This window comes from Microcebus murinus, chromosome 8 (genome assembly GCF_040939455.1).
Source record: "Microcebus murinus isolate Inina chromosome 8, M.murinus_Inina_mat1.0, whole genome shotgun sequence".
Lineage (NCBI taxonomy): Eukaryota > Metazoa > Chordata > Mammalia > Primates > Cheirogaleidae > Microcebus > Microcebus murinus.
In genome coordinates this window covers 59,606,822-59,750,051 of record NC_134111.1, presented here as the reverse complement: position 1 = coordinate 59,750,051, position 143,230 = coordinate 59,606,822, and the positions used below count along the sequence as shown (strand labels likewise).

The 143,230-nt window shown below is 35.1% G+C and overlaps 1 protein-coding gene across 4 annotated transcripts; it reads left to right on the top strand.

Moving 5' to 3' along the window:
• The first annotated feature begins 26,558 nt into the window (after positions 1-26,558).
• Positions 26,559-131,666, top strand: NCKAP1 (NCK associated protein 1). Of its 4 annotated transcripts, none has more exons than XM_020288306.2 (32): positions 26,559-26,918; positions 41,688-41,705; positions 42,763-42,873; positions 61,886-61,972; positions 62,167-62,223; positions 62,803-62,945; positions 63,029-63,119; positions 65,618-65,755; positions 66,878-66,926; positions 76,697-76,853; positions 79,319-79,375; positions 82,314-82,410; positions 82,779-82,885; positions 83,968-84,100; positions 87,228-87,309; positions 89,329-89,387; positions 92,211-92,356; positions 94,511-94,643; positions 96,966-97,085; positions 100,350-100,489; positions 101,340-101,471; positions 104,598-104,816; positions 105,008-105,138; positions 105,428-105,525; positions 113,512-113,605; positions 120,761-120,843; positions 121,286-121,366; positions 125,294-125,387; positions 127,074-127,190; positions 128,386-128,495; positions 129,681-129,770; positions 130,744-131,666. In XM_020288306.2, exons 1-32 carry the CDS (start codon positions 26,811-26,813, stop codon positions 130,858-130,860), a joined length of 3,399 nt encoding a protein of 1,132 aa, XP_020143895.1. In that variant the 5' UTR covers positions 26,559-26,810; the 3' UTR covers positions 130,861-131,666. The 4 variants fall into 4 exon arrangements, with proteins under 4 accessions (XP_020143895.1, XP_012641238.1, XP_020143896.1 ...); XM_012785784.2 differs by having other exon boundaries at positions 26,560-26,918; positions 61,880-61,972; XM_020288307.2 differs by lacking the exon at positions 41,688-41,705 and having other exon boundaries at positions 26,560-26,918.
• The last annotated feature ends 11,564 nt before the right edge of the window (positions 131,667-143,230 follow it).

Genomic DNA, 143,230 nt, shown 5'->3' with positions numbered 1-143,230 from the left:
TTAATTGGACTTTGACACAATGTATAAACACATTAATATAAGGTTTCGTTTTTTTGGTTTTGTTTTGTTTTTTTTGTTTGAGACAGAGTCTCCCTTTGTTGCCCAGGCTAGAGTGAGTGCCCTGGCGTCAGCCTAGCTCACAGCAACCTCAAACTCCTGGGCTCAAGCGATCTTCCTGCCTCAGCCTCCCGAGTACCTGGGACTACAGGCATGCGCCACCATGCCCGGCTAATTTTTTGTATATATTTTTAGTTGGCCAATTAATTTCTTTCCATTTATAGAAGAGATGGGGTCTCGCTCTTGCTCAGGCTGGTTTCCAACTCCTGAACTCGAGCACTCCCCCCGCCTGGGCTTTCCAGAGAGCTAGGACTACAGGCGTGAGCCACCTCGCCCCGCCAATATAAGGTAAAGAAGTTACACTTAATGAAAACTTATTCTTCAACACCACATATTAAAATTTTTGTTGTTGAAACTTTGTGACATAAACTATTACAAACTAAATGTTTGTCTTCCTCCAAAATGCATATGTTGAAGCTCTAACGCATAAGCTGATAGATGGTATTTGGAGATGGGACATTTCGGGTGTAATTAGAGTTAGATTAGGACATGAGGGTAGGTCCCTCACGGTGTGATTAGTGGCTTCTTGAGAACAGGAAGAAATCTCCCCACTCCTCCCATCCACACACACATACCAGGGAAAGGCCATGCAAGGGAGAAGCCTGCAAGCCAAGAAGAGAGCCTTCCCCAGGAAGTGAATAGGCCAGCACCTTGATCTTTGTACTTCTCAGCCTCCAGAGCTGTGACAGATTTCTGTTGTTCAAGCTACACAGTTTATGGTCTTTTGTTAGGGCAGCCTCTCCCTCTTGAAAAGGGAAATATCAGCCCAGGCTACTGCAAAATGAAGAATTAAAGAAATTATTTTCACCACTTATTTAATCACAGATTCATCAAAACAACTCTGACCATAAATCAATCCATATCACAATAATGATCAAAAAATGACTGCTAATAAGGGCTTACTGCATGCCTAGGCACTGTGCATATAAACAATTTTAGACTCTAAGTATTATCAGTTAGGTGCTTAACAGTGTTTTGCACACATTACCTCATTTTACCTTACCACAAGTCTATTATAATCATCCAAATTTTTTTTTCTTTGAGATAGTTTCTTGCTTTGTTGCCCAGGCTACAGTGCAGTGGAATCGTCATAGCTCCCTGCAACCTCAAACACCTGGGCTCAAGAGATTATCCTGCCTCAGCCTCTTCAGTAGCTGGAACTACAGGCATGCACCACCACGCCTAGCTCATTTTTCTATTTTTTTTTTTTGTAGAGACAGGGTATAGCTTTATTGCTCAGGCTGGTCGTGAACTCCTGGTCTCAAGCTATCCTCCCTCCTCTGAGTCTCAAAGTGCTAGGATTGCAAGTGTGAGCCACCATACCCAGCCTCATCTACATTTTGTAACTGGGGAAACTCAGATGCAGAGAGAGCACATCACATATTCTACATTTCACACCTAATAAGTTTAGAACCACAAATAAAACCGAGGTTTGTTTCAGTCCAGCGCCTTAGCTCTTATTTACTATGGACTACTACCCTGCCCCCAAAATAATTGTAGTTAACAAACATTTATTGAGCACCAACTATATACCAGGCAGTCTCATAACAGCCATTGGAGGTATAGCAGTGAATAAAAACAGAGTCCCTTCTTTCATAGTGCTTATATCCAAGTGAGGGGAGCAGATGGACAGACAACAAACACAGCTAGATGGATAACCGTGTTGGGTCATTAAAAATAATCAAGAGAAATAAGGGAACAGAGTGAAAGGGCAGTTTGCGGTAGGTTAGTGAGAGAAAGCCCCTCTGATACAGTGAAAATTGGACAGAGACTTGAAAAAGTGCAGGAGGCAGCCCTGTAGATATCTGGGGGAATCGCTTAACAGCAAGTATCTAAATCTCCCATGCTAAATGTCATGCCAAATGCTGAAACAGGAGTGCACTGGAGGGAGGTGGGAGGTGGACAGATTCAAGAAACATCTGGGTGGCTAACATGACTTCAGGCGAGTGAGTTAGGGGAAGAATTCAAGGAGATATGGACAGAGAGAAATGGTAAGAACTTTGAATTGTATAAAAGTGAGATGAGAGGCCACTGGAAGGAACTGGCGAGAGGAGTGATATGGTGAATCTTGTGCTGTACTGACCAGATCCTCCTTCAATGAATGCCTGTTGTCTACACTGCTTGGAGTACTGTTGACTGACCAGTAACGGTCCCTTCAGGGACTATCTCAGCTGCAGAGGGCTGCCCTGCTCAGGTTGTGCCCCTCACAGAGTAGACCACATCCATGAATGATTGATGAGGGGTCATAAAGGCCTGCATCTTAGCCCAACTTGGGACAACTGGGACATTCTAGCTCTAAAAGGCTAACATGTGGTTGGCTGAGCCTGTCATTGGGTCTATATAATCGCTTGAATTCTCTATCTTCCCAATCTTATTTCCTTCTTCCCTTCCACAAATGTTGATCCCAAAACCACTCCTTTAAAAAAGTGTTGCATGCTAAACTCTACTTGTGTTAGCTTTCAGGTAAACTTAATCTGTGATAAATGACATCATATTGCTTATGCTGTAGAAAAATACTGGCTGCTTTGAGGAGAGAGGGCAGGATGGAAGCAAGGAGATTTGTTAGGAAGCTAATGCAATGGTCCAGATGGAATATGACAGTTGCTTGGGCTAGAATGGCAGAGAGGGGGAGGTAACAAGTAGTCAGATTCTGGATATATACAAAAATCAAGCCAAGAAAAGCCAAGAAGATTTCTGAGTAGATTGATGTGGGGAAGATTTGAGTAATTCCAAAGTTCTTAGCCTAAGCAACTGAAGAGCAGATTTGCAATTTACCAAGAAAGAGATGATGCAGATATGAAAAGCAATTTGGGGCCGGGCGCTGTGGCTCACGTCTGTAATCCTAGCTCTCTGGGAGGCCGAGGCGGGTGGATTGCTCAAGGTCAGGAGTTCAAAACCAGCCTGAGCAAGAGCGAGACCCTGTCTCTACTATAAATAGAAAGAAATTAATTGGCCAACTAATATATATAGAAAAAATTAGCCGGGCATGGTGGCGCATGCCTGTAGTCCCAGCTACTTGGGAGGCTGAAGCAGGAGGATTGCTTGAGCCCAGGAGTTTGAGGTTGCTGTGAGCTAGGAACTCTAGCCTAGGCAACAAAGCGAGACTCTGTCTCAAAAAAAAAAAAAGAAAAGAAAAGAAAAAAAGAAAAGCAATTTGGGAAATGTTGAGTTTAATATGCCTATTAGTCAACCAAATGGAGATGTCCAGTCAGCAGCTGTGCCTATGAATCTGGACATCATTAGAGAGGTATCTGCTGGAAATGTAAATTTTGGAGTAATCAGCTTAAAGATGCTGTTTAAAGCCATGGAACTGAATGAGATGCTTTGGTAGTGAGGATTAATAGAGAAACCCCAAGGAGACTAAGAAGGAGAGGTTAGGGAGGTGGAAATAGAAAATGAATTCTGAGAGTATAAATAAAGTGATTTTTTTTGTTTGTTTGTTTTGGGGGAGTTGTAAAGACAAGGTCTTGCTAGGATGCCCAGGAGAGTCTTGAACTATAGGCCTCAAGTGATCCTCCCACCTTGGCTTCCCAAAGTGCTAGGATTACATGCATGAGCCACTGCACCCAGCCAAGAAAGTGTTTTAAAGTGGACATTGTGATCAGCTGTGTCATATGCTGCTGATAGTGTTGAGTGAGCTGAAGACTGAGTACTAACACTGGATTTAAATCTTCCTCAGTAAGAACAGATCTATGTCCCAGCAATATACAAACACTATCTGAGTCAATCTTCATGATAACCTAATGAGGTAGATATTATCTACTCCATTTTTATAGAGAAGGACATTTAATGTGGAACTAAAGGACTTAGCCTTTCGTCACATAATTCAGATTTGTTAGTTTCTACTAACAAAGTTGGTTGGACACAGTTCTATCTTATTCACGAGCCCATGTTCTTTATACCACATGGTACTATAGAGGATGGGTAGAATTGATGGTTACACACTAATAGCTGCAATCCCTGCTGATAATATTGTAATGCTAACATGCCTACAATAACACTGGATGTTAACACACTGATTCTTAGATTCTATCCAACTCAATTCAACATTTTGTAGAAAAGAAACCAACATCCAGAGAAGTAAACTGATTTGCCTATTGTCACATCACTTGTAATCCCAGGTCCCTTGACTCGATATATAATGCTTATTCTACTTCACTGCATGGCTTTCCAAAAAGTTCTTTGAGGTCAAAACTCCTTTTCACAAACCTAGCCTTGATGCACAGGTGTGAGGAGAAGCATCATTCTCTCAGACCTGGGGTGCTGGCAGCAGAGAAAAAAGAGGCAAAATGTTCTGAGACCCAGGCCAGAGGGAAAGGGCAGCATTCTACCCCTGGAGGAGGCGTTGCTTATGCTGGGACACGATCAGTAAAAGATCGTCCTGGAAGAGGGGGCACATTCTTACAAAGGCTAAGATGCCTTGGGTTCTGGGGAAAAGGAGAATGTGTGAAGTGAATACACCCTGGAATATATTCCTGTGCCTTTCATATAATTTTTCTCCCCTAATACATTTACAGTGTATATGCCAAGTGCTATACTAGGCATTTTCAAAGTATTATCTCCAATCCTCACAAAAATCCCACTTTTAGATAAAGTAACTAAAATGCAGAGAGTTAGTAAGCAGCAGATCTTGTGTTCAATCTCAGGTCTATCAGATTCTAAAACCTACTTTCATCCTACTACAAACTCTGAAATATTATATAATTAAATCTTCCATGGGAAAATGTAGCCTTCATTAATTCAGATGTGACTTATATAGGCAAAAATCATTTATAACAACCCCAAATCCTCCCCTTTGCATTACAGTTCCTGGTCTGAGTTAGTGATATCAATTCTGCACTTCACTAAGAACATGCTGACACAGCTTGAAATGAATGCAAAGAAAAACTAAATTCATCTGTGATCATGGCACCTGCTTCCTCTATGATTTTTTAAAAGATAGTTTCAAAAAAAATTAGTTCGACTAAAAAAAATTTGAATGAAAATTTTCTTTATGAATACAATGCCTCATATACAAATTTGTTACTGGAGCATTTTTACTACACAACATTTTTTGCTTACGTATGCATAGTTTCAGTTAGTTATATTATAATGATAATATAAAAAAGCAATACAAACTCTTAGAGTTGTGGTGAGCATTGTGTGTGTGTGGGGGAAGGAATACCTCTAACCCTTTATAGGGAAAGGCAAAGATATACAATGTAACCCAAAGGTCAAAAAAAAGAAAAAAACAACAAAAAAAACTTTCATCGGGTGGTGGGCAGATGGGAGGGGGGAGGAGGGATATATACTTACAAAATAGGTGCAGTGAGCACCACCTGGGGGTAGGACAGGCTTGATGTTTTGGTAAGGGGGGGACGGGGAAGGAATGGCAGGGGCAATATATGTAACCCTAACAATATTTGTACCTCCATAATATGATAAAATAAAAGGAAAAAAAAGCAATACAAACAGAAGTAGAAACCTCCTACATTTCCTTCCAAATATTAATTATTTGCATCTTGGTAGTGATATTTAAGAATCTCACATTGCCCAAACAAGTGAGGTCTTTTCAAAGCTCAGAGAAATAGAACTTAGAATATAATTCAGAAGCTTAGCATTCCAACCTTTGTGATAGATTTTATTTTTTACAAAATAGACTCTATATAATTGTCTAATTATTTTTCATCTTTTGCACCTTTCCTCAAAACACAAATCATTTTAAAACTTACCTTTTAGATTACTGACATGTTAGATATGTGGGTTACCTTTATTGCAGCCACTTATACTTCAAAACTAGGAAATAAATCACCCAATGAACACTTTTGGAGTATATGCAATGAGCTTAATACTTCATAAAAGGATATGAAGTTACCAAAAAATGATATTTCATTGAATTTAAGTTACCATTGATTATAAGACACATCATTTTATGTACCACCAAGAAAGAGGGAATACTCCTAATTAAATCTCGTTGATCTATTTAAGACAAGAAGACAGGAAGTTTTTGGTATGAAAAAATGTGCATTTTAGAATTGATAAAATTCAACAACTAAAAATTGATTTTGATTTCAAGAGTTATAGTTCCATTTGGAAGGGGGGAAAAATTCAACCCAGAGAAAAATGTCACAGAATAAGAAAAATAGTACAATTATTAGGAAAAGCATAGAAGTAAAAAATAATACATGTTTGTGGGGAAACTTCCTAGCTTTAAACAGGTTGCATGGTGGAAATAAAATTTACACAGTATGGTGGGTCTAAATTATGTAAACCTCAAAAACCAGGTGGAGATTTTTGGGCTTACAGTGTTTATGAACGTTAGGAATGACATGATAAAAAGTATTATTATACAAGCTGAAGAAAATAAGTCAGAAGACCAATTAGGAAGCTAAATTAGTAATCCAGGTATAAGGGACATGACAACTTGGATTATATTGAAGCCCATAAGAAGAATTGATGACTCAAAATGCACTTTTTAAAAAAATAAATGAAAGCTTATTGAAACAATGAGTGTAGGGATTGAAACAAGAGGTTCATCAATGATAGTTTCTGGCCGGGGTATTTTGACACTAGTGTTACTAGGGTTAATAGTTGTGTTTTTCTAGGGTATTGAGGAGGCCTTCTTATTTATTTAGTGCCTACCACTAATTGTAAGCATTCAATAAATATTTCATAGATGGATGAATGTGAAGCCATGGCATCTGAGTTGAGCTGAGGTCATTCACATAGAGGTGATAGTTGAATGAGAAGACATGAACTTCTCAAAGGAGCCAGTTTAGAGAAAGCCCAGGAGAGGACTATGCCCTGGGGGACAAAATTTGGAGGCTTGAAAGCAAGTGAAACAGGAAAAGAAACCAGATGAGGAAAAGTTACAGAAACCAATAGAAAACCTGGATGGTGTAATCAAAGATAAAATAGGGCTCATGCCTGTAATCCTAGCACTCTGGGAGGCCGAGGTGGGAGAATCGGTCAAGGTTAGGAGTTCGAGATCAGCCTGAGCAAGAGCAAGACCCCATCTCTACTAAAATAGAAAGAAATGAATTGGCCAACTAAAAATATATAGAAAATTAGCCAGGCATGGTGGTGCATGCCTGTAGTCCCAACTACTCGGGAGGCTGAGGCAGAAGGATCTCTTGAACATGGAGTTTGAGGTTGCTGTGAGCTAGGCTGATGCCACAGCATTCTAGCCCAGGCAACAGAGTGAAACTTTGTCTCAAAAAAAAAAAAAAAAAAAAAAGATAAAATAGAATTACAAAAAAAAGTTGTTCAGGTGTAAAAGGTTACAGAGACACCAGGATAAAGAAAACCAAGAAGAGTTAAATTGATATGATAAAATGAAGTTAATTGGTTATTTTTCATAAGATAGCTTCTATAGAATGGTAGGACAGCTGTCACATTAGAGGATTTGAAGAGATTTGATGTATTGGAAGTAGAGGCAGATGTAGGTCATGTTCAGAGAGTCCTAGATTGTCAATGACAGAAAATTCACTTCTATAGTGTCACCCTCAAGGTATGTTGACTTCCCCATCTTCTTCCAGGAATTTATTCTTCCCTAAACTTTTAAAAATTCTATTAATTATCAAATATATGTTTATATAAAACATATAGAACATTTTAGTTTAAAATGATAAAAAGCTAAGAAGAAATATGATCAGATTATTTAAAAGCATCAGGTTATATGGATAATGTGAACTAAGTTAATAAAATCATAGGTAATAAAAATACTAGGGAATGTATTTTGAAATTTAAAAGAAGTACTTTAATGTCAACTGAAAGGACATTATGGGTAGTAAAGTTACAGGATACATTGTCTTATGTACTGGTATAGGCAACAAGTGAATAATAGTTAAGAAGCTTAGAAAATGTTTGGATCATCCATCAACTGATCCAGTTCATTTCCATAAGGAAAACATCCATATTCCTGGATTTTAATTGATGGATTAGAAAGCTATAGTACTTTCCCTCAAAATGTGTCTTGGTGTCAATATTCATCACTGTAACCAGCGGGTCCATTGTAATATGACATGTCTTCTACTTTTATCTTCAATTCTCTCTCTCTTTTTTTTTTTTTTGAGACAGAGTCTCACTCTGTTGCCCTGGCTATAGTGCTATAGTGTCAGCCTAGCTCACAGCAACCTCAAACTTCTGGGTTCAAGCAATTCTCCTGCCTCAGCCTCCGAAGTAGCTGGGACTACAGGTGCGCACCGCCACCCCCAGCTAATTTTTTCTATTTTTAGTAGAGACCAGGTGTCACTCTTGCTTAGGCTGGTCTCCAATATCTCAGCTCAAACAATCCTCTCGCCTCAGCTTCCCAGAGTGCTAAGATTACGGGAGTGAGCCACAGTTCTCTTTTTTAATTGAGTCAGGAGTCCCTCATAACTTTTTTTCTCTTGGAAATATGGCTACATATTTCTCTGGAAATACTAGTATATTTTATAATGGTGAATAGTAAAAGATAGAATCACTAGAGCTATACATAAAGGTGGAGCACTCATTCTATTCAAACAATGGTTGTTTTAAAACTATATTAATTTATATGGAACAAGGCTCCATAGAGTGAAAAAAAAATTCTATCTCTGAGAGATCTCTCATTCTATGATAAAGTCTTTTACTTCCTCAGACCTAGAGTTCAAAGACTAACATTTTAAAACTTTTATGCATTTTTAAAACTTGAATCTAATATTAATACATTGATAAATAAGTATTTAACATGAGAGAGAGTCAACTATATTAGGCAGATAAATTTGGGGAAAAAACCAATTTCAAAAATCATCCAGTACTGAAATTCTAGAAAGCAGTTTGATAAGAGTACTGAAATGAAAGTGAATAAATAAAGGTTATATTACCAGCTTTTTTGCTAACCTAAGCTTTGTATTTTGTTAATTTTTCAATTGAGGAATTTATCCTATCTCTAAAATTACAAGATGCCTAAGTTTGAAAATGACAGCAAATATTGAGAAATTTTACATGACTATTTCTTATGAAAAGATTGTGTGCTGTTTTATAGTTATACTTTTTGTGTACTCTTCAGCTCTTATAAGGTGTTTGTTTACTAATCAAATTTGTTAAAATAGCTGTCTTGGGAAAAAAAGCAAAAATATTTATTTATATATTAGATGTATATTTCTTACATTTCTATAAAATATTAATAAGTCAAAGTGCATGGCTTCTTTTAAATATGCTTTTAAATACATATGCACTAATTAATCTGGAAAAAAATTAACTCTGGTACATGAAAAAGATTTATTTTCACATAAGAAAGGAAACAGTTGAATGATAGTATGTAGTTCCAAAGCTAAATGTGGCTAAATCACTGGTGTATTAAATTCCGTGCATAGCCGGGTGCAGTGGCTCAGGCCTGTAATCCTAGCACTCTGGAAGGCTGAGGTGGGAGGATTGCTTGAGCCAAGGAGTTCACGACCAGCCTGAGCAAGAGCAAGACCCTATCTCTACTATAAATAGAAAGAAATTAGCCAAAACAACTAAAAATAGAAAAAATTAGCTGGGCACAGTGGCGTATGCCTGTAGTCCCAGCTACCCGGGAGGCTGAGGCAGGAGGATCACTTGAGCCCAGGAGTTGGAGGTTGCTGTGAGCTAGGCTAACGCCATGGCTCTCTAGCCCAGGCAAGAGAGTGAGCCTCTGTCTCAAAAACAAAACAAAACAAAAATTCCATGCATGTTGGTGGAAAAATTATCACATTATTTTAATTCTAGTCATTAAGGAATTTAATACTTCATATTGAACCCCATACAATGAAACCTTTAACATTTCCAAGAAAAGTAGAAAGAAACTCCAAATTATGAAGGAAAAAAGGTTTCTTATTGGCTAGTGTAATTATTCAAAAGAATCTTTATCATGATGTTTTGCATTTGATTTAAAATGATGAGGAGGCTGAGGGGGGAGGATGCTTGAGGCCAGGAGTTCAAGACCAACCTGGGCAACATAGCAAGACCCCATCTCTACAAAAATTTTAAAAATTAGCCAGGCATGGTGGCATGCCTGTAGTCCTAGCTAGTTGGGAGGCTGATGCGGGAAAATCGCTTGAGCCCAAGAGTTCAAGTTTACATACAGTGAGCTATGATTGCATCACTGCACTCCAGCCTGGGTGACAGAGTGAGACTGTACCTCTTTAAAAAAAAAAAAAGATGGGGGAAGGAGGATTATAGTAGGCATATGTTGATTAAGTATAGAAGCTGCGTGATGCATGCATGGGAGGAAGCTTAATTTTATTATCCTTTCTCCATTTGTTTGAAAATTTGAAAATATCCATTATAAAAAGTAAACAAAAAGTAAAAATATTAAAGCAAATGAACTTTATCGGAATATATGCCTTTGTGATCTACTGAAAGTGGCTAGTCTCTTGGAAATTTAAGAATCTCCTGAAGAATTTATTTCCTCCACAGAGTCAGTCAGCACCAGGTAGATGCTTTTTTCTGTTCCCCAAAGAAACATCCCAGGGCACTAGGGCCACGTTGACCTGTTAGGGTGATGCAGCTGCTCTGGGACACAGAGGGGAAAAAATCATTTCTTGAAGAAAAAGAAAAGGCCAAGCAAGAAAAGGAAATAAAAGAGAAAAAAGAAAAAAAGAAATTGCCTAGCTAGTTAGAGAGGGAGAAGGAGAGAGACTAGGTAAATAACTATGCCCAAAATTAGTGAATGCTTTGGGAAAAATAATTCAAGAACTTTTTGTAATATATCCTAGGTTCTTTTTTTGTTTGTTTCTTTTTTGAGTCAGGGTCTCACTCTGTTGCCCAGGCTAGAGCACAATGGCATCATCATGGCTCACTGCAACCTTGAACTCTTGGGCTCAAGCGATCCTCCTGCCTCAGCCTCCCATGTAGCTAGAACTGTGGGCTTCCATCACAATGCCTGGCTAATTTTTTATTTTTTGTAGAGACAAGGTCTCACTATGTTGCTCAGAGCTGGTCTTGAACTCCTGGCCTCAAGTGATCCTCCAGGTTTGGCTTCCCAAAGTGCTTGGATTACAGGCGTGAGCCGCCATGGGTCTGTTTTTTATCTTCTTGTTTTCTTATTTTTATATTTCTATTTTAAAGAGTGACGTCTAAGAAGTGTGTTCTCATTATTTATTTTACATGTTAAGTATATAAATAGTCTTTACATTTGATTCAAACTACAATGTTTTTAAAAAGTGGTTTTTATATCATTTTATAATATTACATTTAAAACGTCTGGAGTTTGCAGGCCCTTCCACCACCAGAGGTCAGCACTGCATGGAATTTTATTATTATTGTTTTACAAAAAGAGTAACAACATAACTGTAGTGTGCATACATGCATTAGCTCTTGTGCATCTGTGTTATATATAGCTATTTATGTCTTAGTAGCATAGATGACTCTAACTTGCAAGCTGTAGAGTCACACAACATGTGCTCATCTCCATGGTAACCATTTCTAAGATAAATGCACTTCTGAACAATGGTCCCAAAATAGTCTATTACCCATTTTTGTAGATTTCCATTGTGGCAGCAAAGAACAATTTTGGAAAACCTTGATCCATTCCTTAACCAACAAAAATTGTGACAACAAACACATATCTAAACCTGTAGAGGAAAATATGGTTAAATGTAATGACAATTTCTACAATAAACTCAAGATTTCATGGCTCTAATTTTCATTTTATGGATTGTCTATACTCACTGCTTCTCCTGCAACTTTTTGGCTTCCTACATTTAGCCATTTATGCTTTCTTAGATTTCTCATCTATAAAATGAAGGGGAAGGGGAAGAAATGATCTCCCAGGACTCTTTTAGCTCTGAAATTTTATGATTTTATAATTTCTCTACTTGCTTGACTCATTATGAGAAGGAGAGCAGAGGAAATAAAAACAAGCGAAATTTAAGTAAGGCAATCTCTGCCCCTTGTTAGGCTAAATAAAGAAGTTTTTTAAAGCTATCATAACAACTGGATTGCATTCCCATAAATTCCAAATACTTTAGTCTTTTTTTTCTATTAAAGTTGGCTACTTTTTCCTAAAGTTTAGAATATCTTAATTTTTCCAAATGAGGACAGATTGAAAAGGGTTCTCATAATAGGGAAAACCCTTTTCTGTAGTTTTAAAGGTGTTCATTCTGTACATACCCCTCCACGTGGCCTCTTTTTCTTTTTTTTATAGAGACAGGGTCTTGCCATGTTGCACAGGCTGGTGTCAAATTCCTGGACGTAAAAGATCCTCCTGCCTCAGCATCCAGAGTAGCGGGGACTATGCATGCGCCACTGCACCCAGGCTTGCTGGAGTTGCAATGCCAGACTCCTCCAAGGGAGCCTAAAAGCCTTTGTGACCCTCAAATGGGCAGGGCCAAAATATATGTGAATGAAGAAAATGGTAAAAAGTAGGGCCAATTCTACCCACCTCTTTTCAGCTCCTGGGAAATGGAAAGCTGGCGTCTTGGATTTTGGCAGCTCTAGTACTTCCCCTAACACCACAACCTCCAGTGCCATTAAATTTTCTATGTGTCAAGATGTAGAGGTATAGGGAGGAGGTGGGTCCTTTATTTAGATAAAAGTAAACCCTTATTCAGAGCTGCCTTTGGCGGAATTGTGACACCACCATGTTTCGAGAGCAATCCTTATTAAAGGCACAACTCTGAATAAATTCCTTTTAAATTATTTCCTCCCCTTGGAAGCCTCATCTTCTCTCATAGCATTTCCGAATGCTGACGAGTCATCCCTTTCTGCTCTCTTCAGGGAAGGAGGACTTCCTCCTTCTCTTATCAGGGGATAGAGACTCCTTACTGCACATTCTGACCTGACCACGACTATCACTAGTTATTCTTTGCCCAGCCCCAGACCCACTCTAAAATATATTGATTCTCCAGTTGCTTTCTCTCTCAGTACAAGGCTGCCTACTGACCTAATCCATGCTAACAAAGGAAAAGGACGGCCCCGAGAACTTGCATCTACCTTTTGGACATGAGTACATTTAAAAAGCAGCCCTTTGCAATCAGTGCCACCACATATTTTGGCAAAAGTAAAGAACATTGAGGACTTTTAAAGGTAGAGCAGTAGAGCAGCACCACAGAATGCCTACGAAAGGGCTGGTTTAGGTAGCGGGCTCTTCCGTCCATGGTTTTATTAAGGTGCCACAGGAGATATAAAACACCCGAAGTGTAAAACTTCATTTTGGTCCCCATAAATTAGTCTGGATTTTGTCCTTCAAAAGTCCAAGGCAGGCCGGGTGCAGTGGCTCACGCCTGCAATCCTAGCACTCTGGGAGGCCAAGGCGGGAGGATTGCTTGAGCTCAGGAGTTCAAGACCAGCCTGAGCAAGAGCAAGACACCATCTCTACTATAAATAAAATTAGCCAAACAACTAAAAATAGAAAAAATTAGCTGGGCATGGTAGCACATGCCTGTAAGTCCCAGCTACCAGGAAGGCTGAGGCAGGAGGATCACTTGAGCCCAGGAGTTTGAGGTTGCTGTGAGCTAGGCTGATACCATGGCACTCTAGCCCAGGCAAGAGAGTGAGATTCTGTTTCAAAAAAAGTCCAACCCAATCAGTCATTGTCCATAGGCCAAGGGGGGCTTGAGATCGCCGTGCTTACCTGCCCTGGCCCCTTGTCAGACTCCAGAGTACAGGTACACCTCTCAGAAGGCCTTTTTGTCTGAATTACTTAATGTTGGTTATGTCCCTAGAACCCTTTAATGAGGCAGATATACATCAGGGTTTAGTAAGCCCTGGGTATCAATGTTTTCTTTTATTGACATCGAATTCCTTAGAAATTTTTGGTGTGGGTATACTATAACTCATGTGACTCTTTGCTACTGTGAGCATTTAGATCGGGTCTAATCTATGTCATTATAAATAGTATCTTTGTAATCCCTGGGTGAATATTATTGTAGCCAGGACAGGTAGTACAAGACCTGGTGGTTTCATGTCTGCCAGTCCTTAACAAAGAGTGAATTACCTAGAAGAAAAAAATGTTATTATTCGGTAGGTGGTTTATTTTTTTCTTTCAACCCAGTGACTCAGCACAATGAAAGCACTGGATGCATTCTTCACTTGCTTCTTGAAGAAACAGATTTCAGAAGCACTACTCATACATTTATGATATCACATGCCATTAGCTTAGCTTCAGCTTAATAGATATGTATCTAATTGGTTTTAATAAATTTTATTTCTTGGTTTAGCTATTGCCAGGAGTGTCACTTTGAATTTTATTCTTACTGTCTCCTCTTTTTAAAATGTTGCTAAAAATTACCATTAAGAAATGTGAAAATAGACAGGCGCAATGGTGCAGGCCTGTAGTCCCAGCAACTTGGCAAGCTGAGGTGGGAGGATCACTTGAGGCTAAGAATTCGAAGCTGTAATGCACCATGATCACACTTGTGAATAGCCATTGCACTATGTAGCCTGGGCAACAAAGTGAGACCCTGTTTCTAAAAAACAACAAAAAAGTGTGAAAATAAAATTAACCCATGTTAAGAATACTGTTTACTCCAGTGCCTTTCAAAGGGAACAAAAAATACTTGTCATTAAAAAAAAAAATTCAGAGATCACTTTTGAATTTCTAATTATTATTTATATTATTTCTATTCTATTAATTTATTCTTGTGGCACAAATAAAAGAGTTCTAGTTTAGATTATGGACAAACTAAAACCCTATATATTCAAGTTTAGAAAAATGGTGTTAAGTGTCAAAGCTGAGTGATGGGTACATAGGAGGTTATTACACTCTTCTCTGTACTCTTTTTATGTTTGAAAATTTTTATAATAAAAGGTTTTTTTTAAAAAAACAACCTTTCCACTACTGGTAGCAATACCTCTTAAAATGAAAAGGACATTAAAAAAAAGAAATCCTTCACATGAATTAAGCTAATGTGTCTCCCATGGAGAGAAGCAAAAAATTCCTGATTCCTACTACAGTGTCATATTTTTACATGACTTCATTCCATGAGGCAGCTTACCTAACTCTGGATAGTTGTAGCCAAGTCCATTGCCCTGTGTCAAACTGTTATTTAAGGTTAAGTGATGATGGTGGTGGTGATATTTACTTTATATTTACCTTTTCCCTACAAAAGAATGGCAATATGACACACAGAGCCAATTGTACATTGGTAGAGTGGGAGTTTGCCACCTAGCATAGAAGTTAAGAGAGGAATTATTTTGCTAACAAGAGAATATCATCAATACTCAAAGACATACCAATGTCTAGGTATTTGAAAACCTAAGCAGTACTGAATTTTCTTAGAGCCTGTTGCTTCTTCTTCCGTTTTTGTGATCCTTTTGCGTATCCTATATTTCTTCTTCCTCATGTTAAGTTTTATTTCTTAGGAATAGAGTATGGTATGAATAGGGTGTGCCAGCAAAAGATTTCCAAATGTGCTATTTTACACAGCACAGCTTTGAAAGCTGAAAAGCTGGCTGGGTCTACTTTAGCAGCCAGTTTCTGAGACTAAATTTACAATATCTCTGCAATCATTCTGAGGCAGACTAACTATGGCTTATGTAATGTGCCCAAGCCACGGGATCTCTTTAAAACACTATACATTTCATTAAAGAAGCATCCACCCTTGTATTACCTATAGTAACAAGAGAAAGGGACACGTAGACAAATAACTTGCAGACAATTCAAAGACATTTTACTAAACAACAGTTTCTATTTCTTCCTTTCCATTAAACCATTTAGTAAAGGTGTTCGATTGGAAGCAAAACAACTTGAGTTTCATGTTTTCAGTTCTCTTTCCCACCTTCTGTTGGAGGTGACAAAAGACTGGCAGCCAGAGGGAGGCAAATAAGGAGAGAACTGGAGTAGTTGATCTACAATGGAATATTTAGTCCTGATAAAATCTTGATTACAGAGGCTACCCTACTACTGCCCTGGAAGGATTACCATAGAACAATATAGTGAAGTGATCAAGAAAGAGATGATTTTTACAGCTTTGGATGATGTTCTCAAGAGTTTGCTTTTTAACATTTATGTGAGGGTTAAACCTGGAAGCTTAGTATGATTACTGGGGTATACAATTGCTCCTATTATGCCTCTTTTGATAGGCTCATTACAATGCAAAGTGCTTCTAAACATAAGGTATTTATATAGATTTACTGAGAGCTTTATATAGATTTAGTAAGACCATGAATTCTTTAAAATTATACTAAAAATTGTACATATTTACAGATAGGATGTATAGCTTCAGTAGATTTATGCAGAAACCTATGACTCAAAGCTAATTAGGAAACTTAGAACCAAGAATTAATGTGGCTTGTGAATACCAGCATGTAAAGAAAAAATGATTGCAGCTTTGTTTTTATTTCTGCTTTAATTCCTTGGTGAAAATGAGTAAAGATGAGTTATTCATTCCTTTCTTCTGATTCAGTTCACAGGCTTTAAGTCTATCTCACTCTCTTTTAAAACAGGAAGACCAGCTAGACTGACTCTTGTTATTTCCAGAATCCATTGCACACCCAAACTTCTCTCCTGATGTGTGGAAGTTCTATAGTTTGCAATCTAGCAATCATATTGTTTAGCTAATATAGTGGATAACAGAACTATTAGCATTTTTAGTGAATATATTAGATAATATAGCTATTTTTATTTAAATCAGCTTACAAATATTTATTGCTCAAGTCAAACTACTTTATAATTGAAATCTGACTCAAGGAAGTATTTATACATATATATGTATATGCTAAAGCTTACTTTAATGTGTTCCTAATATTTTAACTGCAGAATCAACTGTATGAAATAGTTAAATAAATTGTACACTAGTTAGGAAATGTGGCTTTGCTCTTTTTACAAACTAAAAATAAATTGTTCATTTTTTCCTTTCAAATATAGCACAAATGAAGACCATTGAGAATGGAAGAAATGCAAAAAGTATTTCTGGAAAATGTTAATAAATTCTGATTCCAAAGGTTTGCACTAAGAGTAATGAATTGAAGCAATTAAAAATAATGTATGAAATGGTAAAACTTTAATATGCAAACAGTTTAGGCGGGGCAGCATATGTTCATAGTTTTAAAGCAGGAAAACAGGATTTGATGGTAGCAGCTTAGTTTGTATGACAGTGGTTAAGTAAAACTGGATTTGAATTTCAGTGGGATTACAAAGTTGAATTTAAGTATCAGTGAACACATGCATTATTGTAAACATTTAGACTTTGGTGATGTTTTAATGGGGGAAAAGATTGTCTTATAATGAGTTTAAAATATTTTAGTATAATGTATATTTTATAATAAGAAAAATTTAATGTCCTTAACATTTGCACATCATAAACACTTAGAAGTATAATGATTATGGTGTGTGACTAACATGAAATAGTGAAAATGTCATTTTCGGAATTTATTATTTTGAAATAGGAGTTTGTCAAGCAAAGCAATTTAATACAATTAGGTAGGTTTTTAATTTTTTTGGTTGAATGATAAAACACACTGAGTTAGCTATTTAAAGTAAGCTATTATTCTCTCACCACTACTCTCACCTCCTTTGCCATTCTCTCCCTCTGCTGCACTCACCTAAAAAAAGAAAAATCCACAACCTTCTTTCTTTTTTGTGTTTGAAGCCATGTACTAACATAGAAAATCACAAAACTAGGCCAGGAGTGGTGGCTCACGCCTGTAATCTAGCACTCTGGGAGGCCAAGGCAGGTGGATCGTTTGAGCTCAGGAGTTCGAGACCAACCTGAGCAAGAGTGAGACCCTGTCTCTACTAAAAATAGAGAAAATTAGCCAGGCATCATGGCACATGCCTGTAGTCCCAGCTACCTCGGTAGGCTGAGGCAGAAGGATCATTTGAGACCAGGAGTTTGAGGTTGCTGTGAGCTAGACTGATGGCAATGCACTTCTAGCCGGAGCAACAGAGTGTGACTTTGTCTCAAAAAAAAGAAAAGAAAAGAAAGAAAAGAAAAGAAAAGAAAAGAAAAGAAAAGAAAAGAAAAGAAAAGAAAAGAAACGAAACGAAACGAAACGAAACGAAAAGAAAAGAAAAGAAAAGAAAAGAAAAGAAAAGAAAAGAAAAGAAAAGAAAAAGAAAAGAAAAGAAAATCACAAAACTGGGCAGAGTGGGTTAATAATACCAGTAACCATAAGATTAGTGACAACAAGCAACATTTATATCTCATGTAACTGCACAAGATACAATGCTAAAAATGATCTCATGCATTCCTTGCAACAATCTAATGAGGTAGGTATAATTATCCCTATTTATGGTGAAAAACTGAGGATCAGAGAGCTTTATGCCCGTGTACAAGGGTCCAAAACCAGAATTTCAACTCTGTCAGTCTGACCCCAGAGCCTAGGCTTTTTTCTGCTAACCATGTAAGTACGTGTCACCAAGCTCTAATGAACATTTAACATTTTCTGACACATGACCTCCCTTTTAAGGTGATGAAATATTTCTATTTCATTGAGTAAATAGAAGATATGAGAAAATGTTCTCATTTTTCCCAATCCAATTCTGTTGACCTACATCAGTGCACACAAGTGGTTAAGAGTTGAGCTCTGCCCTTTGCCAGTTGTGACCTTAGACACAACTTCCTCATCCATTTAATAGGAATGATAGAGTATACCTACTTCAAGAGTTCATTATGAAGATGAAACACATTAATACATGTGAGACACTTGGAATCAGGCATGACACATTGCAAGTACTCAATAAATGTTAGCTAATATCATTATCTTGTTTTTCTCCCCTCCCCCCACCAATCAAAAATCAATCTGGCCATATATCATCTGCTTCATCTCTTTCCTTCTTGTTTTGTCAAGACCACTGCTCCTTTGATTGTCCCTTCTTTCTCTACTGAATCATAAACTTTTGCCTCTCTACTGAATAATCTGGCAAATCCCATTGAAAAAAACAAAGGCCCTTCCTTTAACTCTCTAGGTACTATACGATTCTCTTGTTTCCTTCACAATCAAAACTCTCAAAAAGCATATATATATATATATATGCTATTTTCATATCCTTACCTCCTATTCCAACCTCAATTAATCTCCACCACTCTGGTGAAATTGTTCTCAAAATACCAAAAACTTTCAGGTTGCCAAATTCAATGAGTACTTTTCTGTTCAGTTTTCTTCTTATTTACTTTCATAGTAGCAGTCAACTGGGTGACCACATCCTCCAGAAATACCCTCTTCTCCTGGCTCCTGAGATTCCATTTGCTTATGATTTAACCCTCAAGGATCATTTCTGTTCAGTTTCATTTACTGGCTCCACTTCCCCTATTTCATCCCTAAGAGGTAGAGTTCCACGGGGCTTTGAACTAAACCCTGTTTTCCTTTTTTAAAATACTGTGCAAAAATGATCTCATTTATTCCCATGGCTCCTTGTAATATCCAAATTCTGATGATTCCAAATTTGTATCTCAAATCTAGGCCTCCCCTTGGAGGTCCAGTTCAGTATATTCAATATTCTTTCCAATTTTTGAAAGAATATTCACCTTTGGAATAGACCAAATGTAAAAATGTAAATGGATCATTTTATTTATCTGGAAGTTGGTACCATTATAGGCTTACCCTGCATTCTAACTCAAGTTTTGTTCTACCTTTGGTATTGTCAATTTTCCATATAAGCATTCTACTATTAAAAAATTTTAAGATCAAACTGAAAAGACCAAAAGATCAAACAGTATTTAAATTGTTTTTTATTTCATCATATTATGGGGGTACAAATATAGTCAAGGTTACATATATTGCCTTTGCCACCCCCCACCCCACCCCCCGCTGAGTCACAGTGTCCATCCTCCAAGTGGTGTGCATTGCACTCATTATGTAAGTATACTCCCATCCTCCCCCCCACCTGCCCGACACCCAATAACAGTTTTTTTTTTTTTTGACATTTTGGTTACATTTTATATCTTTGCCTCTCCCTGGGAAGGGTTAGAGGTATGCCCTTCCCCTCCACAATGCTTACCACATCCCTAAGATGTGGGTCTACCCGTCCTCCAATCCCTGGTGAACACTACCACCATTTGAGCACCGTAGATTTAATCAGTCAGTACCAATTTGATGGCGAGTCCATATGGAGCCCATTTTCCTGAACTTGTGTGGCCTCACTTTGGATAATGGATTTAAGCTTAATCCAGGATAGTCCAAGCGGTGCTAGCTTGCTGACATTTCTTAGAATTGAGTAATATTCCTTGGCCGGGCCCGGTGGCTCACGCCTGTAATCCTAGCACTTTGGGAGGCCGAGGCGGGCGGATTGCTCGAGGTCAGGAGTTCGAAACCAGCCTGAGCGAGACCCTGTCTCTACCAAAAATAGAAATAAATTAATTGACCAACTGAAAATATATATACAAAAAATTAGCCGGGCATGGTGGCGCATGCCTGTAGTCCCAGCTACTCGGGAGGCTGAGGCAGTAGGATCGCTGAGCCCTGGAGATTGAGGTTGCTGTGAGCCAGGCTGACGCCACGGCACTCACTCTAGCCTGGGCAACAAAGAGAGACTCTGTCTCAAAAAAAAAAAAAAGAATTGAGTAATATTCCATTGTGAACATATACCAAATTTTGATTATCCACTCATGAATTGACAGGCACTTGGGTTGTTTCCATGACCTTGCAATAGTGAATTGTGCTGCCATAAACATTCGGGTGCAGATGTCTTTATAATAGAATGTCTTATGCTCTTTTGGGTAAATACCTAACAATGCTATTGCTGGGTCGAATGGTATTTCTATCTCTAGCTGTTTGAGATATCTCCAAATTCTTTTCCACAAAGGTTGCACTAATTTGCAGTCCCACCAGCAGTGTAAGAGTGTTTCTGTCTCTCTACATCCTCGCCAGCATTTGTTGTTTGGGGATTTCTTGATACAGGCCATTCTCACTGGGGTTAGATGGTATCTCATTATGGTTTGGATTTGCATTTCTCTAATGATTAGAGATGTTGAGCATTTTTTTATATATATATGATTGCAGGCCATTATTCTGTCTTCTTTGGAGAAGTTTCTGTTCATTTCCATTGCCCATTTCTTGATGGAGTTGTTTGATTTTTTCTTGTTAATTCTTGATCAAACAGTGTTTGTATTCACTGATATGTATACAATCATATACTATTAATGTATAAGTTTAACACAATACATTTCTAAAACAAAACTGGCTGGGAACAGTGGTTCATGCCTGTAATCCTAGTACTCTGAGAGGCCAAGGTGGGAGGATCGCTTGAGCTCAAGAGTTCAAAAAAAAGTATATATATATATATATATGCTAAAACAAAAACCAACATTCACAAGTCCTTTGCTCTGTGAAAATAACAGGAAAATTAAAACCAATCATAAACTTAAATTGTTAATTACATTAGAAGTTTTCCACAGAGAAAACTAAAGTTCTTTGAATGACTTTATTTTTATTTTTGAGACAGAGTCTCGCTTTGTTGCCTGGGCTAGATTGAGTGCTGTAGCATCAGCCTAGCTCACAGCAACCTCAATCTCCTAGGCTCAAGCAATCCTCCTGCCTCAGCCTCCCGAGTAGCTGGGACTACAGGCATGTGCCACCATGCCTGGCTAATTTTTTGTATATATATTTTTAGTTGGCCAATTAATTTATTTCTATTTTTAGTAGAGATGGGGTCTTGCTGTTGCTCAGGCTGGTTTCGAACTCCTGACCTCAAGTGATCCTCCTGTCTCGACCTCCCAGAGTGCTAGGATTACAGGCGTGAGCCACAATGCCTGGCCTTTGAATGACTTTAAAAGGAAAGCTAAATCTATCTATAGTTTTGTGGAGCAGAAGTAAATAAACGTGTGTTGAGTTTTATTGCCAAAGATCTGGCAGGCTATATGATGAATCTAATTGGATGTGAGTGGTCAAGATCAAGGCTGTAATTATTTTTTCATTGTTTTCTTTTTGAACTTTTCAAATCAGCTCTATTTCTGGCATCTCTTATACTGACTGCTGGAGACATCTTATGTTTCATTTAGGTCTGTCTTGGTTACTCTTCTGCTATATCAAATTGCAATCTCTGGCTAAGTCTTAACTCCTTACTTCATTTGCTGCAGATACTGGGACATTGCTGCTCCATCTTTACTCCATTCCCTTTCTTCATCATTTTCGATGGAGTAAATGTCATACCTTTCATCTTTGCCATGTGAGAGAACAGAACTTCAAGTACTGATTTAGCATATAACTTACAATCTGTCCTTTTTATGACTACTGTTAAACATGGTCAAATCTTCTATTGTCCTTTTCCACAATTTTTCACCCAGAGTGGGTTACTCCTGTTTGCATTATGGTCTGGCTATATGTAAACTTTAAAGCAACTTTAAAAAAATGACAATTCCTTGAAAAGCTTTGTTAGTTTGTTATTTACTTATGTCTGACTCTTCCCACAGCTTGAACCACTTTTTTTCTCTCTGCATTCAAATTTGTCAGAGTGTAGCAGCTTCTCAAAGGAAGGGATAGAGGACAGACAAGATTAATATGTCCACCACTCTATTCAAAGAGAAATTTGTTCAGACATTTCTAGTCATACCTACTAGTAGTACCTGGTTTGAAGTCTAAAGAGAGAAAAAATGTTGCATTTGTCTTTAAGAACAAGTGGAACATTACTTTTGACATAGGACATCTTAATCAAAGGGTTTTATCCTAAGAACTCATGGAGATGTCCTTTATCAAATTTTCTCTCTTCTTGCCTTACATAGAGAAGCAACAGTGGGCTGGATCAGCTAAGTGATAGGAAAAAAAAATCAAACTAAAACATTCTTCATGATTAGCAAAAAGTATTAAAGAAAAAAATTCTCATTTTAGGCCAGGCACGGTGGCTCACACCTGTAATCCTAGCACTCTGGGAGGCCGAGGTGGGTGGACCGCTCAAGATCAGGAGTTCAAAACCAGCCTGAGCAAGAGCCAGACCCCGTCTCTACTAAAAATAGAAAGAAATTAATTGGCCAACTAGAAATAGAGAAAAAAAATTAGCCAGGCATGGTGGCGCATGCCTGTAGTCCCAGCTACTTGGGAGGCTGAGGCAGAAGGATTGCTTGAGCCCAGGAGTTGGAGATGCTGTGAGCTAGGCTGACACCACGACACTCTAGCCAGGCAACAGAGTGAGACTCTGTCTCAAAAAAATAAAAAATAAATTTTCATTCTAGTTTCTGGAGAAAGCAAAGCTAAAAAAAATTCACCTAAAAAAGCTGGTGTATCAGCCAGGGAAAAGTATAGTGGATTCTAGCTGTGAATTGAAGAAAGTTAATTGAAAGGACTGTTTATGAAGTTTTAGGTAAGGTTAAAGGACTCTAGAGAAAACTATAGAATCATGCTCATTGGATGCATGAAAAATACAGGGCCATCCAAGTGGTCTGTCACAGTAGTTAAGAGCATGCATGAACTTTGGAATCAGACTGATAAAGGATTCAATAGCAGCTTTACCAGTTTCTATGAGTGTGACCTTTGACAATTTGAAAAATCTATCTGTATTTCAGTTTCCTCTTCTGTAAAATGAAAGATGATAATAGCTCAAAGAGTTTTTGAGAGAGGTAGATGAGAAAATGTAACTGAAATAGTAGTACCTCACGGCATAGTACAAATGCACTTAATAACTATTAAATTTAATTATTATTCCTTATTTTATTTCTAGTAGAAATATTATAATCTTGGCTGCAAAAACTTATTATTTAGGACCATGTTGAGCTGTGAGTAATAGAAAACCCAAAATAAAAGAAGCTGAAATAAAAATTTATCTATCTTTCACACAGGCCAGGTTTAATATGCCAGTTCTGCTTTAAGAAACCCACAAACAATGTCTATCTGTATGTTTTGCCATGCTCACTGAGTGGTTGTTGTCTTCCTGGTCCAAAATAGTGGTCACTGCATCCTTTGTATGTGTGGCAGAAAGAAGGAAGTAGGGAAGATCTGGTAAAAGGAGAGAAGGAGCAGGCTCCTAAGGAAGGATCTTGAAAGCTTGTATCTGATTGGCCAGAATGTCTGTCATATGGCCACACTAAGCTGCAAAGGAGGCTGGAAGATGTAGTCTTTATTATATTTCTAAGAAAGAAAGAGAAAAAAAATATATGTGCACATATATACAAAATATGATCTGAATAACAAAATGCTTTTTGACACAAAATGTAGAGAAATGCAAAAATCATGAATACTTCATTTAGACCTAATCTTCTCCACTCAGATATGGAACATCAAAGTTCCATAGTCCCTTGAAAAAGAGAAGAGATGTATTCCATTATAGTCTAGGGCCAGTATGCCTAAAAATTAGTTATAATAAATGTTGAATAATGAGAGTAATATCTAGAGTTCTATTGGGCACTCTCTGAGTTATAAGCAGCTACAAAGTATTCAAGATCATATGGAAACATGACAGCTTTTCTTGAGTAAGATCTGTGTTCAAATTTATAATATGGTGACATTTTATTGTTCTCTCTATACAGCACTTTTTAAAAACCTGAAAACGAGATTATCTTTCATTGGTAGGACTCTGGAATTCTGCCTCTAGTATTGGTTATTTGTGGCTTCCCTAAAAGAGCACATGTTTCCTCCAGTGCCTTTAACTTTTCTTATCTGGCTGCCCCAAACCCTTACTACACCCTCCCCTTTCTGGATGTGCTCCTAATAGCTCAGGCGCCAACCTGGCGCTGTGGCTCAGGTCTGTAATCCTAGCTCTCTGGGAGGCTGAGGTGGGAAGATCCCTTGGGTTTAGGAGTTCAAGACCAGCCTGAGCATGAAGGAGACCTGTCTCTACTAAAAAAATAGAAAAATTAGCCAGCGCCCTGTTGAGCACCTTTGGTAACAGCTACCCCGGAGGTTGAGAGGCATAAGGATCTCTGGAGTCAAGGAGTTTGAGGTTGCAGTGAGCTATGATGATGATACCACTGGCACTGTAGCCCAGGCGACAGATTGTCTCAAACAAAAACCTTGGGCCTCAGGCTCCAGATTCTTGTCTTCTCTAAACTTAAAATGTTAACTCTCAGGTTGGAATGTAACCACATATTAATAAATAAAACCTTGCAACCAGTTAATGACTAATAGTAACTCAACAGGTGATCTCTTCAAGGTGTTTGTATTTTTTTAAAGACTCTTTAGGTACAAAACATTCATTCAAGGTAGTTCAGATCTATGTATAGAATGACTTTTCTTGGGTGGAATGTAACCACATATTAATAAATAAAACCTTGCAACCAGTTAATGACTAATAGTAACTCAACAGGTGATCTCTTCAAGGTGTTTGTATTTTTTTAAAGACTCTTTAGGTACAAAACATTCATTCAAGGTAGTTCAGATCTATGTATAGAATGACTTTTCTTGGGCTGGGACAGGAATCTTTTAATGCCTCTAAATCAAGTCTATTCAATCCACTACCTCTCTCTTGTTAGGATATTAAAATGAAGATTTTCGTTAGAATAGTAGATACAGGTAGCTTTAAAAATATTTTAAAAGCTATTTGTTACAATTTCTTTTTCATAAATTGTTTTCATCAATCCAGTGATAACTCATACAATGTCTTTTATTGAAGGTGGCAGGGCATTTTCTCATTGAGTTAAAATGAATAAATATAAAACATTAACACATTGAAGGAAGGTAAACCCCAAAATATCAAAGCGGCCTGAGTCCTCGTTGCTGAAATTTCTCACCCCAGCCAATTAGATAAATCCTTCTTTAGTTCACTTTTGGAACCATGTCTAATATATTTGACCAGAGGGAGTAGTAGCCTCAGAGTGTGTTGAGAAGAAATTGATCAGAGAGAGAGAGAGAGAGAGAGAGAGAGAGAGATGAAAAGTACAATGTTTCCAAGAAAGAGTGGGATTTAAGGGTGTAGGTTGGAAAAAAACTGGGAGCGTGCATTTATTTTTTGCTTCCCACATGCCAGGGCCTGTTAGCGTCTCCTCCGGATGGGTGCCCCTCATCGACAAATTTCAGATCCCGATTATCTCAGGAACAGGAGTTGCCCTCACTTCCGACCTCCTCTCTACAAACTGGCTTGAGGCGGGGAGAGCAAGGCCGGGTTGGGAGGCTGGGCGAGGCGACGCCCGCCTTGCGGAGCACAGCATCTGCTGTGTTCTGCGGGAGCGTCTGTCAAGCAGTGGGCGGAAATCGCGCTCGGAGCCACCAGCCCACTCCTAGGCGAAACTCTGCTGAAAAACATCCCGCCCCTCCGCCCCCCAGTGTTTCGGCTGGTTTCTTTAGGGGAGTGGTGGGAAAGGCAACTTTTGGGAACTTGAAGGAGAGGGGTGTGGGGGAGGGGGGCCAGCAGAGAACGCGACCCTATTCGGTCCAGGCTCAGGACTCCGTCCCTGTCAGGCGCAGTGGGCGGTCCGGGCCAGCGCCGGGTCCCGAGCCGCTGCAGCCGCACCGAGGCCGGGCGGGGCGGGCGAGGGCCCGCAGGCCGCAGTTCCCCGTCCGGCCTCGCGGGGGCGCCGGCGTGGCCGATCAGGTGACCGAGCGCTAGTCCGGGGCTGCGGGAAGCGGCCTCGTTCTCAGCAGCCGGAGACGCCGCCGCCGCCGCCGCCACACCTAGTGGAGGAGCCGGGGAAGGCGGCTCGTTGGGGGCTGGGGCGGAGAGCGCCGGGGGTGGGGGCGGAAGGGCGGCGGGCGGAAGGCAGAAAGCTGCCGGGACGCGGGCTGCTGCGGGGGAAGGGGCCCCTAGGCGTCCGCCGCGGCTCGCTCTGTCACCCGCGCGGGATCGGGGCGCGAGGGCCATGGGCGCGCTGCCCTGAGGCGGAGGTCGCGGGCGGGCAGGGAGGAGGCCCGAGAGAGGCTGCTGCGGAGGCCGCGGGCCGGTGACTGGGCGCGAGGCGGCCGGCGGCGGCACCACCACCACCATGTCGCGCTCCGTGCTGCAGCCCAGTCAGCAGAAGCTGGCGGAGAAGCTCACCATCCTGAACGACCGGGGCGTCGGCATGCTCACCCGCCTCTACAACATCAAGAAGGTGCGCACGGGCCGGCGAGGCCGCGGCGGGGGCGGGCGGGCCCAGAAGGGATGGAGGGCAGGGGAGGCCCGGAGGGTCCGGGCGGCCGGCGGCGCCGAGGGCAGGAATCTCGGCGTCGCTGCTTCAGGCCCAGTCCGGGGGCGCCAGGATGCGCCGCGGCCTAATGCGGAATCCCGGGCGCCTCCCCGGGTGGTTGGCCGGCCCGGCCGGCCCAAGGCGGAGAAGCCATTTCCCGGCTCCCAGCGGCGGGATCGGGCGCTGGGCCGCGCGCGGGGTGAGGGGCGCCGCCGCTGCTGCCCGCTCCTCGGCGCCCCTGGCCTCGGGACTGGGGTCCACAGGCAAGGGAGGCTGGCGGGTGGGCGAAATTGCAGGGGGGGATAGGAAAACTTGGGTGTTCCCTAACTGAGATGGAATAGGGCTTTGGTGGAGATGGCAGCAGTGAACAGGGATTACACCCCACATCTCAATTTTTTGGTATGTAAGTGTGGTCATGTGGGAAGAGAAGGGCTAAGCGAGTGAGCCCCGAATCACTTTGCCACTTTATTTTAGATTGCTAAATAGAAAGCCATTTGAGAGCGTGTTGACGATTTGGGGTTATTTCATTTTGTAGGTAGGGAGGAGGGGGAAGTGAGGGTGGAACCAATTTTCTGAAATACTTTTAGGCTGTGAGTCACTAGAACAGGAATAACAACCTTCTCTCTCTTCCCTCTTTACTCCTCCTCATCTTAGTTTTTCCAACCCTATCTGATAGTACCAGAACGCCATTTCTTGTTTTCCAACCCTATGTGATAGTACCAAAACACCATTTCTTAAAGTTTGGTGTCAGTACAAAATAGAGACTATGCTGCTGTTGCTGCTGATTTATAGCATAGTCTGATATTTTGAGTAGCTATAGTTTATAGGCCCATTGTAAAGCTTTACATCTCCTCAGATTAAGGAGTGGAAGACTACGCTGGAAGTTGACAAAGGTTAATGTAAAGATAGAACAAATATTACATTCATTTATCGGGAGAAAATAAAATGTCTTTCGTTTTAAGATAAGGTTTGCAAGTTTTAAGGAATTTGATGAAGAGAATATTAAAAAGATTTTTTTTGTCTAATCAAATGAGATTTGATGTTATATGTTTGTAATTTTTTTTTGTTAGCTTTCTAATATATCATGGATATTACCTTTAAGTTTAATCAGAGCAATAGATTGTGGGTTGTGAGGGCTGCTGAACAAAGATTATTTTTTTGAAATTCATATCAAGGGATTCAAGTGTAAAATTGATTTTTTCCTACAATTTTGATGTAGACACTGTAATTCTAAGAAGATAACTGTCCTGGCTTAATAATGATAAATTTTGGATAAGGACAGCTATGTTCTTCTGGCACTGATTGCAAGAATTTAATGACTTTAAACCCACTGTAATTGGGGAGAATAGGTGCAACGAGCCTATTCAATTTGTTACATTTTATGTGGCAGGAGCTAAGTAGGTTAGGAATATTTAGGTAGGTTAGGAATAATTTAATTTTAAATGGTGTACTTACAGGTTGTATTGACCTGAACTTTTTGGTGAGATTATGCTCCTTAAAAAACTTGGAAATCGGTTCTTATATGAACTTTGTCCAAAAAACTGAGCGAGTAAGACATTACTAAAAAGTTACTAGAACTGTGGTATTGTGGTTAAAGGAAATGGTTATGATGGTTTCCAGAAGAGGAAGTGAGAGTAACATCAAAAGTGATTTGGGTATTTGAGCAAAATACCATATTTTAAGCATTCGTTAAACATTTTCATAGTACAAATGCAATCAGACTTTTTTATAGTTCACTTTCATAGATAAGAGTAAATGAAATTCTAAGCATTTGAACTCTTTTAAGTCCAGTTCACTGCCTTTTCACAAAAGCACTCTTTTTTCACTTCCTGTTTTGAGAAACTTCAGGCTCGTGTATTATTGAGCTAGTGAAATTTAAAATGAATTGACTGTAATCATTTTAGAATCCATGTCAAATATTTTGAGTATTGAAATGTTATATTTAAGGACTTGCATATATTTATGGTTTCTTGAGAAATATATTGCCACTTTGTCTGATTGTGAGATCAGGGACCATGTAATTTATTTTTTCAACTACTAGTATTTAGGCCTTACCTGGTACATGAGGCCTTTGGTTAGGCCATGTTGAAATGAATGAATTTTCTTCTCTTTCTCTATGTGTGTGTGTGTGTGTGTGTGTGTGTGTTTGTGTGTTGCTCTGGTTTTAATAATAGCTTTGGGTTTGCTCCCTGTGTGTAATTTTGCATATAAATGAATCAGATAGATTTTGGATTTTCAGCCTATAGGATTGTCTGTAAGACTGGTATATCTTCCCAGCTGGGTAGGGATTGAAACATTTGTTCAAAATGTCTTGCCAAAGAAGTGAGTAAGATCCGTTCACCATGTGTTTATAAGGTTCATGCTCTTTGCATTCTTACTGCATTGTAAACCACATAATCTTTTCATTCTCAATCTCCTCTAGTCCTCAAAAAAACCTTCCACTTCATAATATATCTCTGCCAATCAGTTATCACGTTTTTATTAATGCATGTGTGTATTAGATTGTCTACCAGGTCTGATTATTCTGCTCTATTTCAGTTGGAAGTATACAGTAGAAATGATTTTAGTGAGCAAGTGCAATTCAAAATACTTTAATGATCTAAGTAAAATAAGTTACTATAATCATAAGCTTTCATACTTACTAGGGGGCTGTAACATTGTTACTAAAAAAAAGTTTTCTTTTGTTTTTAAAAACATTTCATTAGTCAAAAAGTTTTTGAGATCTTACTATCTACAAGTTATGGGAATTTTAGGAAACTTATAGTTTACTCAAGGATGTAAGAACACATAAAAGAGGATTTCAGAGAAAAGACATGAAGGTGATAGGAAATTTTACATTAAAATTTTTTGTTCCTTAATTTCTTAAAGTTTTAATTTTTATTAAAAAATGTATATCTACCCTTTTCCAGACCTAATAATGCCACTGACTTACATAGAGATTTTTAACATTTTTATGTTACTTTTATATTTGTTTTGTTTGTTTTTTGTTTGAGTCAGGATTTCTATTGCCAGGCTAGAATGCAGTGGTATCATAGATAGCTCACAGCAACCTCAAACCTCCGGGCTCAAGTGATCCTCCTGCCTCGTCACCTAAGTACCTGGGGCTACAGTACCTTCGGTTACAGACACATGCCACTATGCCCAACTAATTTTCCAATTTTTTTTTTTAGAGACGGGTCTATTTATGTTGCCCAGGCTGGTATATCTGTTGTTATAGCGTGGCAGGTTGTGTGGTGGTGGGAATAAGAGCACTGGCCCAGAAGTTAAGATGACTTGCATTCCAATCTTCATTCTGTCACTGAGAGTTCTGTAACATTGTGTAGGTGATTTGACTTCCCTGAGTTTCACTTTTCCTCTTCTGTAAAATGAGGAAAATTAACTGTCAAGGGAGCATTAAAGTCTATTCCAGTTGTGATTACATTTTAAATTTGTCAGGAAAGTAGGGTAGAAGTTATGGTCCATTTTAAACAATAAATGAGTTCAGTTTAGTTTAGTTTTCTGTAAAATATGGAGGGTAATACCTGTTCTGTCTACTTCACAGGATTGTTGGTAAAGATGAAGGATGGTAATATGTGAAAATAGTTTAAAACTTCTATGACCGTAAGCTAGTTTAGGAGTCTGAGCACCTTTGGGAGGCAACATTTACTTTTCTGAAATTTTACTGCTGTTTAACAAACCTCTCAAATCCAAAGAAAACATTTAGCTGAGTTAAAAAATTGGGGGGGGGCATTTACTCTTTTTTTCTTTCTCATTTCTTTTACACACGATTACCAACATGAGATTAATCTATGTATCAAAAAGATATCGATACTTGCGTGTTTCCCCTCTTGTTAAATTATTGCCTCAATTATAAAGGACAGAAAAGGAGTAAAAACCCACTCAACTATTGCAAATTTTTTTCAGTGGAGTATTTTTGGAGTCTAAATGTACTTTTAAAAAAATTTTTGATTAAAGGAATACAGTTCTTTCCCCAATCTATTGCTTGTGTACTTAACATTTTAAGAAAATTAAAGGAATGGACATAGTTAGCTAGTCATGTTCAGTATCTTAAAAATGAGGAGACCAAGGTGAAAAAATATGTCAGTGTTCAAAGTTCTTATCCTTTCTGGTTAGTGTGTTTAAAAAGCTCACTCATATTCTTTGATAATTTGCAATGTTAACATGAAGTAAAATTCCAACAATAATTTCGATCCAGGCATAGTGAAGGTACATATTATGTATTACTAAAACTAAATAGTCTCATCCTTTCAAACTTTCTAGACCAGTAGTCCAATAAATAGTACATAATAGCAGTAATGCTAGCTGTCATTTATTGAGACTTTAATATATGCTAAGTGTTTTGTATTTTTTTTCTTTATCCTTATACCTATGATGTAGGTACCTATTATAGATAAATGAATTTTGGAGAGGATAAGTATAACTTGCCCAATTTACTTTTTTTTCAAAGTAAAAATTTGTATTGGCCCCTTTCTTTCTTGACCCCAAAGTCTGGGCTCTTAGCTTAATTGTTTTTGTCATTAGATTTGTAGTCTTTAGTGAAATTTTTGTGATAGAGATTTCTTCTGAAACTTGCTTGTGGAAGATGTAGTTAAATTGCAAGTATACAATAACTGTAAAGAAATATGCAATTATATTACAGAAATAATTTTACTTTTTACTGTAGAGTACTTAGAAATTTGTATGAAAAGGCCATTCAGATCATGTTATACCAGAGTGATTATTAATGGACACTTCTGTTGGCTTTGTAATATATTAAACTGAGAAATAATTTAGAATTAGGAATTTAAAAATTCAATTAAAACTTTTTTTGGGAGAAATATATTTTGTATTTACTTTTCATGTTAAGTGTATGCTTTCTTTATGATTATTTCTAAAATTTAGTCCCTGACACATTTTAAAATGTACATGCTGAAAAGACTAACCATGTAAATAATACTACAGAAAATAAACAGGAAATTTTGCTTGAACTGAGGGAAGGAGTATATAGTTGACCTTTGGACAATGTGTGTGGGGGGTTAAGGGCACCAACCCCCTACACAATAGAAAATCTGTGTTTAATTTTTGACTTCCCGAAAACTTAAGTACTGATAGCCTAATGTTGACCAAAATCCTTACTATTAACATAAGCAACTGATACACATATTTTGTGTATGTATTGTGTACTGTATTTTTGCAATAAAAAAAGCTAGAGAAAAGAAAATGTTACCAAGAAAATCATGAGGAGGAGAAAATATATTTACTATTCATTAAGTGGAAGTGGATCATCATAAAGGTCTTTATCCTAGTCCTTTTCATGTTGAATGGGCTGAGAAGGAAGAGGAAGAGGAGGTGGTCTTGCAGTCTCCAGGGGTGGCAGAGGTGGAAGGAAATCTGTGTGTAACTGGACCTGCACACTCAAACCTGTGTTTTTCAAGGGTCAACTATATATAAAACAGAAAGGTAGGTGTGAACTAAAGGAAATGATGAAATGGCATTTATCTTCCTTAATTTTAAAAGAATATGCAATTTCTCCTCATTTAAAGATATTTTGTTTTTAATTTTGAAATTTCAGATATCCTTTTTTCATTTTATATTTTTATTTTTAAAGTCAAATGGTTATATTTTTACATTGAAAAACCATATAACATGAATGGATAAGAAATGCAGTTAAGAAAACATTAACAGTACATTTGTTTCTTTCTCTGCTTAGACTTTATAAAATTAATACTACTACATTCTGTTCCTAAGATGTGTTTTTCTGTCTACTATTTTTAATATTGCATTTATTAGTAAATGTGGTAAAATCCTCTTAATTTTGATCCCATTAGGAATTTGCAATACCGTTGTTAAACTTTAGTAAATTGTTTATCTGACAATGATGAGAACATCTAATTAATCATTTCTTCAAATAGTATTGTACTAGAGTGTTTTACTTAAATAAGTTAACAAACTTCATGACCTATTGGATTGTTAGATTATTATTAGGGTTGTATATGTGCCAATTTCAAAGGAATTTCTTGTTTTAAGTGAAAAAACCTGAACTGGAAAATATTTCCTAATTATATAGTTGATTACTGTAAATACTTGACAGTAATAAAACTGCATCTTTAAACTGTTTTATAAACCATGAGCTATTCTTTCTCTACTATTGAGACTTTTCTTTTTCTTTTAGAGACAGAGTTTTGCTCTGTTGCCCAGGCTGGAGTGTAGTAACATGATCATAGCTCACTGCAACTTCTAATTCCTGGGCTTGAGCAATCTTCCCGCCTAAGTCTGCCAAAGTGCTGGGTTTACAGGTGTGAGCCACTATGCCCCACCTTGTTTTCCTTTTCATTTATTCGTTTACTCTTCACTTATTAAGAGTCTTCCCTGGCCTTGGAGAAATGGAGGTAAATTAAGATAAAGTGCCCATTGCCAAGAAAAGATTCCAGTCTGAGAGACATGCGAAGGACAGATAGTAACATTTGTGCTTGGTTTTGAAGTAGGAATAGGAGCTTCAGCCAGACATTGACAAAAGACTAGCCAGTTATTATTTCAGATTCCAGAACTTTTGTTCAGTAGAATATACATACAGTCCTCAACTTACAGTGGGTTGACTTAAGGATTTTTCAACTTCATGTTGGTGCAAAAGCTATTGCATTTGGTAGAAAGCAGTATGATACTCTTTTGTGATGCTGGGGGTTAAATAACCAATAATCCGTAGTGTACCGTATTGTCAGGTGATTTTGCACAACTGTAGGCTAATGTAAGTGTTTTAAAGTAGACCAGGCTAAGCTATGATGTTCAGTAGGTTAGGTGTATTAAGTGCATTTCAACATGTGATGTTTTCAACTTAAGATGGGTTCATCAGGATGTAACACCTTTGTAAGTCGAGTATCTGCGTAAGGATACAAAATACAGTCATGCACCTCATTACTTGATAAACAACTTACCTCATATACATATTTTTACTATACTTTTTCTGTTTTGATACATTTAGATACATAAATACTTAATGTGTTATAATTGCTTACAGTTTTCAGTACAGTAACATGCTGTACAGATTTATAGCCTAGAAACAACAGGCTATACTATATAGGCTAGATGTGTAATAGACTATGCCATCTAGGTTTGTGTGAGTACATTCTGTGATGTTCCCACAATGATGAAATCACCTAATGGCACATTTCTCAGAACTCCATCATTAAGTGATACCTGACTATATATTAAGAGTATAAAATACTCTACTAATGCTCTTCTTATAGGCATACAACCTCTAAACTTTTCTATACTTATTTTCTAAACTATTTCCATATTTATAGGGTATTCTGTGGGTTGAGGGACTTGCATAAAGCTCTGATACTAGTTTTTTTTCCCTCTTTGGACAAGTTATTAATATTTAACCTTTCTGGGCTCAAGTTTAAATAAAGTGAGGAGATAAGTGGTTCCTAGCCTGGGATACACAATAGAATCATCTCAGAAAGTTTTTAAAATTTTTATACATCTGGAAAATGTGTGAACATTTCATACCTAAATCTACTGAATCAGAAAAACTAAGTAGTTCTGTTGCTAAGAACTAGGGAAATAAGTATATAAATTCTTAATACCTCTCATTTCTTTCTCTAATAATTATTCATTGTAGTGATTTAATTTTGTTGTCTGAGTTATAATAAATTTCTGGAAGTCTGCACTTTGGCTCTCTATTAGCAAAACCAGTTCCATGGTACTTAACTTGCTTTTAGCTTCTGTTATGCTCCAAGTTGTATTTTTTTGGTTTTCTAAGCCATACTAGTCTTATTGATTCTAACTCTTGTAAACTTAAATAGCCAGTTCTCCCACATTTGTAGAATACTTCTTTATTAGCTTCATAGGTTAATAAGAGAATTAAGTGAGTTAATACATATGGAGTATTAGTATAGTGCCCAGTACAAGGGTAGGAAGTGAATGTTGGCTACTGTTCTTAGTTTTATTTCTGGGGCTTGGAATATAGTGGACAATTAATAAATGTTTTTTTTTCTCTACTAAATCAAACTTAAGACCACCTTTCAGAAACTATTCTGTTTTACTGCCTTATATTATAGTTTGATATACACTTACTGCTAATATTTCAGAATTATGTTCTATGTAGTCCTTTAAAGAACAATTTCCTCTTAACAGCAAAAGTGTTGACAATATATGATTCTTTAATATAACACCTCTCTTTCATAAATTGAGATGATCCTGTGTATTGGAAACTGAAAAGTTTTTCAGGGCAACAGTGACATATACATGTTGTGAATTAAATCCTCATTTGAATCACTAAAATTTATAATAAAGAATTTTGAAGTATGTAATGGGTTTAGATAGTTCATGATTTTCTAAAAACTAGAGAACAAAGTAGCCATAATTTCCATGTCTTTAGATCTAGTATTGGCTCCAATTAATAAAATAACATTAATTTGAAAGTATCTCTAATTAAATTTCAGTATACTTTGCTGTCAAGCCTCTTACTCCAAACTGTTAGCAGTGGATTGCTTTTTTTTTTTTTTTAACCTACCCAAGCTCAAGGGGAAGTGCTAACTTAAAGCTGATTGGCCAAAATACAAGTGATACACAGAAAAAAAAATAATTGGAAAATTAACTCCTGAAACTATAATTTGAGGCTTTTTTGCTCTTGATAGGTTTCTAATACTTACTAACACTTTTCATTATTTTTAAAAATTAGAATGTAAAAGAATGATAGGTATAAATTCCTTTTATAGTCTATAATCTCAGGTAATGTTTATTACCAGGTAATCTCAGGTACTTAATACTTCCTCTAAGTATTAAATTCAGTTTGTTGGAAACTCAGGGAAGGCCAGGTGTGGTGGCTCACACTTGTGATACTAGCACTTTGGGAGGCTGAGACGAGAGGATTGTTTGAGGCCAAGAGTTTGGGACTAGCCTGGGCAACATGGTGAGACCCCATTTCTACATAAAATAGAAAAATTAGCCATGCTGGCATGCACCTGTAGGTGAAGGGCTGAGGCAGGAGGATTGCTTGAGCCCAGGAGTTTGAGGTTGCAGTGACCTATGATGATGCTACTGCACTCTAGCCTGGGCAACAGAGTGAGACCCTGTCTTAAAAAAAAAAGAAGAAAGAAAACTCGGGGATGAACATTGTTCCCTTTATGCCTTCAATTTTGCAAAACCTGCTTTAAAAGCATTTATAGTAATTTCAGTATATTTCGCTATCAAGCTTCTTTAGCAGTGGATTCCTTGTTGTTGTTTTTTTTTTTAACTTTGACTAGTTACTGAGTCACTGTTAAATTCCTCTTTCTAGCATAAATGGACCACATTTTTATTTTCTTCCTCTTTGATGTGATTCAGGTGGGACTGGTTTCTGTTCCCTCACAAATAGCATTCTCACTCTGACCCCTGACATTTTGTTCATTTTTTTCCATTTATTGTATTAAAAAATAAGTAATTTTATTCTTCAATATTTTGGCAAAGAAATGTGTTTTATGGCTGAGTTAGACTAGGACTTAAAAAATAAAACTAAAGCCAGGCCCTTAGTCCAAGCTACTGGGAAGGCTGAGGCAGGAGCATCACTTGAGCCCAGGAGTTCGAATTCAGCCTAGGCAACAGGGCAAGACCTTGTCTCAAAAAAATGAAAAAATAAAGCTGATTGAACCTGATCATGGAGCTCCAGTGGTGTAGTTGGTTACTATGCAGTACTTATGTGATTGAACTGATTCAGCTTTCTACCTTGATAGTAACTACTCTGTTAAAGTTTTAAGCAGCCAAGGTATTGAAAGAGTGGAGCATGTTTTTATATATTATTTGGGGGGGGGCATATATGTAAAGTTATTATTATTTTTTTAGAGAGGTTGTCTCATTATGTTGTCTAGGGTGGATCCTCCTGCCTCAGCCTCCCAAGTAGTTGGAATTACAGGCATGTGCCACCGTATCTGGCAAAGACATATATTTTTGGATAAGCTTTTCTAGTGTTTTGGAATCAGATAAGGATTTGTATTTGTGTCCTGTTAGTTAGTAGTTGTGAAACCATGAGCAAGTCACTTAATTTCTCTGAAGCTCCTTCTCTTTTGACTGTCGGTTTGATAATAACATTATATTTAGGTCATTAAATATGAAATGTCCAATTTTCAATCAAAGGTTTAGTTTATTATATCTCAAACAAGAAGCAGTACAATTAAAGTATGTGCTTAAACTATCGATGCAGTTTTGCCACCATAATGGTAGCTTGTTTATACCAGCAGCAAAGAAGCCTAGAGAGTGAGTAGCAATCAGATGGTGAAAGGCATTTTCCACAGCTTATTGAGAATGAAATATTTTTCCTTGCAAGAAGTTGTTCAAAGCCTGAAGAAGTGGTAGTCAGTTGGTGCAAGGTCTGGTGAATACGGTGGATAACAAGAGAGTTTCCAAGTCCATCCTCTGTAGTTTGAGCAGCATAGTTTGTGCAACATGTGGTCAATGTACCTTGCAAGAGGACTGGCCTATCTCTATTGACCAGTCTCAGCTGCTTAATCACAAGCATCTTCATCATTTCATCTAGTTGGTTACAGTAGACAGCTACTGTAATTGACTGACCAGGTTTCGTGAAGTACATAATAATATCATTGGACCACCAAACACACACCATTACCTTTTTTTGATGAATATTTGGTTTTGGACTGTGTTTCAGTACTTCGTCTTTATCCAACCATTGTGCTGAATGCTTGCGATTGTCAAAAAGAATCCATTTTTCATAACACATAACAATACGGTGTAGAAATGGTTTGCCTTTATATTGTTACAGCAACGAAAGGCAAGCTTCAAGACGATTTCTCACCTGATGCTTGTTTGATTCATGCAGTACACATCTATCCAGCTTCTTTACTTGGCCGATTTGTTTCAAATGGTCCAATGTTGTTGGAATAGTATTATCAAACCTTGCTGCTAATTCATGTGTAGGTTGAGATGGATTAACTTCCACTACAGCTTTTAGCTCATGATTATCTACCTTGGCCTCAGGTCAGCCACATGGCTCATTTTCAAGATTAAAATAGCTGAAACTGAACTTCTCAAACCATCAAAGTACTGTGTGTTCATTAGCCACATCCTTCCTAAAAACCTTTGATATTTTGAGCTGTCTGTGCAGCATTGGTTCCACAATGGAACTCATTCGACAATGACACAAATTTTTTCCTTATCTATGATTTCACAAAAATTGCTCTTAAAAAAATTGAAACATAATCACAAGCCAAACTGTGCGATTGAAAGAATGAGGGTGTACTTTCACAGCAAAAATAAAACAAATGTCAAAGTGAAATGTCAGAGATAGCAACTGTCAAACTTAGTACATAAGGAAATTGGAAATTTCATACTTGATAAACTAATATTTATGTTTTGTGAGAAAAAGGCACTTGGAGATACTGAATCAGCAATTAATAATGACCTAGAATTGGTTTTATGGAAAGAGTTTGATAATTGGGAACTCAGTATGGATATTTGTGTATATTGAAAAGTTTTATTTTAAAAAAGAGAAGATAACTATTTAGAACGTAATTGCTAAGTGCTTAAGTGTTAGGCACCAAAATAACCACTTTATGTGTATTTTCTCTTTTAAAAATCTTAGTAGTGTATTCTCCTCTGCAGTAATTAATATCCTCAATTTATGGATTAGGTAACTGAGGCTTAAGCAAGTTGCTTTAGGTCATATAGGCTATGATCCACTTGACTCAAGAGACAGGGTTTTTAATTATTATATTTTAAGTATTTAACATTGTGATAATTTTATCTGCCACATTAAATAGTCCTAACCTTTTTGAATTTAAAGATTGTAATTACAGTATTCATGGAGACTAAAGTTCTACAAACTAGAAATTTTAGTGTATAAATATTTAAATTCATTTTGATCTTCTAGAATTTGAAATTATAGTATTTTACCCATTATGAAAACATGCTGAATCAAGATAAAGTAAAATATAAAGTATTGGGAGTAGTTTTTGTTTTTTAAATTGTATTGTTCACATATAATCTCCTTTCTGTCTAGTGAGATAGCCCTTTTAGTCAATTCTGTGAAGAAAGTTTTTTTGGTAGGGCTATAAAATTTAGGGATTTAGATGTAAGTTTGCATTATGCACATCTTCTCTTTTTTTCCTTTCTTTGGGGTGGAAAGGAGATAGAAGTGCTCAAAAGTCTATTTGAATTGGCAATTTGTTAAATCTTTTGATTTAGTCTTTGTGGCAAGCCTTTCTGAAATGTATTAATCTAAAATATTTTGATATCTAAGTGTAGTAGTGTATATAGTTTTTAAAAATTGGTACTTCAAGGAATGAAAATTTTAAGAGTGAAAGATTAATTTTGAGTAATACTGTAACTGTAATAGGAAGAGATACAGATTCAAGTATACCAGCAGCAGGCTGTGTTTTGAAAATACAGGTTGTTTTCTCATGATTTCTTTGTCCTCAAAACGAAATTTTTTGAGTTAGGGTGGGGAAGAAGATTAATCTCTATAAACTGAGACTTCTAATTAGTTGGGATTTTGCTATCCTGTTTTAGTATAGCAAAAAAAACCTTCTTAACTTAATTACTAGTTATGATTCTTTGCCAGGATATATTTTACCTGACTGATAATTTTTAGTCATGCCATAGTTTATTTTTTTCATGCACTTTTTCTTTTTTGCCTGAGTATTTCGCATACAAATGCCTCTCTTGTTATTAAGAAGCAAGTAAATCAAGTAAGTTAATCTCAGGAAAAAAATAGAATGGGGCCCAATATTCCTATATCTATGAACCTTGTATTTTTTATTGGCATTATTTGAATGCTCATGGTATGCCAAATCTTGTAAATTCTACACACACACTCTCACGTAGTGAACACAAAAACTTTTTAGGATAGCTTATAATTATTAACTCCTGTTTCACAGATGAAGAAACTGAGACATAGAGAGGTAGAATCACTTGCTCATGGATGCACAGCTGTTAAGTAATGGAGCCAAGATTTTAACATGGACAGCCTATCTTAAAACTCATGTTCTTAACTATTAGGCTAAACCTTTTCTATAAGTACAACTATAAAACATTTAGACTTAGAGTGAATAAAGAAAATATGTGATTGAGAGAGGGAATTGTCATACAAGGAAGTTGACACTAAATTGCTAGTTCTATATACTATGATAAAGGCTATAACTACTGTGACTACTATTCATCTTAGACTTTTACTTGGTAATTATTATTATTATTATTATAGCTATTACTAACAACAGCTAATATTTTTAGAGCACTTAATGTGCTTGTCATTTTGCTAAGTGCTTTATATAGATTATCTATCTCCTAATCCTCATAAGACCCTCTGAGGTAAGTACTAATTTCCCCATTTTATAGAAGAAGAAATTTAGACTAGGAGATGTTATGTAATATATTCAAGGTCACATGGTTAGTAAGATTGAAACCCAGCCAGTTTTATTTCAGAATCTGTGTTTTTTACCTTTATGGCATACTGCTTCCCATTGTAGGTTGTTTAGATTAGACTCACTGAATAGTATGGAGAAAGGTAAATCAGTTCCAAGGAAAGCAGATTATATAATCCTTTTTTTTCCATTGAAGTGAAAATTTTGTTTTCAGTTTAACAAGGAAGAGCTGTGTGTGTGTGTTTGTGTGTGTATGTATGTATGTGTGTACACACATTTCTTTAGTTGATTAAATTCTTACACAGTAAAATTTGTGATCATGGCAAATGGGTGTGGTAGTCTGTTATATTTTTATTGATAGTCACTAATGCTGTTAGAATGGATAGTGGAATTTTTAAAGAATTAGCATACGAAAGACACAATACATATCGTGAAAAGACTGAACATAATTTGGAATCACTTTAGGATTCTGTACTACCACAGGCATCTTTATAAAATTTGATTTTTATTATGCCATTGATGTAGGGAAGTATGCTACTCTGTAGCTGTTTCTGTTTGGGCAAATTCTTAGTTATGTGGTTCTTACACACACACACACATATATATATATATATAAAATATATATATATATTGGGGGAAGAAGATAAATTGGAAGATTAATTTATAAGAAGTAATAATTTAAAGAAATGATAGTCTGCCCCAAAGAAAAGTCAGATGTATTTTAATATTTATGATATTGAAATAGAATTTACATAGTAACCTTGTGTCAATATGGCTAAAGATTGTGGTCTAAATTTCTTAAATTAATTTTGTTTTATCTAATTATGTTTGAGAATGAAGAGATTCTTACGGCATTCCTATTTCCATTTGAAAAATATAGGAATGTTTACATTGATTTTTATACTTTGGCATTGTAGGAAGTTAGGTGATATTTGCAAAATAGTTTGAATTTGAACTGAAGTTAAACAGTCATTCAATAATTATTTATTTTTATTCTCGGCTACCGTTTCTTTTTAAGGTATGTAAAATTTCACTGATGGTTTTGCTCCTGTTTTTATAGCTGCATGTAGTCTGTATTTTCCTTCTTTTTAAGTTGGTATAGAAAGAGCACCAAGAAACTGACATGGTTGTACACGTACACAGTAGTATTTAAATATATATGAATAGAATAAACTCTATAACTCTATTGTATACTAAAATGCGCTACTTAGAATACCTTTAAAATTGTAGCACCATACAGTTCTAATCTTGTTTTGTTATTCGTAGTCTGCAGTGCATAAATTTTCTACTGAAACGTATGTCATAGTTTGACAATCATTGTTTACACGTAATTTTCTCTCTTTTTATTACAATGCTTCCCCAGCAAGGACAAGTTTGGAAGGTTTGCAAAGCTTTTCACCTTCCCTCTGCCCGCTTGCCCGCTTTCAGATCAGTTTCATGTTTCATAACTTCTCTTTCTGCAATCCACAACATAGCCATAGTAAACAGTGGAAAAACATTAAATTGTAATACTGTATTTCCTCACACATGGCAGACAGATATAACGTTTCAATGGACACATCCTTTTTAAAATGCAGTAAAAAGAAGTTAAATAGAAATGTTACAATTTTAGCAATTCCCTAAGAAATATCATCTCACTAGCAAGCAGTTAATTAACTGTCACATAATGAAACAGTGAACAGTATTCAAGATTATATTCTGTATTGCTAAAAGTTTAGGTAAAAAGTTCTTTCTGATGATACACCTTACATTTGTATAGTGCTTTACAGTTTACTACAGAGAGTGCTGTACTGCTGATGTGGCCAGAATGTAAACATTTCCATTTGTTCTGTGTTTATGAGATATAGAATAGCTGTAGATTCATTGTTTGAAGTACTACTGGTATGATGGAAAACAGTGTTGTAATGCAGATACTCAGAGGATCAGGCAGCACACTTTAGCACTATAAAGACAGTTTTAGCAGCTTCCAGTTCTTTTGAACTAGGGCTCTTGTATTAAAATGTCTAAAGTGAATGAGGAGAACATTTTGGAAAAGACATTTAAACATAAGATTTTATGTTATAACACTTAGAAACAAGTCTAGTACTCTATTGAATATTTTAATTTTGTAATTATTATTAGCTTCAGATGAATACAATCCTACCTCAAATCAAGAATTTTTTTTTCTTTTTCTTTGTTTTTAGGTTTGAGCTTTTTCCTTCACTGCTGTTCTGCGCTAACTGCTTTGAAACTTTCCATGCATTTTTTTTCAGTAGAAGAACATCTCTGTACTGTCTCCCATTGCATATTTCAGCTGTGACAATCCCTGCACTTTGCCTATTCATTTTATCACCTGCTCACCAAACAATAAATATCTTTAATTTCTAATTGCAGATTTGCTATTCTTGATTTTAGAATAAGGATGTATTTCACCTTTTTTTATTACTGTTGTTTTATAGGCATGTGGAGACCCCAAGGCAAAACCATCCTACCTTATTGACAAAAACCTGGAATCTGCTGTGAAATTCATAGTCAGGAAGTTCCCTGCTGTAGAAACCCGTAACAACAATGTAAGTCATCTAAATTTTTGTATTACTTGATTCTGGCCATCTTTTGGGAAAGCAGTGGTCAGCATAGTACTTGTATTAGCTCTAATTCTTTATATTTTGATATACAGATTATGTATATATACATTATGTACATTGATTAGGGGTTTTAGAGACAATATTTTAATCTCTCTGAGGAAAAAATGACTTACTACATCACCATTTTATAACCATTTTATTGCAGAAAACATAAGATATTAATTTCTTGTATACTTCCTTCCAAGTTACAATAAAAGATAATACTCTTATTTTCTTACTTATTATGTATTTATTATCTTACATATATTCCAAATATTTTTGTGACTACTTGGAGTATTTTTGTAGCCATAAACTTAACTTCCTTTCGAAGTTAGTAAATGTCTTCATAGAGCTTTTATTGTTTAGTAATTAGCCATGTTTAGTTTTATAATATATTTGTTTCTCTAGTATTGTGATTACTGGCAAAACCATTTCTGAAAATTAAATAACGTAAAAAAGTAATAGTGTTAGGATCTGTATTATCCCCATATTACTTTTCATGTGGGAAAGTTTTTTCTTAGTATATTGAAACATAGTCATTCAGAATTTTCCTTCTATGTTTACATTTCTTTGTAATAACTTCTATGAATAATTAATTTTAGAAAATTATAGTTATTTTTTGCCTTTTATGGCCTTTTTAAAATATGTGTTCTTGACTTGGAATCTTTCTGCATGTCATTTCTTTTCAATTTTTTTCTTTGAGATTTCCCTGTTATAATCCTTGCTGTCTCTTTGCTTTATGTACATATTTAGTCTAGAAATTTCCCCTCACATATGATCTCATGACTTTTGAGAAGCTCTGTTTAAAAGATATGTTGTCATCTTTTTGTCTTCTCAAATCATGTTTGTTCTTTGAAGATTCATATTTAGCCTGTTGATACCTTTTACTTGAAAACATTTTAATGTAGAAGGAAAATACTAGTCAGAATTAGTAAAAATAAGTAAAATGTTTTTTAAAGTATTCTTTCTTAAAAGAAGTGTATTTTTTGGGCATACAGATTAGAGGTCTTGGTTTCATAAAAGATTTATGTTTTTTCTGTGTGAATATCTTAATGTCAGTTAAAAAAAAATAAAAGATTTATGTTTTATAATTGGTGTATTAAAGCATCATAGTTAGTTCCTAATTACAAAATAAGTGATTCAAAGCTTGCACTTCTTAAGAACACTATTATTTGTGTTGAGAACTCTTTTTTAGATGTTAATATTAAGTGACTAACTTATCTGAGATTATACACTCACTGTAAATGAGAGATTTTATATGAAAATCTGATTTATATTTATTTTATATACTTTTCTTTTTCTCATGGCTTATAATCTCCTGACATGAGCTCTTCTGAGAATCTTTGAGGTTTAATCTCTATATGTGTTGGTGTGTAAATTTACATGTGAGAATAAGCATAGTTCCTGAATAGTAGATCTTTTCATAGAAAATTAGCAAGACCTGGTTAAATATATCTTCACTGTTTCATAGCAGTAAAATTTTCTGGTAAAGAGCCAATTAAGAATCTTTGCTCTTCTTGATATGCTGGGCAAAGTGTTAATAATGCTGTTGTTTTTTGTTTTTAAATAGTTTTACTCCCCCTTTCAACTACTGAAACACAAAATTGGTATTTTTAATAACAGTTTTGAGATAAAAATTCACCCATTTAAAGTGTACAAGTGGTTTTTAGTGTATTCATAGAATTGTGCATCCAATATCACAGTCAATTTTAGAACATTTTTATCACCCCTAAAAGAAACCCTGTGCCCATTAGCAGTTGCTTCTGATTTTTTGCCAACACCCCTGACTTAGGCAAACACTAATCTACTTTCTGTCTGTATGCCTATTCTGAAGATTTCATATAAAAGGAATCATATAATACTCTGTGACTGGCTTCTGTCGTTTAGCATAATGTTTTCAAAATATATCCAAGTTGTAGCATGTATCAATACTTACATTTCTTTTTATTGACATATATTCCATTGTATGAATATAATGTATTTTATTTATCCATTCATGAGTTGATGGAGGTTTGAGTTGTTTCTGCTTTTTTGACTATCCTGAATAATGCTACTACGAACATTTGTGTCAAGTTTTTCTGTGGATATATGTTTTCATTTCTCATATATATATATATATGTACACACACACACACATCTAGGAGTAGAATTGCTGGGTCATGTGGTAATTCTATGTTTAACCTATAAAATTGGTTGTATAATGTTGTTGAAGTTATGACTACTTGTAGCATTTGTTCTGATTGTTTTGTTTGCAAGGCGTGAGTTTTGACATACGGGCTTTACAACTATTCTATGTAATACTATTCTGTTGTTTTTCACCTGCTGAAGTACTGTGTAGGGTATTTGTGAAGTTTTGTGATAGTGGTTTTTGGTGAGAGGTTCCTGGCCATCTTGGGTTAGAAAATGAGAAGTGAGGAGTTCAGTTTTATTATTTTTTTAACTCTATAGAATTAGTTAGTAGAAGTTTAAAGACTGGAAAAGATAGTAGCATTGGGGGATGATAGGGAAGGTCGCAGTTTTCTGTCTATTCAGTGTACTGTAGAAATGGCATTTTTTGGGGGGGGTGGATAGAAATGGTATTGATATCATGGTCTTTTTTTTCCTTCTTGTTCTTTGGGTCATTATGTGAATATAATATGACACAGAGCAGGCTTACTTTATTTCAGGGATCAAGGTTAATAATATTTCTACTTTGATTCCTGTATCACAAGTAGTACATGTCCCCAATTTCAGAAAAGGCACTTACAAAATGAGAGATCATTTCTGGTGAAAATTTAACAAAATATGGTTTTGGAAGTTTCTAAAATAGATTCTTACAAAAAGGCTAATGTTATTTTGCAACCAAAAAAATTGTTGATTTTTTTGTTTCTTTAATAACTGCTCTTGCCCTTCCTACTTTTTAGTCCCATTAGAAGCCTTGAGCACATAGCTCTCTGGTATACAACAATGGAGGCCACTGCTGACAGATAGATAGCAGGATTGATAAATAACATGGCATCAACAGTGATGATATTGGATTCTGATGAGTCATTTTTACTGTCTTGTTCAGGCCCCCTGGTGACTAGTTGTAAATTATTATACTCCCAATTTTGGATTAGGGAAAATCTGGGACCAAGGAATGAGATTTCTTTTTTTTTTTTTTTTTCAGTCTGTGTTGTGATGTTGAACTAAATACCCATATGCTGCAAAGCAGGCTGATTAAATAAAATTCAAAATGAATAAAAGCCATGCCAGTTTTATACATATAGCAGTCACTTATTATCTAATATGTGCCAGGTTATGTGTCTTAACGGATTTCCTCACTTAATTTTAAATTAAGCAAAGCATTTCTGTATCTAATTTATCTATAATATGATAGCTTCTTACTATTTTGAAAGTATAACCATCAAAAGGAATTTGTTTCTCATAGATTTCTTACAAGTACATAGAGGAGAATCTTATTTCACTGGATGAAGGAAATTGTAGATACTCCTTTCTTATTTTATTAACAGGTAAAAATTATTTTGTCAAAGAAATTCTGAAAACAAGTGTTCAGGAATATGTTAAAACTTTTCCTACTAATTTTTCAAAAATTTTTTAAATTTAATTTTTTTTTCTCTTTTTTAGTATGTTGTATTTACATCTAAAAGGTAGTTTCTTTTAGTAATATCTAAACAGTTACTAACATCTAAACATCTAACAGTAACATCTAAAAGTTACTGTTTCTTTTGAAACAGTAAAAATGTTCTTTGGCAGAAGAGTATTATTATGGAATTTGCTTATTATACATATCAGTGTAAAATTTTAGGTTTGATTCTCAATAAGTAAATGATATAAACCATCCTATATATGTTGAATTAGATGTTAGAGTCTCTGAGAATAAGGACATTATTAGTGAGTAGAGTGCCACAGAGTGATAAAAGGATTCTAGACTAGGACACAGGCCATTGTTGAAATAAAATTATTTAAAAATTATGTTTTCAAACTAAGTTAGAGAAATACTTTATGTTGTAGATTTTATCTCCTTTCAAAGAACACAGTATTATAAGATCTTATGTAAAATATTATATATTTTTTTATTCAAGTAGCTTATAAAGTCACTCCAGGAAAAATAAAATAAAGCAACTCTTAAGTGTCATAATCAGCAGTAGAGTTGGTTCAGAGGCATAACATTATTAGAGTCTGATTTTAAACACCATTTTGTCTCTAGTGCCTGGCATATAAGAGACACTAAATGCATGTTTGAATGCATCAATCTATTTAATACACTTAGCCAGCTTTCACTTGTATTCAAATGTTGTCTTACTAGAGTTATATCAGGACTTGAACTTGCTGATACTTTTTAAAAATTATTGAGTTAATTCTAGCTAAAAAATTGTACTTTGTGGTAGAGCTATGCAAATACATCTCATTTATGATCTCACTGAAAGTAACCCAGAAAAAAACAAGAGTCCCAGCTTCTAAAAACATAAATGTGTTTTAGGGATGGGGTGGTAGAATTGAGGATGAGTGTAGGAAGGCCCTAGGTACATGCACTGTGGTTTGTAAGGAGTTAGAAGGAAATGGTAAGGAAACGTAATTCCTTTCTAGCCAGTTTTTAAGAGAGCAATCCTTGTCTTGTCATGGCTTCCATTATGATAGTAACATACTGGTTGAGAGGATGGACTTTGGAGTAAAAAAATCAGAATTTGAGTTCTGGTCTTTCCACTTACTAGCCGACTGATTTTGGGCCAATCATTTACCATCTTAAAGCATCATTGTTTTTATCTCTAAAATGGTAATACCAGTCTCGAGGAACAGTTCAGTATCTCCTAAAGCACTTAGTATGATGTGTGACAAATTACTTCTGAAGATTGGATCTGTTATTTATATTACCTCTTGGACTTTTTGGTCTACTTCACTGTTTTTTCTTCTGGCTACCCTTTAAATGCAGGTATTTCTAAATGACATTTTTCTTCCTTGCAGCAAATTATGTATGAAGACATTTACTTCCATAGCTTGAACTAAGTGAATATACCATCTTCTGTGCTCTAGATTTGAATTTCAGCTACTCTTTGTTTGGACAACTCTATAATTAAACAGCAAAGTTTGTATCCAGTATTGAACATGTGATTATCCGCCTCCATTTTGTTTCTCTTTTGTGTTCCCTCCCTTGAACCATCACCATCCTCTTGATTAATTAAACTAGAACCTTCAGAATCCCCTTTGGCTTTTTTTTTTTTTTTTTGATAGGGTCTTGCTTTGTCACCGAGGCTGGAGTGCAGTGGTGCAATAATAGCTCACTGCAGCCTCAAACTCCTAGGCTCTAGCAATCTTCCTGCCTCAGCCTCCTGAGTATCTAGGACTATAGGCAGGCACCATCATGCCCAGCTAATTTTTGTTGTTCGTAGAGATAGGGTTTTGCTATTTTGCCCAGGCTGGTTGAACTCCTGGCTTCAAGCTATCCTCTCACCTGGCCTCCCAAAGTGCTGTGATTACAGGCACGAGCCACTATGCTGGCCCTCTTTGACTTTTATAAAACATCAAGCTGGTCATTTAGGGCTTGTCAGTTTCACTACTATAATGTCATTTGAATTTATCCCCTTCAGATCTATGTCTCCTGCTGGAGCAAATGCTGAGATAATTTAAGCATTGATTTTCATGCCTCCCAGTGGCTCCTCCTATTGCCCTGCCTTCCTCTCTCACTCTGGCCTCCACCAAGGGAAGCAGAACAAAACAGAAAACAATCTTTTTCTCTGCGATACTTCATATCTTTGTCTTCTTGAACCATGCACTCATCTTTAAATCCCTATTGACTGGGAAGTAGTAGGGCAACAAGTAAGATTTTGGTTTAAAAGGAATCGTGTTTCTGTACAATACTGGAAGTGGGAGTTGTAGCAGTATACTTCACTATGAATAAGTATATCTATCTATGTATAGATTCTAATGGAAATTTGAAGGAATATTGGGCTGGACCAATTAGACATTGCCAAAATTTAAAGAATTTTAATACAATGAGAATTAACTGAAGTGCCATATTCTTTTTTTTTTTTTTTTTTTTTTTTTTGAGACAGAGTCTCACTCTCTTGCCCGGGCTAGAGTGCCATGGCATCAGCCTAGCTCACAACAACCTCAAACTCTTGGGCTCAAGTGATCCTCCTGCCTCAGCCTCCTGAGTAGCTGGGACTACAGGCATGCACAATGATGCCCGGCTAATTTTTTCTATGTAATTTTAGTTGTCCAGTTAATTTCTTTCTATTTTTACTAGAGACAGCATCTTGCTCTTGCTCAGGCTGGTCTTGAACTCCTGAGCTCAAACCATCCTCCCGCCTGGGCCTCCCAGAGTGCTAGGATTATAGGCGTGAGCCACCACACCTGGCCCTGTAGTGTCAGTATTCTTTAAAAAGGTATCAATATTCCCATGTTAATGTCTCTTCCACATGTCAAAGACTTTAATTCTATCTTGAATAAACAGAATAAATAAAAGAACCCCTTATTAGAAGATACAGGTAAGCCTTGTTTTGATATATTTGGAAAGTAACTGAAATAGTTCAGATACTGATGGGGAGTTGCGTCAGCACTGATGACCTGCCCAAACTGGTTTAAATTTTTTATTTTTTACCAAAAGAACATAAATACATACGTGGTAATGAATCAAATAGTCTGGAAGAACTTAGAGTGAAAAGTTAGTATCTTCTAGTCTACTCTTTCCCACCCAAGTCATATTCCTCAGAGGAAACTTCTGTTTTTAGTACTATTATAGGTTATTACCAGAACTATATAACAAATATGCTTATTCCTTTATATCTTCATTTACCAACTTTGTACAATGTCCGTGCTGTGCCACAAAAGAGGATTTAGGTCGTTCAATTGCCTGCCCACTACTTACCTTCTCTCCTCTTCCTAGTGTTTGATAGTTTTTAATATTTTTGTATCATGGGTTACTTCCTTTTTACATAAATAATATACTTGCATTTCTCTGTTTTTATATCCTCACCCTTGGTTACTGTCCTTTTATTTGTATGATGTCAAATTTGTTAATGCTTCCTTTTGGTTCTGTAATTATACAGTATTCTGGGATTGCATTATATGTTGATTTTAAAAATTAAAAATTAGCAAAGACTTGAGTGCTCAATTTTCTTCATTTCATTGTCACACTTTGGATTTTAACATGGATAAAATATTTAGCATCAAAGTGAAATATATTCTCCCTTCCTAAATTGTCAGTTCCTTAAAATTATTTTATAGTTTAATGTGTTTCTTAGTTATACCATGACTTTCTGAAATTATAGTTATGTCCCTTTATGGTATTCTTAAATTTATCCAGCCTAATAATCATACCATCTTTGTATATATATATTTTTTTTCTTTTTCTGGAGCCCACTCTCCTCTAACCCTCTGTTTTCTAAGCATGGTCTGAATGGTTGTAGCCTACTATGTAGCTTACATATTATTGTCCTCAGTGTAATGGTTTTACCTGAGTTTTCACACTGAGTTTTCATGAGTTTGAAAATCCTCTAAAATTGGGTATAGAGTTTGTGTATGAATGTTTAGCTTTTTTCACATTCTCAAAGATGGTTCTTATGCTCCCCAAACAAATCTATGTTAAAATACCTTCCTTCCTATTCTCTTCATGTAACTACATGTGCTTTCAAAACATTATTTTGTGAATGTTGTGCACTGTATATTTTAGTCATGCTAAATTACACTCATAACCTCTTCCACTCAAAAATGCTTTCTGCTTTTCCTGGAAATGAGACTGCCAATAACATTATTTTGGAGTTTATAGCATAGCCTCTGGGTAAATGCATTGCTGGCATCTGCAATCATTTTTCTGTTTTCTTCAAAATTTCTAAAGTTATGTCTCACCTCTAGTGATAGTTTTTCAGCTTTCTTTCAAACAGTTGTTAGTCTGTTTGGCTGCAGTGGTGATTATCATGCCCTTCATAGTAGCAGAGGATATTATCAATACCTAATCATCTGTTGACCTTTAACTTTTATTTCCTTGGTCATTTCTTTGGGGCCTTTAGCCACTTTCAGCCGTGTACCTTTTGAGTACCTTTAGCATGGTATCTTATCGTTGTTTCTTCATGGCAAGTCCAGTACTGCCTTTTGTCAGATCAAAAGTTATTTGCCAAGATCCAAAATAAAAGACAGTAGAAGCAGCTATAATAGAGTAAATTAACAGATGTTGCAAAATACTTATTTTCCTTTGTTCTTCTTCCTAGTACTCATCTTGGCTAAGTGTTTTAAATATGAACTCCAATGGTCTTTGGCCAAGAGTATGCAGGATAGTATACTGTGTTCGCGTTATCTAGTGTAGGATAGACTATAGAACACGAGGAACATATATTTAATTGCTTCTTTTTACTAAGGAGTGTTTTATTTTTTGAGAGTTTGTGTATACTTACATGGAACAAATAGCCCTATTTTGCTTCTGGACGTGTTTATGTTGTTTTTACAATCAGGAACATTTCTCTCAAATTCTTTCATTCTACTTGTCTTTCAGGTCTGTTCTTAGATGTCACTATTCAGAGAGGCTTTCCCTGATCTTTCAGATTAGATTTAGTGCTGCAAATATGTGTTTCCATAGCACTCTCCACTGATCATTTATTTATTTAAATAATTTATTGAGTGCCTCTGTGAGCCAGGTACTATTCTGGGAGAGGGAACCAACAGTGAACAAATAGTTGAAGTCTCTACTCTTGTGGAGCTGAACAGAGATAATAAATGAATAAGAATATAGTACTAGGTAAAGAGTTCTAGGAAGAACAAAGCAGGGTAAATGAGTAAGAGTGTAGTGGTTAGGAGATGCCAGTTTACTTAGGATGACCAGGGAAGACCTTACAAATAAGTAGGCATTAGGGCAAAGATGTGAAGATATGAAGGAATGAGTTTAGCCAGGGGAGGCACATTCTGTGCTGAAGGAATAGCAGCTCCAAAGGGTGCATGCCTGGCATGTTTATGCAATAAGGAGGAGGCCATTAGGAGTATGATAGATGATTGAGGGGGAAATGAGGTCAGAGTGATTGTAAGGGATAGGCAGATCATATGAGGTTTTCTAGGCCATAATAAGGACTTTAGCTAATTACCCCATGTGAGTTGAGATGCCATTAGAGGAGAGTAGCAGAGGAATGAAGTGATATGAATGTCATTATTATGCCTGCCAGGTTGAGAATAGTCTGCAGAAGAATAAAGGTAAAAAGGAGACTAGTTAGGAAATTTGCAGTCATTGAGATTGAGAGCTGATGGTGGCTTGGATGGTGGCTAGGGTGGTTGAGGTAAGAAATGTTCAGATTCTGAATATGTTTTGAATACAGAGTCTACAGTATTTTTTGATGAGTTCGGTGTGGGGTATATGAGACAATGAGAAATAAGACCTCAAGGTTTTTGGCTTGAACAAATCTCAGGTTTTACTGGGGTGAGGAATGAGGAAGCAAGAGGAACAGGTTTGAGGTGGAAGTGTAGTGTGGGTAATACCCAACAGCTCATTATTGGACATGTTAAGTTTGAGAGACTTGCTAGAAATCCCAGTAGAGGTGTTGAGTAGCCAACTGTATATATGAATACAGAGCTCAGGCTAGAGTTGAGAGTTAAGTTGAAGAAGATTGTTAAGGGTTTTAAGAGAAGAGAAGGAGTGGAATAATCATTAAAGAGAGTGGGAAAGTGAATTGACAGTAAAAATAGAATAGTGTTACTACTCAATTCTGGTTAATGATCATGAAATTAGATTGAGATTGAGTCAGCATAGGTGTATGTTTTCTCCTACTGTAGGTTTTTATTAGGCAATTATGATAGAAGGAGAGAAGGATAAGGGATAATTATAATGATGGGCCATTTAAAATTAAGATGAATGAGAAAGGAAGTGGGCCATGAGAGGAGGAGTGACAGTGAAAAGATGATAGAGTGAATGAAAGTGGTGGGGGAAGGGTATTACAGGTTTTAACTGGGAATTATTCTCCCATTAATGCCACCTCTCCTTGTTTCCAAATCTCCCAAGAACAACAGGTATCCAAAAAAGGCCAGTGAGAAGCCGAGGTAGCTTAAATGTAAACTTTATTCCTGTTTACAGGCTTGCCAATTGAGGATTGAGGAAACTTAACTTCAGCTGTCATTCACTTTGTCAATAAATGTATTCATGTACCAAAAATAATCCATGGGTGCCCTCTCAGTTTTGGGCTCTCCTTTAAATTCCCCTATCTTATCTTGCTCACCATTCTCACCACTCTTAGAAGCTCTGACCTTTCTTACTGTAGTCTTTATCATATTACTTTTTAAATTTTATTTTTATTTTTACCACTTTCATGTTATTACTAGTTGGTGAGGGCCTTTGTCTTGAAGGAAATGTGGTAATTCATCATTGTATTAATAGTTTTTCACCATCTTTGAATGTTCTACGTAGAAGTTGTGGTATAATCAGCTTTTAAAACTAGATATTTACCTTAAAAAATTTAAGTGAGAATTCCCTATACATTCATATACATCCCTCACTAGACTGTAAGCTCATTTAGGGCCCGATCAGTGCTTTATTCATATTTTTATCAGCTCTTCCTGCATTGCCTGACAGTATAATAGGTTGGGATATGTGTTGGTTAAATGAATAATATGTTATTACAGTAATTCTTCACTTACCTGGAAGTCACTTTTCATATTACTTGCCTCTCTGAATCATATCTGAGAGCTAGGAAGGAATAAATTCCACTCCTAGTAATCTTCCCAAGAGAAATGAAAATACATCCACCCAAAGACATGTTCATAGCAGCATTCATTATTCATATTAGTCCCACATTGGAAACAATTCAAATGCCTATCAACTGGTAATGAATAAATTACCAGTTTAGAAAATGTGGTATATACATTCAACAGAATGCTTTTCAGCAATTAAAAGGAACAAACTACTGATACATGCTGCAACATGTATGATAAGTGAAAGAAGCCAGATTAAAAAGCTGCATGTTGTGTTATTCTGTTTTATAGGAAATATCTAGAAAAGTCAAGTTTATTGAGATAGAAAGCAGATCAGTAGCTGCCTAAGGCTGAGGTTAAGAGCAGGTTTAACTATAAATCGGCACAAGGGAACTTTTTGGAATAATGGAAATGTTGTAAAGCTGGATAGGGTGAGTGCTTTCACAACTCCATAGATTTACTAAAATGTTTGAATTGTTCACTTATGATAGGTGAATTTTATGGTATGTAAACTGTACCTCAATAAAGCTGTGAAAAACTCAAATAAATGAAGTTTATTTAGAGAAAAGCTTTTTGGTTCTCCTATGACCAAGCTTGTTGAGTTAGTTAGGCAAAATCGTAAGTGTGTTTTATAACACACTGCATTATAAAAGATACTCTCATCATGAGCCAATGGCAATTGACAGAAAGAGAAATAAAAACTTTAAATACTTTAAAAAGTACAGCAGGCAAGGGCCATTTAATGTTGTCAGATTACCTTGCACATGTCAATAGCATCTGAGCCATCTTGACATAAATAGCTCAGTATAATTATCAATTATAATAATGACAGCTAATCAGTAAGGAAAGCCTGATTTACATCTGGTGTACTCAGGTTTTGAAAGCAGGGTATCACATGTATGAAAGATTTCTAAAGATTATTAAAACTGAATGTAAAGGGACTGGCTTATTGTATTTCTATTTGTAAAGGAAAATGGTGCTATTAAATGAGGTAAATTGCACTATCATTAATAAAATGTATCTTTTATATAAAAATGTTACCCCTGACCAACACTACTATACTAGGGCATATAATTAGTAATTTTCTAGTACTGATGAGACAATTTGCTTTAATTTGATTTTAATTTGCTTTAATTTTAAATTTCTAAAATTTTTAGCTGAGGCAAATTAATGTGCTTGGTAGTGAAATAGAGATTATTTTAATTCGTGCTCCTGAACTTTGTGTTAATCATCATTTCAGTTACCTTTGCTGCATAACCAACCTCTTCCAAACTTGGCTTAAAAAACAGCAGCAGCTTGTTATGATGATTCTGTGGGTTGCCTGGGCAGTTCCTCTGCTGGTCTCACCAGTTCAAGTTATAGCTGCATTTAATTGGTGCATTCTGGGATGTGGGATCTGGGACAGCAGAGATGTTGAGCCTCTCTTTATGTAATATAAGTATCTCACACTTTACAGCACTTAAGGACGGTGTTCCAAAAGAATGAAATCAGAAGCTGTGAAGCCTTGTAAGCCCTCGTCTTAGAAGTGACACAGTGTCACTTCTGCTGCTTTCTGGCAGTAAAAACAAGTCACTAGGCCAGCCGAAATTGAAAGGGTGGGAAAGTAGACTACATCTCTTAATGGGAGAGGCAGTAGATAGGCATGGGCACAACCTCTGATTTTTTTTTTTTATTTGTCTTTTAGTTCTTTATAATATAAAAACTCTTTTTTTTGCATTTCAGAATTAAATAGATGACTAGCAATGTAAAATTAGAAAACAGTCACTTTAATATAGGAAACAGAGGGGTTGAATTGAATTTTTTAGAAGTTTCAGTCTCTGTGATTGATTGATACAATTGAATACAAATAATTTCTGGAAAGAAAACAGAGCTTTAGCTTGTCCGTAGCTTTAGCTTGTCCATACGCTACTTTTATGTGACTGTATGGCAGGCAACCTGAATGTTGCAGTGTATTGAAGAACTGTTTCTAGCTTTGAAATCTGATAGACCTCAGTTGGCATCTTACCCTTTTCTAGTCTACTGCTGTATTCTGAAAAATGAGGATAAAAATGTACTTTAATTGAGAAGATGAAAATCGTTCTGGAGATGGATGGTGGTGATGGTTGCACAGCAATGCAAATATACTTAATGCCACTGAACTGCACACTTGAAAATGGTTAAGATGGTAAATTTTATGTCATGTATGTTTTACTACAATAAAAAAATAATGTATCTTGAAAAAGTGGCTAAGAGGATTAAATTTAGTAACAACATTTTAAACCCTTAGAAATGCTTATTTACTAGGCCAATGTTAGGATAACTTTCCCTAAACTTTATTTGCTATGCTTTTCTTAGAAAAGTGCATTTCTGAAATGTTTGCTGCCAGTAGAATCACTTTGTATATGACAAGAGGAAATTCCTACAAAGGATTTTAAACAAGATTGTATGATCCTTTAAAAAAATGGCTAATCTCTGTGTTAATTTGGATTTTCAAATTGGTAATCTTAAGAGATTTGCATATAGTTGGTATACATATGTCAATCTCTTTAGCTGCTTCTCATTTCTTTTATGCTTTCTTACTCTGGAAGGATATAATGAAATGTTTTGCCCAACTTTGGGAATTTATTCAAGGGATTAAACCACTACTCAGTATATGATAGGATATAGAAACTCATTTGACACATGAATTTATACCTGGTATTGAATTTATTTATAACCAGTAATAAAGTTTTTAAATTAAGGACTCCCTTCATGACTTTTATGTTAAGAAACTTGAGAATCATTTGTTACTTGTTTATAGTGCAACTACTGTGTGCTAGTATTCTAGATGCTAGTGGTACAGCAGGAAGTAATAGAGATTCCTTGCCCTCATGGAATTTAAATTCAAGTTGGGTTGTTAGACATCAACTAAAGTGAATAAATATGTACTTTGATTTGGAGTTAGGTAGTAGGAAGAAATAAGCAGGATAAGGAGTTAGTGAGTAATGGGGGTGAGATTATTTTAGATAAAGATGCTCAACAATGTTCCCTCTAAACAGAAGTGAGGTGAGGGAGTAAGCTATGCTAAGAAGTGGCAAAGAACATCCCAGACTTGAGAAAGAGCAAGTGCAAAAGCTCTACCATGAGAACAGTCTTTGTGAATTTGATGAACACAGCAGGAAGACCAGTATGACAACTATTGAGTGAGTTGAGGAACATGAAAAGAGATGAGGTCTTAGAGATAGGCAGGGACTTCTATTTAGATTTTATTCTGAAGCAGTGGTAAAGGCTTTGCATTTAAGAGTGATGAGAAGCCATTGGAATTTAAAAGAAAACTTTTTTGAAATACGATTAAACCTACAAAAAATAAAAAATAGTGCAGAGAGTTCTCAATATACTCTTCACGCAGTGTTAACATTTCACATGATCATTAGTGGAATCACTTTTTTGAGGGTAGTGTGATACCCTAAAGTGCCCACTCTGCTGCTGTTATATGGAAAAGGCTGAAGAGGCAAGAGCAGAAGTACAGAGGTCTGTTAGGAAGCTACTTCCAAGTGAGAGTTGATGATTAGGGTGATAGCTGGACAGTTTGGACAGAGATTTACCCAAATAACATTTTATTACTCTCTTACTTTAAAAAAAACCCTGGCTTAGAATATCATACTAAAAAATTGAACAAAGCTTTACCTGAAGCCAAACTTGCATATTTTTTGTTTTGTTTTGGTTTTTGTTGTTGTTTTGTAAGAGGAACAAAATAGTAACAAAATAATCAAGAAAAATAATTTATTATGCATAAGCAGTTACAATAGTGAATGAAGATAATAATCAAAATGGGTAAATAAAAATCACGGCAGCCATGTTCCTTTGTATTGAAATCAGTGGGTTAGCTCTATTGGGTTTGGTTCCTTATGGTAATATACCAGTCTTTTTTCTTTGAAAGAATGAAAATAAATAAATAGTAAATTTACCAGATTTATTATTATGAGTAATATTGGGATTATCAATTTTTTTGATACTCATTTTTGTGTGGAAAATACTTATTATTTGAACAAAGATTAATTACCAAGATTTTTTCAATTTTTTAAATGTTCTTTGCATTTTGCACACCTTTTGTTTATCCTGTTTATTTTTATACATTTTACTTATAGTTAAGAATAATGATCCGTAGCTAGAAATTTTAATGAAAGCATTATATAAATATTTTGCTAAATATGCTTTTAAAGTATTAGCAAATAGAATCAATTTTTCTCAAAATACTTTTCTAATATCCTGTTGTATAACATCAATTTATTACTGGCCCATGTTCTTAAACCATTTCCTGCTTTTTGTTTACTATAAAACAATGAGATGTTGAATTAAGAAAACTTTGTTCTGGCTGTTAATACATTTTTGTAGCATCCACTCTCCTTCATTTTAAGAACTAAAATGTAGCATTTTTTGCAGTTGATGTGTGAGAGTTATAGACACTTTTGTTCTTTGTTATAGTTGACCTCTTTCATGCAGGGCTTCATGGAATTTATTTTCACTAAAATAGGGAACATAACTGCATTGAGATATTGAGAGGATTGTGTGAGATGCTCGTAAAATGTTTGGAACGATGTCTGACACATAATGCATGCTCAATAAATAACAATTCTTATTAGAAGTAACTGTGAGTAATATTGGGATTGTTTAAAATAGTTTATTTTTGCTTATTTTGAAGAAGATCAGTGAGCCTCCTTTGTTATTCACTTAACATTTTTTAACATATAGTTTCTGGACTTATGTACATCATTTTGGTTAATTGTCCATATTGGCTACCATTTGGAAGAATAGAGTATTAGGCCCTGAGATGCTAAGTCACTTAGCCATGGTTGCACAATAAGAGGTAGACTTCCTAGCATCACCTACCAAAACATATAATCTGACACTAACATAAAGGTCAATTATTTATCTATTTATTTTATTTCAATAGATTTTTAGGGGAGTACAAGTGTTTTTTGTTACATAGATGAATTGTATCATGCTGAAGCCAGGACTTTCAGTGTACCCATCACCAGAATAGTGTACATTGTACTCAATAGGTAATTATTTTAATCTCTCACCTCCTTTCCAGTGTCCCCCCTTCTTAGTTTCCGATATCCATTACACCACTTTATGACAATATATACCCTTTATTTAGCTCCCACTTAATAAGCGAGAACATGTGGTGTTTGTTTCTCCATTCCTGAGATACTTCACTTAAGATAATGGTCTCAGTTCCATCCAAGTTGCTACAAAAGACATTATTTAATTCTGTTTTATAGCTGAGTTGTACTCCATGGTGTGTATCTTACGGGGGTGTGTGTACATATACATACACATTCTCCATGATGTGTGTGTGTGTATGCATTTTCTTATCTCTTCATCAGTTGATGGGCACATAGGTTAATTCCATAATTTTGCAGTTGTGAATTTTGCTGCGATAAACATTTGGGCACCGGTGTCTTTTTTACAAAATGACTTCTTTTCCTTTGGGAACATACTAAGTAATGGTATTGCTGGAGTAAGTGTAGATTTACTTTTACTTCTTTGAGGAACCTCTATACTGTTTTCCATAGAGTTTGTACTAGTTTACATTCCCATGAACAGTGTATAAGTGTTCCCTTTTCACCGTATTCACACCAACATCTATTATTTTTTTGACATTAATAATGTCCACTCTGACAGGGTTGAGGTTAGGGTTTTAATTTACATTTCTCCGATTAGTGATGTTGAACATTTTTTCTGTTTGTTGACCATTTGTCTGTCATCTTTTGAAAAAAATCTGTTCAGCACATAAAGGTCTTTTAAATTATAAAGGTCTTTTAAATTTGTCATGATAACCCCTTACCTGATAGATGTTTATATTGGATACATCTTTATGTGCAGACGTGTATCATATGGACCAGGGAGATTAAAGACTCAAGTCTAGTACACTGTTTTATAATGTTGGTGATAGCTATAATACAAGGTGGAAAGTGATGGCTGTTTTCAGAAATTATATACATTTTGTGGAGGGAGATATGGTTGGTATTCAGGGAAGGGATTTAATCAAGGGTAGTTTCTTGAAGTGTGGTTAACATTTAAATTAAGTGTTTTAGGAGTAGTGGGATTTGTACATATGTAAATGGTAGGATCTAACATCCAATAAGGGGAAACAGTAAGGCAGCATGAGATGTGTATAGAAAATATTGAATGGTTTGTTTTGGCTACTATAGTGTCTGAATGGGTGGTGGGGAAATTTAGATTGGAAAGGTAAATTAGGGCCAGATTGTGGAGGGCCTTGAAATCTTGACCAATTGTTTTGAATTTAGGCTTCTAGTAGTTGTCCAATAAATATTTGTAACCTTTGTAGAGTCTAATCAAACATGGTTTGGGGGGAAATAAAGTTGAATAAGAAATTCAGATTTTGAAATTTTATAATTACAAAGGGAGATAATAAACATAGAATAGTAGAAATAATACCTTTTTTAGAAGTAAATAAATTAGATTTCCAATCTTGACCCTGTAATAAAGTAGTTATGTAATTTTCAGAAGATTCATTTCAGTTTTGTGGGTATTAGGTTCTTAATATGGAAATTGAGGGTTTGTATATAAGAACATTAAGGCTCATAACAAGATGGTGACCATGTCATTTATTGTCCAAGCTAGGATACAGAAATTTAAAGGGCACTATTAATAATTACCCTATGACAACTGAAATAAATTGGGTTTATTAAACCCAGTAACAACCACATTATACTCTTCATATCTTATTGAGAGTGTACTTTCACCTGTTATAGTTTGAAACTCAAATTTAATGTACTGAAAAGCAGGGAAAAGTACTAACACATCAATCATAAATGTTTAATGTTGTTGAACAGGGTTACAATAGGAAGGAAATAGGATCATTTTGAAATAAGTATTTGCTTGATGTTTTTGTAGTAGTAATGATTAAAATTTGGAGATAAACATGGAATTGTTTTGAAACAGTTATATTGTGCAAAATAGAGTTAGCTACTCTCATAGATGAAGCTAAAAGTAGTAAGTACATTTATCTACCTTAATTTCTCTGGTGCTTATGGGGAATAATGAGATATTTAATTTACTAATGTTTTCCAGACATAATTACTTCCTTAAATGTCTTCAGGGACTACAGTATTTGGGGTGGTTCACCCTAAAATAGTTGCATCTACCAGGCTGCTGTGCTTTACTGTTTTAAACTGGCTTTTTGTAGGTTTTTTAAAAAATATCTTCCCCTGATGTTAAGCTCACTGCTGTAAATTTTCTGACCTATCATAATGGTTCAGTATGATTATGTGTGGAGGCATCTCTCTCTCCCAACCTTCTGTGTAAGTATAAATAAAAACTGTATGAGGGCCTCAAAATTTGTGGGCTTTGATAGCAAATTTGATACTTTCAACCACTTTCTCATATTTTCCAGTTTTCTCATGTTCTAGGTAACTGCTTCTCACACATTTAATGTGTATTTTGATCACCTGGGTATCTTGTTAAAAGGCAGATTGTGATTCAGTAGGTCTGAGGTAGGCCTAAGATTCTGCTTTTCTACCAGGCTCCTAAATGATGTGGAATGTGCTATTCAATAACTACACTTAGAATTGGATTTCTGGTAGTCTTATGATGTAGGGCATTAAGTTAATATGGCTAGATTATTTCAGAAATTATACTAACGGTTGATTTGAAAAGAAAAATTAGGACTTTTATAAATTTAATTGTATAGTTGATTAAAATAATACTTGTCTTTCACATTTCCTTCTTTCATGTCTTAACTCTAGTGTTGCTTCTTTCTCATTTCTTTTTTGTTTTTGTGGTTTTGCTTTTGTTTAATATATTATCGTGTTTTGTGAATCTGGTCAGGGAACCGTTACTGTATTTTATGTTTGTATCTACATTTTATTTTGCATGCGTAACGTGGCTTTGCCTGGATGTTCTTTTTGGTAAGTTCCAAATTTATATAGCATATTGTTTTTTGTAGTATAAGTTGTAATGTTTTTCACCTTCTTTTCTCCCACTTCTAGTAATGTGATCATACTCATGACTTGTTTTTAATTTTTCAAAACAGTTCATTTGGTAATTGTTTTTCCCTAACATTTTCCAATTTTCCTTAATAGTAGCGCAATTTGGTACTAATCTGCTTTGATTCGTTTTATAGCCTCACATTGTCAGTTGCTGATCACTATTAGCAGTTGCTGTCTCAAGTACTTTGGTTTTTTAAAAAAGCCTTAATCATTTAGAAATATTATTCTAAAAGCTTCTGCTCCCATATATCAATCATAAAAGAAGATAGTTTGTAATAATATTAAATACTTTTGTTCTCCATAAACAGTGCATCCTAATTTTGTTTTTACAGCAACAGCTTGCACAACTACAGAAAGAAAAATCAGAGATTCTGAAAAATCTGGCATTATATTACTTCACATTTGTAGATGTTATGGAATTCAAGGTATGTGTTTTAATACATAAAATTTAACATTTCAGAAGTAGATTTTATATTTGTTGTATAAATTGCTTTGTCACTTGTAGATAATAGAATTGAAATTCTTCTGGAACTGAAATTTAAAATATGTTTTGTTTGTGTTTTCTGAATTTAAAATTATTTATATGGATAAGTGATTAAAATTAAGTGTTTCTTTTTAGGACCATGTTTGTGAATTGCTGAATACTATTGATGTTTGTCAAGTCTTCTTTGATATTGTAAGTATCACTTTCAGAAAAAATTTTCATTCTCCTCTTTCCAGAAGAGCTTGGGGACTGATTGCTTTTCTTTAGAGAAAGTGTATATAATTAGCATATAAAGTTTTAGTATTGTTAACTTGGCTTGTTTTATACCTTTTTTTTTAAGTAAGGAGTTATAATGTATTCTCTATTTTTACTTGTTTATGTGATTGTAACTGAGTATGTCTTGTACATATTGGGAAATAGATGTTAATTTTAGTATTTTAGTAGGCCCAATTTTTAAAAGTTAAATAGATAATTTTGTTCTCTGTAAAAAGCACACTTGATAGTCTTTTCCTTAGCATAACAATTTCTAGATGTAAGAAGTCAAATTGAAAAATGTCTCTATTATCATAAAATTGAGTCACAGATATAAAACCATTATTTGTAACTCCCCAAAATCTATTTTTTAGTGAAAGGAATTAGATATAATTTCAGAAATGGGGTAAATAAATAACTATGGAAAATTATGAGCCTTCAGTAGCTGCTATGGAGATTGGTACATGTTTAAAATTTTGAGGAATGGGAAGTAGTTGAACTTGATTTTTTTTTTCTTAGACTGTAAATTTTGATTTAACAAAGAACTACTTAGATTTGATTATAACCTATACTACACTAATGATACTGCTGTCTCGAATTGAAGAAAGGAAGGCAATCATTGGATTATACAACTATGCTCATGAAATGACCCATGGAGCAAGGTAGACCTGCATTATTAAAATCTTTCTAAAATTCTTAATTTGATGGCTTACAACTCATTAAAGTTTGATATGTCTATTTTAAGTGACCGAGAATACCCACGTCTTGGCCAGATGATTGTGGATTATGAAAATCCTTTAAAGAAGATGATGGAAGAATTTGTACCCCATAGCAAGGTAAGAGTTGGTTTTTAGATAAGGTATAATAGGCATTTGAGGCAATATAAGCATGGATAATTAGATAAAGTGATACATTTCTTTTAGAAAAAATTGTAATGGGATGTGAATAATATTTATGTGTGGTTTTATGTAATTGTGAACCAGAGAACTAATTAGATTCAGAATAGTCTATAGAGACTCAGAAATATATTGATTTCATTATAGTTTTAAAATTTCAATATAGTATACGGAGGTAATAGAGTACATAAAACAATATTTGAGAATATCTACTCTCATATCAGTCTGCCTGGATTCTAATACTAGCTTTGCCAATTACTAACTCTAATATTGGGCAAGTTACTTAACCAACTTCGCTGTATCTTAGTTTTCTTTTTGGTAAAAATGGAGTAATAATAGCACTTACCTCATATGGTTGTTATGAGAATTTAATTACTTCATAAAAAATTTAGATTCATGGTGTTTGATAAATTTTAGCTATCTTATAGTCTCTTAATGAGAAAAAATGACGGTCATATGGGAATAATTTGAAATGTCTATCTTTTAAGATATATTTAAAAATAGTTCTTAATGAAATAATTTTGGTTGTAAGTAGTCTTGTCATTATGGCTTCTCTGCAGTAGGGCTAATTCACAGAACTATAGTTCCTGAGCACTTCAAGGAAGTATACAGGTATCTCATCATTATTTATAACTAAGGATTGAGGGCTGGAGTGCCTTGTGTCATTACAGGGTAAGTCATTTGGCAGCAATAGTGGCAAAATTGGAACTGAAGCCCGGGATATTAGAATCTTAGTCTTTTGTCTCTTTGGATGATAAGAGATATTCAACTATTTAGTATTAATGACACTATATTTTGTATAAATCTGTGCTTTTTCTTAGAATCTTAGTCTTTTGTCTCTTTGGATGATAAGAGATATTCAACTATTTAGTATTAATAACACTATATTTTGTATAAATCTGTGCTTTTTCTTGACATACAGTTAACAGTAAGAATTTTCTTTCAGTTTTCTTATTCCCACGAAAATTCTGAAGATACTTTTCCAGTTTAATTTCTTTCAATAGCTGTTATACACACAAATTTATGTAGGTTTTATAACTTGTAGTTAGTTGAATTAGTTTGCAAGAAGCTAGTAGATGGCATCGATTTTGAAGTAAAAAATATCAGCATTATATTAATAGATGGAAATATCAAGATTCCTCCAAATGCAGAGCATATCATGGTCATCTCTTACCTGTCTGATGTGGGCGGTGGCTTTTCCTCACCTGGAATTGTCTTTTCTACTCCTCTTTTCTCTCTGGATCCAATTCTGATTTTTCCCTAATCATATATGGTCTCGTTTTATTTAGCCACTTCAGATTTGGTTCTTTCTCCACTTATGTGATGAAAATTTCCTTAAAGGTTTGGCTATCTTTTCAAGTTCCCCATAGTTGTTACTACAATATTCAGCAGATAGATTATTAATAGTTACATAGGAGAATTATTCATTTGAATTAGACTAGTTATTTCCTAATCTTGATTTTTCTGATCTTCTGTGATATCTAGGAGTATTGATAGGAAGGCTCTTATGCCTCTGTCAGGATTTTTAAAAGTTAAATTAATGTAATTTGATTTTAAAAACATTCTTAGTTGGCTATGTCAGAATCACTTAGTGGAGCTTAATAAAATTAGCACATTTTGGGGTTCTTCTCCCAAAGGTTCAGGTTCAGTAAATTTCAGGTAGAGCCCTGGGTTCTGTATTCTGAACAAACTGCCCTGGCAATTTATGTGCAGCCAAATTAAAGAATCACTCTATACAGAATTTTTAGGAAGCAGGGATGAATAGCAAAGGACAAATGAAAGCAAGCAAGAAACAGATGACTATAAGACATTCTTTAGAGAAACATAAAACATGTTGAGCTCTGTTAACACTTAGCCATATAACTCTGAAATCTTTTAGCTAGAACATATCAAATAGAACAGAGGTCCTCAAACTTTTTAAACAGGGGGCCAGTTCATTGTCATTCATACTGTTGGAGGGCCGGACTATAGTTTAAAAAAAAATCTATGAACAAATTCCTATGCACACTGCACATATCTTATTTTGAAGTAAAAAAACAAATGGGCAAAAGCACCCGCATGTGGCCCGCGGGCTGTAGTTTGAGGATGCCTGAAATAGAAACTTATACTGACAAAAGGATAACAACATGCTCCCTATTCATTTTGAAGTAAAGATCCCAAGATTGCCACACATTTTAACCTTTAAGAAAATAACATGACTTCCTGAGCCAAACTTTTTTCCAGTAATGCAGAATGTATGTAGCTCCTATAAAATTACCAAAAATAATATAGAGGAGGGGAGCCTAAACCCAACTCATGTATTAAAAGGAGCATGGTTGTAATCGGGCTCTGTTTTTTTATGATCCTGTAGTTAGAAATACACAGCAGTTGCAGCTGGAATTTAAATGGAAAAGGAAAAAAAAAATATTCCTTAACTTTCTTTTTCCTATTTTAATTAGTCTCTTTCAGATGCACTAATTTCTCTTCAGATGGTATATCCTCGAAGGAATCTTTCAGCTGACCAGTGGAGAAATGCTCAATTATTGAGTCTCATCAGTGCACCTAGTACAATGCTTAATCCTGCACAGTCTGATACCGTATGATTCCATTTTTTCCTTTTGAATGAAAATAGTGATTTTTAAAAGATCTCAGTTAAGCAATGCTGCTGTTATGTTTTTTCTAATTAGCGTTAGTTTATCAGTGATGTTTATTGTAAAATGCTCATTAGTTAAGTCATACTGTTTAGTCTTTTGTTTCTTGATTCTTAACAAAAACTGATGTTAGGCTGGGTGCGATGGCTCATGCCTATACTCCTACCACTCTAGGAGGCTGAAGCAGGTGGATCGCTCAAGGTCAGGAGTTTGAAACCAGCCTGAGCAAGATCCCGTCTCTACTAAAGAATATAAAAGAAATTAAATGACCAACTAAAAAAATATAGAAAAAATTAGCCAGGCATGGTGGCACATGCCTGTAGTCCCACCTGCTTGGGAGGCTGAGGCAGAAGGATTGCTTGAGCCCAGGAATTTGAGGTTGCTGTGAGCTAGGCTGTTGCCACGGCACTGTAGCCCAGGCAACAGAGTAAGACTCTGTCTCAAAAACAACAACAAAAAACTGATGTTAAATTATTACAGTTAATAGTATAAATATTTTTTCTTTAAAATTTAAGTTTGTTTTATTTTATCATGGTAGAAAATTTTGAGAAAAGACCAAAAATCACCCCAGTCTTACTAACTAAAGGAATCGTAATTTTATTATTATATTTCTTTTAAATCTTTTCTATGTGCATGTGAACATAGGTGTCATTCATATGGATAATACATGCACATAGTGACTGATTTTGGTGAGACAGTGAGCATCAAGGCACATAAATCTCTTTTACTTTGATTAAAATTTTATCCTTTGGAATATTTTAAACTTTGAAATAGGCTTGAGAGATTGAGAAGTTGTCACTTACCAGATTAAAGACAATTTAGCAACAGTATTTTTTTTAGAGAGATTTGAGGGTTTGCAAATGTGAAAGGTGCACTGCAAGTTTATCAACTTTACTGCAAGTTTCAGTGTAAGTTATAAAACTTTATCCAACTTTTCAAATTTATCGTAATAGTATTTGAGCTAAGAATTGAGTAGTGAATTCTCGGGAGGTAGAGAGGAGAATGATTTAGTATGGGATTTTTTTTTAGAATTTTTTTTAACTACAAATGTAAATTTTCTTTTTAAAGATGCCTTGTGAATACCTCTCTTTGGATGCTATGGAGAAATGGATTATCTGTAAGTAAAATGGGTTAGTTTTCTGATTACCCCTCAGGTTTTATATTTTAGAGAAAAATAACAGATAATTCTGTTCTTTTTAACAGGCTAAGCCATCTGTTTGCATTACCTCATTCAGTTCTCATATCGATTCTGTCAGAGTAGTTGGTTTTATAGATGAGGAAACTAAAGCTTACCCCTCACAGGTAGTGAGTGACAAAGACAAAGAACCAAGGCTAACTCCAGGGCTTAGGGGCTATATCATATTGCCTTACAACATAACCTAAATTTTTGTTTTATTTTTAATGATTTTTAAAAATATTATATCTATTCAGTTAAGGTTTTTAGGTTTATTATAATTTACTTCAATTCCTGTAATAAATGCCTCATATGTTTGGTCATTTGTTAGATGCATGTGGGATAAAATAACTAGTTTCTTCTTCTGAGAAGCTCACAAACTATGGGGAAAGTAGACACCCAGGTTTAGTATAGAATAGGAATTGCTATAATATAGTTAAATTCCTTTTATCTACTCCTAGACTCATTGCCAGAGGGAAATAATTTGAACAATTTGTGCTTTTTAGTTCTTATTGTTCTTGTTTTTTTATTTATTAACCTTTAGATAGTACAGTTGGCCCTCCATATTGTAGGTTCTGCATCCATAGATTTAGCCAACCGTAGATCAAAAATATTTGGGAAAAAATAAATTCCACAAAGTTCCAAAAAGAAAAACTTGAATTTACCACATGCAGAGTACTATGTTGAATCCATGTCAATGAAGAGATGTGATGTGTAGGCATTGTATTAGGTATTACAAGTAATCTAGAGATAATTTAAAGTATACAGGAGGATGTGTGTAGGTTATATGTAAAATGCTATGCCATTTAAGGGACTTGAGCATCCAAGGATTTTGGTATCCATGGGAATTCCTGGAACAAATTCTGCACGGACACTCAGAGTCAACTGTTTTTTGTTGAGTTGTTATTACAGTGTTTCTCAAACTATGGTAAAGGACCAGTTTTTCTTCTTTAATGTTTTTCAGATTGGTTCTTTAATAAAATAAAGGAAATGAATTACTAGAATGACCAGAAAAATGAAGTAAGAAAAACATAAAATAAAAACCCACATTTTTGTTTATTAGATTCAATTTAATAGTTAGATTATTAGTTTCTACTCAGAAATCACTGTCAAATTTTTATGAAAATTTCTAAGTACTCTCAGTTGCAATACTTAGTTTCATTATAAGCTGATACTTTGAGTAACACTAAAAACAGTATGAAAGAGGAAGAATTTAACGCACACTACTTATCCTTAGTTATTTTTATTAATTATGTTATCTTCTACGTGTCAGGTTCATGATATTTATATTTTCTTCTATAAAGATAATTGACATTTTCATGCTTTTTCTGGAGTTGATTTATAAAAACAGCTTTCAAAGTACTGATTTTGTTTAAATGTGTGGTGATTCTTAGTTGTTTTATATTTAGGGATGTATGGCTGAAGAATTCAGTTGATTAGTAGAGTTAGCTGGCATGGGTGACCATTGGAGTTAGTTGTATAGGACTGTCTCCCTTCAACTCTTTACCTTTAATGGGAATGCTAATTTCAGGACTTTGTGTAATAAGCCAGGGAGGTGGGTCAGGAAGCAGGCTATCCTGATGATAGATATGTGGGCACAGAGAAGACAGATTTGGATAACCACAGTGGCCAAAGTAAGGAATATTTACTCTTGAGTTTTGCTGCTTTCATGTATTTGAACCTTAAGTGGAACAAATTTAGAGGTCAGGAGTTGCCTTGACTCTGTATTTCTCTTTTTGACACCAGTGCCCATGCTAGCATTTTTCTTCAGAAGGTAGTCTATCTTCTTTAGGGCTTTATTGTAGATTAGTTCAAAGTGTGATCACTGGACCAGCAACATCAGCATCACTTGGGAACTTCTTACATATATAGACACTTGTTCCCTACCCAGTACCTATGGATCAGAAACTCTGTGGATAGGTCTCAGCAACCTTTGATACAATATTCTGTCTCAGTGATTCTGGTGCAAGCTAAAGTTTGAGAATCACTGCTACAGATTATAACCTGAGACCAAGAGTTTTGGAGACCAAGTACCCAGCTGTTTGGAGTGCAATTATAAAATTAATCGTCCTCATGTCTTTTCGGTGTCCATTCTTGCTTTATTAGTTGGACTTGGGGAACTCCTTGAGAAAGATCTCTTTTTTATCTCTGGAGTTTTGGATTATGAATTTTTGCCTTGTTTTTTTGTATTGATAGTCCAGTTTTGTCTGTTTTCTATCTTCAAAGATTTTCTCCAACTTTGTCTAGTCTTGGTCTTCTATTTTGTTCTTCAACATTTTAATGGCTTCTTTTTAAAATAAATTTTTTTTTTTTGCCCTTTCATAGGAACTTTGGTAGGGAAAGGAGCTCAATGTATGGTTTAATTAATAGATCATCCCCCTAATCTTGGGCAGTCCATTTTAAATTCATTTGCCCTTTTTGGTACTATCATAAACAAATGAATATACTGTAACTCATAATATAACCCATATTAAAAACAAATAAACAATGTAATCTATAATATAACTGATGAAATCTTTTATTATTAGCAGTAAATATTTTATAAATCAAAGTAAATAAAGAGGTATAAGACAATAAGTGAAATCTCATTTTACTCAGAGGATTAGGGTAAAAAGTCAGTACGTAAGGCAAAGATATTTTATGAACAAAATTTCTCTTGAGAGTTCTTTTAAATTTCCTTACATATATTCTGTTTCTTTAATTGTGTACCAGATCATATAATTGACTTGCTTTAGGGGTCTTGTAGTATGAAAATAATTTTATATATTTAAAGAAAGTCAAATAAGTTAAATATTCCCCTGTATGTATGACTCCACAATATATGCCTGCTTAAAGAGTTAGCAGGCTTGTGTAGTAGCTCCTTTAAAGGAAGATTGAGCTAAGAACAAAAAGATAAACAGCAAGTTACATGTTAAAGTGTCATAATAATAGTACAGCTATTACAATATTCAGGAGTTAAAAATGGGAATGACTTTCATTTTTAATTTAGTGATACAAGTGGTTTTTTTTGCTAATGGATGAATTGCATCATGCTGAAGTTGGGGCTTTCAGTATACTTATCACCAGATAGTGTACATTGTACCCAATAGGTGGATTTTTATTCCTCACCCCCTCTTACCCTTTCCCCATCTAAATTTTCAATGTTCATTATAGCACTTTATGACTATATTGATCCCATGTTTAGCTTATAAGTGAGAACGTGGTATTATTTGTGTTTTTAATTCCTAAGATACCTCTTAGGATAATGGTCTCCATTTCCATCCAAGTTGCTGCAAAAGACATTATTTAATTCCTTTTTATGGCTGAGTAGTACTCCATGGTGTATGCACACATACACACATATATATATACACATACACACACACCACATTTTCTTTATCCACTCATCACTGATGGACACTCAGGTTGATTCCATATCTTTGCAATTGTGAATTGTACTGCAATAAACATTTGGGTATAGGTGTCTTTTTAATAAAACAACTTCCTTTGGGTAGATACCCAGTAGTGGTAGTGCCGTATTGAATGGTAGGTCTACTTTTACTTCGTTGAGGAATCTCCATACTGTTTTCCATAAAGGTTGTACTAGTTTACATTTGCACCAACAGTGTATTAGTGTGTCCTTTTCACTACATCTGTGCCAACATCTGTTATTTTTGGGCTTAGTGCTATTCTGACAGGGGTGAAGTGGTATCTCATTGTGGTTTTAATTTTCATTTCTCTGATGATTAGTGGTGGTGAGCATTTTTTCATATGTTTATTGGCCATTTTTTTTTTTTTTAAATCTGTTCATGTCATTCACCCAGATTTTGATGGGGTTATTTGCTTTTTCCTTGCTGATTTGTTTAAGTTGTTTCTAGAGTCTGGGAATGAGCTCCTTGTCGGATGGATAGTTTGCGAATATTTTCTTCCACTCTAGAGGTTGTCTGTTTACTCTATTGATTATTTCTTTGGCTTTCCAGAAACTTTTTAGTTAAATTAAGTCCCACATACTTATTTTTGTTGGTGGTGTAGTTGTTTTGGGGTCTTGGTGATAAATTCTGTGCCTAAGCCAATGTCTGGAAGAGTTTTTCCTACGTTTTCTTCTAGGATATTTATGGTTTTGAGTCTTAAATGTAAGTCTTTAATCCACCTTGAGTTAATTTTTGTATATGGTGAAAGATAGGGATCCAGTCTTATACTTCTGCATGTGGCTATCCACTTTTACCAGCACCAATTATTGAAGATTTTCCTTCCTCTGGTATATGTATGTTGTTATCTGGTTTGTCAAAAATCAGTTGTGGCTATATGGTTTTTTTTCTGGGTTCTCTATTCTGTTCTTTGGGTCTTTATGTCTACCTTTATACAAGTACCATGCTGTTTTGGTTACTTTACCCTTGTAGTATAAATTGAAGTCAGGTAATATGATGCCTCCATTTTGGTTCTTTTTGCTTAGGATTTCTTAGGCTTTTCAGGCTCTTTTGGTTTCATATGAGTTTAGGATTATTTTTTATAGATCTGTGAAAAATGACATTGGTATTTTGATGGGAATTGCATTGAACCTGTAAATCACTTTGAGCAATATGGACGTTTTAACAATATTGATTCTTCAGTCCATGAATATAGTTTTTCAATTTGTTTGTGTCATGTATGAATTTTTTTATCAGTATTTATTTTGTAGTTCTTTTTGTAGAGATCTTTTGCCTCCTTTGTTAAGTATATGCCTAGGTATTTTATTTTCTTTGCAGCTATTACCAATGGTGTTGAGTTCTTAATTTGACTTTCAGCTTGACTGTTAGTGTATAGAATGCTAATGATTTGTGTATATTAATTTTGAGACTTTCCTGAATTTATTAATCAATTCTAGGAGTCTTTTGGAGGAGTCTTGGGGTTTTCTAGATATAAATCATATCCTCAGCAAATAGTAATAATTTTACTTCTTCTTTCCTGATTTGCATGTCCTTTATTTCTTTCTCTTGCCTGATTGCTCTGGCTAAGACTTCCAGTTCTGGGCTGAATAGAAGTGGCGACAGTGGGCATCTTTGTCATTTTCCAGTTTGTAAGGGGAGCTCTTTCAACTGTTCCCCATTCAGTATGATGTTGACTTTGGGTTTGTCATATATGGCTTGTATTATATTGAGGTATATTCCTTCTATTCCTGCTTTTTTGAGGATTTTTATTATGAAGAGGTGCTGAAATTTTATCAAATGCCTTTTCTGCATCTGTTGAGATAATCATATGGTTTTTGTTTTTAATTCTGATTGATTAAAAACAAATCACACTGATTGATTTGCATATATTGAACCATCATTGCATCCCTGGGATTGAAACCCACTTGAACATGGTGAATTATCTTTTTGATGTTCTGTTGGGTTCAGTTTGCTAGTATTTTATTGAGGATTTTTGCATCTATTTTTGTGAGGGATATTGGTATGTAGTTTTCTTTTTATTGTGTCCTTTACTGGCTTTGGTATCAGGGGAGGCAGACTTTATGGAACGAGTTAGGGATGATTCCTTCCCTTTTAATGTTATGGAAGAGTTTCAGTAGCATAGGTCCCAGTTCTTCTTTGTAGGTCTGGTAGAATTTGGGTGTGAATCCATCTGGTGCCAGGTGCCAGGTTTTTTTGTTGTTGGGAGATTTCTTTATTATGGTTTCAGTTTCATTACTCATTCTTAGTCTTTTCAGGATTTCTGTTTCTACCTGATTCAAGTTTGAGAGGTTGTGTGTTACCAAAAACTTATCCATTTCCTCTAGATTTTCTAGTTTGTGTTTGCAGAGGTTTTCATAGTAGTCAAGGATATTTTGTATTTCTGTGGTATCAGTTGTAATGTCTCCTTTTTCATTTCTCATTGAGCTTATTTGAATCCTTTCTCTTCTATTTCTGCTTAATTGAATCCTTTCTCTGCTATTTTCTGGTTAATCTAGCTAGCAGTCTATTGATTTTGTTTGTCTTTTCAAAGAACCAACTTTTTGTTTGGTTGATATTTTGGTGATTTTTTTGGTTTGTATTTTAGTTTCTATTTCATTTAGTTCTGCTCTGGTCTTTGTTATTTCTTTTCTTCTGATAGCTTTGGGTTTGGTTTGTTCTTTTTATAGTTCCTTGAGGTGTGACATTAGGTTGTTAATTTGTGATCTTTCTTTTTGATGTAGATATTTTAGGCTATGAACTTCCCTCTTGGAACTGCTTTTGCTGTATCTCAGAGATTTGGAAGCTTGTGTCATCTTTGGTCATTCAATTTGAAAAATCTTTTGATTTCCATCTTGATTTCATCAGTGACCTAAGGATCATTCAGCAGCAGGTTGTTTAATTTCTGTTAAAGTATTTGTGCTGTTTTGAGAGTTCCTCTTAGAATTTATTTCTAGTTTTATTCCACTGTTGTCTGAGAAGATACATGGTATGATTTCAATAATTTTGAATTTGCTGATACTTGTTTTGTGGCCTAACATATGATCTATTTTGGAAAATGCCTCATGTGTTGATCAGAAGAATGTATATTCAGTAGCTTTTGGACAGAATTCTCTATAAATTCTAGAGTCCCTTTTAAGTCCAGTGTTTCTTTGTTGATTTTCTGCTGTGATGATCTGTCCAGTTCTGTCAGTAGAGTGTTGATGTCCCCAGCTATTATGATGTTGCTGTTCTTTGCTTAGATCTTGCAAAATATGTTTTCTGAATCTGGGAGCTCCTTTGTTAGGTGCATATATATTTTAAATTGTTAGATCTCCTTTTTGAATTTCTCCCTTTACCATTATATAGTGACCGTCTTTGTCTTTTTTGTTTGCTTTTGTTGATTTAAGTCTGTTTTGTCTAAAATGAAAATAACTACTCCTGCTTGCTTTTTTTTTTTTTTTTTTTTTTTTTTGAGACAGAGTCTCACTTTGTTGCCTAGGCTAGAGTGAGTGCCGTGGCGTCAGCCTAGCTCACAGCAACCTCAGACTCCTGGGCTCAAGCGATCCTTCTGTCTCAGCCTCCCAAGTAGCTGGGACTACAGGCATGCGCCACCATGCCTGGCTAATTTTTTCTATATATATTAGTTGGCCAATTAGTTTCTTTCTATTTATAGTAGAGACGGGGTCTCGCTCTTGCTCAGGCTGGTTTTGAACTCCCGACCTGGAGCAATCCGCCCGCCTCGGCCTCCCAGAGAGCTAGGATTACAGGCGCGCCCGGCCTCCTGCTTGCTTTTTGTTTCCATTTCTATGCAGTATTTTTTTCCATCCCTTTACTTGGGTTTCCATGAGAATCTTTGCAAATTAAATTGGTTTCTTGGGGATATCACATATTTGGTTTGCGTTTTTTTAATCCATTCATCCAGACTGTATCTTTTAAATGGAACATTAAGGCAATTTATATTCAATGTTAGTATTGATATGTGAAATACTATTCTGTTCATCATGTTGATTGTTACCTAGTTGCTTTGTTTTCTCCTTTGTATTACTGTTTTATAAGAGCTGTAAGTTTTCAGGTTTCGGGTATTTTTACATCGGTTGGTATTGATTGTTCTGTTCTATGTATAGATCACTTTTAAGCATTGTTTTGTAGGGCAGGTCTAGTGGTGACAAATTCCCTTAGTGATTACTTGTTTATTTTATTTCTTCTTTATTTATGAAACTTAGTTTTTCAGGTTACAGAATTCTTGGCTGGCAGTTATTTTGTTTAAGAAGACTAAAAAAATGAGATCCCAATCCCTACTAGCTTGTATGGTTTCTGTTGAGAAGTCTGTTAGTTATTTGATGCTTTCGTCTTGCAGCTTATAGGATTTTTTCTTTCACTTTGACTTTGGCCAGACTGATGTCTGTGTGCTTTGGTGATGTCCTATTTGCCATGAGTCTTCCAGGTGTTCAATGACCTTATTGTATCTGGATGTCTAATCTTAGGGATACTGGGGAAGTTTTCCTTAATTATTCCTTCAAATATGTTTTCATGCCTTTTGCTTTTTCTTCTTCTCCCTGAATGATACCTATATAATTCTGATATTTGTTTACTTTACGTAGTCCCATATTTTTCAGAAATTATTCATTCTTCTTGATTCTTAAAATTTTACATTTTTGATTGACTGGATTAATTTTGAAAGCTTTATAATCTAGCTCTGAAATTCTTTCTTCTGCTTGATATAGTCTGTTGGTCACATTTTCTGCTATATTTTGAAATTTCCTAAATGACTCTTTCATTTCTTCAAGTTCTGTCTTTTCTTATGTTATCTTATCTCGTTAGGGAATTTTTCATTCATGTCCTGAGTTATTTTTTTGGTTTCTTTGTGTTTATTTTCAATTTTCTCATCAATCTCATTGATCTTACTCTCCATCTGTATTCTGAATTCCATATCTGACATTCCAACAGTTTGCTTTTGGTTGGAGCCTGTTTTTTCATGTTAGAGTTCTTACGTTGGTTTCTTTTTATCTGAGACCTCTTCTATCAGCTCAAGACAGATAGCTTTGCAGTAACCTACTCTCTTCTCCTGGGAACTCTGTTGCTCGGTAAGAGAGGGCTAGGTCTCTGGATGTTGTGCTTATATGCTACTCTGGAAGATTGACCAGGCAAGACAGGGATGGATGCACTGTGAGCCTTTTAACACTGCTGCTCTCCTACATCTCCCTATTCCCCTGTGGTTGTCACGGGTAGTCAGCACATGGCAGGTATATGGTGAGTGATGAGTGCACTGAGGGGCATGTGGCAGGTGATGGGTGCAGGCAATGTGAGGGTTTGTACCACCCAGATCCAGTGATAGTGATACAGTTGGTGGGTGGTGGTGTGAGGTTTCACCCTGCCCAGATCAGGTAGCAGCAGTGCGGGGGGTGGGGTGGGGGGGAGAGTGGGGAATTGATGTGCACTGGGATGAGCATTTGGGCTCTCCATATCTCTTGGTGGCAGCTGTGCTACCCAGATGGCAGCAACAGGGCCCTGGGTGCTCTCTCCTGTGTCCTGCAGCAGCCGTGGCTGAATGAGGTTGCTTACATGCAGCAGCATGAGCCGGTGGTTGTCCTTGCTCCCCCAGGGGTGGTGGGGGCTCACAGCACACACCCATTGGAAATGCAAAAGCACCTGGCCTCCCTACTCTCTCCCCCAGCCCAGCTGGGGTGATGGGTAGGCGGCAGCAATGAATCTCTGAATCTCTGACCCCTCGGTAGACGCAGTGCCTGGGTCTGGGAACTCAAAATGGCACTAGCCATGGCACCCAGGTTTTGTAAGCCAGTGGGACCCCACTGTACCTTCTCTCCGGAGCAGTGCTGCTGCCCCATCTCCAGTCAGCTGCCTGTGTTAGTCTGGCAGCCTGCTGTGCTTGAGGGGCCCACCCACTGTTCAGTTGTAATGTCTGTGGTGGAAGTGTGTGGCCCCAGGTTTCTCTCCTGAGAGATTGCTTGAGGCCATGAATTCAAGACCAGCCTGGGCTACCATAGTAAGACCCTGTCTCTAAAGAAAAAACAGAAAAATAGTGTGGTATAATGGTGCATGCTTGTAGTCCTAGCTATTTAGATTGCTCCTCTAGGAGAATTGCTTGAGCCTGGGAGTTAGAGGTTGCAGTGAGCTATCATCTTGCCACTGTACTCCATGGAGCCTGTGTGACAGAATGAGACCCTATCAAAAAAAAGGAAAAGAAAAATACCATTAGCATGTTGTATATACATGTATAAAAGCACCAATTTAGTGATTGTGGTTATATTTCTGTATTTTTAAAAAGCTATGCTGTAACAAAATTTTGGAATACTTTACATTTGTATTTACTTTTCTTTTTATTTAAAGTTGGCTTTATTTTGTGCCATGGGATCCTAAATACTGACGCTACAGCACTGAACCTTTGGAAGCTAGCTCTTCAAAGTAGCTCTTGCCTCTCACTCTTTCGAGATGAAGTTTTCCATATTCACAAAGCCGCAGAAGACTTATTTGTAAACATACGAGGGTATGGCATTTATATTTATTTTGTCTTTTTTGGAGAAGGGTGTTGAGTGGTTTGTTTTTACTGAACTTTTGCGGGAAAAGTAGTTACATCATGCAGAAAGATCAACCTCTATCATCTTATTCTGGTCAAAGCAAGTTTTTTCTAACAATCATCCTGACAGGTAGGAATCATATTTTGACAAGTAACTTCACAGATTAAAAAAAATATCTATATTTCATGTCCTTTTAAAATTTGTATTCTAGGAAGAGGAATGTACATCCTCATATACGGTTTTAGGCATAAATATGATTGAAAGTACATATACATTTTGGATTTGAAATTTTTAGAGGTGCTATTTTAGAATACAGTGCATTTGTAAAGTATATGAAGCAATCAAAAATACTTCATTAGATTAATTATAACAATTATAGAAGTCATTCTGCTGCACATAGGAAGTCATGTTTCCTTATAATGGAAAGTATTTTAAGTGATTTATTTTCAATTATTTGATGTAAAAGTAAATAATTCTTCTGAAAGTTGTTTCTTTGAAATTTTTAATGACTTCATTTCTTTCCACTTGAGATCCTGTAGCCAGTATATAAAAGCCGCATTGAGCTCAGACTTAGTAACAATTATAAAATCATTTGAAATTAGGAGCATCTAAAGTGTACTAGGATACTCCCTATTTATGTTAAATAGGGGCTCTCTAGGTTCAGCTAAAAATGAAATTTGCTTATATTTATTTCATATCCAATTCAATAATGTCCTTATGAAATTGAGATAAAATAAAGCTTCTATTATTTATTAAAGATGTGTCTGGCACTAACAGTTTAAGCTAATATATCTAAAATTTTAATGTGCATAAGAATTACCCTGGGGTGCAAATTAAAATCCAGATTCCTGGGCATCACCCCAGCCTCTTTTGTCTGTATCTTAGAGAGTTTAAAGGAATCTGCCCTTTTCTCTATTAGTACTTTATCGAGATAAAATTTACAAACAGAAAAATGCATAAATTTTAGGTATAGCTCATTGACTTTGTATATGAATAATCCTGTGTAACCACCACTTACATCAAGATGTATAACATTTCCATCATCCGTGGAAAATTCCCTTATGCGTCTTTCTGGTCAATACTGCCACCCCTAAACAACACTACTCCTTTCTCAAGTGACCACTGTTCTGACTTCTGTCACCATAGGTGATTCTGATATTCTCATGTCGGTGATCTATCAGTCATAATATGAAGAACAATGCCCTATGTATTTTTCAGCTCTTACTTTAGATAGCAGAAAAACCTGAAATATTCTATGTGATAAGGGCTTTGTCATATTGTAATTCATTCATATTGAAAATCATAAAACTTGTATTGTCTTAGCATACTGACCACCTCTTTGTGGAATCATATTTAAATAGATGTAAACATTTAAAACCAGGTGGTCTGTGTATACTGAGCGAACTTATGTATGGTGCAAGTAACTTAATAACACTATGAAACCAATATGGCTTTTTAATGATAGATTTGTTAAAGAATCTCTGTATTTAAAAATGAGAAATTTTAATTTTGATTAGATTACAATTTCATCCAACTTAAAATGTAAACTATAGTCAAAACATAAATATAAAAAACTTATTAATTATAGAGGCCGATGATTACAGAATTCGTATATTTTGGAGATTTGCTCAGAGAACACTTAGAGCACTTAAATACAGAAATTGTAGTTCATTTTGGTGTGTTTTTAGCCACATTGTTAGGAAGATATTTTTTCTTTAACATATTAGGAATTTTGAGTTTTTGTATGTGTTATTTATAAAATTATTTATTAGCGTTTGTTTTTTTCAGTGGTACCTTTAGACTCATTGGTATTGATATTCTTTTCTAATTCAGTTTTTTCTAATATGAAAAATAAGTATTTTTTTGAAAAATGATAGGCAAAAATTACTCATATATAATTCTCTCTCTCAAAATAATTCTAAGTAGGCAAATGCCTTCCTGCCTTAGTTTTCTCCACCATAAATCCTTTATATCCAAACAGTCACCACTGTTGATTACTAGTATAATATATGTCCTTTCAGAATTTTTTCATGCTTATGAGATAGCCTTCATAAAATGTCAGAAGTGATAGCTTTGTTTGCACTTTAGATTTTTCAAAATCACTGTCAATTATATCAGAAGTATTATTTTATTGTCTCCATAGGAGCTGAAGGAAGTAGTAAGATTTAGTAAAATAAAAGTCTACATTGTGAAGGTTCATTTTATTGTTTGACTTATTATAATGTAAGACTTACTTTTTTAGGAAGGCTTGACTGGAGACCTAAAGTGCTAGACAAGGATGTAGTTAAACAACTGCCATGCATTTCCAGTTTGAGGGCCAGTTTTTTTGTTGATAATAAGCAATTTTTAATTGACTTTTAGTATTTGCCTTATTCATTTTGACTGTTATTTATCAAATTAAGATTAACATGATTCTAATTGTTTTTGCACATAGCTATAACAAACGTATTAATGACATAAGAGAATGCAAGGAGGCAGCTGTGTCGCATGCGTAAGTAGTTCTATTTTATCTGTGGTACTTTTAATCAAGAATTCCCTTCTTGAGTCAACAAAATAAAGCATTATTTTGTTGAAGTAGGTACAGATTAGTAGTGTGCAAGATGTAGTAGTAGAAGACGGGAGACTTTTAATCAATGAGAAATATTAAGTATATAGCCTAAATATATAGTAACCTTGGAATTAGTGAAGACAGTTTTTAAGTATTTTTGAAGTATTGATAAAATGCTATAAGGAATATCATACAAGGGACTTTTAGGTATCATCTCTTACTGCCATTCCGCTCTTCATACCAGTAAGTTGTGCTGATTTTGTAAGTTGTGCTGATATTTTTACTACTTCATGAAACTTGATGTATTTTCAAACTCCCTCCAAAAGTGTTTACTTTTGAAAGTACGTTAACATCACACGTCACCCCAATTTTAGTTATTTATATTAGTAAATATATAGATATCCTAAATTAGAAATTAGCGTATTTAAGTCCTTTGAACTTTTCCAGTTTTCTCATGAAACAATTCTAAATAATTTGATATTGCATTTTAATTGTTATGTGTCGGGGAGTAGTATTTGAGGCAGGTTGTGAGGAGATTAGCTATTTTTTTTTTTTATGGAGTTAAGTCTTTAAGATAGGGATTGTTATAGAGGATAAGGAAATTGATAGGAGATAGAAATAAAAGAATATATAGAGACTAAGGTGTAGTTCATAGTTTTATATATATAAAAAGATTAGATATACTATAGCGGGGTATTTAGAAGACTGGCATATTTTTATGAACACCAGTAGTATGGTTAGATTTATATAGGTTTTTATAATTATAGATATTAATTATTAGTTGTTAGAGTAACATATTTGTATATTAGGGAATGTAGTTGATAGGGGATATAGGTAGTGGGTTGGGGTTAAAAGTTTTTTTAAGGGGCTTTTAATTTATCTAGGTGAATAAATAGATATAAAGTTTTTAGGGGCTAATTTTTAAGTTTTAAGAGGTAGTTGTTCATTAACAAGGTATAATAAAAGAGGTATAGTGACTTTATATATATATTTTTTGGTTAATTATTGTGCATTTAAATGTAGACAGACAGGAGAGAGCAGGAAATTTAATTTTAATAAACAGGTTATTTATAATTATTGGGGCGTATTTTGGGGCAAAGTGTATTTATTTTTGGCTTTTATTTTGTGGGTTATATTTGTTTTGTTTTGTCTTTTAAGATATAGGGAAGCTTATAGATTTTTTTTTGTGATATATTAATACCTATGTAGAATATTTTCACCAGTGAGCTTATGAAATAAATGTATCTATAATAATTACCTGATCCTTCAGTATTTCTAAATAAGGCAGAGGAAAGATAAGCACCATGCCATAGATGAAACTATAAAACCACAAGTTTTAGAATTAAACTTAGGCTATGGGATAGATATCAGGAATTTAAACCATTGTATCTATGCTATATCATTCCTTGTATATAGTTTTTTTTTTTTTTCTTGAATGAAATACATGTGCTTACATTATTCAAAAATTATTCTCTAGTGCAAATAACATACTTTGGGGGTTGTTAGAATTCCTTTCTAGAGCTGTAGAAATACTTATGATAATCATTTCTTCAAGGGATAGACCCTGTTGTAGGCAGCTATATAACATCATAGCTGCCTTCTATAAAGATCTTTTGTAAGAAAGATATTTTTATTCCCTTTCTTCTATATATTACATATGATAATTATAAAATAGTAAGCAGTAGTAATTCCTGTAACTTGTTTCCACATGCTAGGTACAAGTACTTTATAGACATTTTCTCTCAATAAATACTGCTGATTCCTCACAGCAACCCTATGAAGTAAATTAGTTGAAATAAAATTTTCCCATTTCCTTCTTAGAAATGATACCAGATGACTTTATTATTGTCAATAAAAAGAGCTTGTCATTGAAATTAAAGCTGCATAGTATAGAAGTACTACATATTAGGCATCATGAAAGATGTGTTCGTCTTTGGAAGCAGGTGTCATCATGATTATTTTATAGATGAGAAGCTGAAATAGAGTTGGAGCCTAAAGTCATACAGGCAGACTATGGATTTTAAATTGAGTCTTCTAAGACTAATCTGTGTCACAGCAAAATTACTGGTGCTGTGTATTCTTTATACGTGGGTGTTTGGCAGATGTATCATTCATATCTCTATATATGCATGAATTTTATACACCTTTCTAAATTTTAAAACTTTCTTGGAGTAGTGTGTATTTTGCATAATCTGAGGAGATGGAATACTTAAAACATTTTATTTTTGTCCCTGTGTTAATGCGTGAGCATAAGTTCTTTCTAATTGGAATATGTTTTTTAAAATCCCTAGTATGTGAATATTTATGATTATCTCTTTCTTTTCCTATTTTTCTATTTTTGAACAGGAACACCAAAGAGACCTCATCCCATTATTTTTATCGACTATAGCTCTTGTTTAATCAGTTTTATATATTTAATAGGAATATACTTAATAAGGACATGGATAACCAGATATTTATTGTTTATTAATTCCTATGTGGAAGTAACAAAAATATAGTATAGTTCTTGCCTTCAAGAATGTCAGTCCAAGAATGTCAGTCCAGTTATAAAATGCTAAGCTGTACAATACTAAAATTACAGAAATTATTCAGAAATAAACAGGAGGATATTGGGAAGATGCTTCTTGAAGGATAGGTCTTGAAGGTTGGGTAGGATTTTCATAGGAGGAGACTCTTGGTTACAAAAGCAACACAAGAAAGGCAAGGATAAACATAAGATTAGAAGCTCACTTAATGACAAATACATAGAAGATGATTTTCATAGGGGATTCTGCTTCCTATAAAAAAACTTTGGAAGTTGAATCAGAAATGCTAAATACTTTAATTGCCTATCATAATTTTAGTAGAAGCAGGTAAAGCATAATGGTGTCTTTCCTTATAGTGGTTCAATGCACAGAGAAAGACGCAAGTTTTTAAGGTCTGCACTGAAAGAATTGGCTACTGTTCTCTCTGATCAGCCTGGCTTGCTAGGCCCCAAGGTAATTGATTTTGTTTTTATTTCAATAATTGTACCATATTAAAATTCTTAAAAAACATTTCTTCCATATGAAATTTTATTAAAATTTGAGTTAGGGACTACATAAAAGGATTTTTATATTTACAGAGAATGAATTTGCTAACTTAAAACTGGTACATCACACCTCCCTGCATTTTTCTTCTTCCTAGTATACATTCTCTCCTTCATACATACTTTCAGATTCTCTTCTGTCCTCTCCTGGTGGTCTCTTCTCTTTTAAATTTGATATTATCATTTCTTGCCAATAACTTTTCACTTAAGGAAAGATTATGAATTGATTTTGGCTTTAACCTTTGAATGAGAGTAAACAATGTAATTTTCTTTTGATAGGCACTTTTTGTTTTTATGGCATTATCCTTTGCCCGTGATGAAATTATCTGGCTTCTTCGTCATGCAGATAACATGCCAAAGAAGAGTGCAGATGATTTTATAGATAAGTAAGTTAGTAACATTAAAAAAGTTATTTTCTGTATACAAGTGATCCATGATTTACAATGGGGTTATGTCCAGATAAACCTATCATAAGTTGAAAATATCATAAGTTAAAATGCATTTAATAAACCAGACTTACCTACAGAACATCAGAGTTTAGCCTAGCCTACGGTGAATGTGTTCAGAGCACTTTTATTAGCCTACGATTGGGCAGAATCATCTGTAAAGTATTGGTTGTTTATCCTCATGTTCACATAGCTGACTGAAAGTTGTGGCTTGCTGCTTCTGTGAGAGAGTATCCTACTGTATGTTGCTAGCCTGGGAAAAGATCAAAATTCACATTTGAAGTATAGTTTCTACAATTGTTTTCGCACCATTGTAAAATAGAAAAATTGTAAGTCAAACCGTCGTAAGTCTTGGACCATCTGTATTCTGACTTATGGGTTATGGAATCTGGGGATTTATATTTGAAGCAAAATTATTTTGAAGAACTTGTTTTTAGAGCTTATCATATTTGTCGTAACAAATATTTGTAATATGTCATTAGATAACATGAATTGTAATGTAAAGTCAACTTTAGCTCAAAATTAGGACTTTTAATATTTTCTGTCTAGTATGCTAGTTGATAAAGTTCCTTGTTTTCTTGCTATGTCCAGTAATATTTCCTGTGGAGTTCATTTTTCAATATTTTTTACTATACGAAACATTTAAATAAAAATTTCTCATTTTAGTCCATAGTCTCTCAACTGGATTTAGATAAATGAAGCAGAGACATAAGAGCATACAGAAAAATCTTATTTCTTGCTAATCCTCTTTCATTTGAGATTTTTTTTTGATGTATTTATAAGATGTGCTGATTTTATTTTAAGGTTGAATTTTTTGCTATCAATCTTTAGTCTTAGCTTTTTTTTGTTGTTTTTTTGCTTTCCATGATTTCTTTATTCATATGAAATAAGTAATTGACATTAAATATTAAACAATGCCTATTTTAAGATTAAAACTTCTAGAAGTAATATTGAGGACATTTAATATTTTCTTTGATAACACATTCATTCTTCGAAATACTTTTCTTGAATTTTTTAAAAAGGCACATTGCAGAATTAATATTTTACATGGAAGAGCTTAGAGCACATGTAAGAAAATATGGACCTGTAATGCAGAGGTATTACGTGCAGTACCTTTCTGGCTTTGATGCTGTTGTCCTCAATGAACTCGTGCAGGTAAAAACTGTCATATTATTCCCCCTTTTGTTCCTTCTCTCTCCCACCTTTTTCGTAATTGATCTGTTTGCTCAACAGACATTTGTAAGATATAATCATGTTTCAAGAAGTAGAGATACCGGCCGGGCGCTGTGGCTCACGCCTGTAATCCTAGCTCTTGGGAGGCCGAGGCGGGCGGATTGCTCAAGGTCAGGAGTTCAAAACCAGCCTGAGCAAGAGCGAGACCCCGTCTCTACTATAAATAGAAAGAAATTAATTGGCCAACTAATATATATAGAAAAAATTAGCCGGGCATGGTGGCGCATGCCTGTAGTCCCAGCTACCCGGGAGGCTGAGGCAGAAGGATCGCTCGAGCCCAGGAGTTTGAGGTTGCTGTGAGCTAGGCTGACGCCACGGCACTCACTCTAGCCTGGGCAACAAAGCGAGACTCTGTCTCAAAAAAAAAAAAAAAAAAAAAAAAAAAAAAAAAAAAGAAGTAGAGATACAAGTGTAAATAGGTCATGGTCAGATTTTGTCAAGGAGATCATTATTTAGGGAGAAGTAAACAATTAATTGTAGTCTAGTGTGATTGGTGTAGTGCATAAGACTGTACAAAGCTCAGAGTGAACATAATAAAGGGATGTTATCCTGCAGAGGGAGGTATACACTAACCAGTATAGAGGGCCTCATGAAAGTCAGGGTTAGTTATAAATCAGATTTGCTCTTTAGAAACATCACCCTGGCTCAGCGTGGATGGTAGATTGCTGGGGATCAAGGGAAGAGGTAGAGAGATCAGAAGAAAAATTACTATAGTAGTGTAGGTAAGAGCTGATGAGAGCCTGAACTTGAACAGTGGGTATGGAGTACAGAAGAGATGATAGAGATAATTCAGTATTAGAAGATTAGATGATAATTGATAATTAAGTATTAGAAGAAAAGTAGAATAAAAATCTTTTTGAACATTATGCTAGAGGATGGCTGGTAAATAAACACTTCATCTAGATGTTCTAATATAAATGTCCTAATTTTTATTGTCATTTTGGATTTTCCTCTATTGAATTACTGTCTTGCTTTTTTGTTGTTGTTGTTGCTTTCCATAATTTATTTATTCGATCTGTTTCATATTTAACTTTTAAAATTTTTATTCCAAATAAACTGTAAGAAAAATAGTATTTTGTTTTGCTTCCCTTTGTAAAATTACAGATGTCTAAAACTAGTATGAGGAAAAAGCAGTAAGAATTTTCTTTATATAAAGACTACTCTAAGGCTGCTGGTTTTCCAGAGAAATAACCATATTTTGAAATCCTACTTTTTTTCAAATCAACATAAAAATGTAATTATTTACCTTGAATTATATGTAAGTTATAGGTTACTATCCTGAACTACACAGTATTTCTTTTTTATCCACTAGATGGAGCTTGGATGCTTCCTTTGAAAAGGCCATTTAAAAAGGGAACAGAAAACCTAGAGTATTGCTTTGCTCTAGTTTTTTTTTTTTTTTTTTTTTTGAGACAGAGTCTCGCTTTGTTGGCCAGGCTAGAGTGAGTGCCGTGGCGTCAGCCTAGCTCACAGCAACCTCAAACTCCTGGGCTCAAGCAATCCTGCTGCCTCAGCCTCCCGAGTAGCTGGGACTACAGGCATTCGCCACCATGCCCGGCTAATTTTTTGTATATATATTTTTAGTTGGCCAATTAATTTCTTTCTATTTATAGTAGAGACGGGGTCTCGCTCTTGCTCAGGCTGGTTTCGAACTCCTGACCTTGAGCAATCCGCCCGCCTCGGCCTCCCAGAGAGCTAGGATTACAGGCGTGAGCCACCGCGCCCGGCCTTTGCTCTAGTTTTATTTGAATAGTTATTACTTACCAGATAAACAGAGGCTGTTGTTACTGTTTATTACTTATTCATACTAGCATACAATTTAAAAAGTAAACCAGAACTCCTGGTTCTATGTAATTTTTAAAACATGTTATGGCTATTTGGACATTTATTAATTAATTTTACAGATTTTTGATATAGTATTAAAATTTTTAAGTCACTTGAAGTCTATTTTTATATACAGTGGAGTTTAACACTGAGAAAATTAATTATTAGCATTTCTTCTGGGATTATAGTAATAGTACTGGTAGCAGTAGCAATAATAGTGATAATAATTGCCAGATTTATTGATACTACATATATTTTATTAAATCTGTACAACAATTCTGTGAGGGTAGGTATAGTTATTATTACTTGTTGAGGAAAAAAGATATTATGTAACTTGCTAGTATCTCACAGTTCATAAGTGAAGCCAGTATTCAAACTCAAGTCTTAATTCCAAACCCTGAACATTTTACTACTCTCTTCTGTTGCAAAGTACATTAACAATGTTTTTAACCATTGGCTAGGATATAAATTTAGAACTAAGATTATAAACCAGTTATATAGTTCATTGTAGTTGGTGTTAATTTTTTTATTGTGGTAAAATACATATAACAAAATTTACCATAGCAACCATTTTGAAGTATGCAGTTCAGTGATAGTCATATCATTCTATAGATCTCAGTATTTTGAAAATGTATTTTATTTATGCTGTTTGTGAGCTAAGTATCCACTTTTTAAAAAATTTACTTTTTAGCATTTGTTTTAGATGCAGTTTATTAAATATTCATTTTTAAAAGCTAGTTTGAAAGGGAGGTTTTTTGGTCCAAATATTTTTGAGGCATGATTTACATACAACAAAAATCACCTATTTTGAGGGTATATTTTAAATTTTGGCAGCCTTAAAAATACATTCACGTAACCACCACTGCATTCAAGATGAAGAACATTTCTAACATCTTTAAAAGTTTGCTTGTATACCTTTATTGTGGGTTCTTTCATAGACCCCTGATGCAACTGATCTGATGTTTTGTCACTATAGTTTTGCCTTCAAAAATTTTTCTCATATAAATGGAATTATATACTGTATAATCTTTTATTTTTTAATTCTTTCACTTAGCATAATGTTTTTAAGATTCATTCATATTATGGTGTATATTAAAATTTCATTCCTTTGTTACTGTATTCCACAATATGGATGTACCTGTTTGTTTATCCATCCACTAGTTGATGGATCTATGAGTAGTTTCCCAACTAAATATTTTTAACATTACTTTTTGTTCTTTTTCAGAATCTTTCTGTTTGCCCTGAAGATGAATCAATCATCATGTCCTCTTTTGTTAACACTATGACTTCCCTAAGTGTGAAGCAAGGTAGTAAGTCTTTTAAGTAAAAGCATATTATCTTCTGATTAGGTTTTCAAACATGATTAAGGAGAGAATTTAACGGTTAATATTTATGGAGTCACATCTCATTTTTGGACATACTGTCTTTTACCTGAACTTTGTTCTCTTTGAAGCAAAAGTTTCCAAAGTGGGTTTGTGGTGCTGTTTACAAAAATCATAAGATTATAGTTTGATATTTCTTAATATTTAGCGGGGGAAAAAAGGAGACATTTTGTAACAAAATAAACGGAACAAGAAAGAGAACTGCATATTTTAACAAAGGATGTATTTGGCCTAAGCATACCTATAACAATAGTCCATACCATTTGTAAAATGTTTAGTTAGTGCCAGGCCTTTATTTATATTATCCCATTTAGTCTACCTGATTTTGTTTGTTTGCTTTTTTAGAGACAGGGTCTCACTCTGTCACCTAGGCTAGAGTACAGCAGCCACATCATAGCTGCAGCCTGGAACTCTTGGGCTCAAGGGATCCTTTTTCCCTAGCCTCCTGAGTAGCTAGGACTGCAGGCTGGCGCCACCATGCCTGGCTAATTTTTTTTTTTTTTTTTTTTTTTAAGAGAGATAGTTTTGCTATGTTACTCAGGCTGTTGGTCTTGCACTCCTATCCTCAAGTGATCCTCCTGCCTTGGCCTCCCAAAGTGCTAGGATTATAGCTGTGAGCCACTGCACCTGGCCCATATCACTGTTTTCAACACTGTTGTTATTTTTATTTGAGAGATTTAGAAACTCAGGATTTGAGAGTTATCCTCTTAATTATGAAAGATAATTTGCCAAGCTCTAACAGCTATTAAGAATAGGAATTTGAGCTCAGGGCTGTCAATTTTAAAAATTGATGTCATACAGTAGATCACTTTTCCATTATTTGAACAATCCATTCCAATATATTGATATGATGTTTTAGTTTTATAGTCTTTTAATAAAAAGTATCAGAAACTTTGAAAATTTTTGAGCAATAAAATATATAGATGTTTATTTTAGTTCAGTGTTTTGGGGGAGGTTATTTCAAAGTATTACAGGTACTAATTGTTTGGTACTTTGGTTACATGAATCCTATTTATAATACCCAAGTAAGTCATGGTTATAAGAGTCACCTAGATATTGTTCATTGTACCCATTAGGTAGGTTTTGGGCCATCCCACCATCCGCCCCTCCCCCCAGGTTGATTTCCATTGAGTTTTACTTTCACAATCAATCTTTATAGCTACCACGTTTAAATAATGAAGCCACTATAATCTTGCCTGATGATAGTTGGTTAATATGGAGTTATTTTGTAGAACTTCAGCGTGCCAGAGTTTCTATCCATAGGATGCCTCAAGTTCTAACTCCTTCAGATTGAGGTGTAAGCACACTGAGAATCAGAGAGCTTAGGAGAGAAGTCTACACTTCTCTTAGCATAACTGAGAGATACGAGAATTATTTCACTGTCTTAGCTCTTAAATAGTATGCATAAACTTGACCAACTTAATCATTTTTGAGTATATAGTTTAGTAGTAAGTATATTCACATTATTGTACAACCGGTATTGTACAATGAATCTCCAAAACGTCTTCATCTGGCAAAACTGAAACTCTAGCCACTGAACACCACCACCCTATTCCCCTCTCCTCCGAGCCCCTGGCAACCACCATTCTACTTTATGTTTCTGTGAGTTTTGTCTGTTTGTGACTGGCTAATTGTTTCAGCCATAGTAGCATGTGTCAGAATTTCCTTCCTCTTAAAGGCAGAATAATATTCCATTGTATTTATATATGACATTTTGTTTATCCATGCATCTGTCAATGGACATTTAAGTTGCTTCCACCTTTGGCTATTGTGAATAATACTGCTGTAAACATGGATATACAAATATCTCTTCCAGACTTTCATTTTAATTCTTTTAGATATATACCCAGAAATGGATTTGTCTTAGTTTTTAAATTTTAAAATATGATTATAGATTTATAAAAATATTAATTCACTTTATAATATTTTTTTTTCCCATTACAGTTGAAGATGGGGAAGTATTTGATTTCAGAGGAATGAGATTAGATTGGTTTAGGTTACAGGTAAGGATAACTTAGCTTTTATTATTATTTAATATGTTAGATTTTGCTTGTTTGTTTGTTTCTGAGACAGAATCTTGCTCTTTTGCCCCAACTAGAGTACAGTGGCATCATCATAGCTCACTGGGCTCAAGCAATCCTCCTGCCTCAGCCTCCCAAGTAGCTGAGACAACAGGTTTATACCACTACATTCTGCTGATTTTTCTGGTTTTTTGTAGAAACAGGGTCTTACTCTTTCTCAGGCTGGTCTCGAACTCCTGGCCTCAAGCAATCTTCTTGCCTTGGCCTCCCAAAGTGCTAGGATTACAGGCATGAGCCTCCATACTGGGCCCTAGGTTTTTTATTTGAAATCTTTCTATTTTTTTGATGTAGGTGCTTGTTGCTATAAACTTCTCTCTTAGCTTTGCTTTTGCTGTATCTCATAGGTTTTGGTATGTTGTATTTCTATTTTCGTTTCACAAAATTTTTAAATTTCCTTCTTAATTTCTTCATTAACCCATTAGTCATTCAGGAGCACGGCATTTAATTTTCATATATTTGTGTAGTTTCCTAAGTTTTTCTTGTTATTGATATCTAATTTTATTCCATTTTGATCAGATAGGGTACTTGATGTGATGTCAATTTTTTAAATTTGTTGAGACTTATTTTGTGTCCTAACATATGGCTTGTCCTGGAAAATGTTCTGTGAGCTAATGAGAAGCATAAATTCTGATTTTTTTTAAATGAAGGTCAGTTAATGGAAGTCTTTATTAAATTCATAGCCACTACTATTTCTCTTTATACTCTAAAGTTGATTAATGGTATGTAAAACTCATTAGCCTTAGTTTTGATAAATGTCCAGTCCAAAGTATATTTTGCCATCAGAATATTACCATCATTATTCTTCATTTTTTCTCTTTCCTGGCAAACAGAAACAACACAATACAAAACTCTGCTTTCTCTCTGGTGTCTTAGTAAATGGTAACATTATCTACCTAATGGCCCCTTAATGTTGTAGGGTTTGAGCTTTGATTTTTATCCCACTTAAAAGGCAATAATTTAGTCTCTTACTGTTTTCATAGATATTGGCTGAAGACATGGGGCTACTGAGTTAGAGACAAAAGACTTAAGTATTCATTGCATAGAAAGCAGCATGAGCATCAATATATATGCATCATTTTCCCTGTGTCCCTGAGTCCTGCAGGGGTGGTAGAGAGGGGCCCAGATGAGTTCTGTGTATGCCGTGTGTTTGTGTTGCAGGTAAAGAACACTGAGCTTGAGTAACTCTTTGTTTTATCATCAGCAGTAAGCATATTTGCTCTTTGTTCCAAGGGAGACATTACTTAATCCCTCAAATTTGTTAGCCATAAACATAACGCTAAGAAGTCGTCTAGGGAATGAATGGTCTAGGCCTTGCCTTCTTGGCATACCCAGCAAGAGGTGTGGGAGCATGAGATCCATGAAGAAGTGTCACCCAACAGTCAGAACCTCGACCATCATGCATAATTTCTGTTGCTCACCACATCTAGTCATTTCCCAGATTAAACTATTTTAAACCACCCACACTCTAGACCAGACCATCATAATCCTATCTAACCTATTGCTGCCACTGCTCCCTAACAGATTTCTGCCTCCTGTTTCCTTCCCAGCCAAGCCTCCCTGGCCATTGCTCTATACAGAACAATCTTTCTAACATAAGAACTGGCCATGCCACAGAACCCTCAGTGGTTTACCAAAAAGTTTAAATTCTATACAAAGTTGTACATGGTCTGCTTGAATCTCTTTTTTTTTTTTTTTTTTTTTTTTTTTTTTTTTTGAGACAGAGTCTCGCTTTGTTGTCCAGGCTAGAGTGAGTGCCGGGGCGTCAGCCTAGCTCACAGCAACCTCAAACTCCTGGGCTCGAGCGATCCTTCTGCCTCAGCCTCCCGAGTAGCTGGGACTACAGGCATGCGCCACCATGCCCGGCTAATTTTATATATATATATATCAGTTGGCCAATTAATTTCTTTCTATTTATAGTAGAGACGGGGTCTTGCTCTTGCTCAGGCTGGTTTTGAACTCCTGACCTTGAGCAATCTGCCCGCCTCGGCCTCCCAAGAGCTAGGATTACAGGCGTGAGCCACCGCGCCTGGCCTTGAATCTCTTTTCATTCCTCTCGTTCTCTTCTTTGCACTGAAATTCTAGCCATAGCAAACAATATTTATTCTGTAGGCACCCCTCCTGTTCTTACTCTATGCCTTTCTGAAATGTTTACTATCCATGGGCATGATTCTGCTCTTTGCGATTTGGTATTCCAATTGTGAAATTTTTTTCATTACAACCTGTCTTGATGGGTTTGGCTAAAGTCTGTCACCTTTTTGGCCAGCCTACACTAATTTTTACAATCTTCAGTACTTTTCTAGAATTCATCAAATTATTATCCTACATTTATCGATTACATATAATTTAAACCCTCACTGAGTCCACATGTACAATACTTACTTTTTTTCTGATTATTTTCTATGTGTTTCTGTCCTGAATTAGGTTGAAAATTACTTTTGGTAGGGTTAACATGACAATTGTTTTATACTTTTGATATTTTAACTTTAGTTCCTTTGGGGTTCAAGATGAATGATCCATATATTAGATTCTGTTTTATGGACATTAGTATTTTAGTTTATTAAAGAAATTATTGATAGGAATTTCAAGTTAGGGTCACTACAGACAATTAAAAGATGTTACTGATAGTGTTACAATATACAATTTAAATATTTTTAAATAATGGTCTTTTTTTTTCCTATAGAATGGCGAGTTTAAAGTCATGGATCTCTACCTAAACTATTTTTGTTTTTTGTTATACTTCTACAGGCATATACTAGTGTCTCTAAAGCTTCACTTGGCCTTGCAGATCATAGAGAACTGGGAAAGATGATGAATACAATAATTTTTCATACAAAAATGGTAGATTCCTTGGTGGAAATGTTGGTGGAAACATCAGATCTCTCCATATTTTGGTATGTTGAAATTTTCTTTAAATTTGGATTTGAAATTTTTGGTATCCAAAAATTGTTTTTATATTAGCATAGTCCTTAAGATAGCTCAGTAATAAACTCTTAAGAATAAAGGGATTAGTGAACTTTGAAAACTTGCCAAAAAAGAAGTTTAATCAAGTTGAGATTTTGTGTATGTTTTTAGTTCTCTCGAACAGTAACTCGTATTGATGTGAATTTTGTTTCTTTTTGTTTGAGGAGGTGAAGAACAGTCATTCAAGTTACCTTAAGGCCCTCCTTTGCATGATTAGACTAAGGGGAAGAAGTTGTAGATCAGGGTCAAATAAAGCAAGTGTTGGAAATACCTAGTAACTTCACTTCCATAGTGTTAAATATTAATATTATGATGATGTGGTAACTACTTCCTGCATTCTATTTCACTCTCCTTTTTATAATATCATAGCCTCTTTTGTTAAACTTAGTAGTTTACTTTTTCCCCTTTCTTCCTCCCTAGAAAAAGTGGTCCTTAAAGGATGGCTATCTTTTTGTACTGTAGTAGATGCTTCATAAATGTTTGAATGAATAAGTAAACTTGGTTGTGATCAGATTAATGAACAGTGGGGCCAAGATTCAAACTCAAGTATTCTGACTCCAATACTACACGATATCAACACTCTTTCCTGCTTTTTGGCCTTTTATTTTTCCTTTAGGGAAGTGGATTGGAATAACCTAGTATGTCTGTTTCTAAAATGCTGAACTAATTTCAGTGGATGGTGAGAATTCCTATGTATTGGGTAGAGGTTGGGTAGAGGTGATTATGAAAAGCTTGTGATGGTTTTTATTTTGGAAAATAATTTAATCTACATTGATTTTGGCAGTTTGTTAAGAGAGCTTAAATTAGCAGTGTTGCAGAAGAAATCCAAATCACCAGACAGAGAAGGCCTCTTGAAGGAGCTCATGAAACACATTAAGAAATACACTTTTAGGTTTACTTTTAGGAGATATGTAAAACTTATAAGAATTATTGAGATTATTTTGAGCCCTGTACTACTGTTTGACACAAAGTCTACCTTAGAAAATGAAAAATTTAATGTTTAGGTATTTTTTTAGCTACTTAAAGGTTCCTATTGCAAAAGAAGGCTACAACAACTAGAAAGTCCTTTTCACTTTCTTGGAACTAGAAACACTGAGTAATATTTGAAATTTGTAATTATTAGTCATACTAAAATTTTTACCCATATTTTCTCATAGTCACACTCTATTTTGCTTGGCACATCCAAAATATACATGTTTACTACTTGTCGTGTTACTCTGAGATGTACTGTATTTTATCAACTCACATTCTTTTGCATTTAGATTTAACATATCTTAAATCTGGATGTAATTTAAAATTGATGGCATGCAATTATTGAATTGGCAATGTTTTTCCTTCTTCGTTGTTCATAAAATAGTATTTTTTTACAATTGATAGTGACTTAGCTTTGATGCAATTTGATTATATAACATTTGAATGTCATATATTCATATGCCATAGGTATGTTTATATTTCTATTCAAGTTTTTATTTTCAGTATTTGTTAATGTTATACAAATAGTATTTTTATATTCTGGTGTGAAAAAGATCTTTAGGGGACAAAATAACTATTCTCTTCTTTAACCAGCTTGGTACAGCGCTCACTGGCCGAGAAACCTTGTCCACAGCCGGCACTCATAGTCTGCACAATAGTTTGTGCTGTGCATTGACAACGAGTCTGTTTTGCTCTTGTGTGATGAAGAAAGCTTTAAAGCACTGAAAGCTTGTTTTACTTTATAGGCAGCTTCACTTGTAATGTAAATCAGAATATATACATATACATACATGTTTTTATTACGTTATTTTTAAATGTTCACAATTTTATTTTGATAAATGAAAAATTAGAAAAGTCATATCACGGCTGTCTGCTAAAGTCGACCCTCGGCTGTGCGCCTTTATATCATGGCTGTCAGCTAAAGTTGCTGTGCGCGTTCATCTGTGGCTATCGACTAGAGTCGACGCTTGTACCAAAGTGGTTAAAGGAGTAAATGCTACCAGTTGGTAACTGTCATTCACTTGAATCAAATTAAATGAACTATAACATATTATATCAAGAAAATTTTTATTTTAACTCTAAAAATTGCAATTCTGATTTTTTTTATATAGTTTTTATAGTCGTGCTTTTGAGAAGATGTTTCAACAGTGTTTGGAGTTACCCTCTCAGTCAAGATATTCAATTGCATTTCCGCTACTTTGCACTCATTTTATGAGTTGCACACATGAACTGTGTCCAGAAGAGGTAATTTCAGTGTAGTACTGTGATTTATATGGTATACATAGTAAACTAGATTAAACTTACAGCCAACGGAATGTTCACAAAGTCATAATTACCTAATTTGGCTTCCCATCTAATATATCTCTCTTCGGACAATAAAATACTTGAATAGATACATAGGTTTAATAGATACCTGTAGATAGATGGATAGACCTACATATACATTAAAAAACATTATAAAGTTTAGAATTACCTTTATTAAAATAAATGGTAGGTCAGATGTTAGTTAATATTTATGGTAAAGATATGTGCAGTAATTGACTTAGTATGCTTAATTTTCCTCCTAAACTATCATTGAAAGGATTTAGAAATTGAATTTATGGATTACTGAGTAAACAAGTCAAAAGAGATTTTACTGACTTGTTAATGTAATAGATAATATTAAGCAAAATCCAGATTTGCTGATAATTTATGAGACAGGTGTGCACACCCCCCCCCCAATTACTGAGTAAGTGAACTAGCTAGTAGTCTTGTTGATATCAAGTGTCTACCAAAAATGTACTCCAGTTTCTTCTAATCTTTGAAGAAGAAACATCAGTTTGGAAGTGTGGTAAGAATATATATTAAAATTAAATAATGTATTTATTTGTACTTAACTTTGTGTTTAGTCCCTTTACTTAGAACTACAAAACTTGTAGAGAAGAAACTTGGAAAGAGAAGTAACATTATCAGTATCTTTAAGCACTAGGGAATGTATCTGTTGCAGATCGTATGCCAGGATTCCATTTGAAGGCAACTTTGAGACAGAAGTTAAGCTTGCAGGATGTTTATTAGGGAGTACTTTTAGGCTTCATACGTATGAACTATGAGGGTATTAACACTAATTTTAATAGATTTATAGGTTTTTTAGACTTAATAGATTTTTTTCTCCCAAGCTTAACACCTCATATTTACTATTAATCTTTCCTCACTATCACCCTTCCCATTAAATTACCTGTGAAGTCTTCCTTAAATTTTATGTATCATTTTTATGTATCATTTCTGAAATCTATCCTCTATTTTTCATTGCTGTGCCATTTATAGTTCAGATTTACAATACATATTACATATATATGACACACATATAGTGTAAAGATTTATAGCATTGTATACTCAATATTCCAGTTACCATTAAAAGAAAAACCCGTCAAACTGTTACAACCCACCAAAACTAAAAATATAAGAATTCTGTACAGATGGGTAGATTTGAGTAAATGTGTGTCTACATATACTTATGTAACATCCTAAAAATTAAATATAATGACTTTCCCTCATGTTCAAAGAATGCATGGTCAGTTTTTGCTTCCCTTGGAGGGATGGGGTTTGATTCAAGAGATTTGAATACCTTATGAATTTGTTACTGAATTGATAATCTAACCAGTTTATTTAAATATTTGAGTTCTTTTGTTTATATATTGCAAAGTAGTTGTTGTGACAAGATTTATAAATTAGAGCTGGGCATGGTGGCTCACCCCCGTAATCCCAGCTACTTGGGAGGAAGGATCACTTGAGGCCAGGAGTTCAAGATCAGCCTGAGCAACGTAGGACCGCCAGACCCACAACTCTAAAAAAAAAATTAGGCTGCACATAGTGGCTCAATGTTTGTGTTCCCAGCACTTTGGAAGGCGTAGGTAGGTGATCCCTTGAAGCCAGTAGTTTGAGACCAGCCTAGGTAACACAATGAGACCTCGTCTTTATAAAACATAAAAAATTTAGCCAGGCATGATGGTACATGCCTGTAGTCCTAGCTACTTGGGAGGCTGAGGTAGGAGGATTGCTTGAGCCCAGGAATTTGAGGCTGCAGTGAGATATGATTGTGCTTCTGTACTCCAGCCTGCATGACAGAGCAGACCCTTTCTCAAAAAAATAAACAAATTTATGTAATAGATGTAAATTTTAAAATGAGGTAAGATTAGAAAACAGTGCTACAAATCTCTAAATCTGTTCTTTCACATTGTATGTTTAATATGTAAGAATTACATATTTTAAAAGTCCTGGATATAGGACTGTGGAATTTCAAAATTAAATACATAGTATTTCATGTTAAGGAAAATACTGATCTTTCAAGATTCTTCCCAATTGTATGTTAATTTTATAGTCACCAAGTACTTATTTTATGTCATCTCTTGCAAATATAGTGTGGTAGGTTAGTTGTTACATGAGATAAGAAGTCTATAACATCCCCCACCCCCACCTCTTATTGCAGAATAAGACTTTAACTTAATTGTCCATGTTTATTTTAAAAGTGTTTTTGATTCAAAGTACTATCTTGTAACTTTTATAATTATTACTATTCTGCCTTAACAGCGGCATCATATTGGAGATCGCAGTCTTTCCTTATGTAATATGTTTCTAGATGAAATGGCCAAACAAGCTCGAAACCTCATCACTGATATTTGCACAGAGCAGTGTACACTTAGTGACCAGGTAATAATTTAAATGTTTCCTACAGATAGGAAATTTGTGTATAAAGGCAAAAAAAATGAGCTGTTAGCCAGTTATTATTTTACTTTCTGTTTTTTAATTCTCAAATTATAAGAAAGTTCATTACCTCTTGCTATGAAATTTTATTAACAGGTATAATTTCTTACAGATGTAAACTTTTTGGCAATACTGTAGATTTTGTGTTCTTTCATCAGGAGACACATAATGTCTAGTTGTTTTATTTTTGTTGATAGTAGTACCTGATTCCATTATTTCATTGGTTGTTGCAAAATATTGTCAGTTTTTTTATGTGTATTAGTTATCACACATTATTTTAAAAGATTTAAATGATTTTTTAAAAAGATTAAATCTACTTATTTATCCAGTGATACAGTGTGTAAAAGAAAGGAAAAATAAATGCTTGAATCTTTGCCTTTATTTTCTAGATAACCAATAAATTATTTTATGTTAATATAGCATATTAATATGATATACTAACTCCTAGAATTAAGCATGTTTGGTGATTTTTCACCCATTATACTTATTATTCATAATGAAGCTCAAATTGCCCCATCTTTGGTCAGTGGGAACCCTTGTCACTTGAGAGCTTTCTTGCTATCTTATATGACAAAAATATACCAGCCTCATCTTGTGCATATTTTTGCTCAGACCTGGAATCGGCCATTCCTTCTAGTTTCTTTCAGTAGGAAATGGTATTTCAAGATCCAGATATGGGCATTAGGGATGCATATTGGTCTCATCTGGGCCTCATCAGGGCACATTCATTCTCTGTCATTCATGAGTTCATTCTGATATCTACAATTCAAATTCAGAACTACAAGATTCTGTTTCTCTTCTGTTTTACATATGTGTATATCATCTTTCTTCTACATTGTGAATCTGGTTTTCAAAGACACAGAAGATGGAAGAATTGTAATTTTTCATCATCACAGATTTACTCTAAACATTATATGCAAAATTATCTCATAATAATACTAATACTGCCACCACCAATATATAAATATTGAGAAAAGTTTATTAAAAACTTTGCATATATTCTCTGCAAGTATGTGTTTGATGCTCCAAAATGCTTCATATATTGATATCTCTAGTGATTTTTATCTAAAGATTATTGTCTAAAGATTATTCTTTAGTACTTTTTTAGTAAAGGGCTAGAAAGTAAATATTTTATGTTTTGTGTACCTTATGGTCTCTGTCACAACTACTCAACTATGCCATTATAGCAGGAAAGCAGCTATAGATAGGCAACTATGTTTCATTAAAACTTTTGCAAAAACAGATAGTGAGCCAGATTTTGGTGTGTTCTTTCCATTTAGTATTAACAAAAATATGACTGCTTGCTATTCCAGATTTCTTAACTGTTTTTCCTTTCTCACATTTACTTTTATTTTCTCTTCTTTCATCTCTGTTGTCTTTATCTTGCTCAATTTTGATTCCATTCCTAGCATTTGCTCCACAGCATAGGGCACTGACCTGGTAGAGGGCTCTAGCTGATCATTTTGACAATGGGATTAAACTGCTCCAGCCCCATGAAACTTTACTATCGGAGTCTTGCATTCATCTGCAAATGAGTCCTCTATGCTTTTGAGTAAATACCTATAGGCTCTTGGGATTCTTTTTCTCAAGGTCTTTAGATTCTGTATACTTACCCCTCTGCTTTTCCAAGCAGACACATAGGTCTTGTGGTTCTTGGTAGTGTTTTGTCACCAACTTGATTTTGTAGAAAATATTATTCATGGGTTTTGGTTTTGTGCTCTGGTAGCTCTGTTTAATGTCAGGAGTTACAGAGATTCAACATTTTGTTCTCTGTAATATTGAAGTTGCCAATTTCCTTAGAAATTTTCTTTTTGTTTAAGAAGGAACTCTTGTCATAACACAAATGCAGTATAATTTCTTATGCATTTTTCAAAATATAACACACTCAATGGCTTTCGTTACTATCTATGTATAATGACTAAATCATTATACTATGATTTAAAATAATGATTATACTATGTATAATGACTAAATCATATACTTTCTCTGGCCCAGCACTGTCCAAGAGAAATATTATGCAAGCCACATATATAATTTAAAATTTTCTAGTAGCCACACTAAAAAAAAAATAAAGAGAAACAGGTGAAGCTAATTTTAGAGATTTATTGGTTTAACTCTCTATATCCAAAAATGTTAGTATTTCAGCATGTAATCATATTACTAATGAAATACTTTATGGTTTTTTGTACTAAATATTTGAAATCTTTTGTGTATATTACACTTACAACAAGGTTTAGACAAGGCACATTTCATGTGCTCAACAGCCACATGTGGCATGTGGTTACCATATTGTACAGTGCAGCACTCCTCCTGTGTAAATGTTCTTTCTCATTCCTTGTTTGCTTGCTGTGTTTACTTGTCAAACTAAATGAATTATTTCCCACTTGTCTCTTGTTTTTGTAATCAGTGATATTAACAGTGTTAGATAGAAATCTTTGTGTCATCTTTGAGTCCTGCCTCTATCTCACATCTAAGTGACTGAATACTGTGAGTTTTTTTCAGAAGTCTTTCTCAAATCTGGCCATTTTTTAAAATTTTTATTATACTTGCCTTATTTCCTATCCCTTTTTCCTATCTTGTCTGAACTATTTCTAGCAGTTCTATGATCTAGTTATCCATGTTATCATTTTCTTCATTTCATTGTTTTCTGAAAAAGTCAGTGCCAGAGTTAGCCTTAGGAAATATCTGCTCATACTGTGGCTGCTTCTAAAAATTGTTACTGTCTTTAGGATTGCTTGCAGTTTAAAATCTAGCCTCTAGCTTGACATTCAAGGCCTTTTCTAATAGCTGAAACCTCTCTACTTTACCTTGTACCTTATGCTCCACTGCTTAGTAGTTCTCAATAGGCTCTGAACATATTGTGTCTTTACATAGTTTTGTTTTCATAGGCCATTTAATCCTTCCTGTAAAATGTTCTTTCTCATTTCTTGTTTGCCCTAGTATGTTTTTACTTATCTTTTAGAAATAATCTAAATGAGCCTTACATATAATTTCCTCTATGAAGTGTTTCTTCACACAGGGTTTACCTGTTTCTGGTTGTCCACTAAGGTGTGTGGACTACCCAAATAAGCTCTTACTTATATCTCTGTCCTTTAGTACCGGCACGATATTTACTACCTAGTCTGGATTCAGCCAAGGTTTGCTTCAATAATTACTGTACTTTCAGAGTAATTGGTATAATGTTAAGGTTTCATTCTTTTCTAAATTTAGTTGCTTCCCAAGCATTGTGCCAAAACCATCAGTCAAGCAGTGAATAAGAAGTCAAAAAAACAGACTGGTAAGAAAGGGGAACCTGAGAGAGAGAAACCAGGCGTTGAGAGCATGAGGAAAAACAGGCTGGTAGTGACCAAGTAAGCCGACTACTTTTATTTGTATCTTTTTGTTCTGGGTAAAAGATTTTTTTCATTTTTCTTATGGTATCACAATACTAGGAAATACTAGTAATTCTGTATTCTTCATTTCTCAACCATTTAAAAAAAATTTTGTGAACTTGATTAGCTTGGTAGTGTTTATTTGAGCCCAAAATACAGATTTAGGCTTTTAGAAGAAAATATATGTAGTAGATGATATTTATCCTTATATACCGAATACTGAGGGCCAAGAATATATCTAAATATTTTTTTGAAAATCTATAATTTTCAGTTTATTTACAGTCAGATATCTGAGACTTTGTTTTAGCATGTTTGGTGATATAGTAGAACATACCTGATATTATTATTTTAAAACAGAAATATCAGAACAGGTAGCATTTAGGGCTCTTTGCTTGTTTACTTGTTTGGAGGGGAGGTGTAGATGGGCAATAATTGGATGAATATTTTTTGTTTAAAGTAAATTTTCTACTTTCTTTCTTTCTAAGTTGATCAAGTAATTGCCCTTTTCAGACAATTTTCCTTCTCCTGTAACAGAAAGTATATCAGGAACTGGAGATTATGAGTGTACAATAAGCTCTTCCTATTGTATGTTAAGTCAGTACAGTCATTACTATCTAAATGTAGAAATGAGTGATAGTATCCTTTAGGAAATTATTCTCAAATGTTACTTATATCCTTAAAGATTTTGAACTTAGTTTAGGAGATAAAAATAATCAAATTCTGCAATTATTATCTCTAAATAAAACCTGATATATTTATAAAATTAATTTTGTATTGCCTATGATGAAATGTTGAATATTTTATTTACTGTTTATTAATTTTTTTCCAGCCTTGATAAATTGCACACTGCACTTTCAGAGTTATGTTTCTCTATAAATTATGTACCAAACATGGTGGTATGGGAACATACCTTTACTCCACGAGAATATCTGACTTCTCATCTGGAAATCCGCTTTACTAAGTAAGAAAGAATATAAATTGTTTTTGTTTGTTGATTCAGTTAATGAGTTTGTTATAGTAATTATTTATCTGTGCAGTGTTTTCTTTTATAAGGAAAAGCATTAGTAGAACTGGTATAATATTGAGAATAATGAACTGGAAAATATAAAGAATAGAGAACTGAGAATTACTTAAATTGCCCAAATTCTTTTCCTATACTTGTTATTAACCATTAACATTGGGCAAGCCAGTTAATCTCTATGAGTCTTAGTTTCCTTACATGCAAAATGAGAAGATTAGAGCAAATCAGTATACTTCGGCTTGCAAGTGGCAACCCAGTAGGGTCATGAAATCAGTTTTTTAGGTTGTATTCAACATTGAAAGAAAGAAAGAAGGGGGAGGGAAATAAGAAATAGAAAAACAGAGCATTGTACGCAGTAAGTATAAACATTGATGCAGGCCGGGCGCGGTGGCTCACGCCTGTAATCCTAGCACTTTGGGAGGCCGAGGCGGGCGGATTGCTCAAGGTCAGGAGTTCAAAACCAGCCTGAGCGAGACCCCGTCTCTACCAAAAATAGAAATAAATTAATTGACCAACTAAAAATATATATACAAAAAATTAGCCGGGCATGGTGGCGCATGCCTGTAGTCCCAGCTACTCGGGAGGCTGAGGCAGTAGGATCGCTGAGCCCCGGAGATTGAGGTTGCTGTGAGCCAGGCTGATGCCACTGCACTCACTCTAGCCTGGGCAACAAAGTGAGACTCTGTCTCAAAAAAAAAACAACAAAAAACATTGGTGCATGAAATTTGTCAGTTATGTATATATGTATGTTTACTGAGTTATAGCAGATACATGTCTTGCAGTAGGTCACAGTCAAATATTTGAAAACTTCAGAACGAAGTGATGATCTTTTACATCTTTTCTGAATTCAAATGTATGCTGTTAATTAAGCTAGTAGGATTTTAGATACTTGAGGTCTCAATTCTAATTAGAATTGTGTACTTCTTGAAGTGATATTTATAAATGTTGCTTCAACCTTTTTCTAAAGTTACACACTATTAAAGAAAATGTTAATGTATCATAAGTAGTATTGAAATAATATAAAGCTTAGAAGTACAGTTGGTGAGATAAGACTATAAGAATTAGAGAATAAAATAGAACAGTATATGAATAGGCACTAAATTGAATGTTCAGTTATCAGCTGACTTGAAAAGACAGTGGTGATGAACAAAGACTGTCTTTTGCTCTCCTGAGTAAGGCTGGCATCCTGACAATAAAACACAGAATGCCCTAGTATTTATTTTATTTGTTTTAATTTTTATTTATTTATTTATTTTTTAAGATAGGGTCTCGCTCTGTTGCCTAGGCTAGAGTGCAGTGGCATCATCATAGCTCACTGTAACCTCAAACTCCTGGGCTCAAGTGATCCTCTTGCTTCAGCCTCCCACGTAGCTAGGACTGCAGGTGCATGGCACTACACCTGGCTAATTTTTCTATTTTTTGTAGAGACGGGGTCTCACTATATTGCTCAAACTGGTCTTAAACTCCTGACCTCAAGTGAACCTCCTCCCTCGGCCTTACAAAGTGCTAGGTTTACAGGCATGAGCCACTGCGCCTGGCCTGGCCTTATGATTTAAACTAAAGGGACGTTATGTCTTTTGGTATTTATCACTTTCAAGTGGGTGGGGGTAGGAGACTGGTTGACAGAAGGTAGGATTCAGTTTATAGCTCCCTTGTTTTCCTTCTGTAAACAGTCTGGTTTTTTAATCTGTGGAGAAGCAAATGTTCTTTTTTACCAAACATCTACTTAGTGATCAGGATCAAGGCAAGGGGAACTACTTGTTTACCTGGGAAAGATTTTTGTGCAAGGACAAATAACTTGTATTAGTGGGTTTACTTTTGCTGATCACTTGAGCACAGTCTTAGGGGCTACACACAAGGATAGCAATTTTCATCTTGAGTTGGTACTTATGGGCCTGTTTCTAGTAATCAGATTTGTCTGTTGTCTTTAAGGATCCATTCTAACAGATACAAGTCTAAGGGCTTTATAGATCTAATGCTCAGGGAATTTTAAAGAAAGTAAAATAGGCCGGGCGCGGTGGCTCACGCCTGTAATCCTAGCTCTCTGGGAGGCCGAGGCGGGCGGATTGCTCAAGGTCAGGAGTTCGAAACCAGCCTGAGCAAGAGCGAGACCCCGTCTCTACTATAAATAGAAAGAAATTAATTGGCCAACTAATATATACAAAAAATTAGCCGGGCATGGTGGCGAATGCCTGTAGTCCCAGCTACTCGGGAGGCTGAGGCAGGAGGATTGCTTGAGCCAGGAGTTTGAGGTTGCTGTGAGCTAGGCTGACGCCACGGCACTCACTCTAGCCTGGGCAACAAAGCGAGACTCTGTCTCAAAAAAAAAGAAAAAAGGAAAAAAAAAAGAAAGTAAAATAGGAGTAGCCCATGTGGGAAAAGTATTTAGGGAACTATTTTAAAAATTTGTGTTTTGTTGAAATATAATCAGGACTATATTTTAATTATGTGCTGTGAATAAAGTTGTTTGTTGCCTTTTTTTGTTTAACTGTCATGCAATTTGTGGAGAGGCAGCATTAATTCAGGCAGACTAGGTCAAAGCCTAGATACACCACTTTTAAACAAAGTGACCATATCAATCTGCTTGAGTCCTGAGCCTTAGTTTTTTTTCATCTGTCAAATGATGGTGATAATAACGACCTTGTAGGGCAATTAAGCATGAGTATTGTAGGCAATTTATATAAAGCCTAAAAAACTCCTGACACATAACAGTGCCAAATGAATTCAAACTGTGGACTAAATAGTCCATTGTCTTTGCTACAAACAGCATGTTAACGTGATTTTTAAAACTCTCTTTATGCTTTAATCATTTTTGTTACTGATGTTTTTAGAATGTTTTTAATCATTTGTATTTTTGTTTCATTGTAGGTTTTAGATATTCATTCTTTTTTTAGGTTGTTTCTTGGGAAGATAATGACAATAGTAATTTTGTGGCTTTGTAACAAGTTATTTTTTAAAGTTAATGTCATTGCTTACTTAATATTAGCTATCAGTAGATTGCATGGTTTTTTTATATAAATGGAAAAGTTAGAGTTCTTTTCTTACTCTCCTCCCTCTACCCCACAGGTCAATTGTTGGGATGACTATGTATAATCAAGCCACACAGGAAATTGCAAAACCATCAGAGCTTCTTACAAGTGTAAGAGCATACATGACCGTACTCCAGTCAATAGAAAACTATGTGCAGATTGATATTACAAGAGTATTTAATAATGTTCTTCTTCAACAAACACAACATTTAGATAGTCATGGAGAGCCAACTATTACAAGTCTATACACAAATTGGTAAGGAATACATTTAGAAATTTGGGAACCAGAAAGTTTCTTTGTAATAAATTACTTAGGGGAACTAATTTTTTATGGATACATGCTCATTCATATTATCAGTCAACTTAAAATTATATGCAGTAATATATACCATAATAAATTTTGAATTAAATAATTTTTCCTGGTTATAAATTTTCTTTTCTTCTCAGGTATCTGGAAACTTTGTTAAGACAAGTTAGCAATGGCCATATAGCTTACTTTCCTGCTATGAAAGCATTTGTGAACTTACCTACAGAAAATGAATTAACATTCAATGCAGAGGAATATTCTGACATATCAGGTGAATAGTACTATAACATGGTTTAGAGAATAAAGAAAATTTGATTTTTTTGATGATGTCTTGATTCTTTTGGCTTTTCATTCTGTTGTGACAATTTTAGCTCATTTATATGCATAATTGCATATTGTATCGTAGAAGTACTTCTGCATTTTATTTTTTTTTTTTATTCCGTAGGCTTTTCTCAGGATTTTGTGTTAATAATTTGTTTTTATAATGATATGTGTTAATGTCAACTTTCTTAAAGTATTTGCTATGTCAAACGTATGAAATTAATTACATTTTCTTTCAGAAATGAGGTCATTATCAGAACTGCTAGGCCCGTATGGTATGAAATTCCTAAGTGAAAGCCTTATGTGGCATATTTCATCACAAGTTGCTGAACTTAAGGTAATACAGTCTTTATCAATCTTAGCTTTTAAACATTAATTTCTGGAAAAGATTTCAAGATTGTGAAAAACAAGCCTCAGTGTTAATTGTTTTAAACTGACATGAAAGTTCTAATATATAAATGAAATTAAAGAGCTAGCAGGGCCTTTTGATGGCATCTTAGTTTATTTCTGTTTTACAGGTGAGAAAATAGAAAGCCTAAAGAGGTGTATTGACTTGTCCTAGAGGACTGAAACTCAGATTTTTGAGCTTTTGGTCAAGCTTTCATTCTATTGTATTTTGATGTTTTTCTTTGAAATATCAGGTTGAAAATTCCAGCCAAAGTAAAAAATGTGTTCAGATTTGTAGTTTGAATGTGTTGATTTCCACAGATTATGATGGAAACATTAGGCTTATTGTTTTTTCTTATTATTAAGCAATCTTTTAAATTATCTTATGCCCTTTAAGCTGGATGAAACATGTCTCTAGAATGCTTAATGTTTCAGTAAAAAGGTAAAGGAACTGCAATAACATTGTAAATAACCTTTTTTTTAAAGCTTTTTAGAAATATCTCAGTGTTAAGAGGATTTATATTGAATGAGTCTATATATAAAATAACTATGTAGTTTTTGAAAGAATCTGAGCTTGGGCCACTAAAACTTTTAAACTTATAAACAGAATAAAAAGGGCATGTTTTGAAATATACCTTTTTATTTATGTAAGTTTTTTGGTGGTTATCTATGCCTTGCATTTTTAATTTCTGAAGAAAATAGTTTATGACAGGCGTCCTCAAACTACAGCCTGTGGGCCACATGCAGGTGTTTTTGCCCGTTTGTTTTTTTACTTCAAAATAAGATATGTGCAGTGTGCATAGGAATTTGTTCATAGTTTTTTTTTTAGCTATAGTCCGGCCTTCCAACGGTCTGAAGAGCAGTGAACTGGCCCCCTGTTTAAAAAGTTTGAGGACCCCTGGTTTATGGTACTGATAAGTAGCTGGCATTTGAAATTTAGCACTTAGAGTTCTAAATGTGGTAATCTGATTTACTGAAAATTAAAGAATAAGTTAATTCCTATAATCTTAATAATATTTTGCTTAATAATTTAAATATTAAATAATATTTAATAGTAATATTTTGCTGAATAAAATAGCAAGACTCAGTTTTACTAAAAGCTTAGTATATTTAAACATTAAAAAAAGAAAGGTAGTATTACCCAGTGATTAAGAACTCAGGCTTTCGGCCGGGCGCTGTGGCTCACGCCTGTAATCCTAGCTCTTGGGAGGCCGAGGCGGGCGGATTGCTCAAGGTCAGGAGTTCAAAACCAGCCTGAGCAAGAGCGAGACCCCGTCTCTACTATAAATAGAAAGAAATTAATTGGCCAACTGATATATATATAAAAAATTAGCCGGGCATGGTGGCGCATGCCTGTAGTCCCAGCTACTCGGGAGGCTGAGACAGAAGGATCACTCAAGCCCAGGAGTTTGAGGTTGCTGTGAGCTAGGCTGACGCCACGGCACTCACTCTAGCCTGGACAACAAAGCGAGACTCTGTCTCAAAAAAAAAAAAAAAAAGAACTCAGGCTTTCAAGTTAAGCTCTCCTGAGCTTCAGTACTGTTGCTTATAAGCTTTGCTTTTGAGCAAATGTTTAAACTCACTAAGCTTTTACTTTGAGAGAATTATATGAGATAGTTCATATCACACTTTTAGGTACTCAGCATAGTATCTGATATACAATAAGCACTAAATAAATGTTATTTTGGTATTTATCATATCATTATCCTCTCATTTTTATTTTTTTAGAATAGTCTGTAGTTAGATAAAAATCAACTTAGATACTTTATAATATGTATTTTTAAATACATAAATTGTATAATTTGTATGGTTTTAAATACACAAACATTGAAATGCTAGTTTTGGTTCTTTACAAGCAATATTATTCTTACTTATTGGACTCATTCTTCTGTAAATACATGATCCTTTTTCTGTCCTATTCTCAGGTAACAGATTTCTCATCTTCAATTTATTTATATTCTTTTCAGTACGAGATAATAAAGGAATTATGGCTCAGCAATTTCACTTTTGCCAACTATTTTTTATTTCAGACTGAATAAATAGGCACTTCTAGAATTTTCAGTATTTTTAGTGCTTCTTTGCTATTTAATTTGATGGATTGAGTATCATGGTGCAGTGATTAAAAGAATAGTCTAATTTGGATCTCTCTGAATTCATTTCTATGATTCAAACATGTCCTTAATAGTACTACAAGGATCTGGCCTTCCTCTTTTCCTTACCTCCTTTATTTCTGCAGCCTGGCTGGCCTTGCTGTTGTATCTTCTGAGATACTCTTCACTAAGATATTGTAATAGCTTGCCAACACATAGTAAGCACTTAGTAAATTTTTGTTGGATATAAAAATAAAAATAACTAATTTTCTTGACTCTTTTTTCCAGGCTTTCTCTAACCTCTTTATAAATACTCTTTTAAATCCTTAAAACAGGTGTTTTCCCTGTTTTACAAATTAGAAAAATAAAGTCAAGAAAGATTAAATAACTTGTCCAGGCTCACATGGTTAATAGAGGGTGAAACCAAAATTTGAACCCATGTAGTCTGTCTAATTCCAGAGCTTATGCTAGTACCGTGCTACACTGCCTATAGAACTGAGAGGGATCTCAGCAGTTATCTAACCCACTTTCATCTGATGCAGGAAGGATACAGGCTATATTTTTCTAGGTGTATCATCTAGTCTTTTATGAAAATGAGGCAGCCTCATCAATTACTACATATCTCTAGTTTATGTTGAGTCAATATCTAAGAATATGTTTTGATTAATCCTCATTCTTATGTCAAGAAGCAGCAACTGCCTTTGACAAAATCACCTTTCACGTATTAAAGACTACTGTCATGTATTATTTTTCTTCCTTGTATAAAATATATTCATATTCATTCACTTTGCCATTGTTATGACATTTCCTCTGTGCAAACTCTATCTTTTTGGTGTCATTCTTAGAGAATAATACCTAAACTGAGAAGTTTCAGATAGAGGTCTCAACTAGTGAGGGTACACATATTTATTCTGGATACTGTACTTACCAACACAGTTTAAGATAGGTCTAAAACTTTCAGTAGCTATGCCATACTGTTTTCATATCAATTTGCAATTAGATAAATTTTCTTTTTTTTTCTTTCACATATGCTAACCGTAAACCGTGGCTTTCTACATATTATAATTTGTACAATTATATTTAGATCTAAGTGTATGTTTTATAAGTTATTTTTAGCAAAGTTTGTCTTATTCATTATTTCAGGGTCTTAAGTACAGATTTTATCTTAGAGTGTTAGCAGTTCTTTTACAAACTTACTATTACAGCCTTGTCCCTAAGTATTAATGTTATCAAATACATTCTTATTCTTGAAAAGAAATGGAAGAAACTTACATTTTAACATTTCTCTCTTATATTGTGGAGTGTATTCTCTCTTTGTTAGATATTAAAATTTGATTTAAAGTTGATATAGAAAATAGTATAAATAATGTTGACTTTTTGAATGCTATTGAATTCACTGACTCAAGAGTGTTGTTTCTTGCATGAATTCTTTTTCAAATATTTGATATTGAACCCGAGTCAAAAACCTAGATACAATAAACTTTTTGTGTAAGAGCTTAGATTCATTGCCTTTGAGGTACCTGGGTGTGAATTGACCTGGATTTTTCATTAAATATAATATGCTCTAAAACCAAGATGATTTTGGATACTTAAAACATCATTTCTCTGAAACTTTTAATTTTAGCCTTTAAGTAATCTCTTATGTGATCTTCCTTACTTGACTTGATTTTTCATTTTACCTTCATAATAACTTGCATATTTTATTAATGATTTAATGTTAGTTGTGGAAAGAATTTTTTAAAATCATGATTATGTTTTAGTATTTCTATTTTTACTTTTGTGCTCTTCAAATACTAAATCCTGATTTGTTCAAATAGTATATTTTTCAAAAGGCTTCATATGAAATCTTTACATTTCTAGTATTGTGCTTTCATCATTTAGGTTTCTTCAAAACAAAGTCCTAAGGATTCAGTTTTCTGGAATTGCACAATGCTTTACAATGATTTTGTTTGAGGTCCCTCTTAACAATCTCAAGATGTAATCCAGATTGCTTTGGATTCAACTGCTTGCATGTTGTTAAGAACTGCAGAAGATGTTGTTCATGACTGTTTTCTCAGTCTTTGTGTACTGAGTCATACTTCCATATGTATTCTTGTATTTTATTACAAAAGAAATCCTGTAGATCATAGTCAGTGATTTTCATACAGACATGTTCAGTGTGTTGTATACTAGTCTATCTCATTCAGTTAAATCTCTAAAAGTACTCATTCTGTCAGTGATGATTGTAATTGTTTTATATTTTTTAGTGCCCAACAAAATTACCTTCTGTAGGGTAACAATTTTTGAAGTTATAGAAACGAAAGAACCTACAGGTTTTTCTTTCCAGTATTGGTAGGCTAGGTAATTCAGACTGCCTTTTCTCCGAAGGACAACTTAAAAAGCTGGAGAGATATATTTTAAAAAGAATCTTTTAAAGAAGGGCTAAAAAAAAATAGTGAGTTATATCTAGGCCAATGTCAAGGAGAATCTGAGAACTCAGAGACATGAGCCTAGCATTGGAAACCACTTTTGACCTAAGGACATTTACTGATTCAGAAGTAACATATTTGTAAAATTGAGTTGTAGTTCTGGTGGTCTTGCAGGGCAAGGGGGTCGGTAGTCAAAACCCAGAGCCTGCCCAAAGTAGGGAGTAGGAAGTCTGCTTAATTCTTCCCCAACTCTCTTTACATAGACACCCCAAAGGGTTATACCTTCAGAGTAAGGGTGAACTGAAAATAATTCACCCCTCCCCAGGATTTACAGCCTTATTTGTGTTGCTTGGTTAGTCCAAAGAATCTCAGATCTTGAGCCTGGGTTAAGGTAGTCCTAGGTAAGTAGTGCCCCAAGGTACTTGGCAGAAGCTAACACAGATCCTCTCTGAAGAAAGATGTCTTCATCCTAGACTTCAAATGATTTCTGCAAGTAATTTCTCAAACACAGTGACCTTCAGCTGGAGAGTGCAAGTCTATTGGAGATCAGTAGAGGGTGGTCATGTAGCCAGCTGGCACGATTCTTATGTCATTCTCTGTTGCCACTTTCTCTGAACCTGAATTTAGAGCCCTCTTGTCAGCATAACTTCCTAAGGTGGCAAGAAGTTAGATTGTAACTAAGAACTCCGCATAAAGACCTAGTAATCCTTTTGTTTTCAGCCTCAAGCCTTTGTGTGCCACTGTCTTCAATTTCTGATCCCTTCCTTCCTTTTGAGGCATGTATTAACTTTTGCTTCTACGCAGTGTCTTCTCTACAGGAACTCTCATATCAAATTTTTCACCTCTGTTTATTCTTTGCTCCATTTTCCATCTTCCAGAAATTTGTTGACATCTCTCATTTGGTCTTGTTTCTTCTGTTGTTTCCTTTATTTTTGTAGGTTTATGCATTTTTTTATACTTTTCCTCTCACTGTAGTGGGTTTCTGAAAGGAGCAGTTTTAGACACATGTATAAAATTCTCTACATTTAACCACTACTTCCACATAGTTTGCATACTTGTTTGAGCAGTTTTATAGGAAAAATTTCTAAAAGTGGATTTAAAAATATGAATATTTACTTTTTTTTGATATTGCCAAATATCCCTCTGAAAAGATTGTAGCTCCTACCCTCCCAGCAGAGCATTGTGATGGTTCCAGTAGCATCTTAGTCTTTTTGAAATGAATGTATACAGTGTTTGGGGGGGGGGAGTTGTGATATTTTTAAAGATCATTTTATAACTGCTTTTATTTTTGTTTTCTAAATAGTTAATCTAAAGTGACAAACTAAATATCATGTGGCTATATCTTTTTCTTTTTATTTTAAAGGTGTTCTTAATTAGTTACTGTTTAGCTGAGGACCTTTTTGTTTCAAAGAGTAAATTTGTGTGCCAATTAGAAAAAGCAGAGCTTCTTTATAGATGGTTGTGAATACATCTTGTGTTAGACTTAGCATGGTGCATGTGTACTTGTGGTGAAATGTATGTATTCCTTTCTGGAGAAGAAAACAACCAGGCTTCTTTCCTACTAAAATTCCTGGGTGGGTGTTTCATTTGGAGTTGTGCCCATTGAGTCAATTTCCCCTTCCAGTCCTGCCAAAGGAATTGTTTTGGCATTTTACAGATCAGTTCTTCTAGTTCTTCATGGGGTCCTAGAGGACTTTTTTCTAAATGCAGTAGGAAATTTAAATATGAACTATGCCAAGAATTTTAACACGTTCTTTTTAACAAAATACCAAGTAGATTAAAAACAGTTTTAAATACTCCTAATTTGCTTTGTGTGATTTGTGTCAATTTGTTAAAATTCCAGTTACTACTGCCAGCTTTCATTTTGTTTGTCAGCAAGATTAATCAATGGTTTTAAATATAGAGAGTCAGAGCCTTGTAAGGATGCAGTCGAGGGAGAAATGAAAAAAAAATTAAACATATAAACGAAACTTTCAAGAAAAGACATCATTAACTTTTTTTTTCTTTTTAAGAGTAGTAAGCCAGCCAGGTACTGTGGCATGTCTGCAGTCCTAGCACTGTGGGAGGCCAAGGCGGGCAGATCATTTGAGCTCAGAAGTTCAAGACCAGCCTGAGCAAGAGCGAGACCCTGTCTCTGCTAAAAAAAAATAGAAAGAAATTAGCTGGACAACTAAAAACATATAGAAAAAATTAGCCGAGCATGGTGGTGCATTCCTGTAGTCCCAGCTACTTGAGAGGCTGAAGCAGGAGGATCGCTTGAGCCCAGGAGTTTGAGGTGAGCTAGGCTGATGCCATGGCACTCTAGCCCAGGCAAGAGAGTGAGACTCTGACTCAAAAAAAAAAAAAGAATAGTAAACCAACAAATCTTGAGAGTAGTGGTTCGCAGAGTATGATTCCCATACCAGCAGCAGCAGCATTACCTTGGAGCTTCTCAGAAATGCAATTTTTTTTGGCTCTGTCTCATATCTTCTAAATCAGTAACTCTGGAGCAATGTGTGTTTTGAAAAGTCCTCCAGAGCATTCCAATGTGCACTAAAGATTGGGAACCATTTCTTTAAGGATTAAGAACAAAGAGTTTTAATGCAGACATATGTGAATTCAAATTCCACTATTTAATATCTTTGTAACTTTGAGCAAGTTATCCAACTTCTCTGAACCATTGTTTCCTCAATTGTAAAATTGGAATGTTACCTCCAATAAATAATACCATAATTTATAGCTCCTAAGACCCATTTATCCTATATTAATATTTCTGAAATTGTATGTGTCTTATAGTAGAGTTTTTTTTTCTTTAGGGGCACATAAAATAAGGTGTATTTTAAATTCAGTGGTGTCTTTGATTCACTAACGCACAATAGTATGTTCAAAGTGTGCGAGCACTTATTAGGGTTGGGCATATAGTTTGTGTATTGAATCAAGTCTTAGGTTGAGAGAGTTTTGAATTAGCCCAGAGAGACAATTGGCCCAGAGAGCTAGGATTACGGTCGTGAGCCTCCGTGCCCAGCCTGGCCAGCTTTTTTTTTTTTTTTTTTTTTTTCTTTTTTTGTGGAAGACTGAAACAGGAGTGGCCAGCTTTAACTTTAGCAAATTCCTGTTTTGGTTGGAAGTTTTTGCTCCCTAAATCCATTTTAGTGTCTACTTTTTATTATTGATGCTGTTCTGTGTCTAAGCATGAGGTGATCCTTTATCCTACTATTTATCTTTGTTGCTTTTTCCTGTATGTCTTCCTTCTTGAATTTTCAAAATGAAGAACACTAATCATATAAAAATAATTTTAAGATTCTTTTATTGAAACAAGAACAAAAGTATATAGCATAGAGCATCTGGATTTCATGAATTGTGTTTCCTACTTGCCAGATTGTAATTTCCTAGCATGCTCTTATCTCATTAACACAAGGAGGTCTGTGCCTGACCTAAGATCTTTCTTTTTCTATTTAGAAACTTGTGGTGGAGAATGTTGATGTGCTAACACAAATGAGGACCAGCTTTGACAAACCAGACCAGATGGCTGCACTCTTTAAAAGATTATCATGTGGGTAATTTATGATACTTTTATAAACATTAAGAAGATCTTGACACTATTTAGCTTTTGCTCAAAATTTGTAACAAATATAAACAACAAATCATGAAAAGTACTCTTGAGCTTATGAAGAGAATTAAAAAATTTTGCAGTCAAAAGATCTTTTAAGTGTATGGCTTATCTATTTCACAGATTTTTTTTAACCACACTCTTAATACCATATGTCAAATATTTAATGACTGTTACCAGTATCAATTAGTTCTTGAACAAATTAAATTTAATACTGTAAATCTACATTAATTTAGACTAAAAGAGAATTAGCTTCTGAGCTTGTAACTTTCAAAAATCAACTTTACTAGAGTATAATTCACATAAAATAAGTACATTTAAGTGAACAATGTGATGGATTTTGACAGTTGTGTAGATCCATGAAACAATTGCCATAGTTGAGATACAGAACAGTTCCATCACCTCAGAAAGTTACCTCCTGACTCTTTGTAGTCAGCACCCAGGCCAGACAGCCACTGATCTGATTTCTATCTGTTTAGATTAAATTTGTATCTGGCTTCTTTCACTTAGCATAATGTTTTTGAGATTCATTCATCCATTTTGTTAAGTACATTGGTAATTTGTTCTTTTTTGTTGCTAACTAGTATTCCATTGCATGAAAATCTGAGCCTACTACTTTAGAAAAAATTTTTTATGTCTATCTTGAAATAGATTCTTTGTGGGAGGTATATTTTGAAATAACTGTGAATCTTAAAGTGTTCATTAAAGTGCATTTAACAAGATAACAGTTTTAGATGCAGTTGAATTAATTTTCTTTTGTGTTTTGTGTTTGAACTCTTAAAGCTATAATTAAAAATTAAAGTCATACATCTTATTGATTAATTTAAAAACTTTCCCAACACTGGAAAAATGAGTGAAATTGCCAAATAAAATTTTCTTCGTATTTAAAAAAACCAGAGAGTTTATTTTCCAAAATAAAAAATAATCCTAAAGAAAATTAAAGTCATAGATATATTTTACATACTCCTACTTGATATTTTTCTTTTAAATGTTTTAGACAGTCACTTTATTAGGCTGTCTTATCCTGTAAACTTAATTCTTATTAATAAGAATTAGTATAAAATTAGATTGCCTCATAGAACAGATCAGTAGTTGCCAGAACTTTTTAAGGGAGCCAGGCGCAGTGGCTGTAATCCCAGCTACTCAGGAGGCTGAGGTGAGAAGAGCGCTGGAGCCCAGAAAAGTTCAAGGCTACAGGAACTATGATTGCGCCACTGCACTCCAGGCTGGACAACAGAGTGAGACCCTATCTCTAAATTAAAAAGAAAACTTCAAGGAGGAAGTTCTGGGGGTGATAAAACTGTTCACCACAGCAGTGATAAAAATCCATCATATGTGTAACACATATTGCTGTTTGTTACATAGCAGTAACACAGATGTATACATGTTGAAAATTTGGAGCTATACTCCAAAAGAAAAATAAAGGTCAGGTTTATTATTATATGATACTTTTAAAAGTAAAATTAAAAATGAAAAAGATCTACTTGTTAGCTTTATAGGGAGGAGGAATGTGAATAAATAGGAAATTACTTTTTAAATCTCTACCTGATCTTTTGTTGTTGTTTTTCATTATGTTACTATCAACTTCTGTTTCCTAGTCTTTTTTCTTTATCTTTATTAATTTTGTTTTATTCATATTTCTCTCATTTTTTAATACTCATTTGACTACCCAACTGGCTTTAACCCTGTTTACTTTCTTACTAATAAACAGTCTTTTGACTGTACCATCTGGCTAGAAGCAACTCATCCACTGCAACATTCAATGTCTTATTTACTTAACTCTCCTATTTGTGGAATTGAAACGGTGGAATCTGTTAAAATTACAAACAGAATTTATGAATTTTCAAAATAAAATCCATTGTCCTTTGTCTTGATTCTGTTTACTTGATTTTTTTATGTAATAGTAGTGACTTACAACTTTGGAATTGGCCAAAACCAAAATCTAAATTGTCAAATCTTAATGACCATATATATCAAATTTGTCTTTAAATAGAATTTATTAAATCTTTTTTTATGATTTGGAAAAAGAACCACTTGAGAGTGACTTATTTAGTGGAGTGAATTACTTTTTCCAAAATGTTCTGTCTTTGATCCCCTTTTGTGCTTCCTTTACCCAGTATCCAGAAGTCGATGTGTTTTGCAGGAGTTTGATTTTCACGATCAACAAACACATTCCTTTAAAAAGATAAAGCATTATAATTTTTTAAAAATAGCTCTGAGTTGGGAGACAATCTGGAATTTATTTTTCAGTTTTAGGACTCCATGCATACGAGCAAATCTCCTTATGTACCTGTTTTTTATTTTTTATTCTCTGACATTCTGTTTTTTGGGACTAAGTTCATCACTTTACTGGCTTCCTGATTCCAGATTGCAAAAGATTTTAATTTTCCTACAGTATTTTTCCTTTTCAAAACTCACTCCATTCACCTTTGCCTTCCTGCCACTATCTGTACAAACCTACAAGTTGCCTCCAAAGACCTTTACTTTAGCAATACTTTGGATGTTATTATCACCTGAAACTATTCTATAGGTAGAAACCTTGAACTTTGAAACTCAACTCTCAGACCATAGCCATGTCTTCCAGCTTTCCCATTTCTTTGCTCCTATTGAACCTGTTGTTCTGGCTCATTGAAACTTTGATGCTTCTCTACTTTCCTGAACATCCTCTTCCTGCTTTGCTTGCAACATCCATTCTGGACTATAAAATTAGGTTAATGATTTTTACCTTGAGCTGTCATACCCTTGACTTTTTTGCTACCTTTATCCCCAACCAAGCGATTGCCCTGATCCCTGAAAATGCTCCTGCTTTCTGAAAGCCAAGTACTGCTTGTGAAATAACACTTTTTAAATCTGTTGTTAAACTTACCTTTTATTCATCCTACCATCCTTCTTACTAGAAAACTTTTTGACTAGTTTGTATTCACAGGTTCATCTTCCTAACCATCTACTCTCAGTGTACTCTGATAAAGCCACTTTCCTGAAACCTTTCTGAAATAGTTCTCTTGTGACTACTCATTTGCAAAATCTGGTGCTCTTTCCTCAACTCTCATTGTATGTAGTTTCTCTGTAATGTGTATCTCTTCTATTCTCCTTTTTATTAAAACTTTATTTTCTTCATTTGCCAATACTTTTATCTGTACCCTTTCTTGGTCATTTTTGCTGGTTCATCTTTTACACAATATCATTTTATGATAGCGTGCTTGTCCATTCTTATTCTGAAATCCTATTGAGAAAATTTTATCCAGTCTTACTTAGCAATGACTCTTAAATATTCATCCTCAGTCTTAACTCCCTTCGTTGATCTCCAGATTTTTTATATTTATTTATTTATTTATTTTTCCTCAATGCTGAAGTCCTTCAGATCTCTAGATTTTTTTTTTTTTTTTTTTTTTTTGAGACAGAGTCTCGCTTTGTTTTCCAGGCTAGAGTGAGTGCCGTGGCGTCAGCCTAGCTCACAGCAACCTCAAACTCCTGGGCTCAAGCGATCCTCCTGCCTCAGCCTCCCGAGTAGCTGGGACTACAGGCATGCGCCACCATGCCCGGCTAATTTTTTTATATATATATCAGTTGGCCAATTAATTTCTTTCTATTTATAGTAGAGACGGGGTCTCGCTCTTGCTCAGGCTGGTTTTGAACTCCTGACCTTGAGCAATCCGCCCGCCTCGGCCTCCCAAGAGCTAGGATTACAGGCGTGAGCCACAGCGCCCGGCCTAGATCTCTAGATTTTTGATCCCTAGTACTGGTTTGACCTAGGCTTCTCAAAGTATGGTCTCTGGACAAGCAACAGCACCACCAGGGAGCTTGTTAAGAACGTAAATTATTGGGCCCCTTCAGATCTCCTGAATCAAAAACTCCGGGGCTGGTGCTCAGCAAGCTGTGTTTTAATAATTCCTCCAGGTGATTCTGATTCACACCAAAGTTTCAGCCATATGACCCACAGATACTTCACAACATCTCTGGAATGGGAAGTATCTTTCCCTCATGGGAAGTATAAGTAGTTGGGGAGAAAAAGCCTGATATTCTTTCTTTATTGACCATTTCATTACCTCTCTCACCATACATCCAGTAACTCACATTGGAAAACATTGGCATCTTCTCCACATGCAATAGCTGTGTCTTATAGATCAGAGGTTGCAAATTGGTGGGTCACATTTGCCCCAAAGGTATACTTTGGCCCTGTGCTACATTAAATTTCAAATAAAATTTTTTAGTCGTTTTTTTTTAAATGGGAGATTTCACATAAAAATTCAAACTTCTGGCCGGTGTGGTGGCTCACGCCTGTAATCCTAGCATTCTGGGAGGCTGAGGCGGGCGGATTGCTCAAGGTCAGGAGTGTGAAACCAGCCTGAGCTAGACCCGTCTACTAAAAATAGAAAAAAATAATTGACCAAGTAAAAAAATTAGCCGGGCATGGTGGCACATGTCTGTAGTCCCAGCTACTCCAGAGGCTGAGGCAGTAGGATCGTTTGAGCCCAGGAGATTGAGGTTGCTGTGAGTGAGCCTGATGCCACTGCACTCACTCTAGCCTGGGCAACAAAGTGAAACTCTGTCTCAAAAAAAAAAAAAAAAAAAATTAAAAACAACAACAAAATTCAAACTTCTGGCTTCTCCCAGAAAACCTGGGTAGTACTTTCCCCTATGGTAATGATTGGCAGGAGCTAAGTCACAATTGCCCCTTTTATTTTTTCTTTATTTTGAGACAGAGTCTCACTCTGTTGCCCCAGCTAGAGTGCTGTGGCGTCAGCCTAGCTCACAGCAACCTCAAATTCCTGGGCTCAAGCGATCTTTCTGCCTCAGCCTCCCTAGTAGCTGGGACTACAGGCATGTGCCACCATGCCTGGCTAATTTTTTCTATTTTTGGTAGAGACAGTCTCGCTCAGTCTGGTCTCGAACTCCTGAGCTCAAAGGATCTCCCTGCCTAGGCCTCCCAGAGTGCTAGGATTATAGGCATAAGCCACTGCTCCTGGCCTCCCCGTTTAGAAATGTTTGCTCCAGTCTCTCCCTCTCAGTATTCTATCTTCACTTTTTTTTTTTTTTGCCTTTTTTTTTCAGTTTCCTTTTTTTTTTCACCTCTCAGACAATCAGATATCTTCACTATTTTATGTTACCTGTTGTAGGTATTTGAGCTTGTAACTGCTGCTGCAGATCCTACCTCTTAAATGTGACGCCCCAAATTTGTTCCTTTGTATTGCTATGGCTCTTATTTAAAGCTTCATCTTTTTTTTTTTTTTCCGCAAACTACAGTCATGGCTTCCTAAAATTTGTCCAGTTCTCCTTTTCTAACCCATCTCTCACATTCAGAGTCATATATCTAAACAATTCTTTTCATATAACTCTTTATAATTCAAAAACCGTGAACTACCACCTCATTGTCTTAAAGGATAATACAAACTTTTTAGCATGGTATTCAAAAGCCATTATTTGAGTTAACCTCATAGCCAGCCACTCTTACTCTTCCTTCCCCCCACCACCTGTTGCTTATCTAGCCCAAGACCCACATAGCATCTGCTCTAGTGTTACTTCCTTGGGAAGTTAATGGAAATTATGGGAGATGAGGGGAGGTGCCAGTAGTCAAATATGTTTTGCAGATAATTCATTAAATGTTACATTAAGCAATATTTCTTAGCATGAAGTTTCTTAGAACTTTTAATGTGTCATCGAGGACATTGTGGGGCATAGTTTTTGCAAACTTAATTTGATTAAAATCTGGGTGACATACTTTAGAAAATATGAGACTATATCACACTACTTGTTCTCTAATTCTTCACTTTATTCTGTCATTCTTTTTCTGGGTTTCTTACTGGTTTTGTGGGGATCTTGTTTGTTTGTTTCTTTGCTTATTTTTCCTGACCTGAAATGCTTTTCTTACTCCTCCTTTATGCCCCATTTGATGACATTTTCTCAGAGAAATCTTTTCTTTCACCCTTAATTTGTTTCTCTTTCTGGATAGTAACAAATTTCTAGTTTCATCTTAAATCACCATTTTATTGAATATCTGTCGGTCTTCTGGGTATCAGGCACTCTAATGAGTGTTACAGATAAAAAGATTAACAAGACTGGTTCCTGCTCATATGGAATTTATAATGTATTTGTGCTTTATGTCATTTTGTTAACAAGACTTTGAATGCACATATCATTTTGGCTTATATCATACCTGTTTATGTGGTTTAATAAAAGATGGTTATGGTCAAAGTTTAAACAAGCCGTACAGGAAATAGAAAGGCAAAATAAAACACTTCTCTTCGTTTCTACTTCTCAGCTAGTAACTTTGGTTAACACTTACTGTAGAAATAGAGAAATGTATGTATATACAAATGTATGTTTGTGTATATATCTTTTTTCTTTCACATATATGTGGTCATATTCATTTTCTTGACAGCTCATTTAGATTGTTTGCTATTTGAGATCTAGATCATTATTCTGTTTATATTTCTACTCTTATTCTATGGCACAATGCCTTGTATATGGTTTTCGATAAATGTTTATTTGGATTTATAAAATATGATGGTATTGACCCTTCATATTGGAATCTCCCTTGATTTTATTAACCAAGTTTTAATATTGAGTATATATTGATAATTTTTAGAATAATGTTCTTTAACCAATATGTAAGTAATCAAATCCATTAATGGGCTTCAACTACCTTGTCTTGCCAAAACTTGTGGTCTCAATAGTCATTTTTTATTTCTTAACTCAAGAACTCAGCAACTTAGGAGTTTAGCATCTCTGAGTTCCTGGGCCATTTGAAGATTTAGCCCCTATTCACTCTGATCAGGCTCTTTCTCCCCTAGTCTGTTTCCCCTTCCTCCCACTTCTACCCTTTCTGAAATAGGATTATACAGTTAGCTACTTATTATTTCAAGATTCTGGTGAACCATCTAACTCACTTAAAAGAAGATTGTACTCCATATGGAGTGAACTATAATTAATTCAGAGTTTAAGTAGTTTAAATGTCAACTAATCGTTGTAATTAAATTGCCATTAATCATTCATGCCTTTTATCATGGGAATTTTATGATTTAAGAGTTTTTTCCTAAGGTTAAGAAAGAATCCAATTTACATTTTTTTTTTCTTCTCCTCCTGTTTGTTCAAATTTAGCTGTTGACAGTGTCTTGAAGAGGATGACAATAATTGGTGTAATTTTATCCTTCCGATCATTGGCACAAGAAGCACTTAGAGATGTAAGAAACAAGTACATAGCATATATCCAAATAATCCCTTTTAATTTCCCAGAAATTAAAAGTTACTGTTTAAATTCATAGTTGGCAATAATATAATTAAAATTTCAGTTTTCATAGTTACAGAAAATAAAGTACATAGAAATTAGAGTAATTTAAACTTATTTTTTGTTTTGGTATTGAAATTTGCAGGGTATAACTTGCCTGGTTATTGTACTATTTAAACTTTGCCATTCATTAAAGCATTTTCCATTTTGACTATACTTGGTTTAACATTGAATGTATTCCACCATTTCCATGTATCTTGAACTTTAGAAAAATCACATGAAAATAAAGTAAAATAATTTTTATGAAAACTAGAATTAATCAAATGGTAATATTTCATAAATGTGTAGGGATTGCCATTTAAAAATAATTCTATCTTCTTATTTGTTGTCCTGCCTAGGTCTTGTCCTACCACATTCCTTTTCTTGTAAGTTCAATTGAAGATTTTAAGGATCACATTCCAAGAGAAACTGATATGAAGGTAATAATATAACTTCTGTTTGGATTTTACAGTTTCTAAAATAAAAGATTTAAGTTATATGTGAAATAAAATGTAATAAATCTTAAACCTACTTTATTTCTGTTTTATAGTGATCAGTTAGTATGCTTGCCTTTGAAATTGCATCTTTAATAGCTCTGCACCAAAATACTACGTAGACATTTTGAAAGTCTCATCTTTAGCAATATAAAATTGGTTAAAAATTGATATTTTTTCCCTAAAATGGTAGCAGTTTATATGGTCATAAAATAGAATGAGAAAGATAAGCCAATGATGTAAGAGTTGTTTCATCTTAAATATAGTTAAATTCAATTAATTTTTAAAAATAGAGTTTAAAAAAAAATCTTTTCTTATAAATGGATATTAACATTTTTAATTAATATAACAGACTTTTGTGAGCCCATAATTTTTGTTTTGAAAATGTATTGAGCTATGAAATCTAACTACTTATCTAATCCCAGCAATAATTTACCAGTGGTTACACATCGAGTAAGTGATATATCAGGACTTAGGTTTTATAGATTGTCATGTTTCTTGGAGAGATTATTTTCTCTTTCACATTTTTGAAAAGCACTGACTGAAAAAAATATTTTGTATGACACTCAAGTCTCTTCTCAAATTGATGCCACTCACACTTTTTGAGGCTTGTCTGCTACCATTTTTTCCTTCCTTCTCCCACTTTTCCCTTTCTTACTCTGCCTCTCTGTTCATATGGTATCTTGTGAGCTAACCGTTTCTTTCTCTGTACATTCTCATATCTGTCTGTTTTACCCTGCAATTTATTCTAATTGAAAATTCTGTCCTTTTCTATTTCTGCCTTTTAAAATTCTGCCTATCTTTTAAGTCCTCATTCAATTGCCATTTTCTAAGAACCATTCCTAGATTCTCCAGTGATACACATTTCTTTTTTCTTAGTGTTATCAGAGAACTTTTTGTTTATCTGCTGTAGAGTTGAACATATTCTGCCTTTTATTATAGTTGTGTTTTTCCACTTACATTTATACTAGATTGTAAACATCTTGAAGACAAAGACCTTGTTTTTTTTTTTTTTAACTTTTGTTTCTCCCACAGTTTTCTGCACAGAATAAACATTTGAGATCAATGTTTGTCCTATGAATTTATGATTGAAAACTATTTATGATTGCTTAAGTGGAAAAACTACAGAAAAAAATTAAGTTAGGGCCGGGCGAGGTGGCTCACGCCTGTAATCCTAGCTCTCTGGGAGGCCGAGGCGGGCGGATTGCTCAAGGTCAGGAGTTCGAAACCAGCCTGAGCAAGAGCGAGACCCCGTCTCTACTATAAATAGAAAGAAATTAATTGGCCAACTAATATATACAAAAAATTAGCCGGGCATGGTGGCGAATGCCTGTAGTCCCAGCTACTTGGGAGGCTGAGGCAGGAGGATTGCTTGAGCCAGGAGTTTGAGGTTGCTGTGAGCTAGGCTGACGCCATGGCACTCACTCTAGCCTGGGCAACAAAGCGAGACTCTGTCTCAAAAAAAAAGAAAAAAGAAAAAAAAAATTAAGTTAGGAAAACATTAAAAACTAATCAGTTCTTGAGAGGACACTGGTGTGCCGAATTATAAGAATTCTAAGTATATTATGAGCAACCATTCAATTTTCTTATCACCTACCATAATTATATTTAGTTTCCAGCAAACTTTCAATAGGACAAAACCTGCTTTGTGTTTTTTTAAAAAAACCAAACATGTTTTTTAACAGCTTTATTGAGTTATAATTCACAAAATTTGCTCATTTAAAATGTACAATTCAGTGTTTTTTATTGTAGTCACAGAGTTAGTTGTACAGTCATCACCATGGTCAATTTTAGAACATTTTCATATCCCACAAAGAAACTTTGTAACCATTAGCCATCACTCCTTACCTCCGGCCCCATTCCACCCCTCCCAAGTCTCCATCCCCAGGCAACTACTGTCTTTGTAGGTTAGCCTGTTTTGGATATTTCATATAAATCATGCAATGTGTAGTTTTCTGATACTGGCTTCTTTCACTTAGCATAATATTTTTAAGGTTCATGCATTTTATAGCATGTATTAGTACTTTACATTATTACTGAATAATATTATATTGTATAGATATACTACATTTCATTTATTCATTCATCAGTTGATGGACATTTGGGTTGTTTTCACTTATTAGCTAATTATAAATAATGCTACTGTGAGCATCCATGTACAAGTTCTGTTCAAACATGTTTTCATTTCTCTTGGATATATACCAGTAGAGGACTGCTGGGTCATACGGAAACTGTATATTTAGCCTGCTAAGCTGTTTTCAAAGTGGCTGCATCATTTTGCATTCCCACCAGCATGTATGAGGGATTCACTTTTACTACATCCCCAAGATACTTCTGTTTTCTTGATTATAACCATTCTAGTAAGTGTGAAGTGACATCTCATTGTTTAGATTTGCATTTGATAGCAAATTTATCAGATTTTCTCTGATAGCAAATGTTGTTGGACATCTTTCATATGTTTATATATCTTTGGAGAATTGTCTATTTAGACCCTTTGCCCATTTTTAAGTTAGGTTTGTCTTTTATATTTGTAAGGGTATTTATATATTTAAGTTACAAATCCATTAACAGATAAAGATTTGCAGATCTTTTCTCTTGTGGGTTGTCTTCATTTTCTTGGTGATGTCTTCTGATGTGACTTGGTGATATCTTTTCATGTGAAGTTTTTAATTTCAGTGAAGTCCAATTTATCTATTTTTTTCCTTTATTGTTTGTGTTTCTGGTCATATTTAAGAAACCATTGCCTAATGCAAGGTCATGAAAATGTATGCCTATATATATTCTTCTAAGAATGTTATAGTTTTAGGTCTTACATTTAGATATCTGATCCATTTTGAGTTAATTTTTGTGTGTGAAGTGAATAATAGATTATAAACATATATTTATCTAGAACTTAGTCCATGGCATGTTTCTAGTTATTTTAAACTATACTTTTTTTTTTTTTTTTTTGAGACAGAGTCACGCTCTGTCGTTCGGGCTAGAGTGCTGCGGCGTTAGCCTAGCTCACAGCAACCTCAAATTCTTGGGTTCAAGAGATCCTCCTGCCTCAGCCTCCCAAGTAGCTGGGACTACAGAGATGTGCCACCACACCCAGCTAATTTTTTCTATTTTTAGTAGAGACGGGGTTCCTAGAACTCTTGCTCAGGCTGGTCTCGAACTCCTGACCTCCAGCGATCCTTCCTCTTTGGCCTCCCAGTGCTCTAGGATTACATGTGTGAGCCACCACACATGTAAGGCCACCACATATCCGGCCTTGTTTAATGTTTTATACTGAGGTTTTTTTGTTGCAATATCAGAGGGAACTAGTTATGTAGATAGTTTTTAACTGAGGTATTGAATAGTCAGAATATCTTGAATATTTGAAATCTATATGTAATATAGGAAAACTACTTTAGTCATTAGAAATTCCCTTATCAGATTTTTAAATCAATGCTCCTTAAAAAATCATGTTTATAGGATGTGATTAGCCATTGAATACAACTATAATTTTTCATTAAATAACTATGAACATAAAATAGGTCCAGTAATATTGATTCACTTTTGTTGATTTATTAATTTTTTGATATTTTATATTCATATTACAAGCAAAATAGTAACTTTAGAATGATTCTGTTAGAACTTGCCACAAAAAGTATATAAGTTTTGTTTAGCCTAAGAGTAGGAAGTTATAACCAGCAGCACATCACAGAGTACTAAATCAGTTGTTCAATATAGGTTAGTTATGCAGTAGTTCCTGCTTCAGCCAAGTTTCAGAAATTATCTAGTGTTCTTCTAGGCAGACTTTCATTAGAATGGTGAATCTTTTACTACCGTGGGCTTTCTCCTAAATTTGTTAGAATATTTCTTCCTCTGGAATTCTTATGTTTTTATCAGGTTGCAATGAATGTGTATGAATTATCTTCAGCTGCTGGATTACCTTGTGAAATTGATCCTGCCTTGGTAGTAGCTCTTTCCTCACAAAAATCAGGTAAAATGCATTAGTAAATATTTACTATTCATAGTTAAAATTACCCGAGCAACATAGAGGTGTGGTATTTATCCATTTATTCAAATGCCTGCTTTGTCTTAAGCTTTTTTTAAATTTTACTTTTAGTAGTTGGAACATACAGGTGCAGAAAAGCAAAAGATCCCAAGTTTTAATGTTATTAGCAGAGTCATCATACAGATGATATCTAAGCCATACACTGGATGAGATTACTAAAGCCATTTAGTGTATGTAGACACAGCAATGAAGAGGATCAAGGTGTGAGCCTTGAGCTACTCCAACTTCAAGAGTTCAGAGAGTAGAGGAAGAACCACCCAAAAAGAAACTGAGGGTGGAGGGACCAATGAAGTCGAAGAACACCCAAGAAAGAGTAGATTCCAGGAAAGTAGAAAGAGAATAATCAGCTATGTAGAGTTCATGAGTGATGCTGACAAGATCAGTGTCAGTGAGTTTTAGGCACAAAAAGCTGATTAGAGAGGACTTAAAGGAGAATAGGAGAAAGGAATTGGAGAAAATAAGTATAAAACAACTCTCAAGAGAGTTTCCTTGTAAAGGGGAGCAAAAAAATAAAATTATAATAGATAGAGGTAGGAGTAAAATCAAAAGGAGGATTTTTTTAAGATGGGGAGATAACAACATTTGTATATTACTAGGAAGATGGTCCAGTAAATAGCAAAAAATTGATATCCAGAAAAGGATATCCTATTTTAATTGGACCAGAGTTATTCACAAAAAGAGTTTTTGCAGTGTTACATAATATTAAACATTTAGAAATTCTTAAGGCCAGCCCTTTAATATGTAGTACCCAGAATGCTCTAGATATTTCTGGATTTGTATACAAAATAAATAGCATTTCATCTGTTTGTGGTACTAAAATGCCCTCTCCTACGTCCTTGAGGCAGTAGCATGGTATTTGAGTACATCTCTGGCTTTTTTCTTATGTTCAATTATTAGTTACATGTGATGATGAATAGTAGGGCAACTAGAAGTTCTCAGGTACCAAATAAGAAGTCAAGTGCCTAGATAACCCATAATTTGAGTACAAATTACAATAAATATTTTAGAAAGGATTATGTTTGAAAGGACAATGCTATTTTCGTTCATGACTTGTTCCTTTTATTTTCTAAAATAGGTTGAGAATCCAGTCTATTTTCCCTATTTATATTTTTTAAATAGTAAAACTTCAAATCACATTAATATCAATTTCAGGAAAAAAATTAAGGATTTTTTGTGATTTTGCAGAATAATTTTTGAGGTAAACTTTCTGAACTGCAGTACATAGAGTTAGTTTTCTTGTAAACTAATAATTTCTCATTAGTTTTCAATTAGGAAATTTTAGGATTCCAGTTACCCTAACTATATTTTTTGTCCTATAATCTTACGAATAAAAAAAGTAAAATTGTACCTTACTGTTTTATTAGAGATCCTTGAAATATGCCTAAGTAGTTGATAATAGCGAATAGTAATGTATATTGTTTCTACTTTATTCTATATTTTTTTGACAAAATTGGGAGCAATTCTGTAGAACTGTAGTAAAATATTTTTACTATTTCAAATACAGTAGTAAACAAATTTTACTTAAAAATCAGTTTCATCTAGTTTAGATGATCAAATCTTAACTAATCTTGAAGAAATATCTTGATTTTATTCTTAATTTTTCTTCTTTAGAAAACATTAGTCCAGAAGAAGAATATAAAATTGCCTGCCTCCTCATGGTCTTTGTGGCCGTTTCTTTACCAACACTGGCCAGTAACGTGATGTCTCAGTACAGCCCTGCTATAGAAGGTAATAATGGTTTAAAATTGTTTTGGCAATGGAAAAATTGTGGGTTTTGGTACAGTAGATACTTTTCAAGGAATTGATGTTCTTTTATAATAAAATATGACTTAAGTTCTGCCACTTGCTATGTAACGGAAAGGTAGTCTGTTCCCTTTTTCTAAGCCCCAATTTCCTGATATCTGAAAAGTGAGCTTATGTGTGCCTGAATGTGTATGTAGTAGAGCATAATAAGGAAATTCCTAAATCATTGGATTATTTTAATTGTTGAACAATAAAATGTTTGTCAAGCTGCTGTGTACTTCTTTAAGTTTCCAAGGTACTATAAAACTGATAAATGATGTATTTTAAAGGTTTTTTTAAAGTATTTGCCTATTTAACACAGGCATGATTATTCGTTACTTTTTTGCTACACTTTTTTTTTTTTTAAAGAGACAGTCTAGGCCAGACGTGGTGGCTCACACCTGTAATCCAAGCACTGTGGGAGGCCCAGACAGGAGGATTGCTTGAGCTTAGGAGTTGGAGACCAGTCTGAGCAAGAGCGAGACCCCATCTCTACTAAAAATAGAAAAATTAGGCAGGCATCCTGCTCACATGCCTGTAGTACCACCTACTCGGGAGACTGAGGCAAGAGCATTGCTTGAGTCCAGGGGTTTGAGGTTATAGTGAGCTATGATAATGCCACAGCACTCTACTCAGGACAACAGAGTGAGACTCTGTCTCCAAGAAAAAAAAAACTCTCTCTCTCTCACCCAGGGTGGAATGCAGAGGCCCAGTCCTAGCTCACTGTAACCTCAAACTCTGGAGCTCAAGTGATCCTTCTGCCTTAGCCTCCTGAGTAGCTGGGACCATAGGGGCACACCACTGTGCCTGGCTAATGTTTTAATTTTTTGTAGAGCCAGAGTCTCACTGTGTTGCCCTGGCTGGTCTTGAACTCCTGGCCTCAAGAGATCCAAACTTGGCCTCCCAAAACGCTGGGATTACAGGCATAAGTTCACACGCCTGACCCCTTGCTGCACTATTTTTTAAAAATACCAGTCTTCATGGAAGTGAAAGAGAATGAGTCATGTCATGTACCAGTTCTGCTTTTAATCATGCCACTCTTTATGTAGATCATGAAGTTGTTAAAGATTTGCCTTCTGTGTATTATTTGATACTTTGGGGGTCACACAGAATCTACACAATGCTATTTACACTTTCTCAGGGCACTGCAACAACATACATTGTTTGGCCAAAGCCATCAACCAGATCGCTGCAGCTTTGTTTACAATTCACAAAGGAAGCATTGAAGACCGTCTTAAAGAATTTCTGGCGGTATGTATCATCAAATAATAAAACTTATGACATTTTATAAAGAAAATTAAAAATCATGACTCTGAGATGTAAGAGTAAATTCTCTTTATTTTAGAATTTTATTTAGAGTCCTCTAATGGCTTTTTCTTTTCTTCAGATTCTTTTCTTGGTTATATGAATTTCAGTCTTATTTTACTTTTTTAAATTTTTTATTTTTTTTGGAGAGAGGAACAAGTGAAGGTAGGGCATTAAAATCCAGGAGCAGTCAGTTTTATCGTTTTTTTCCCCTTGAACTGAAAAGTTTCTCCCCCATTTCTAGAGCTCTGCAGAATATGACATTTTTTCCTAATGTGATATTGGCACTGCCCTTGAAATTTTTCAAAGGTTTGGAAGAGAAAGCAAAGGGAAATCAAAGCAAAGAGAGAGAATGTTCCCTCCAAAAAGATATATTTTACTTATTTCTATTTATTTCAAGAAAGACCGTTAATGGTGACAAACTCAACAATAAAAATACTACTCCCTACCAAAAGAGAGTATTGCTAAATCCAGCCTCAGGAAATATGGCTCTTAGTTTCTATGTTAGTGTAGTTCTTTTTTTCCTATATCAATGTAGCTTTTTTCTTATATTACTTAAAGTAAAAGATACACTATGGCATAGTGAACTCTAAAATAGTTGCTTCTTTTTCAGTTATAAATCCTGTTAAGTTTTTTAAAATTTGTTTTTTAATTTAAAAAGCAAATATACTACTAACTTGATAGTTCTACTTCAGGGAAAACAGTATTAAAATTTAAGAATTTTTCTTTCCATTGGGTTTATTTTCTTCATTCAGGGCTTAATGTCGTAATCTCATAGTGTTCCTATGAATTCACATCCAGTGTAAAATTGTCTTCTTCTTCGGGAGCTAAGAAATATTATTTTAAAATCATTTTAAAAAGCAGACTTGTTCTGAAAAAATAAGTCTTAATGACCAAGCAGAATATTTGATTACATGTATTTTCTTTGTGTCTCTTTATACGTTAATACTCTCTATATTGATGCTTAAATCTTAAGTATCCAAGCTCATCTTGTTATTTAATTGCTCTTTATTTTATATATAGCACTGTATGAATGAAATTGTATTGGAAGTTTAAGCATATCAAAAATAAATAAGTAACTGATGAACTTTTCATAAAAAAACTCACTTTATATGTATGTGTACTTTTAAGCTTGCATCCTCCAGTCTACTGAAAATTGGCCAGGAGACAGATAAAACTACAACAAGAAACAGAGAATCTGTTTATTTACTTTTAGATATGGTAAGTCTCAATTTTTACTAACAGCAAAAAAGTTCCAGTCATTCCTGAAAGTCTCTTCTTGGCTTTTCAGTGATTGAATAACAACAAGAAGTACTTTTTTGATCCTTTGTATTCACTCTACCTAAGCCACATACTTTATAAAAATGGCTGAAAAGACTGACATCACTCCTATTTTACCATTATGGTAAAGTCAGAAAACAGCAAAGTCAAAGAGATTAGCATTAACTGTAGAGTATTCTTTTATGAACAATTTTTTAACCTGTTGGAAAACACTTGGGCCTTATAGTTTTCTAGTGTATCATTTTCAGATCTCTTTCAGTTTTCTGTGTTTTTTGGTTCTGACTCTGCCTGCCCATCTAATATAATTTCCTATAATTCTCTATACCTAGTAAGTTCCTTCTCTGCAGTGTCTATGACCCAGCTATACTTGTTTCTACCATGCGGCTCTTTCCTCACTTAGAGTCATTTCCCTTACCTGCAGAAAGCTGTGCCTATCCTAATGACTCACTCTGTAGACTCTGTAGCTGAAAACTTTTTCCAGATAGTCTTTTCTGTTACTCTGTCCTACATTAATCTTTCTTCCCTTTTGAACTTCTCTAGGATTTACAGCTTTCCATTTAATGGTAGCTAGTCTTCTGTGTAGTTTTGCTCTCTAGCTTATTCTCTGGTTCCCAGTTAGAGTTGATGGTATGGACTATCTCTTACATGTTTTTGTATTCTCTTTTATGTCTAGTGAGTGTATTGTTGAGGGCAATGAAAATGCTCAATATGTTCCTGTTTATTTATTTAATTGAGAAGTACCACTTTTTAAACATCTTGATAGCATTCACTGTGGCACATTTATGATTTTAAAGTAAAAGGAAAATAACTTATGTCTGTTTCTAATAAAAATATATAGAAATTATGGCTTACTAGTCATCAGTATTCCCATTGTAAATAACTTGAATTTTGATGCATTTTTGAAATTTTTCAGATTGTGCAAGAATCCCCATTCCTGACAATGGATCTTTTGGAATCTTGTTTTCCTTATGTCTTGCTGAGAAATGCATACCACGCAGTCTACAAACAAAGTGTTACATCTTCTGCATAAAATATCTACTTATTCAAGACAAGCACGCATTTTTGTTGCCTAAGTTTTACCTATAAACTGTGGAACTGTTTTACCTTAAGGCCTGAAAAACAGTTTGTGGATTATAAATTTCTTTCATACGGTTGTATTTTCTGAACATTGGTTTCTTAATATGGTTGTACTACAATATACTTGGTTGATTTAGGTTACATATTCACTGAATTCACTGAAATTATTCCTATAATTTTAGAGTATCATTTGTTTGAAAAGCATACATTATCTACATGTTTTTGATATTTGATAATGAAAAAAATCTTTGCTTGTTTATTTCTGAAAAAGAATTGTATTTAGTGATTATTTTAGATAGTGATATTATAGCATTCATCTGTGTGTAAATTATTTCATATAGGGAAAGAGTTCTGATCTGTACCTATGGTTCTTATTGAAAACAAAATTGGATGTGCATTTCTGTGATGTTATGAATACATTTCTACTTTATTTTGAAACATTTGCCAAACTAAATACTGTAACACTGTATAACATTAAAAATGTTAAAGGACTGCTTAGTATTAGAAGCAGATCGTGTTTGGAAATTCTAAAACAGCAGCATATGTTGTTGCTTGTATAAAGCCTAGTGATAATTTTTAGACTAACTTCCATGGTGCCCTGTTGGCATTAGCACTACCATTTACCCTGCTGTATAATAAACAATCTTAGACATTTATCAATTGTTGATACAAATGTTAGTCCCTAATCACTTTTTATATGTTTTAAATTTTTGAAATTCAAGTGTACCTGCCATAACATAAAATAAACACTAGACTGTATCACATTTTGAATGATTTTTTTTTAATTATGATCCTTGGAAATGTATTCAGTAATATGAAAGTTATAGTTTAAATTTAGTTTAAAATAAACTTTGGTTTTGGAATGTCTAAGTACAGTATTGATACCAGGTTAACTATTACAATTTGTTTAAATGTTTTGAAAAACATTCCACTGGAAAAAAAATAAGAAAATAAAATTACATGATACCTTTTAAAAATTAAGAACTAAAAGAAAATTTGAGTACCATCACCTTGCTGATTGTATCTAGAACCAAATGGAGAGAGTTATTTAAAAGAATGGGAAAAAATTGAGTGATCATGAAACTATTGAGAATTGTTACATCGGTCAGTAATGAATGGGAAAGACATAAAGGGCCTATTGGTTGGCATGGGGAGGGTAAAGCAGTTCATTTAGTTTGAAAACCAACCAGATGTTTTGCTCTTTGATTGGCATTATAAAGACTTTCTCAACAGCTTTGTATCTGAATATCATAAAGAGCTTCTGTTGTTCATAGCTTCTTGTATATATACTGATAACTTGTGTTAAGATAAAAAAAGAAAGCTGTTGTGAAATGGGGGTTTTTTTTGTTCAGATATAGAGAGTAGAATGGAATTGAGGCAGCACAAGATTATCATAGTACTATTTTGGATATGATTTGTCCAGTCTATATTTAAAGAAAGAAATAGTCATTATCTGTTGAAAAATTATCAGTAGTTCCATGAGGATTTTTTAAAAGGAAAATTTTAAAATGGAATCATTTTAGACCTGAAATAGCCTGATTACACAGTGAACAGTTGAAACTAAGACTTAAAGATTTAATGCTGTTTGTTTTAAAATATTAGAGGATACTAGCGTGGTAATAATTTTGTTGGCAATGATATCCTCAGAGGTAAAGTAGGCCTTTGGGTATGTTCACTTTGGAGTCATATTTGAAAGGGCATAAGTATGTAAATCAGCCATTTCTACCACTAATAGGCCAAGAAAAGATCACTCTTTATTTAATAGTCAACTGTAGTTTTCTTGTCCAAATATTTTTCTTGTACACCCAAACAGACTAAACTGACCGATATAGTATTTGTTCATTGCAGAAAATTTTTCTGCCAAAAGTTGTGCAGAGGGATAATTTAGAAGAAAAAAATTAGTCAAAAGTAAATTGACAGCTACTATTTTTTAACATCTTGTTTGTATTTTTGTTTTTGTTTTTCTTGACACAGGGTCTCACCCTGTAGCCTGGGGCTTGAGTACAGTGGCGTCATCATAGTTCACTGCAACCTCAAACTACTGAGCTCAAGCAATCCCTCATCTCAGCCTGCCAAGTAGATGAGACTACAGGCACATGCCACCATGCTTGGCTAATTTTTCTATTTTTTGTAGAGATGGAGATTTCTCTCAGGCTGGTCTTGAATTCCTGGTCTCAAGTGATCCTTCCACCGTGGCCTCCCAAAATGCTAGGATTACGGGCATGAGCCACTGCACCCAGCCCATCTTGTTTGTTTTAATTTTTATTTTGTTCTAAACTTTTATTACAACTTAGTGTATTTGTTATTTTCTACACATTAATGTAAACATACCACACAAATTGACCTGTCATCTGCTCATTTCACCCTGTAGTAGAAAAGTGTCTTTGATATTCCTTTTAATGCTTCTATACCACAACTAATTTAATAATTTTATTTGGATGCACATTTAGGCAATTTCTTGTTTTTCACTGTTATAAATATCTAGTATCTATATCTCGGTGAACTTGACCTGTTATTTCTTTAGAATAATTTATCAGAAGTAAAATTGCTTACTTTCTACCACTGTTCCATTCATTTATTTAGCAAATATTTTTAGATGTCTGGATATGATGATGAGCAAAAAGGTCCCCCTTGAGTTTTCATTTTAATGATGGTAGACTGTATAGGAGCAAACCTCTGATAGTGATAAGGAAGTACACAAGATGACGTGCTGGAAAGTAAGGAGAGAGGTGATGGGGTACTATAGAAAGTTATCAGGATAAACCTTTGTTAGAGAACTGATACAAGAAGGATAAAAAGGAACCAGAAACATGCAGAGGGAGGAATAGTGGACATAAAGGTACAGAAGTCAAGCACAAACTTGGCATGTATGAGAAATTAGAAGTGTACCAGTTGTCTCTGTCACAAAGAATGCTCAAGGTCCACCTAAGATCCTCATTGGGCTAGCCAGCTGTTTTCCTTTTCTGGTTGCCTATCTTCCTTTTTTCTTCTTTGCTTATACAATCAGCATTCTCAAATCCAGTCTAATGTAGGTTGGTTAATAAGGAATCAGACATGAATTCACTGATATGCTATGTCATTAAGGTGAAAATGGTAAAGTCTATTATACACCATCAGGCCTTCTAAACCAGGCCCAGATTCTGTTAGGCATTGAATTGTAACCTACTGATTAATTTAGTATGTAATCAAGCCCATTCTATTATAATGACTTGCCTTTTTGAGATTTCAGCTATGTTATTCTTAAGACTTTTGTGAATAATCCTTAAAGTAGGAACTCCTTACTATCTTTCATCTTTGTAGTCACTTGAAATGACAGCATGAACCATGACTTTATTTGATAGCCTTAGCCTGGGTTTCCAAATCGACAGCCTGCCCTCTTTTTCTGAAGATTTGCCACTACTTCTGCCTTTGGGGAAAAGTATTTGATTGAAATTTTAAATGTTTTATTTTTTAATACAAAAATGATTTTTTAGTTATTTGGTCCTATTGAATTGAAAGGAAATTTAAATAATATTTATTGACTCTACTTTGGTTATTTTCAGAGTGAAAAGTTGATTTTAGTATATTAAATTTTCATTTATTTTTGTAGGGGCTGAACTTTCCATGTACATTGCTGTTATTAACAGTCCAGATCAAACATGTTTAACTCTGGAATGTTTCGTTTCCAAGAAAAATATTCAGCCGTCATTTTGGCCTGCAAATAACAGAATAGGATAAATTAGCAATATGAAGTCAGGAACCTAACTACTGGCGGTCAAATCTCATTTCTGGTTTAAGTGCACCCCTCACCCCTCAACACTTACCTTCTTCTTTTTCTTAAGGATTGAGATGGATGGACAAGTTCTTGGTGCACGAGCATTGTGGTGAGCCTCTTACATGAGGTCCACAAACCTGACAAATGGGTGACCTGGAGATGAGAGTGCACTGGGTATGTAACCTTGGTAATTGCCTTATCTCAAGTGTGGTATATGGCTGAGTTACACTGATAGTGCACTGAAATACATATTGACCACATGCTCAATGGCTGAGTCTTGAAATTGATGTTTGGCTGAGGCCTAAACTGAAGACTACTGTCATAGAATATGCTTCCAGAATCCACGAATAAGTATGAAATTTTATTTGAAAATTATTATAATTTTACTAGAACATTATGTTTTTAAAATTTAATTAGTGTGGAATCATTAATTTTTCAGTGTTGTCAGCTGCTAAATTGCTCCCAAACTCATTAAACTGCTAATTTAAGATATTAAGTATAATAGTTACTTTAAAAAGTATAGAGTGGGAAGGAACTCATGATGAATTTGCTACCAAATTACTATATGTGTTTTCTCTCTATTAGTAGTTGACTAAGATAAAAGCATTTGCTCTTTAACTCCTGGATTTGAAGATTTGATGATCATTGGCGATACATTTCATTAAAACATTCTTGCAAAATGAAACTTTGTGCACTACTCGATGTTTTCCAAATGTTTTCAGAAACAAACCTAACGTGTTGCCCTTGTTTATTTTCTTTATTTCTAATATTTTTTGGCATGTATTTACTGCATCACACAATTACTTGAGAAAAAAGTCCCTAAGCCTTGTGCTATGGTCTGAATAATTCTGTCCCCCCCCCCAAATTCATATGTTGAAATCTAATCACCAATGTGACAGTATTAGGAAGTGGGGCTTTTGGGGAGGTGATTAGGTCATGAGGGTGGAGCACTCATGAATGGGATTGATGCCCTTATAAAAAAGGCCCCAGATAACTGCCTTTCCCCGTCCATCATTTGAAGATGCATCAAGAAAGTAAAGCAGGCCCTCACCAGACACGTGATCTTGCTATAGCAGATCAAACGGACTGACATCTTGGTTCTAGAAATGTGTCACTGGGACAGTGTAACTGGCTCTTAAGATGACAATATTGTCTGTCCATCTGCATATCTTTCTTTTTTTTTAATGAGACAGGGTCTCACTCTGTCACCCAAGCTGGAGTACTGTGGTGTGATCATAGCTCACTGCAGCCTCAAACTACAAAGGCTCCTCCTGAGTAGTTGGGACTATAGGCGCCTGCCACAATGCCCAGCTAGTTTAGTTTTTTAGAGACTCACTGTTTCACAGATGGGTCTTGAACTCTTGGCCTCAAGCAGTTCTCCTGCCTCAGCCTACTAAATTCCTGGGATTACAGGAGTGAGCCACTACTTTTAGCTTATGCATATTATCTTTATTTGCATGCACACCAGTTTCAGAGTCTTCCTTGAGTAGAGAGAGAATCTCCACGGCAGGTATCACATAAGAAATACTTGTATTCTGAATGCACATTTACACTTAAACTGATAGATAGAATTCAACATATAAAGCACTCAGGGGTGGCCCCTCTTGTTACAACAGGGCGTCCGTTCATCGTCTGTGGCAGACGTATCTTGCTCTTATTCTGAACCTATCTTGTCCTTCCTCAGTAAACTTCGTCTCACACCTGCCTTGCTTTTGGTGTGTCTGCTCATTCTTTGGCCAAGAGCACACCCAGAACTGAGAACAGACAACTATGACCCAACAATACCGGGAAGGTGGAGCCCAGAGAGGAAAAGAGGTCATTAGCAAGCTAAGGAAAGAGGCTTCAAGAGAAAGCAACGCTGCTGGCCTCTTGATCTTAGAATTTCATTGCTTCCATAACTGTGAAAAAATAAATTTCTGTTGTTTAAGCTAAAGAAAGAAAGGGAGGTAAGGAAAGAAAGAAAGGAAAAGAAAACACATAGGGAGATTTTCATTCCAAGTTATGAATAGAATGCTTATCATTTGAAAAGGAACATCCAATTATTAATAATAAATCAGGATGCCATACTAATTAGCTATGATCATAACCTGTGTAATCACATGGTCACTGATTACACACAAGTCGATGCCAGAAAGCACATTGAAGCAGGTGGACATTTAACAGATCTTGCAAAGGTTGAAGCTGAAGCTGAGAAGCAGGTAATGCACAGCTTCCCGGTTGATACTGAACTTGAGTTCTTTCCTAATTCTTACCTTCAGCCAAAATGTACAAGGGTCTTTGTGTGTAGCCTGAAGCAAGGCCCCGCTGGCAGAACTTGTGATGGGAAGGAAGGAAAAATTTTACCTAAACTGATAATAGGGATTTTGTCCAAGCCCCAAATGCTTGCCAGAATAATAATGAGAGCTAATGTTTATTGAGAGCTCACTATGTACCAGACACTAAGTTTTATCTAATTCAGTCCTCTAAATATTGTTCATTTATTCCTCACAGTAACCCAATGTGATAATTATCCCAGTTGACTACTGTGGAAACTGAAGCTCAGGAAAAGTAATTCGTGGAAAGACAAACTGTAAGGAAGTAGCACAGGTCAAGATTTAAATCTGGCCTCAGAGCTGTATTCTCACCGTTGCACTGCCTTTCAGATCTCTAATATATGAATGTGGACTTGTCTGCCCAATAGCAATTGAAACTGCTTTACACTAATTTAACCACAGCTCAAGGGACAGAAGATAACACTGAGCACTTACATTAAGCCACTCTCAATACTAGACATTTTCATGCCCTTTACTTCATTTAATCCCTACAACCAAATTGCTCAGTAAGGATTATTTTCTTGATTTTCATAAATGAATGTGGAAACTGGCTCGCAGAACTTTAAGTTCTTTGTCCTGGTGTCACAAAATTATTCAGTGACAGTGCTGAGATTAAAATCTATGGCTTTTGGATTTCTAGTCTATATTTTTTCTACTGTATCATGCTCTTTCCCAAAGCACTGAAAAACATTTCCTAGGTAAATGGTAGTGGGCTTGTGAACACTGTGCCTACTTTCTGTCCTTCCTGATCCTAAGTTGTTTCTTTGTTTCTTTACTTTTATTTAATGATCCTTCTCAGCTTAATCTCTACTGAGTCATTTCTTTTCCAGTCTGTCTCTGCCCCACATACAGAGTAGAAAGTATGTCACATATTTACCAATTTTGAAAATACTCATTTTATTTTTCACTCTCAAACTCAGTACTTACTATGTCAACTAAAATGATGTTTTGATTATTTTGTGAAGCTGTTGAAGTGAGATCCTACTTGAGAATATGCAACACCATGCCTAGTGCTAGATTTAGTGTAGGAAGCTCTCTAAATGTGATTAAGTCAGCCTTTCTGAAAAATGGCCTTATTTTCAAGATAATAGCTAATCCCTGAATGGGCAACCTATTATGTATCAATGATTGTAATAGTGGGGCATTTTATAGTTGGAGAGAGCCTTTGAGATTATTTAGTTAAACCTACTCAAGGCTTAGGTAATTTAACCAAAGTCACATGTATTGATGTTTGGGGACTGGAATACTGGCTGCTTGATTCTTGGCTTGTATAGTGCTCCTTCCACTGTGTCCTGCTGCCACATATATGCTAATCTTATATATATATATATATGTGTGTGTGTGTGTGTGTGTGTATGTATACACACATACATACATATACACACAGTCATAGTCTTCATAATAATGAACTGGTTCCTGGTAAGATTTTGGAGGTGGATGTGAGTTGAGGTATGATGCAATGGCATCAAACAAATCTGGGGTTTGAATCCCAGTTCTGTTACTTATGGACAAATTACTTCTCTGAGTGTGTTTCCCTAAGTGTAAAATGGGGATAATATCCACTTCAAAGGGCTTTTGTAAGCATTAAATAAGATTATGCATATAAATTGATGAGGGGGGGGAGGGTTGACACAACTCAGACATTCAGTAAATGGTGGTGGTTTCTCTGATACTATTAGGCTGTTTGGTTTCACTTCTTACACAATTGCCTTCAAAGAGTTTATCATGGATTTTATGAGTAGTATAATACCAGAACCTCCGTTCATGAGAATGTGACATTTTTGTGTCAGGCTATTTCAGTTCTGCTCTGAAAGTCCTCCCATTATCTTAAATAGGAAAAGGGTGGGGTTTTTTTTCATGTAACCTTAACAGAAAAAAATACTAAAATTAATTCTAAGACTGCATATAGTATATATTTCTGTGTACACAACAGAAGTATAAGATGTAAAGCTTGTGTTTTCAAATGTCATTGCAGTACCCAGAACAATTGCAATAATTGCTCCTTGGAAGCCACTGTGCTTTTCCACATGCTATTTCCTACCTCTAGAATGGAATGTTCTCTTATTCTGACTGGCAAACGCCTGATCATACTGTAAACAGCAAGCTTAAATATCACTTCCTTGTTCCTTATCACACTATCCTATTTCTTCTAAACCTTATAAATACCTTTATTATGGTACTTATTGAATCATAGTGTAATTGGCACACATCTCTGTTCTCCATTGATTCTGGGACTGCCTTGAGGTCAGGGTCTACATTTATTTCATCTTTCTATTTATTTAGTCAAATCCCCAACCCAGCATAGCTCTCAGAAACTACTATACTTGGAGGTGGAAAAGGCTGGTGGCTATAAAGATTCTATAGACCCCATTGGTAGAGATGGCCTTTGCTTCATGCTAGGAACAAGTGATTATATTTGTCTTTGTTCTTGAGGAGCAGGGTATCAGGAGGTGCAGGTAGATAAGGATTTTCAGTACCTAAAATAGTGGCACCTCAATGGTGACAAAATAAGTGGCTTCTGAGATTTCTCCCAATGAGGCAATTTACTTGCTGGGCCATTTGGAGAGAAGATGCAGAAATCTGAGCATCTTGTATAAGTAGGCAAAAGGGTGGGGGAGCATTGGTGAGAGATCAAAAAGGTGTTCCATGTTACAAAAATAATTTGTAAATCTGGAAACATAAGTGAAATGCCAAAAGCAAAGAAGAGAGGCCATCAGAGAAATTCCAGAATGACTACTTAGGTCACTGTTCTGAAATAAAGAAATGATCTTTTATTTTTGTGACTCACCTCTAGCTACAGTCAATACATCGTAAAAAAGGCAGGAGCTTTGAGACACTTAACTGTAATCTTATCCATTTGCAGCAACACCTCCCATACTTATGCTGGTCTGATGATCTCATGTCACCAAGCACAAGGATTAGTGAACCTTGAAATTTTATTCTATCAGTACTAACTCTTCATCTCTTCTCAAGATTGCATGAGCAATTCCTTTGGCAGCTGATCACACAGTGAGGACCGACAAGGCTTATAGGCTTTCAAGACAACAGAATACCCTTGGAGAATGAATGTCTCTGCTGCCAGAGGTCACAGCACCCAAAAAGTAACTAGTGGAAGCAGCTGATGACTTCTGTAGTGAGTTCTGCTATTCCTGTCACATCCAAGCACACGTCCAAGAGTTACTGGCAAGTGAACTAAGTGATCATGCCTCTAATCTGAAGGATAGATCACATAACTCTGAACTATACTCTCTTCAGCTGTGAACCATACAACCTGCTAGAAAAGCAAAGTCTGAATATTTTCATTCTACGCAGAATATTACATTTGGAAAATAGGTTGAGTGTTTAGAGAAAAGCTTCTGAATCACCCAAGCTACCGTATATGAAGCCTATTCTACAAATTCTGCTTTCATTCATTTATTAACCTAGTTGTACCTTTTGAAGTAGAGGTTCCTAAAAGTGTATACAGAGGTGAGCCCTCAGAATGAGTTTAATTGCCTCTGTGTGAAAGGGAGGAAACCTTGAGAGTGCCTATATCCCTGGGGGGAACACCCAGGTGGAGGTGCTCACAGCATGCTCTGACAACTGGCAAGGTTTAGAGTCCCAGCTTAAATAATCATGTCTGCCCTCGGTTGTATCACCCTTTACAAAATTTGATTTCTTTGATGGAAAGGGGAAGAGAAGGCTAGTAAATTTTCCTCTGGGCACCAGAAGAGCCCCTCCTCCAGAACAAAGAGGGAAATCATTACTTGTCTCAACATCACACAAAAGGCATCTCTACCAAGGAATTCTCCGGCATCTCTCTAGCCAGCAACCTTTCCCACCTCACAGCATATTCTCTATGGGGGACATTTATTAGAAAGGAATTTGTTTCCTTTTGAGTCTTGAAATTAATAATAGAACACCCTCATGTCTTTCTAAATGACTTCAGTTCTAAAAGGGATCAGAAAAGGAGAGAATACACTATTATGGCACTTTTACATCGTGGAATGTCCTGAAAAGTAGTTATAGTGAGCAATGGGTTTCTGAGAAATTATTTACTAGAGTCCCTCCATTTTCTCTCAGCTGTTTTAGTTGATTTTTTAAGTATTGATTTGCTAAGAGTTTTCATTTAAAAGCAATGCATGAGTAGGAAAGTTAAAGAAATACGAATTGTTAGCTTTAAATCTACTCATCCTGGCAGCAATTATGTTTCTTTCCAAGGTCCAAAATCTCAGCAACAGTGATTTCATCTCCACGTTCTTTCCCTATCTCACATAAATTATAAACTTAGAAATAAAAATGTCATATCCTAGCATCAGTTCAACAAATAATTTTTAATACGTTCTATGTCCTAGATACTGGGGACAGAATGATAAAGTACAAAAGAAAGCTAACTAATTAAAAACACAGTTTAACTAGTCTTGCCTATGATTACATGCCCTGGCCACAGCTTCATTTAAGGGGAGATACCGCTAATGAGTCTTCCTTCTGCAGTTTCCCAGTATGTGACTTCTTCTCCCAGCTAAAACTGATTAAATGAGGGAGGAAATCTGATCCAAGGGGAGTTAGTCCAATGGCTTGTAAATGGTGGGCAGGTTTTTATCAGACTTTTCTCATACAAATAGAACCCAGAAGCTGAGGATTATGGTGGATACTTAAGCTGAAAGTTTCATGAAGTGGGGGCTGAGCAGCTATTGTAGGGTTTCCCATACTTCCATGTAATAAGGGCAGAGAGCATGAAAGAAAGCTGTTCAGGAAGAAAGAATGGAGCAGATGCACAGGGACAAGCAAAGAAGCATGATGAGAAGGAGAAAACAACCAGACTCCTTTCATTTAAATTAATTTGACTAGATGTATACTTCTTGCAACCGAAAGGGCCCTGTGCAGAGCAGGTTCTTGTCTTAGTTCATTCTCTGTTGTTATTACCTGAGACTGGGTAAATTATAAAGAAAAGAAATTTATTTCTTATAGTTCTGGAGGCTGGAAGTCCCAGGTCCAGGGGTTGCATCTAATGAGGGCCTTCTTGCTAGTGGAGATTGTCTCTGGAATCCAGAGGTGGCACATGGTGAGGGAGTTCATGAGAGAGAGCCATGTGGTTTTCATAACAGACTCATTTCTGTGATAACTAATCCACTCTCTTGATAGCCCATTATGCATTAAACTATGAACTTATTCATAGATTAATCCAATCATAAGGGTAGAACCCTGTCACCCAATAACCTCCCAAAAAACCCACCTCTCAACACTACTGCACTGGGGACCAAGTTTCCAACACATGAATTTTTTTTAACAGTATACGAAGCATCAGTTTTATTGTACAGTCAAGCTTATAGTAACAACTCAAAGTAAATTTTCAGTGTTTTCACACTTCGTTATAGCCATACCAACACATGAACTTTTGAGAAACACATTCAAACCATAGTAAGTCCTCAATAAATATTTGTTGAATGAATGAATACACAGTGAATTTTGCCCTAAGTGCTTGTTGTATATGCTAAGTATGGTCCTAAATGCTTGGTGTGTACACTAACTAGATATGGTACCTCACAGAGCTTATACCGTGTTTCCCCGAAAATAAGACCTACCCATAAAAATAAGCCCTAGCAGGATTTCTAAGCATTTGTGCAATATAAGCCCTACCCAGAAAATAAGACCTAGTGATGGCCATGGCTACGCAGCGTATCTGCACAACCCATGCATTTGGACATGGAGCCCTTCTCATCTGCCCCATGAGAGCTCGACATGAGAGATTGGGGCCAATGGTTTTAAAGGAAATAGAGTTGCAAGAAATTCATGATGGAATTAGGGGTTTGGAGAGTTATGATGATGTTCCAGAAGAAGACGACTTAACTATATTTGAATAAATGTAGACTGTTGTACCATACTTAAAAAAAAATAACACATCCCCTGAAAATAAGCCCTAGAGTGTCTTCTTGAGGAAAAATAAATATAAGACCCTGTCTTATTTTCAGGAAAACATGGTAGTATATTGGAGGACACAGACTTTACATATTTGATCTTGATCAGAACACAAGTATCAACATATCATCTGATGCAGGAGACAGGTGGTAAAACAAATAATGACTATTCGACGTGGTAGTGTCAAAAATGGAACAGGAACTCAGGTGAAAATTTTAATGTTAATCATAGCCAATGGATAGGTGACTGCATTAGAAAATTAGTATGATATCATTAGCAAAATAAATTACACTTAAATTCAATCTTGGCCAGATTTCCTTCTTTCCTTTTTCTTTCTTTTTGAAATCTGGCTATAGTAT

Coding starts and splice junctions, on each gene's coding strand:
- NCKAP1 (XM_012785784.2), top strand. CDS start 26,811: ATGTCGCGCTCCGTGCTGCAGCCCAGTCAGCAGAAGCTGGCGGAGAAG. Junction 104,817..105,007: donor ACAAGTCTATACACAAATTG/GTAAGGAATACA, acceptor TTTTCTTCTCAG/GTATCTGGAAACTTTGTTAA. Junction 113,606..120,760: donor ACTCTTTAAAAGATTATCAT/GTGGGTAATTTA, acceptor GTTCAAATTTAG/CTGTTGACAGTGTCTTGAAG.